We start from the raw sequence: 144,179 nt of genomic DNA on the forward strand, positions 1-144,179 counted from the left end.
ATTAAGTGGGGATAAAAGTACGACAAAAAAGCATCTTTTTCAGGCATTCTGGTGCTGAGCTACATCTGTGCTAATGATCAGGCTCACAGAAACCAAAGATGCTAGGAATAGGAATATGAACTGTTCCGCATATGTTTTCAGGAGTGGCCAATGATTGCCCCCCCAACTTCTCATTTTGAGGGCTCATTTTAAAACTCTTAATTATTGTCTAGAATATAAAGTCAATGTGCATTGGTGGCCTTTTTTGAAAATGTTGCCCACAGCATTTGAAGAATTGTTGTAGTGCCTTCAAATAATCCTGGTAAACTTGTTAACTTCTTTGCAAAAGGGAACTCAAATCTTTTGAAAAGTCAGCAGTATTGAAAAGCTCTTGCATCTTCAAGGCTAGGTCATAAATCCACAGTGGTCTGATCTGGGTAGTTGAATAAACCAAAGTATTCAAATACACTTCTGAAAGACGTGGAGGTAGGTGAATGGACAGAAGTCATCTAGACTGTTTGCTTCTGAAAAGTATTTCTCAGGTGGAGAGGCTTGTACAAACTTGATATTCAGGCTGATAAAATACACTTCTTTAATGCAAAATCACTGCTAAAGTTCAGTATTTTGTAAATGTCTCATCAAAATAAAGGTGGAAAGGTAGATATGGTATCTAACTTTAAGGTAACTAGCTATACGACTTAATTAAAAAATAGCTCTGAGGAATCAAGCACATCTGGGCTCCTAAGCTTTGTCTTGAACAGCTGTCTGTTTCCCTCCCTAGGCTGTGGTCATTGTATTTTAAAGACTTTTTCTTAACATCTAAAAGCGGAAATGAAAGTGAGCAAAATGGAGGGGTTTCCTTTCTGCAGCCAGCTAAAAAGATTGATGAAATAACAGGTAGTCCTTAACAAAACAGCAAGTCTACCTGACAGGAACCACACATCTATTCGAAAGGTACAACAGCAAGACTGATGCATTTTAAACATACTCCCAGCTGGTTTGTCAGTAACAAATTAGACTTGTCACATCCTCCAAACAGTTTTAGTGAGAACATTAACAATGTTAATGGTCTATGGTCTCAGCAGGAAAAAGAAGTTTGAGGCTAGTTCCAGGAAAGCACAGAATGGCTTGCAATTGTTTCTTCTTGAGGCGGCAGGGTTTTCAAAAAATATATAATGTAAGCAATTTGCTCAGTTTGGGAATGTAGAATAATTGATAATTGCTATACCCTTATCATAATTGTGTCAGCATATGTAGAACTTGACTTGGTATCAGATTTCAAAAATACATAGCTCCTTTCTGAACAATCGCATAAGAGCTAGAAAGCCTTGGCATCCAGTTTTGGATTCTGAGCTGTTATGAAAATTTTGGGCTTTACATATGTCCATGTACAGTTTTTAATTTACAGAACTGAATCAGACTGTGTTTACGTGTGTGTGCATGTGAAAACAAGGTAAAAGTCAATGTGAGCTGTTGCGAACTTTTATGGAATTGGTGTTTAGTCTGTCTTGATGCGGGTTTCTGCCAGGTTCTTTTTGAGGAGAGACATTGTGGGGTTTTCCCCATATCCAAATGTTTATCAAGAAAAAATATCGGTAAAATGGGTTACTAGAGTTGTGTGAGTACAGTCATGTTAACAGTGTGAAGGAGTGGAAATAAAAATGCATTTTCTTAGCTTTGACAGGTGGTGTTCCTCAATTTCCCTGACGGAAGAGGGTTAATAAAACAGAGCTGTCTCTGAAGTGGGGTAATGTAACTGAAAGGCTCAGAGATACACAGCTTAAGAACTCTATTGGGATGCATTTCCCATGCAGGAAAACATTCTTGTTGGACAGTTGTAGGACTCTTATAAAAAACAGAGTAATCTTCGTTCTTGCTGGTGTCTTACTACAGGACAGAGCACGTGAGCCTCTTTCAGAAGTGTTTGTGTAAGACCTACTACAACTGAGATGCTGTTGTAGCAGTGGAATAATAATAACAGTGTAAATCCTCGTAGTCCTCTTTCAAAGTTTTTTCGCTCTTCCTAATCCAAATTACAGGGCAGAATTCCTGTATACCCTTTCAAGTGCTTAAGCCTGTGTAAAAAGAAAAAACCCAGTATTTTGTGTTTAACAGTCTTATTGCATTACCTTTCTTGTTCAAGGTCTAATTCAGAGCAGAATATTTTATGAGGAAATATGTTTCATGTCAGGTATACAGGAGAACACAGAAATCAATCTACCTGTTTCTCTGAATCTCTGATAATTATGCCAATGACTCGGACTCAATGCATATCTAGAGGAGAGAGAAGCTTGGAATGCTGAGTTGTTCAGGTTGAAGCCAGGTGATAATTCTGAAAAACAAACACTAATTACTGAAAAGTAATATAACTTTATATTATGGTATAATAGGTTTTCTAAAAGGATTCTATTAAGTTTAGTGTGTTAGAAATACGCTATTTATAAATGTAAGCCTTGCAAAATGTCAATAGCCTGGTATTTACCTAGGACATTAGGCAACTACATAAAAAAATTATATTTACAATCACATTTAGAACTTCTTTTAATGAAATTAATTACATAATCTTAATGAGACCTTTGGTGCATAGTAGTTCTAATTCCTGAAGCTCTGAAAATAAAAATGATCAGCAGAAAATGAAAACACAAACCAAGGAAAATATCTACCCTTGCTTGTTTCCATTTCAAAATCAAAAGGCTGTGAATTTAACCCCCTTTGAAGGAGAACTCTACACCTTTAGAGGACTGGCTTAGGGATGTGGGTGTAGAAAACCACAGTAGACTGACTGAAGGTGATAATTAGAGGATATTCTCTTCTCAGGTTAAGTTACCATCCTGAGATGTAGTAACTGATGAATTTTTATAGTAGCTTTTTTGTTTTATTTTGAATAAAAAGGATTCTGTTGATGAGAAATGGAACTGTTAATTGTTGTGATTACTGTTTATGTAACAGCAGCAGGGCTAAAGAGAAGCCAGGCTGAGACTACAAGTCATTTGGTAAGGCATGTTTATTTCTATTGTCTCTGTGTTAGAACCACTGGCCTCTTAAGAAAAGGCAGTTTAAGCCATTGTTGATCTGGCAGACTGTATATTCCCTGTGAAAGTAATGTTTTTTTTCAGTAAAGTACCAGCTGTCTTTGACCAAGTTGAAATAAATAGCAGTTGAAATGAAGCACAGTGCCTGTATAGTCAAAATATTATATTCCTATGTACCCCTCACCCTGCTGTTTACCTCAACTATTTAAAGCTAGGTAAAAGCATGCTGCTTGCTGGACTTTTTGCATTAAAGCAGCTATCTTGGGTCAGCTATTTTGGCATGAAATATTTTTCTTCTGCCCTGAAGGTACTGCTTCATCCAGTCACAAATATGTTGTTGACAGCATGCCTTTATTCTGACTTTTCTTTCTGGTGGGACTTGTGTTAACTGTACTTTGAAAACTGTAATGGAAGGGAGAAGAAAATGAGGGGAATGTAATAGTAATACGAATAAATATACAGCTACTCAGCTGGACTAATCTTGCCACCTGTGCCCTCCATATCCTGATATTGGGACAGTGGGGGTTCTCTTTCAGCTTACACTAAAAGCACTGTAACTTTTGTTCCTGCATCTCTGAAGTCCTCTGTAGTGCTAGCATAAGAAGTTGTATTTCTGTGGGACACATGAGTTTTTCGTAGTTAGTTTAGGGTGGTTTTTTGTCTTGGCTCTCTCATGCTGCTTGGATTTGTCTTTCTAATAGTTGTCAATTCTAACCAGCCTACTGCTTGTGGAAAGGTGTTTAGGCTCAGCAGAGCATCTCATGGGGCTGCTTGGCCATAGGAGTTTCAAATGGAATCAGATTGCTTTCCTGAAACATGACAAAGTTTGAAGCAGGCTCTGACTCCTGTGTGCTGGTCTGTCTTCAGGATATCATTGTAGATTTCAGAAGAGATCAAACAAGATTGTAGCACTTTGTCCAAATCTTTCTGAAGCCAGTGGAAAGATCTGTGCTGACTGCGATGGATTTTGAGTAACTCCTTAATTGTAACAAAGATAGAAAATAAGGGCAGAGAATTTGTGTGTTACTGGGGAGAAATGGATGGAAGAATACAAGAAAGTAAACTATAAACTGCCAGACTCCACTCACATGCATATTATCCAAGTGGAATACCTTGCAGTTCCTGTTCAGAGACAATAAATGTTACAGCTTTACAGTGAGGGGAAAAAAAATGATAAGTGCCATTCCCAAAGGATACAAAATACACCTCTGCCTATGACAAGCAGTTAATATGGATAGGATCTGCCTGGGCTTTTATCTTGATTGGAATTTGTTTTTCATTCACCAGGCTCAATTGCAGGACAGTAATACCGAAATGTGCATGAACCACTAGATACAGATTTTGTTACCACCTCTGGAACGCCTAGTATTGAGAGAGAAGTTTGAGTGAAAAAGATCACAGGATACTTAGTCACCTCCAATATTTGCATTCCAGATTGGATGAAGTAATTGATTTTCTAATAGAGAAAGTTCTTGGCTGGAAGCATAATATTGTGTTTTAGCTCATGTCCAAGTGATTTAATTTCCACTATAGGGAGTCACTGATCTGCCTTATAGTGATTGGTTTGCAGGATTGCTTCTTAACAATATTGCAGATAATATATCAATGCTGGGGCTTTCCAGCTGTTAGTCCTTAAAAAAAGGTGTTCCTGTTTCTCAGCTACAGAGTTGTTGGCACCTTTGAATGGTGTTACAGTCCTGGAGGTATAAAGTGCCAACTTTATGCAGGGTAAATCCCATTGAATATTACTCAGGCACTTACTTTCTGGAGGCAAGGTGGGCCAGAGTCTCTTTTGCTCCTGCTAGTTTAATGCAGAGGTTGCTTAAGGCTGCAGAGCATGTACCAGTGAAGGATACCACTGCCTGTTGTGGAAAGCTACCTCCACCTCAAAGCAATGCTCTCTAGCCCTTTTTAGACAAAAGAGCTGGTTTGTTTTAGTAGCAGGTCTGTCTGACATGGAACAGAAACAGATCAGGAATACAAATGCTCTGATAATACACCTGAAGAGATGGCAACCTCTAGCAAGAGAGAAGAGATGGGAAGTCAAGCAATGCTAGATACAGTAACTTCTGGACAGAGCTACCATAGATGGAGACTGGGAAAGGGAACATACATAGTGATGCACAATGGGTAGCAAAGAATGTTATGCAGTGCATTGTTAATTTTTATCTTTCTAGATACAAACAATTCATGTCCTTCAAAGCGCTTGCTTGTCTTGGTGAAAGCTGCCAGCTGGGAGAAAAAGCCTTCTGCCTTTTACTGACTAACTGATTTCTGTCTAGGGCACAGTCTCAAAAGATGTGTTACTTCTTTTATTCTGAATTATTGGTATTCATGCACAAGAAGTATACATGCCATGTTGCAGAGAAACCACAGCAGTGCAACCCGATGATGTTCAAACAGATTCTGAAAGGGTTTAATATGAATTTCAAAGGGTTTTAGATCTAGTCTTCTGTGAACTGCATCAAAAATGCAGTTTGGCTCACTTATGTTTACATTTTTTCATAATATTTATATTGAATTATTTCACATTCACTCTTACTTTGCTGTCAGTTAAGAGGCAGGAGCTGGGGCATGGGAAAGCCCATGTACTTTTCATTTATCTGTACAGAGTTACACCAATTCTGAGTGATCAAAGGGGGGAAAATGCATATGGTAATAGTGTCTTAAAGTAATTTTGAGCCTCTAGTTACTAAATACAGTCTGAATAATTTGATTCAGTTTTCACTCATGAGAAGGTCATTTGGCTCAAAATGGGAACTTCTAGTTTCTAATCTTGCAAATAGCCAACTTTGTGGGCTGTACCTATTTAGTGATCTGTAAGACAAGATCTCAAAACAAGGTTCCATGGTAGTCAGGTATGTACAGGTCTCCAGCTCCTACCTGCGTCTTACTCAAGTGGCAAGAGACTGCTCCTTTTTTTAAAAAAAACAATTGAAATGAAATAAAAAGACTAACTAGTAATTAGGGTTGTTGAAAACAAGGCAAATGTAGAACAATAGCAAGCATTCCTACTTCATAATGTAAATCAATGCTATCAAATCAGGTTGGGGTGTGAGGCAGGTGTCAGCTGAGCTGCAACTAAGAAGGACCTGTAAAAGATTAGCTGGCTACCCATGGGTCTCTGCTTGTTCTTGCCAGTGATGGTTTGGGTGGCAAAGTGAAGCAGTTGTGGAAAGGATACTGAAAACACTTTGAGTCCTTGTGGGCTGCAGCAGTTTCAGAGGTGGTTTTGTTCAATAGAAACCTTTCTTTTCTTGGTCTCTGCTGGGCTACTACTGTTGGAGATCACATTACCTGTTAAGTATATTGCGTATGTAGAATGAATATAGGTGTCTTATCTGTGTTCCTTCTTAAGGGATAGACCAGGAGTTTATATCAGGTGTAATTCAGACTGGATATATGCAAAGCATTCAAGGAATGTATGGTTGAAAACTTACAGTTGTAAAAATCGCAGAAGCAACTTTTTTGACTTCTTCAACAGGAGATGCATAAAGCACCACAGCCTTCCTTTTCTGCTAAGTTCTTCTCACATTTGTGAAGTTAACTGGTTCTGTATCAATAGCAGCTGTGATTCAGTTTTCCTTAACCGCCATGTTAAGAATGTGTTAGTTAGGCTTCCTTGGCAGCTTTGCTGATTCTGGAATGCCATGTTTCTGAAAAGAGCTCTAAACTAGTGATCCTTGAACTAACATGTAGTCTTGAGATTTCAATTTTTGGAGCACACCAGTAAAATAATCATGGAGGGAAGCAAAAGGCACAACATCAGCCCATTATATTGTACAATTCTAAGTATGTCCAGCATATCTATCTGGTAGGCAGCCATACTAAGGACTTGTAAAGTATTTTGAGAGAATTGCAGAGAAAAGTAAGTGCTGTCCTTTGTAGATGCATTCAGAGGAATTGCAGACACTTAAGAACTTGATGGAATCACACTGGTACAGAGCTCAAAGGTGTACATCTGTGTTTCCTTGTCCTAGCCACAAACGTCTGGCTGTAGGATGTCATCAGTATTCCTGCTGTAAGACTTGGTGCCGATATGATCTTTATTCCCTGAGCTTAAAAACCAGCCTGTTTTTACTGCTGACAGCTTTATGGAAGCAGCTATAAAGTTTTGCCAGTGCTCCCTCTGCCTACACCAATGAATCTACATTTCCCACTACAGAAAGATTGATAGTGGGCTATTTTTGTATTCTGAGACGGATTTATGCATTCTGCAGAATCATATGAAGCTAACCACATAATAAATGCATGTAGTGGTGAACATGCAAAAGTTGTGCCAACTCCTGCTGAATGTCTCCCTGCATATCACTGGTATTGCAAGAGTACATTTGGAAGGCAAGTAACATGGCAATTTTAATTCTTTTTTTTTATTCTGGGTGGTTGGCCTGCACAAAGGGGAAAACTTAGAAATATGCAGAAAAGTGTGAGAAGAAACATTAGGCTAAATCAGAAGTTCCAGTTGTCAGGCAGCCTGAAGTCAGGGGCAGTACTGCCCCTGAGGGCTCAATCTGAAATGACAATCCCCTTAGCTCTGACAATGCTGATACTTTGACAGATCCTGTAGCTGGGTTGGAAATCTTCCAATGGAACAAAATGGATGAAAAAATAGAGGGAGAATGACAAAACATGTCATCTCTGCTTTGTGAGCTACTTTCCCACAGTCTGATTTCCAGAGAGATCTGTTGACAGAAGTGCAGCAGCCAGAGATGAGAGGGTTTTAAAACAACCTTCAGTGATACGCAGTTTATACGGGGAAAACAATTATTCTTCAAAGATTCCTCAAAAATAGTGTTTAAGGTGTTTAATGATTACAAACCTGATGTCCTTGAATATAGAAGTTAGATGAAAGAACTGCCAGGGACCTTAATGCAGCTGAAATGATAAACATAAAGGGAGCAATAATGGAGCCTGAGGTGATTACATTCTCTAATTACAACACATGTATCATTTAGACATGTTAATCTTTGTCTAATATACTTCGGTTAGACTAACCTATATCCACTGCAAACTCCTTTGATTATAACACCAGCACATGTAGCAAGAACTGTTGCATGTGTTCAGTCCTCTAATCAAATGTTGGAACTCTCCATAGTGTTATGGTTCACCTTTGCAACTACACCCAAGTGGGCCAAGAGCCCAGCTCCCGCTGTGTTACTGTGAGCAGCTTGCTATGTTAGACCCCTTTGAATATTCGCAGCAGCGTCTTGGGAGCAGAAAAGAGGTGTTTAAAGTAAGGACTGACCCAAGCAGTAAGCTTGATGTCAAACATTTGCCATTTAGTATTCTAGATGAGAAAAAAAAAATGAAGTTACGTAGCTGCAATCTCAATTGCTGGGTTAGATGTCTCCGTGGCTGTGAGTCAGTTAACTGAGTTATACCTCTTAGGGCTTGCTGAGGATCTGGAACATGGTTCACAGGCTGAAGTATTTTAAGAGGCCTGACCAAAAAAAAAAGAAATCAGTGGTATCTTAATATCCCTTGTCTTAATGTCCCTTGGAGGTATCCTCTGCAGTAATCAGCAGATGTGATTCTGCCCAAGCAAGTCTTTGGGAATGTGTCTGAGCTGTTGTCTCTAAAAGCTACTGTACTTTTCCCGATTCCTCTGCACAAGTGAGAGAAGGGAATGGCAGTGCATGAAAAGCAGCTGGGCTAGCTACTGAATCTGCAGTTACTGATGGATTTTGTAATCCAAAGGGTTGTAGAGTATTGTTACTTAATGTGCTGCATTTTGGCCAGGTGGGATTGAAGAAGAACATGAGAGAAATAATAAAGGTTACAGTAAAAATTTCTGTGGCACTGTTTTTTAGGCTCCCATGTATATGTAGATTGAGACCTGATTCTTAATGTGACTGCCCTCTCCCACTCCACTCTGTCTTGGTGATGATGATGCTTGTTCTGTTAATTTGTGTTGCTGAGAGGTTTCAGTGGGAGTAATTTGCTCTAAACTCGAGATACTTAAACACAGACTCGTCTTAATCTGTGTGAGATTTTTTGAAACATGAAGGAAATGATGGCTGTGCAGTGCTTGCCCTTCCTGTACCTCCTTGCAGCTTTCCCTTCCCCAGCTTCTTGCTGATGGGACAGTTGGACTGTGTCAGAAGAAGGGCTTGCCTCATTCCAGCTTGATGGTTGACTTGGGGCTTTCTTTGCTAGATCTCAGATGGAGAAGAGTGCACTGCATGGTGCCTGCTTTTGTGAGATGTGAACTGTTCTGTGGGTCATGATCAGGATGCATGCATTAGGTCTCTTATGGCCAGGAGGTGTCCTTAGTTTGTGTGCTACAAAAGCATATCTGCACATAGCAGTAGGGTCAGCTGTGACAAATCATGTGATCTATAATGAAGACAATTCAGTATGTTCTGACCCTGCCTGAACCTGCAAGCATACGTGGACCTTTGTCTGATGGGTGAACATGTACTTGGTTGGTCATGGTACCTCTTGAAAGCATTCTTTATTTTCAAGGTTTAGGATCAGAAGCAGCAGGTTTCTAGTCACCCATACTCATGCCACTTCAAAAAAAATGATGACACTGTACAAGGCAATGTGAGTCAATAGTGCTGGCTTCTATACCTGGATTTGCCAGTAGTGAATAGGCATGGAAGGATCTCTAGCTTCTTGCAGTTCAGTTTTTGTTCTATGAAAGAAGTACTGTCAGAATTCTTCATCAGTATAAATAGTATTTTTTTCATTCTGGCAGGAACAAAACTAGTATTAAATCAGAAATCTTGAGATACTTGTTTCCTTTTATCTCTCTATTTCCTTGTACTGTAAATATGGGACTGTTCTAGAACTTTTGCATTTTAAATAAAGCTGGTGATATTTGGCCTCCAAATCTAGGCTGGGCAGTCATGAGGAGAGAATACTTTGTGGAAGAGAGAATACTACATGGCAACCTCAGTTTCATCTGCAGCTATACCACCATTGAAGCTAGCTTCAGTGGATGTGTGGAATGTAATCGTACATCTTAGTGTGTATTGGTGGCTTGCAATGAATGCTATGCTAATGAAGTGAGCAAGGATTAGGCCTTAAACTAATACTAGAAATAGGAACCCCCTAAACCAAAAAAGTCTTTTATAAAAAGAGATATGTTGAGATGCCATCAACCTGGCTGAGACTTCTGCAAGGCAAGTTTAGTTGCAGAGCAGTTTGTTACTGCTAGTAGAGGGAGGATAGCTGAGAGATTGGGAAGCTTGGGAGATACGGTTTCAGTTCCACTCACCTGCTGACCTCCTGCTTCACTTTGGGGAGGAACAGAAAAATCATGTAGTATTCCTTTTGTTTTACCTTCCTGTTTAGAAAATGGGGATGTGCAATTTCCCTCCCACACAGGCATGCTGTGAAGAGAACTCTGCAAATGACTGATATGCTCTTGTGCTGTGGAGATAAGGACTAGACAAACAGCAAGGGCCCAGTTTATCCCTGCACAACCCATTTCAGACTCCTCACTTGCATCCTCTATTCTAACTCCCAGTTTATGCATCAGATGATCAGTAACCCCATGAGGTTTGTTAAATCCAGGAATTGTCTTGGAGTAGATGTAGTCCTGCTATGTCCTTCATTTCTCTTAAATACTTGTGTGTGTGGGTACTCTTCCACAGAGGGAGAGTTGTGAAGGACAGTTGTTCCTATTTTGAGGTGAGAGTAATTCAGTGTAAAGCTTTTGTGCACAGCTGCCAAAAAGTAGTTGCAGCACAGTAGTGAATTTACCTCTGAACAGGAATTGCAGAACAGCTTCTGCATGTAAAGGAGAGCTAGTGAATGTGTTCTGTTTAGTACACAGGTGAGCTCTTGGTTATGCTGCCTGCCACATGTGAGGAGCCTGTGTAGTAGAATCTGGGAACAGGCTGCTTTGAGAAGACTAGTATCTCCTGAGGTGCTTCCCACACTGAGAATCATGTGGTTAGATACAGAGGTGTCTTGAAGGAAGTTTTGGGATTCCTTAGGATATTCTGGCTACTAGCAGGTGGGTAGGATGTTTCTGTGCACCTGCCTTCATAGAACAGCTTGTCCCAGGCTGAGAGGTGTCCTTAGGGGCATGACCTGTGAAGCGCTCTGGTGCCAAGCTGTTGCTGTCCCTTTCGCACATGGTCTTTTCTCCCAGCATATGTTTTATTATTGACAGATGTGAGAGGCCCCATAAGGTGCAACATGACTTCTAAACCAGCATGATTGAGACAATCAAATTGGTTGCATAAGGTTAAGAGAATTCTTTGTTAACCTAAAGTATCCCTCAGTAATGAATGCTTGGATAAGAATGTGTTTGAAGGCCAACAGCAAGCAGAACTTTGAGACTGGGCTGTATTTGGAATCAGTGGGGAGGAAGAACAAGAGCCAGGCCAAAGAGACAAATAGATGCTTGAGACAGGTATCTGAGAGCTAACAAAATGTCAAGGTCAAAGGGAGGAACAAAATTCAAGAGCAAGGTCTTGTGCCCCTATGCTTGCTCTGTTGCCAATGGATCTGAATTTTGTCATATTGGAGTTCATTTTCTAATGTGGGTTTTATTTTTTTCTCTGCTTATTGTGACCATAAGATGTGGCCATGGAATACAATTGTAGTGAATAAAAGTGGGGTCCTATTGTTTGAGGTTTGATAAGGCTCAAGTGACCTCTGCATGTACTGACATGGAATTTTATGGCATGAGATGCATCTGGCTGCTTCAAAAACATTGCATGTGCTGGCTGAGCTCAAAGACCATTCCTTAGAGACTCACAAATGGTGAAGTCCACACAGGGCTGTGGTACTCCCTGAATGCTTAACTATTTCTGAAGACCAAGGAAGACTGCACAGAGCCCCTTGGATATTCAGGCATGCTGAAATTATCTGTTGAGGGGTTCCATCTAACCCTGGAGTATTTTTCTTGCTTGTATGCAAAGTTGCTATCCTGGGCCTTAGCAGAGGTCTACAGTTAACTGTCAGAAGTCCTAGTACCCTTGTGGATCCTGCCACAACTAGACAAGTATGTGTAGGAGAGCAATTCTAACCCCTTCCAAAAGTGGGACTTCTAAAACTTTCTAGGTCTCAGTAGTGTTAGCATGCCCTGGCCTGAAAGCTCTGAGTTAGGAAAGCAGCTGCATTTCAAATGTGGATGCAGGCATGTCTGGCCATCCAGCCTGATGGTGCCCATAAAGCTGCTCAGGGTTTGGGTCTTGCAGAGGAGAGCACTGCAGGAGGTGTGAGAGATAATTATCCTCGTTGAGAAAATGAGAAGTGATTTTACTAATAAAATACATATGTTATATAAGTAGAGATTTCTTATGCAATTTATTCTCTTCATGGACGTTTGGATTATATCACATGGAGTGTGTGTATGTGTGTTCATATTAGGTGAAATAATGGCCTTTCTGAAATGGTATTAGTGGATTATTTTACTCTTGCTGCAGGTGACATTAAGATGAGAGGCCTTGGCTATTGTGCTGTCAATTTGTTTAATGATTATTAGAGGAGCAGGTGATTTCTATTAAAGGGAAGTGACAGACTGTTCATTAGATATAGATGCATGTTTATTAGATTGGAAGCCTGGAGCAAGCAGCCTGGCTAATTTGCTTCCAAATTCCAGACCAATCTGTTTTGTTTTGTACCTAGAAGGTTCAGAGCACAGTAAAAGTGGGAACTATTTCCCAAGCAAAGATTTGAGGACTGTCGCGTTCATGCATGTATTTTGACTTCCATCCCAAACAGAGATTGCAGGCTGTAGTACATGTTTCTCAGTTTAATTTCCTAGCCTTCTTACCTAGATAGGCTTGGACACAGAGACACACGACAAGAGGATTTAATCTTTAAGTGCAAACCATTTGTCTCTTGAATCTGTGTGTGTGTCTCCATATCGTAGAAAGATGGGTGATTTCCTTTAGACCCATTTAACCCAGTGTTCTGGGTCTGCTGGTAGCCAGCTGCTTCAGTGGGAGATGTAAGCTCTCTCCACAGTGAACAATTACAGAAGAATCTGCCCAAAAGGGACACTTATTTATAGTCCACACTAGCTATTGGTTTATGCTCTGAAGCAGCAGAATTTATCTTTCTCTTTAATCCGGTCTAATGTGACTGTGGATGTTCTCATTACCCAGACAGAAGTTTAATCCTTTCAGGAAATGTCTCCCCAGTTCAATGCCTCTGTTATCCTTCTTTCTTCTCAGTCAAACTGGTGCACTTTAAAATCAAATCTTTCCTTTCACAGATCTAATGTAATAAGCTTACCACTCTATCCACCCCCATTAATCAGATCTTCACTGGGGTAGTGATTTGGGGTCTGGTGTCTGCAGATCAAAGAGGATGCTGAAAAATCGGAAGGGTTCATAGAAGGGCTGTATAAATGATTCAGAGTCTGGGAAATATCTTTCTAGTGAAAGATGTAGGGAGCTTGATCCATTTGGGCTATCAAAGAAGAAATAGAGAAGACTCCATCACAATGTGCAAGCACAAGTACAGGGAAGATGACTTCTTAGAAGGGATGGCTCCACTAGCCAGCAGAAAAATGTACAGTGAAACTTGGCTGGAAGGTCAGGATTCAGCTTTCTTTGGAAGCTGGAGCTAGCACAAGAGTTGGAAAAAAGTACGTATGTTTTTGGGGTAAGATAATTAGCCATTGGAAGAATTTACTATCAGTAAATCAGTATCACTGATTTGTTATCAGTGTAACAAATTAGGAAAACCCAGAACACAAGCCTAATTTAAGAGATCTGTAATGCTCTCTGAAAAGCATTATTTTAGTCTACTAATTAGAGACTAAGTTAAATGATGTGTCACAATGGGCACTGAATATTTTTCTTGGAGACGGCAGCTAAGCATCGCGTTGCCATGTTGCAGTGATGTGGCTGCAGAAGGGAAGCAGCTTAAAGCAGACTTCTATGCCAGAAAATTATAATATCAGGTTTGTGGTACCCTGGTGAACTCCTTTGGAGCCTTAGTCTTTCTTACTCAGTTTTCCTACCTGTAAATATTGATAGCACTGAGCTATGTCCCATCAGGAGACAGGTGTGGACATCCTTATGTTCATAAAGCACTCTGAATGTCAGTATTGCCATTTTTGCACCAGAAATGAATAGTACATGATGCTTCTTGGTAAATTTCTACTCTGCTTAATTCCAGACGTGTGCATCTGTGCAGCCTAAACTACAATTCAGTCAAATGAAAGAAAATGAAACAAGTCTGCTCTCTGTTGTATGCTGCCTTTCCTGGTTTACGTATCTGTCACTGCAAAGACAGGGCAGTGTGCCACTGCACGATGATAAATCTCTTTTTGCGGCTCTGTCATGCAGAGTGGCTTGTGAATGACCTGTTTCTACTATGGGGACAGTTAGACTGAGAAGTCAACTGGGAGGTAGTGAGCTGATTTGCTTCCAGTCCTGGCTCAGCAACAACGAATGGGCAAAGGCTGCCATCTTCAGTCAAAACCTCCCTACAGCAGTGGAGGAGAAATTCAAGGATCTTGCACCATGGGAAGGTTTGAGACAGATCAGGGACCGGGTGGAAGAAATGTGTTAAGGAAGTACTAGATATGGAGCAGAAGTTGTCAGAGTAGTGTCACATCCCTTTGTCACTTGGATGAATTCCTGTCCCCTGACTACAGTCCTGCAGATAAACACTTCATTACTGAGGTGAGGGCATCTGCAGAGTGAGGGGGATATTACTGCTGTACTGTGTTCACAGTGAACCTTCTTTTCTCCACCCCACCCTGCCACCCCTTCTCCCTTTGGGAACTTATTTCAAATTCATTCTGCCCTTGGCTCAGGCTTCCTGGAGCCTTGGATGAACTGATGGCAGTTTTGTCATGTTAGTCTCCATGCAAACATCACTGATGGTTCTTGTCAGCTGACAGACTGTCCCCAGGACCACCTTCACCATTCAAAACACCCTACTGGTTCAAATCACTGGTAGTCTCCTCTGATCCTCAGCAAGGGAGGGCAGATGTTAAATGTTGCTGTATTTAAAGGCTGCAATAACATACATATTGTTTGCCTCCCTGCCAACTATTTGCTGGGCTGTTATTTCACTGTTTTTCCTTTTTTTTTTTTCCCTGGGCACATGTTTTTCCCAATTCAGGCAAAATTGCTACTTCCATACTCAGCTGTCCTGATTGCATGAAGGAGAGTCTGATTGCATTATTCATCTGCAGTGCTCATAAAAGACTTCAAAGCTCTTGACTAGACCTAGAGCTTTTGATGATGTTCTGTTTCCATAGAAAGAGGGGAAAAATACTGTGTGAACTGGTGGCATCTGATCGCATTGCTACCCCACCAGCTGTGGATGGGACAGCTAGGCCTGCATGGTACGAGGTGAACTGTTGCTTTTACCGAGCGGTTTCTGGGAGATGGCTTGCTGTGCTGTTCTGTGTTTTGCTTTGTCCAAGGCTGCAGCGGTGCTGGGAAGCAGGTGGGGTTTACACACCGGGGTGCGGAGGCGGTCTGTCTCCGAGGAAATGCTGCCACCTGTGGGCATGAGGGCACGGTTGTCCCAGCTTGGTTATTTTCATACTGTGAAGAAATTCTGACTTAGCTTATTAAAATTCTTCTGATTAAAAAATTTATTAAACTAGAAAAAGAAAGAGGGTAATCCAGTGAAGTGAAGACAGCAGTGGAAAGGCCACACTATATTTCACCACTGACAACTGAGCAATTGAAGACAAAATACCAGGCTAAGTGCATCTTTGGTCTAACTCATATGACCAGTCTTATTTTGCTTATTCTGTTATATTGCTGTTGTAGCTCCTATCATCACATTTGCTCTTTCAGTGCCAGGGCATCTGGCTTGTGTTTTGTTTTGAGCAGAAGGACTCAATCCAAAATCTGAGTGGAGATTCCCAAGGGAGTGCTGCAGTGTGTGCGTGTTGCAGCTCTTGAAAGGAAGTGTGAAATGGGGTCTGAATGGATGAGTCTTTAGTGCTGTGTGAGACTTCACAGGTTTGTTTTAAGCTACTTATGTTTATACAGTGACTCTGTATCCAGTGAGAGCTAGCTTTGTAAACTGAGATACTCCAGAGAGACAGAACCTTGGTAATGTCACTAAAAAGATATGGTTAGAGGGAGTCCCTCTCAAGTATCCCAGCCTGTCAGTCTGACCAGTGCCAACATGATGCACAGCATTGGTACTGAGGTCACTGCGATGTCACAGAGCAATGTGTGTTCTAGAAGGTCAGAAGGAAGCAGCTAAGGAAGCTGAGGAGGAAGAAGGCAGAACAAAGTGATTCCTAATATGGCAGGGAAGTTTAGCCTCACCTGTGCGCCGCACTTCCAGCTGGCTTTTATTATACCATCTCTGTTTGTTTTTGTGGGAGGCCTGTTTACCATACTGGCTTTCAGGTTGGTTGGGTGTACTTATGGATTCATCATAGAGAAGATCTGGATGAAAAAGGTAAGGGCATAATGTTTTGAAATGGCTCATATTTTGCATGTTGATGTGCAAATGCAAGAATTACATTTGCTATGGAAGGAGTACGAGCTTAGTGTCTTCTGCTATAGTGCACTAAACGTGGCATGTTCAGGGAAAGTTTGGTTGGGTTTATTTTAACTTTGAGTTCATTACTTTAACAGGTTAGTGCTTTTGAAGGTTACTGTTGTTCTGCTTTTAAGAAGAGGGAGCAAGATAGTTTTGACCAATGTAGATAGTACTAGCTGCACCAATGTATACATACAGAAACCTCAACACCTGTGTATGCATGTAGATAAACACATGCACACAAGAGCACTATAATGCTTGCCTTTTCAATCCACATTTGCATACAGCCTCTGATTCTTAAACACACAAGCTAATATGTGCAAACACACAGTATCTCATACACGCAGATATTTCAACACCAAGGCAGAGTGCATAACAGAAATAAGACGTGCATGCACATGGTCAAGCCGTCTCTCAAGACCATAACTCCCCACTCTGTATACTGTAACTATTGGAAAAATTGTCCTACTTTTTTTGTCAGAATTTTATAATAGGCTTTTTCACATGGTCTGGACAGACTGCACAAGGATAGGATTAAGTATGCTGAAAAGAAATCCACCACCAAAAGATCTATGATCTTTTGACCCTAGTCCTGCCTGTGAGCACTGGGGAATTTCTGAGAAGGTATTGGTAGCTCCCAAGGATATCACCAGGATGGTTTGTAGGACATACCCAGGTCACTTGTATACCTGGTTACAATGTCATCTGCAGAACTGAGGAGCTCTTTCCTTGTGTCACTTCATGTTGCCTCCAACAACTGTCGTAGGCCATTTCACTCTGTCGCTTCCAAGGGAGGGCTTGACATTCTCATCAGCTCACCTGGATTGTGTGGGCAGAAAATGAAGGGAACACCTGTGCTGCTGGAAAACTCTAGGCATCTCTGTTTGCCAAAATGTTAAATTAATCTGATTCTTGGGGTTTAGTTCTTAAGTGTTAGCTCTTTACAGATTCTGGTGCCTGGGAAACTGAATGTAAAAGAGGTGCCAGCACAGTGTCTCACATTACAAGCAGTATTGTTGGGTTTTTTTCCTGGTAGGTGTTTACACGATTTCTGTCATTAAATAATATGTATTAATTATTTGTTATGGTTATTGATAGCTGTATCTGCAAGAAGGACAGAATCCTACCTCATAGCAAAAGCTAATCAAGAAATAGCTGAAGCTATACAGTAAATCTAAGTCTTACCTAGGACTGTTACTGGCATACATTAAAAGAGGTAACAGGCTGTGTTAAAACAGAACATTGGAACTGAGATATTCCAGGGTATATGCTAGGAAAATATTTTACATGGTTAAAACTAAGAAAATTAATTCTAGCCTGGCATAACATGGGAAATGGTGGAGAGACTGGTAGAAAAGTGTTACTAGCAACAGAATGCAGTCTTTCTTTCAGACTCCAGGTTATGAGACAATCAATTTAAGGTGCTGAGAATCAAGGTTCATTGGTGCAACCAGTAGAGAAGAAATGAGACTGCATCTGTATATCACAGCGTGTGTCTGCACAGCATGCTCTCTGGGAATTCCAGGGAGATAAGGCTTTCTGAAGCTTTTAGTAGTTTAGCTGAAGGAAAATACATTCCACCCCCCTCTTACTTTCAGTTCCCATTCAGAATTGGTGGTGGCTGGGTGCATTGGCTTTAGCCATCTTGGAAACACTGTCTGGTAAAGCCAAGGTTAACAATCTGTTTGCTTCTCTGTCAGGACAAAGATGTCTGGCTGCACAAAAAGAAACAAAGTTTGGTCTACTGGAGAAGAGTCTTCTCTACGCAGGTAGAAATGATGCTATCAGGTCAAACATCTATGGGGTGTGTACTGGTAAGTCAACTGGTTAGTCTAGGTTTCCTCTTCTAATGCAGGTGGTAAGCCGTATCTGTTCTTATGAAGACATCAAGTTAAAACACAAGCATATGTCAGGTTTTGCAGTTTGTGTGATCTAGGTCACACTTTTCCTAATACAAATGCATTTGGCCTGGGAAAATGATTTGCAGAGTTCCTAAGCACAAAGTTATATCAAATGACTGAAACTCACCATCTGATGTCTGCCTAGATCTGGCTGTAGGCAGATGGGTTTGTCTACACAATCTCTGTCTTCTGGATAACTGAATCACTTCTGAGTGATTCAGCCCTGATGGCTTGCTTGATGGCTTACTCTTTGAATGGGAACTGATTGTAACAGTATTGATGCTAAACATTTTCATTATTTGTTGTGGTTTAACCCCAGCTGGTCACTAAGCACCACACAGCTGCTTGCTCACTGCCCCCCACAGCGGGGTGGGGCAAGAGAATTGGAAATGTAAAAGTGAGAAAACTCTTGGGTTGAGAAACACTTCAGTAAATGAAATAAAATATAATAATAATAATAAATTGAAATGAAAAGGAAAATAACAGAAAAATAAAACCCAAGGGAGACAAGTGATGGAGATGAAATCAATTGTTCATCACCAACCAACTGATGCCCAGCCAGTCCCTGAGTAGTGGCCCACCTGCCAACCTGCTCCCTAGTTTTATTGCTGAGCATGATGCCGTATGGTCTGGAATATCCCTTTGGTCAGCTGTCTTGGCTGTGTCTCCTCCTGTCTCTTTGTGCAGCCCCAGCCTACTCGCTGGTGGGCCAGTGTGGAGAGCAGAAAAGGCCTTGACTCTGTGTAAGCATCGCTTAGCAATGGCTAAAACATCCCTGTATTAACAACACTGTTTCCAGCACAAATCCAAAACATAGCCCCACACTAGCTACTATGAAGAAAATTAACTCTACCCCAGCTGAAACCAGCATGTTATTTTAAATGTGTGTCCAAAGGATTTAATGCTGCCTTTATCCACCAAAAAAGGATATGCCAATGTCACATCTCAATGGAACCTAACTGCCTTTTTTTAATCTGAGCATCTTTCTGTGTATTAGACTATTGTGGTTGCAAGTGAATGAGTCACATGGGTTTGACTGCCTGGCCTCTCACAGTGACAACCAGGGAACAGGAGATATGTGGTCCGCTGCATCCCACCCTCAACAGCAGCAAATTAACATGGCAGTGTTAGCTTACATTGGTTAAGATTTTGTTTCATTGTGCATATGCCTAACTAAAATCTCTGTCTTGGGATTGCAGAGTGTAGGTAACTGAATTTTGTTCCTTCTGACTCTCTTGTAAGTCACAGAGAAAGAGAAAATGATGTGGTTTAGATGTGTCCTTGTTTTAGATGGAAGATGTGTTACTACCAGAGTAAGATTCATAACATCCTCTTTGATGTCTGCATTTTCAGGTGATACTGGTGTTTCTGCTGAATATTGGCTCTCTCATCATTTATTTTGTCAATCTTGCTGAGTAAGTAGATTACTGATGTTTATCCAAAAAGCTTGTTTAAACAAACTGTAGAAACAAACTGCCAAACGGATGTGTCTTCTAAGAGCTGTTTTGTGGCCACAGATATAAGCAAAAGGAGCCTATGGGCTTTGATATGTGATGGGCCCCTTAGAGCTCCGTGGGTTGTCAGGTACATATTTCTCCCGTGCTTTAAAATGCCAATACTTTACTGGGATTACAGATGCCAGAAGAACATCCATTGGGCGTAACTGCATGACAGCAGCAGCGCGAGTACTGCATAGAACTACACAATGCAGCCAGAAATGAAGAAGTGTTTTGTATCTTGCTGTTACAGCTATGGAGATTTCACTGTATGTAGGCTTTTTGTGTATATACCGTCAAGGCTGGATTTTCGTAAGAATTGGGGGGCAAATGTCCAAATCCTACAGCTTTTGAAAAGGGTTTGGCACCCATTTTGGTACAGTCATTTTTGAAAGCATTCAAAGCCCAGCTGTTGCAATGTTTAGAGAGTGCTAGACTTTTAATAAAGTTTGTCATCCACTATGCAAAGCTCTCTTGAAAGTCTGGCCATCTATTTTTGGTACCTAAATGGGAATGAAGCTCTTCTATAAATTCCACTATTCAGTAAACAATTTGATGGGAATAAAATAACAAGACTGAGTAGGAAAGCAACTGTAGCCTTTACCAATCTGCATCTGAATACATGTATTTTGTAGAAGGTGCTCAGGGGTAAAAAAATATTAATTTGTAAACCCCTTTGATTTAATATGCTAGAGCATTGTTCTCAGTTCTTTCCTTGGACTGGTGCACAACACTGGAAAAATAAAATGGAATCATAAAATGAAATAAAATATAAAAGCTGTGGAGCGCTCTGAACTGAATTCAATCAGCAAGGGTAAACCTGAGAAGCAGAATTATACATCAAGAGCAATCCAATATTGTGTTTAATCCCAAGACATAAATCTGACAAACATCTAGGAATAGCTTCAGAAGGCAAAGAGTAGGGTTTTTTAGGGAGTAAACAGGCAGTTAATCCTATTTGCAGAGTTCTTTCCACAAACGGCATTATACCTGTAGGTGAGAGTAGATGCTCACCTGGGCTGACCTTTGGGACTAGTTTATTTTGTTGTGATTCTGCTTTCAAAATACTCCCTGCATGGGTGGAGGAAGGAGTGCCTCATATGGCTCCTAATTGATGTACCTAGCTTGCTGTCAGCCTGAGATAGGCAATATGTCAGCAAGAGACTGCAGGCCGCGTTCTCGCACTCACTTTGGGCGCTGCCAGAAGGCTGTTGTTGGACCAGGTGGTGCCAGTGGGAAAAGCTGAGTCCCACAGCTTTGTCCTGCCAGATTCCAGCACTTGCATCAGTCTGCACTGTTACACTTTGTTCTGTAAGCCCATTTTATGCAAGGTCAGTGAAGCTGGCCTAGAAAACTTTTAAATTGGTATTGTAAGCTAACCTGGCAGACTTTGGAAGCTACTCAGTGCTTCAGCTACTGTCTCTGCAGTTAGGCGGCCATGTTCAGAAGGCGTTCAGTGAGAAATAGCTACAGGAGCTCTCTCTTCTGCTGACTAAGCTGAATACAGAAGAGTATACTGGTCCACAGGAAAAGTCAACAGAAGGATTTGCATAAACGCTCTGTAAATATATGAAACCCAGACTATCTAGTATATTTGAATAACGGATAAATAATGTCATGTTTTAACATGCTTGGTAATGCTAATGAAAACCTGCTATTAACAGTCATTTATTCTGCCTAAGTCACTGAGAAAGTAGAGATTTAAATTACACAGATTTGTGAATATATTTAATTTTTGGTTTAGTGATTATTTTGTAATAAAAACGCAAACCAAATGTCACTTCAAAACAAAACCAGAGTGGTTATAGTCTTTTGCCCTTCCTTTCACTGGCTATGATGTTTATTTCTCAATTAGAGCAGAAGAATTAAAGATCTACTTTCCAGCCAGCATCCTTTATGTAGATACAGGCTTCAATGCTTTCTTCCTCCTTTACTTTGGATTACGGGTAAGTGTGCTTCACGGGAAAGTTGAGTTAAAAATGAATTATATTTGGAAGCGGTTTACCTGTGTGGATAGCAGGTGCTCTGTAGTGTAATATTTGTTTGCTTTAGCTTAACTCAGCCACTCTGGTTTTTCACCTTTTCTTCTAATTATTTTCTCCCTTTGGAATCTGGTCATTTCCAGCATTTATGTGACACTTCCCAGCTCACATTTTAGCCTTATCTGTCTTTCTCCATGTTTTAAACCACTGAATGAATTGGTCAGGTCTGTCTTCAGCTTCTCTTGAACAAATTGTATAGCTGTGTGCTATCTGTTGTTAAAATGACACTCGTTGTACTGCTGTGAAATACATTTTGATTGTAACTTTTAATGTTAGAATTTTAGTTCGAGTGATTAAAAACCAGGATATTCCCTATTACAGATAGACCTAATGAGAATTGGGTCTTGCTTGCCCTTTCTATAACTCATTGTTACTGATACTGCAGTACCACAGAGAAAGACACCCTAGAAAAAAGATGAAAGGGACAGGTAAGAGAGGGAGAGAAAAAGAGCATCATTATACCTCTTGGTCCAACCCATTTTGTGTTCTTGGGGCTCCAGCCCAAGCTTTTCTGAAATAAAACAGGAGTGTTAAGGTAGAAGGCATCCACAGAAGCCAAAATAATAAAGAAGGAATCAGACTGCAGAAATGGGTCTCCTCAGACAGGCACTAACGCTTTTTGATGTTATTCCTCTTTAGTTTGTGGCAACAGATGACAAGCTGAGGTTCTGGCTTGAGCTGAATTCTCTTGTGGATTTCTTCACGATCCCTCCAGTTTTTATTTCCTATTATTTAAAGAGGAGTTGTCTTGGTAAGTAAGCCTTGGAGATCCTGCTTTCTGCCAATGTTGTTCTGCATCTTACATTAAGATTACCTACAAGCTTATTTTGATTCAGCAGGCTTTCACCATCAGTGTGAAAATTGTTCTTCGAGAGCACAATTATGCCTTGTGGGCAAAAACTCCTTTAATATTCAGGGGCTTATAACTTACCCAAGTCTGCTTCTGTTCTGTTTATCCGTCTGCCTGGCTTTTAGTGTCTCAGTAATCACTGTACCTGACCAACTAGATGAGGAGTTACCCAGCAGAGGAGCAAAGATGGTACCTAGATTTTTGTGAATGCCTTTCTGGCGTGCTCTGGGCTCCAAGGTCCACCAGACTGGTATGCCACTTAAGCCTTCATGTTACAGCTCAAAGGAACTGCAATTCTTAATTTTTCTTACAATTTCGAGGCCTCCTTTGAGGGCATAGATGGAAATCCAATGACATAAAGGCTCTGAATACTAAGCAATGTTATTCTCTCTTGCCAGGTTTGAGGTAGGATCCAATATAAGTATGTGGAAAAGAAAGTATGCATATTTAAATGTATCTGAATATGTGGAAACACTCTACTTCTGGACAGTTATTTTTCTTCTCTGACTTTCTCACTTTTCTGCAGGTTTGCGTTTTTTGAGAGCACTTAGGTTGCTGGAACTTCCACGAATACTGCAGTTCCTCAGAATCACGAAGAACAAGTGAGTCAAAGCCTTGCCAAGTACACTTGGAAGCCTAACGTTCTCCCTGATGTGTGTATTTTGGCTGACTTGGGTGAAAAAGGAAAATACTAGTGTTGCGTATGGGGGAAAAAATGACTGTCAATAATGTTGCACTGGTAATCAAAGTTTTATAACCATCAGCTCAGTGAAACTCTGATGGTGGGTAAATGAGCAGAAGTCATAAATCTTAAAGGTTTCAGACTGATAGATGTCAAAAATGGAATTATTTGATGTTGCTGATGATAGAAAGGGCTGGATGTAGGAAGACTTTCTACTAAATCCTTCACGTATAATCTTACACTTAGTAAAGAAGAGTTTTGTTGAGTGGAGTAGGGTTATGTAGGAAGTTTTAACTCTGGCAAAGATTACATTGCATTTTAAATGTCCTGGGGTTTTTGCCTTTCTATCTCCAGTTATTCAATCAAGCTCTCCAAGCTGTTTGCTGTATTTATCAGCACCTGGCTCACAGCTGCAGGATTTATTCACCTGGTATGTATAACCAGCTATGCATCATTCCTTCTCATCTTAGATCAGTGGTGTCATGTGAGATTTGGGTATATGTTTTGTCTAAAATGCAGCATTCTTAAGAGAGAACAAATTTGTTGTACCAGGACAAAGCATGATTTAAGCCAGTGTAGTTTACTTGTGTATGTCATCAGATGTGGTTCCGTTGATGCAATACCCGGTTTGCCCCCAGCTAGTGAATCGCTTCTGCAGTAACTAAAATAGTGCTAATTTTTTAACAAAATAATTCTGGATTGGAGACGGACTGAAACCAAAACCAATTTAAACTTTGCTGCTTTTCTCTTTTCTTGCCCCTGGGCAGGTAGAAAACAATGGAGATCCTTGGGCTCAGCCTGCAAATTCCCAGTCCCTCAGCTATTTCAAATGCATGTACCTAGTAATGATGACTATGTCCACTGTTGGTTATGGTGATGTTGTGGTTCAAACAGCGTTGGGTCGAACCTTCATTATTTTCTTCATTATTGGTGGTTTGGTAAGAAATATGTATTTCATTTTTTGAAAATGGCAGCTGGTGACAGACAGTGGACAGCAGTGTCACCAAAAATTTGAACTTAGCAGGGTTACGGTAGTGATTAGACACCTATGAACAGAGAGAGTTTTGACATTAAGTATTCAGTGGCATGGCTGCAGAGTAATTTTCGAAGAGCTGTCAGGGTTTCTAGTATTTCTTTCTGAAGCTGCAAATACTGGCAAGAGCCAAAATACTAGATAAAATTAATCTGAGGTATGAACAGCGTAAATCCATTATCACTACATCGTAGAGTTGTACATTCCTGCCAGTGACTTTAGGAATCCAAAGTAAATTTCTCATTGTTGTTCCATGTAATGTAAACTCTTACAAGTGGATTAATCATGGTTAGGAGAGACAGAATTCGCTCTGAGAGACTGTTTCCTTGATGTCTTAGGTACTGTTTGCAAACTTTATCCCTGAAGTTGTGGAAATTGTTGAAAGCCATAAAAGTTACAAATCCTCCTATGAAGTAGTGAGTGGGAAAAAGTAAGTATTTGTCTTTAAAAAATAAAAATTAGGTCAGTGACTAGGCTGGGGACCAGCTTGGAAGAAATAAAAAGCTAAACAGAGCTTACCGTAGTAACTTAAATAAAATCCTGAAACTTACTCTTGGTTGATCCATACCTCAAGACTGTCTGGATAAACCTTGTGAACAGTGCTATTCAGCATGGGCTTTATTTTCGAAGGAGGAGAAGCTATCTGACATGACAGCCTAACTTAGAGATTGAAGAGACCTATTTCAGTGGTGATGGTGTGGGGTTTTTTGCTGTAGGTGTGGTTCGGTTTGGTTTTGTTGGGGTTTTGGGGAGGGTGGGGGTGGGTTTGGTTTTTTTGGCCACTCACAGGACTAGGCAGGTACAGCTTTAAGCAGGTGGTGTAAAGATCCTTCTAAGACTCTTGGTTTTTGGAATGTCTGCCATTCACTACTTCTGTCACTTACAGTTCCTCTTCCTTTCCAAAATAACTGCTGAAGTATAGTCATGATGGATGAAATTTCCATCAAACCAAAGACACAAACTGTCTTCTGCATTACTGGGATTAATACAGTACAATCAGGTGTGTAGTTTCGTACAGTGTCAGCTTTGCAACAACCATTCTGCTATTTTCAAAGTGACAAATCTTGCTGTATTTTTTCCTGTAGCTTTATTGTTGTCTGTGGTAATATCACCCTGGAGAGTGTCACTATGTTCCTGCGAGACTTTTTGCTTCAGGACAAGGGAAATGTTTGCACAGAAATCCTTTTTCTGGGAGAGTAAGTATCCTTATTTCTCTGAGATATTTCACTTTGATTCCCTGAACACTTAGGGGAAATGTAGGAGATCTGAAAGTAAAGGAAAGCAATGCTATGTAACTAATGAAGGGGAGTTAGAAACTGAATCGTAGCAATGAAGCTTTCATGCTAGAATGTTCATGAGAAAATGTTTTTTGTGATCAATTAAAAAAAATGTTTCCCTGTAAATTGCGTAGTAAGCTAGCTTTGCCAGATACACCCAACATGAAGTCTTGCCAAGTCTGGCAATCAAATAATTGTCAGCTGTCTCAGTTTCTTGTACATTTTTTCATCTTGGGGAGAAAATTTGTGACTTCCACTTGGTCTTGATGGTGTATGGTAAAGGGAGGCACTTTTCTGTGCAAAAAATATAGGGCATTTCAGCTGTCCTGTGAGATCCCCTTCTGCCTAGCTGAAGCTTAGACGTGTTTCTGAAAGCAGAAGCTTCAGAGGGAGGCGATTGCTGGGAGCACAAACACGATTTTACCTTGGAATGCAGTGGAGGTGGGGTAAGAGGTGAACAGAATATTATAGGCATCTCTTTTTTGAAATACCGTGACATTTTGAGAGCTGTTGAATTGAGGATGCATGGAAATGAGGTACAGGAATGATTCAAAGACAGGAAAAGGTGCTTTAGAGGAAGAGATGTAGAGTTCAGTCTGCTTAGCGTAACAGGAAGAGGATAAGGAGTTTGGCTCAATCAAAGTGCCTAAGTAGCTTCACAACCAGTATAAAAACCTTCTTTAGTCTGGAAAAGACTAAAGTAAGAAGCAAGGCATGCATTTTCAAAAGTGAGAAGTGATTAATAATCACTGAAAGAAGCTGCTCAGAGAATGGGTAGATTTTCCAACTCCTGTCTTTAAATCAAGATTGGATGCCTTCTTACAGGGCTTGCTTCGTTACTGGGATCAATGTAGGAATGTCTTGATAATGTATTGTACAGCTCACGTAGAAGAGACTGTTGTAGAAGTTCCTGGATGCAATACAGTTTGCATAAATTGAACAGAAAAATAACACTTAAGTTGAAGAGAAAGTTGAAGTTCAGGGGTTTCATTTGAAAAGAGAATGCAGAATCAAGCCCTAGGAAGTGTCATTTCCTGACTCTTGTGGAGTAACAGTGAGCTGTAAAATTAGAGTTGCATGGATGGCTGTGGAATGATACTCATGAAAAATTAATGACAATAGCAGAAGACAGGAAAAATCCAGGAAACATTTCCATGACTGTTAAGTTTTCATAAAAGCTTGTTGTCATTAAAATCTAAACTATGTACTTTAACTGAGCTGCCAAAATCCCTGCAGCTTTTTTTAAGCAGCAAGTAGTTATGGCAAATAGCTTCTCTGAGAAATGGAGACTTGCAGAGAATGTAATTATGAGAGACTGATGGATTTTTTTTTTTTCCCCTCCCCTGTTGTTTGTATTGAATAGGTCTCTTCCTAGTCTGGAACTGGAAGCTGTGTTCAAATGCTATTCAGCCTACACAACTTTCTTTTATGGCTCCGCACTAAACTCTGAAGATCTGAGGAGAGTTGGGGTAAGAAATTCATCGTTTGTCCTTTCTTGTAGATAAGCCAACCTTGTGAAAATCTTGTCACTTATGAAAGGATGCTTGGGTTGCATTTACTCAATTCATGTTGAGATCTACACTTCAAGAAGCTCTGCTTACTTTAGTGGTACCTTTTGCGTCTCAACATATCACTCATGGGAACTGAGAATGCAAGAGTCGGGCATAACAGACCTTTCAGGCTATAAATTTTTCGAGCACTGAAACAGAAGAAATAAAGGGGAAAGCCAAACTGATCATCTGGTTTTGAAAGAGGAGTATTATGGAGTGCAGCATTTCTGGAAATTGTATTTAAATAATTGGTATAGCCCTTAGCTCATCTTCAGAGCGTGCATCAATATTTGAGTCTCATGGAAGTCCAAAAAGGAGACCTCATGTTTTGAAATACTGAAGATGCTGTAAAATATTCCAATGGAAGCAGAAGGAATGGGCACAGATTAAAGAAAAAACAAATCCAAACCAACACTACAAGCTGTGATGGGTTGACCCTGGCTGGATGCTAGGTGCCCACCAAAGCTGCTCTGTCGCTCCCTCTCTTCAGCTGGACAGGGGAGAGAAAATACAGAAAAAGGCTTGTGGGTCAAGATAAGGACAGGGAGAGATCACTCACCAATTACCATCATGGGCAAAACAGACTTCACTTGGGGAAATTAAAGTTTAATTTATTACCAATCAAATCAGAGTCGGATAATGAGAAATAAAACCAAATCTTAAAAACACCTTCCCCCACTTCTCTCTTCTTCCCAGGCTTAACTTTACCCCCAAATTCTCTACCTCCGCCCCACCAGCAGCGCAAGGGGATGGGAAATAGGGGTTGCAGTCAGTTCATCACACTTTGCCTCTGCTGCTCCTTCCTCCTCAGGGGGAGGACTACTCACACTCTTCCACTGCTCCAGCTTGGGGTCCCTCCTATGAGAGACAGTCCTCCATGAACTTTTCCAATGTGACCCCTTGCCATGGGGTGCAGTCCTTCAGGAACAAGCTGCTCCAGCATGGGTCCCCAGTGGACCTGCCAGGAACCTGCTCTATTGCAGGCTCCTCATGGGGTCACAGCCTCCTTCAGGCACTCACCTACTCCGAAGTGGGGTCTTCCACAGGCTGCAGGTGGACATCTCCACTGTGGACCTCCATGGACTGCAGGGGACAGCTTGCCTCACTGTTGTCTTCACCATGGGCTGCAGGGGAACCTCTACTCCGGTGCCTGGAGCACTTCCCTCCCCTCCTTCGGCACTGACTGTGGGATCTGCAAAGGTGTTTCTCTCAGGCCTGCTCTCTCTGCTGCTGTTTTCTCTTGCACAGGGTTTTTTTTTTTTTTACCTTTCTTAAAAATGCTATCACAGAAGTGCTACCACTGTTGCTGGTAAGCTCGGCCTTGGCCAGTCGTGGGGTCTGTCTTGGAGCCAGCTGACATTGGCTCTATCAGACATGGGGAAAGCTTCTAGCAACTTCTCACAGAAGCCACCCCTGTAGCTCACCCCCTGCTACCAAAATCTTGCCATGCAAACCCAATACACAACTAACAAAAAAGTGCCACTGGCTTGAGCTTCAGTGTGGTTTCTGTTTGTTAGTGTCCTGTTTGAAATACAGTGATAGATCTCCATCCGCTTCCCAGCAGACTGTAAAACCTCCACCATAAATAAAACTACTTCTTGTTAGTGACTTCAATGCGCAGCCCTAGTATTGATTAGAAGATAGGGGTCTTCTGACCTGCCCAAATCTTGACCCTTGAAATACTTTGGCTGGACTTTGCTGGGGAAGAGTATAGCAATGCTGCCTATTTTGTAAACTCTGATAGGAAGATGTTAGTGCTAGAAACTTAATTTCATATGTACCAGCACTTTGAAAATAGAAGTATGCGTTACGTACTGTATGTTTGACTGGAGCTGCATCACTGTTGAAACATTCAGGCACGTGTACAACTCCAAGTAATAGGATCATGATGATCTTACACAAGTTTTAAACTAAAGATGTGTCACTAAATCAGCTCACGGTCAGAGATTGTTGTACTTCATATGGGGTTAAACCCTGATTTAACTTTTCTCTCCTGAGATACAGATGGAGTCTGCAAATGCTTGTCTCATTCTAGCAGATGTTCATGCTCCGCAACCTTATACTGAAGACACTTCCAATATCATGAGGTAGGATGAGATACTCCAGTGCTTTCATTCTCTGATATTAACAGTGACACAGATAGTGCTGCTGGCAGGGCAACATATTTGTCCTGTCATGTTTTTTTTTCTGCGTGGGGAGCTCTGAAAGCCAAGTGACTGCTTGCGGCTGTGATTTTATCATGTGTTGGAGGATTGAGGCAGGCAGCAGCTGTGCAGCCTTGTAACCCTACACAGAATATAATGTTACTAAATATAGTATAATTACCTTCTTCAACATCCTGAATATTAGCAGTCAAGGAGTCTGGCCCCTTTACAGTGGAGAGAGTTCCACGCTACTGCCTGGTGCAGCTCTGCTGTCAGGCCTGATAACTCTGCGCATCTTTGTATGGGGCAGACTTAAACTGGGGTCTCCCTTAGTGCTGCTGGATTGTGTGAATCTGACATAATTAGCATATGCCCAAAACAGTCCAGAAGTCCAAGTTCCAAACTGGATAATCCTTATTTTCTATTTGTAGGGCTCCTGAAATGGAGATACTAGTTTATGAATTAAATTTACAGGTGGAATTGGCAAAGCAAATAAATAGTATTCATTGCTGTTGCTTCTCTTAGATCTAGACTTATAGTGGGATAGAGGTGTGGTTCCTCACCCTGTGTCCAAGCCAAGTGCCATTATCTTAAAATTTTTTGATGGTGACTACCTCCCTCTCCAGTTAGTGAGCTTGAATATACTTGAAGTGTAGAGGCCCAGATATGGGATATGGTCATATGCTATTCTTTGTCACTACTCTCCAATTGCTATTAGCTGGAGTAAACTAGTCTTACTACAAAAAAAAGGCCGTAGCAAGAAATGAGCATATTAATCAGAAATTGTGTCTTTTGTACAGAGTGCTGTCTATCAAGAATCACTACCCGAACACAAGAGTTATTTTACAGATAATTCAGTCTTGTAACAAGGTATCACAATTGTCTGTCTGTCATGCGGGTTGTCATGGTTGAAATTCTGGCCTTTATGCAATCAAAAATCCCTGCCTTTTATGAAAACATAATCTTTATCCAGTGTCTCTTACTGATCTAATTACTAACTTATCTAGAATATCTTTTAACAATACTAAAAATAAAGAATAACTTAGTGGCTTTTGTTTTTGTGAAAGTTATCAGCAAATGTTTAAAAAAAAAAGTAAATACTACGAAACAAACCCACCCAAAGAACCTCAGAAGTCCGCTTAGCTATCTGTTAGCATATTCCAGGACAGATTTAAAAAAAAGAATTATGAAGGCAAGAAAGAGAAGTATCATCATCATTTTCCAGGAACATTGTGGCCTTGCCTATCTGTGTGCTGATCTGTAATCACTTTCCTACTCTGAAACAGGTATACCTACCCAACATCCCCAACTGGGACTGGAGGACAGGAGACAGCATCATCTGCTTTGCTGAACTGAAGCTAGGCTTCATAGCACAAAGCTGCCTTGTTCCTGGTTTGTCTGCTCTCCTAACGAATTTGTTCATTGTGAAAGAGGATACTGAGGTAGGTCCTTCACTTGTCTAAGTAATGTGGATGCAGCCCAGTGGGAGCTTCTCTGAAATAGTGCCTGACTTCTGAGTAGAAACTGCAGCCAGGTCTTTTAAAGTTTACCTTGGTCATGCTGGGATTAAGCTTGGCACAGAAGGCAAGAATACGTAACAGACTATTCCTAATTTTATACTTCAGTTCAGTGCAAGGGGCAAAGAGAGTGCTCTAGAGCATGCGGAAGCAGAAGAACCTAAGGATGCATTTTACAGGAGTGTGTAAGGAGGTGCCAAAGCAAAGGATGGCCCATAGCAAGCCATGTTGCTGTATTTAGCTGGTATGTGGAAACAACTTGTCTGTTGCTATAGGATCAAAAGCAATAATGGGATGCTAGGGCTCCACTGCCTTTGAGAGAACACAGTAAATCAATTTTGGTTACTGCACAGTATGGACCCTGTGAAGTTCTCTGCTTAATTCCATTCTGTCTGACATTCATAATTTGAATCTGTACTTAAAGCACTTCAGCAGAACCACTCCTGCTTGACAGCCCCCAAAATGGACTGAAAATCAGTCGAATGTACCCTTTCCAGTTAATAGCATGCTTTTCAGTATAGTTTTAGGCTTATGTATTTCTTTGGTTGGGTCTTACAGGGTAATTTACACAAGAACAGTAACAGTCAGAAATCCTGTCATTTCTCCATAAGGAAGATGATCCAAAGTTATCCTCCTCTTGTCTGTCTTCCCTTGTTGCTACCTGCTACAACAGAAAATTGATAAATTACGTATTAACTTTATAGTACACAAGTTTCTCAGATATTTCCAGATCAATGCCAGAAGATTTCCTAAAAGCATAATAAGAATTCCGAGGTGGGCAGTTGGCTGAAGAAGCCTCAGGTTTGCTCGTCCTGTAGGGACGTGCTTTTGCTATCACCTAGCGGCTGTGTGCGATAGTTCACATTCATCTCCTGCACAAAAGAATTTGACTTCTGTGTGTCTCTTCAGGGACTTTTAATTCACAAAATGGATTTAGACAAACTAAATAGATACCGGGTGAAATAAATAGAGCTTATTAACATGGAATTTATGTATAGAGTTGGGCTGCTTAAGAGTGTTTTTTTGACGTGTGCTCTTTCATTCAGGACCAAATATTTCAGATGTGACAAAGCTAGCAAAACTGATATTAAGGTTTTTTTAGAATACTATGAAACCTCAGCAAAATTCTTAAACTTAAAAAAGCCTCGTGTGAAAATCCATTAAATAATTTTTATTTGAAAAGCAACAATTTCCTTATACATTTTTAGTAGTCTATTAAGTTTTACGTGGAAGGCATTCATATGCCAAGAGACTAGCGTGTACTGATACAGTGAGTGGCAGTCTAAAACCTGAAGGAGCTATAAGCAGTCAAATGTTTTGGTGCCTAAACTACCTGGATATAAACAGCTCTTCCCTGGTCACACCACTACCAAAAGAAAAAAAGGTGCTTATGCTGGAGTAGACCATCACAGTTCAGCAGTAGATCACACTTCTAATAATGTATTTATGACTAGTAAAACTTACCAAAAGAGCAGTCCTCATTTGAATAACTGAGGCAGGTTAATCTTACTGCAAAGTAAGGTGTAACTTTCCTCAAATAATGGGCTTCCAATACTTTGCAGTTGTGAAATTTCCCTGTGACTTTATTTGTGTGGGTAATAACACCTGTTCTTCAATGACAGTATGAATTGGAAGTGTCTAGAAGGGTTTAGACTTTCTCTGCTCTATTTATTAACTCTGATATTGTGTCTGAAATCATACACTGCCATCCTTCTGCTTCCATTAAGAGCCTTTGATCGAATACTGTGTGGTGTTACAGTATTGGTTAGATTACACATCTTACTTGCTCTGCCTTTCACTATACTATCTTTATGGTTGATTCTTTTAGAGAAAGAGAAAAGATTTGAAGGACAAAATGCTTCTGGAAGAGAAAGACTACAAAGTAATGACTTTTCAGCTCTCCAATGATTTTGCAGACATGACTTTTATAGAGGTTTGTCGGTATGTGATACAGATGTGGTAGTTTTTTTATTTCCTTCCAGATGTCTCTTAGCAGTATGGAGAAGTCGTGACTAACTGTGACTTGCTTTCTTTCCCCAGGTTGTGCTTTGTAAAACTGAACCTTGTCCTCCTGGGAATTGAACTCAAATTTGGCAGTCAAGGGGAGAGGTAATTGTCTGGGAGACTTCTAGTAGGAAGTTAACTAATTCCAAACTGATGATTTCCAAAGAACTCGAAGAAACATGCCTCAGGGTCTGCAGGGGTTTTATACACCTGTGATCTTCCTATGCATAGTATTTAGGAGACAGGATCAAGACGCTGTTCCTGGTTGCAGAAGTGTTGGGGTGAATTTTACTATATAGAACAATCTCTTCTGCCTCCTCTTTTCTCACAGATAATCAGGCGAGAGACGGGAGATGAAACGCCATTCTTACCTTCTATTCCACATGCAAACAGCAAAAGTCTCACTTGATTTGGCATGACTCAAGCATTTTTGTGTTCATTGGTAGAGGAAATGCCTCTTAGGTTTTTTTAGCCACATAAGTTTACAGATGCTCCCAAATGCTATAAAGCATCGTCATAAAGGTATAATTTGTCAGTGCTGGCAGCAGAGCTTTTGCTCTCTAAAGCTGATCTGGTCCTGGGCCAGATAACACTCTCTGTTCTAATGATGAAATACAAGACATCCTAATGGGGAAGCTGGAACTAGTTCAGAAAGGGGAATAAATAAGTGCCATAGATCTTTAAAAAGCTTGAGAAATCAGGCAGAAAATGCAGACTATTGAGTGCAATTATTTCTCTTTCCACTTTTATAAAGGAAATGGCTATTTTGATGAAACTGTAGAATAGAAACTCTGAAAACAGGGTTGTAGGGAAACACTGCTGTGAGACATACATTGGGACTGTCTTCTAGAAGCATTGAATGAACTCTACGCTGACAGGAGTCTGTAGATGTAGTTGCCTAGCGCTATTGGAAAACAGGCCACAAGTCAATCGATTCTTGCTTGGGTTCATACATTGTCTGACTGAAAATAGAATGATGAAAAGAGAAAGCAAGAGGGGAAAAGGAAGCTGTATACTCTTTAGGAGATAGAGACTATATTTTTGCTTTCTTTACACAACATTTGGCAGAGAAGGGATACTTCTAAAAGTGGGACCTCTAGATGTTGCTAAAATCTGTAGTAATAATTATACTCATGCGTATTTTTTGTCCTGAGCCATGCATCTGGAGGAGCTGAGTGCAGGCCTTCCCTTGTGTGGAAAGAAAATGTCAATAGCCTTGTCATCTTTTCCTATGCCATTCGCACTACCAATATTCATTAAAACTGTGTTGAAAGCAATAGTGATTTGGACTGAGCTGGTATCTTGAGTGGTCTTTGTAGGGGAAACTGGTAAATTTATTGATATTGCAGAGGATTCAACATAGACGTGTTTAAAGCAGCCTGTCAGGGATACTCGCTCTGGATGTAGAAGGGGGAACCATTAAAAAATAGTGTTTTCTCCCCTGGTTTTACCTGGCATGTTTGTCATTAGAGCAGATGCCTCAAACCCTGCACATCCTTCGTATCTTCAGTTGCACAGAACTTGTGTTTTAAGTGTGAGTATTCATGATTTTCAGTGACCCTGTGGAGAAATGGCTCATTCAGGCTGTGGTAAACTATGAATGATTTCATTACATTAAACGTGTTCAAAAATAATGTAGTGGAAGTAAAAGCACCTGTTTCCTGTGAGGTTTACAATTTAGCAAATTACAAAAAAAGCTGACAAATCTTCAGGAGCCTCGGAGTTGAATAAACTGCAGATACCATAATAAAAGCTGATTTGCATGCTTTGAGTCCCTGTTCTTCCATGGCTCCCCAAGGTTTCTGTGGACAGTAAATTCTATTTATGCCATTGAAGCAGCATGTTAACTTTTTAATGTCTCTTGTATTTAAGTCACAGAAGCTATAACAAAGAGGATTAATGTAAGACTGATATGAAACTGTTCTGATCATATAGTCCCAATTCTCTCAACAGACACAAAATATGTCACCAGATAGACAAAGTGTAATTACTCTTTTGATTGTTTCTCAATATAGTGCTATCCTGATCAATCCATCTGCCCAGATAAAGCTTCATCGGAATACAGTGGGCTTTTTTATTGCTCATTCCCTGGCAGAAGTCAAAAGGTAAGACTTGCTATTACTGTTTTGTTGAAAAAAGATCTAGAACAGAAAAACTTTCAAGAGCCAGATGAGTGTGTGTATTGTCTCATAAGTTAAAAACAACTCAGTTCTGCCTAATTCACTTTTGTTTCCTAGGGCGCAGTTCTATTGTGGAGCCTGTCACAGTGATATACAGGATCCAGAGCAGATAGAAAAATGTCAGTGTAAAAGCAGACTTCACTCAAAACCTTTCTCAGGTAATTTTAAAAAATCTGTTTCTTATTTTAAAAAGAAAAAAAGATGGCTGAATGAGTGTCTGTTAATGGTATTTTTATTAACTGTTTTTTTCTAGAAGGATAGAGTGGAATACACAGCCCTTTACTTACCTGGTAAAACAGGGAGCTTTCTGATGATACTAGTAAGTCTTATAGATTATGGTTATACTTTAAATGCTTCGAATTTATGCTTTTCTTCAGGAGTCGAAGCTTCTTGGCTAAAAAAGTGTAGGGCAATATACCTTGTTCAAGATTTTCACTCTGCTTTTTAACAGGTTTATCATAGAATACTGTTCTTTAAATGTAGAGACTGAAGCAAATGCGTCTTATTACTATAGCATGTGTGTAACTGAAGCAAAGCTACAGCTGGATAAAAACAGAGTTTTGTGTCCAGTTTGTACTAGATTCTTGGTCAGGATTCCCTGAGGAAGCGTGTCTAGATCTTTGTCATTGTGAGAATATAAAACTTTAGATGTGAAGTCAGATAAATGTTTTTGAGGTTGTACGAGCTGTATAACAACAATTAATGGTATTTGCTCTGAGGACTGCAGATCTTAGCTGGATGGAGAGAACAGATTAATTGTGGTAACATCTAACCCTAAGCAGAGCAACTTATTCTTTCACCTCAAACTCCATTTTGAAGGTGTGGGGTTTTGTTAGGTGCTAGTTTTCTGTTGAAATAGAGAACAGCCTGTCAGATCTATGTGTAACTACACCGAATTGAAGCTTCCTGCATTTGCATTTTGGCCTTAAATGCTTAATGAAAGCCTCTTCTAGGCTCCTGTAAACTTCTCTGCTAGTGTCTCCCTTGCGTAGAGATGGTGCTTCACTTTAAAGAGGGGACAAGGAGCTTTCCATTAAACATGGATGTACGCATGCATCCTACTTGTATTTCAAACACTTGCAAATCCTTTAAGCAGCAGATGGCAGCCAAGCCCCGTTACAAAACATGCCTCTGAACTGCAGATTGAGATAAAGGCAAAACTCTTTCACACTACTCAGCCAGACTGAGTGAACAAGCACAAACATGCTGACACCTGGAGGACTCTGTGTAGTAATGTCATGTAGAAAGAGAAGCTGGAGCCCATTTTCAGTCCAACACACTTATCAGCATAGATGTAACTAAGGTCCCTGAAAGTCAGCTACCTCCCAGAAAAGCAACTTCTGTAAACTGCAAAGACATCTTAATAAAAGTCAATGGCAAGTGAATAGACAGACATTGACACTGTAGGAGCTCTCCACCTGGTTGGTTTTCTTCTTGTTTCCTAGGGAATCTTAGATGTTAAAAAGACAAGATGACATTTCAGTATAAATGTGTATTAATAAAAAGCAGTGGTTTACAGACCTGCAGTTCTGCACCAATTAGTGTAGAGAGAGTGGTTGCCTGAGGTGGATCAGGAGTTTTGCCAGGCATAAGACCTTGCCATTGGTTTCCCCTAGGATTCTGGATGTATCAGAGCAAAACAGAGCTTAATTATAAGCACTTTGAACTGAAGTGCTTCCTTCCCTCTCCATATAATGTATTTTGTGGTATGTGGTGTTCTGGATTCCTCCAAACTCATTGTGATGAAGGGGAAAGTTAGACGGAAAAGACTCCAACTAGTGTAGGTGAGTATGCCTCCAGTACCTGCAATGGAAATGGGGAGAGTTAGTTGGCAAAAAGTAAGTTTATTGTTGTGAATCTAAAAACTAACATGGGAGCCTTACAGATTGTGAGCTTTAGTCAAAGAAGCTACTATTGTCACTGTAACAGGAGTGTAAGTGGCATACCAGAGTGCAGTCAGTTTTGCTTTATTATCCAGACTTAGTCAAAAGCTATTACCATTACTAGATTATTATTATTTAAATCATCTGATATGTATTAAGAGGCAAAAGAGCTTATTGAGACAATGACACCTTGCCCGTCTTCTCAGGACCTGGTCAGGTAGTGGAAGTAAATTGAAGCTTTTCTTTCTGTTCTGCAGCACCTCAGAGCTGCCCTTGGCAGTCAGACCCTGTATAGGTTGTTTGCTGTAACCCAGGAAGTCTGTGATGAAGGCTGGGACTGAGCCCAGTATCTTGGTTTAGAAGACCATAAGAGAGTTCTCTTAGAGACTTATTAGTGCCTGTATAAGACAGGCTGTTCTGCATTTTCATTCTCTGACTTACATTTCCATTAATCTTGACCTAGAGGAATCAAGTGGCATGCAGCATCCTCAGAGAGGTCTCTCTACCTATCCTACTCCTGCCTTGCTGAACACAGTGGCTATAGAAAGAGGTACCCTGTTACCAAGGCTAAATACACCTGCTCTTAACACACCTATGTAGCATAGTTACAGCTTAAAGTTGACAAATCACCTATTCAGAGATGCCCTTTTTTCCTGCCAGTGGTATGTTTGGAATCACCAGCTGTTTCATTTGCATTAGTATGGTTTGGCAATAGTTACAACATCACAAGAAAGTTAAGGGTATGAGAGAGGGTTTGTCTGTCAGTTTGTCAGTGTGAGGAGTAACATCATGCATCCTGAACCAGCTACATCACCGTGAAAAGCAGGTGATGCAGGTAGGCTCTGGTGCGCTTAAAAAAAATCTCAGAGGCTGCTGCTGTACATCCTCGAATCACTGCCTGGTGTTATAACGCTGTGCTTAATGGCCTATGACCTCAGATTATTGCCCAGAAAGGACTAGATCAAATGTCAGAGAAAAGATGTTCCAGCTGTTAAATAACTACTTTAGGAGTTGGGGAACTTGAGCTCATTTTCTTGGTCTGCTTCCTCAGATTCAATCTGGGACTTTAGGCCACTTAGCCTTTTGGAATTTTGATTTCCTGATGGTAAACTGAGGAAGTTAAAAATGGCTTGACTTGCAGAGAATAGTGTCATAAGTGATTGCAAGTCACATGTGGCAAGTATGAGAATGGTACAAGTACATAGTGTCAACTCTTCCTACCCTCTGGCTTTTTTTTTTCTTGCACGGAAGACTATGTTTTCATAGAGCCCTCGGAGCACACCTTCCCTCCTGCAGGACCGGGATCATTCTCCTCCATGGACTTAAGGACAGGCCCAGCCCCAGCACCCTGTGCACCTTGGTCTTCCACCTCCCTACAGCAATAGCCTAGTAACCCACCCGCCCCCTTTAGAATGAGCCCTGGTAACTCCCTCCATTTCAAATGTAAGCTGTGAATCTCTCTAGTTGAGGATACATCTTGTTCTTTCCCATGCAAAATGAGAGAACAAAGGTCATGCAGGTCACTCAAGTGTGTATTGGCTAGGTGTTAAGGGTGTGCTTCCTTCATCTGTGCCTCCACCTGCAGAAGTGACAATGGTTACTTTTACTTTGGGCAAAAAACTGAGCAGTTCTGAGTGAGTTTTAGCTTCTGAATTCCAACATAAGAACCTCACAAAGAAAAGGAGCTGCCCTTAGAGTTAAATAGTGTGTGAAGTATGTAGTGCTCACCATATTTAAGACTGTTCTGTGCATACTAGATGGAATTACTATTTTATAATGTTGGGCTGTATTTCTGAGCAGTTGGTGTGAATAACCAATTACTCGGAGCTCTGTCTAGCATTTCTGAAGCCTCCACAGACTCCTCAGATGCTGTGGTAGCCATTTGAAGACATGATCTAAGTGCAACTGAGGGCTATACAAAAGGAGCCCAATTCTGTTTCCTTGCCTTTGTTTCAGAGAAACTGAAATTCTGTGGAGAACCGCAGGTTGCAGATGGAGAGCCTGCAAAGTCAAATTCCCTTGAAGTTCTTCCACCTTGGAGTTCTGTTAATGGGTAAGAAATGTAAAGCTGTCTGTGTGCTGAGCAGGCATTTTCTGCATGGACTTACTGAGAATTTGTGTGGGAAGTGGGAACAGCTGGGTGTGTCTCTTGACTAATTCTTGTGCTATTGTTAGTGGTTGTGGTTGAAGTGGATGGTTTATGGCTTCTCCCTATCTTGATTGATTGAACAGCCCAGAAAACACAACTCACACCTATGCATCCAAATCCTTAGCCCCTCATACTCTTCTGTGAGCTTAAAGCCTGTGTTGTGAGCTCCTGATACCACTGTGGAGGAGTAAGGTGCGGGAGAAGGGAAGGGTTGGTGCACCTCCTCAAAGTGCTCACTGCCTTCCAAATGGAAGCTCAATAATACATCACTGAACAGCTGAGTCATGAGCACGTTTTATTTGGCTCCTTCTGAGAGAGCAGAGTGGAAGCAGGAGCAGCTAGGGGTAGGAACGAGAACAGCCAACACCAAGATTTACTTGTTGCTTAGATATTTAATTGCAGTGTGACACTGGCAGCAATATGGAAGAGTAACAAACTCTGGTGTAGTTTAAAAGAAGTTTGCTCTAAAGGCAAATGGAGATCCAAGAGAAATCACACCCTACAGCATCTCTCTTAAGCATCAGTAATACATGCTAGAGGAGTCCTTTCTAGGCCATCTAAATTCTTCCTAGCCAGAGAAATCTTACTTTCCCAGCAGGTTTTATAGACTGGGGAGAGAGCGTAGTCATCTACTGTCTAAGGCAAGGTATAGATTGCAGTATTCTTATCTACAGTATCCTTAGTTTGCCAGTCCAGTTGACTTGCACTGGGACTTCTCATAACTGGAGCTGCTACATTCAGCATAAGGAAGCATAAGTATCATGGTCTGATACTGAGCTGTCAGTAATAGCAAGCTGTTACACTCTTCCAGAGCATCCCCTAGAGAGGGTGACAGGACATACTGGCAAACAGTGTCATACCAGAGTTTGCAGGGAGTAAACAGGAATCTAGTAGGGAGAGAGATGTACAAACTAGTATTTCTTGCCTTGTTTCTGCTTGTGCAATTTTTAGCTGCTGTGGAACTGAAGCAGCTTAATGATGTCTCCCCTCCCTCCAAAACCATATCTTGTGCTTCAGCAGCAAAGGCAAATGTCAGTATGGCAAGGACTCTAAGGTGTCCTCGGGAGAGCTTTGCATCTTAGCAGCTGTCCCCAGCACAGACATGGTATTGGGACAATAAAATGTTGCTCAGTGCTGCTGTCCTACAACTCATTAGGTCAGCTGTAAATATTAGGACTGCACAGTAAATACATATGCACATACTACCAGATTGTGCTGACTTGTTAAATATAAACGAAAACTTAATTAGGTTTAGAATGTGTCCCTCCCCCTCCTCATGCCCAAGAACATAATTTACCAAAGGGGGTGGGGGATGGAGGGGGAAGAACAAGCCCTCACAACCTGCTGAAATATCATTATTAACATGCACATGAAAAGTCAATTATGCCAGAGGGAGGTATTTAAGTGAAGTGAGTTTCCATACTCTGGGATTACACCTTGGGGATTATATATTTCTTATTTATTTATTTTCCCTGAGATTTCTGCTGCTGCTTAGCAGTGAGGAATAAAAATGTTACCAAGAGATATCATGAAATCCCCTGAAGAAATAGCCAAATATGCAGATAAATAATTGTTCCCATCCCTATCAAGTTTCTCCCTCATCACCAAATCATAAAGGCTATATTCTATTGAGCCAGTACAGGTACGTCTTCTGGTGTTTAGTTTTAAATGACACCAGGGACTGGTCTTCCAACGCTTCCCTGGGGAGGACATTTTACCATACTGTTATTATTAGTTGCAGTATTTATTATTTGTATTATAGCGGTGCCTTGAGGCTTCTACTCGGAGTGGGATCCTGTTAGGCTGGATGCTGTATATCTATATGGTAAAAGCAGTTTCTGCCTTGAAGAGCTCTCAATCTGAACAGTAAGAGCAGACAAAGAATGTGCAGGCAAAGGGAAGTAGGAAAGGGTGGAAATGAGGTATCGAAAGTCGTAGAGGAAACCTCACAATGCGAAATACAGCTCTTTGGGGCTGACTCTTCATAGTGTTTGGGTTCTCAGATTAGTCCCAAATAATTTTTGATTATTACTTAAACCAAAAACAGAGTTGGATCCAATTGCCCATTTTCAGACTACGATGAGGTTTTCCACCTGAGGTGTTCTGCTAGTAGAAAAGCCAGTGCTGATCTCTTGCTTCCAAATTAGGATAGTTAAGAGAGTGACCAAGGGGAGCTCCAGGTTCAAATCTCTGCTCAGTTTGGTTTAAGATGGGAAACTGCAGTCTGATACAGGGAAGGTAAACATTTTTAACGCAAGTCTCAGGGTTCTCTGGATATACAGTAGGGATTACTTCCCCTGTGTCCACCAGACAGTGCTTTTAAAATCACTTGGGTACTTACCCTCTTGTCCCTTTACAGGGGCCTTTGAAAATACCTGTCTTTATTGGGACATTTAGCTAGCTAAATACTTACATTCCAATTAGTTTTTTAAACAGAAATGTGCATCTGAGATTGAGACAAGTTTTGCACGTGGGCTAATCAATGAAAAGTACTCAAACCGTAATTCAGGGAAATTCAATGAAGTATAGTGGGAAGGAATTGGGCATGGCCTATTACAAGACTCAAAACACATACTTGGTTCAGGTCTTGCCAATATTGCTGGTGTCCTAGGCTGTTTTAATGAAAGATACCTTCCACTGTATTGCACGTGTTAAGTCTCGTACATTTCTTCCTTTCTCTTTCTGTTTTTCCTATTGAAAATAGGCAGATCTTTATATCCCGGGGAAGAACTTAATTAACATCATTAAAAAAAAAAGTCATCACAAACCAATACAAAAGAACCCTGAGACCTATAAAGCTCATCCAGAAGTGAAGACATAAAGACACGTTAGGATTCCTCAAGCACTTCTGAGCCCCTGCATTGATACACTTGCTTTACTAGTCATGGTTTTTCCACACGTTCTTGCCTAAGGCACGACAAATTTAATGGTGTATGTTTTGCTGAATTGTTGACTCTTGTTTTTTCATTCCTAAATTTCTAGTGAGGCATGAAAGAATGTTTGTGAGCAGGGCTTCATGTGTGCACAGCTCTGCAATGTCTCCTTCCCTTTTGCCCTGGTGTAGACTCACTTCAGCCAAGCAATGGATTACTAGAAACTGAATTAGATTAAAAGGGAAGCCAGGTTAAAGAACCACATTTTAGCTCCCTGTTAATTGTAACTTATCTAGTGCCTGGATAATTGCTCGTAAATACCTGCTGAGTTGCCAAGCCTATGTTAAGGCTTGTCAGTCTTGAATAAATCTTAAAGACTTAAGGTCCTACTCTTTGATGCTACCCATCACTTCCCAGTCTAAAGGTAGGGCAAAAAAAGGCAGTAATGCTCAGCACTCCAGCTCAGCTAATCTGGCAGAATGCATCAGAATCTTTATAAATGTGTGAAAAGGGCTGTGCAAGAGCTCCTGAAAAGGTCATTGGTATTTTTGGAGCGATAAATCATAGAGGGAAAGATTTGCATTTTGGCTGTATAAAATCCAGAGCTGGATTAGAGAGAGCATACTTTGCAGTAATATTTCTCTCCTGACTTGTTTTATTAGCTTCCTTTAAACATGTTACATTATTGCTTATAGAATTTCATTTACTTGGATTGGCAGCTTGATAAATATGTCTATTGGCAATGATTTGGATTGCTCTGGGCATTAATATTATTAAAACCTGTCATAAGGAAATGTCTGAAAGATGACTTACTGTAAAGATTACAGCATGAAATAAATCATACAATGGTATTTGTTACCGTTTATGGCCTCTTGGAGCCGAGTCAATCCCTTTTTATGTTGCATTATTTTTCAAGTTTTTATAGCCTTACATTATATATCGCTGTCAGAAATGAACAGATGGGGTGTCAAACACGAGCCTTCTGAATAATTCCCACCCTCGGGTTATTTGTATGAAGGACAAGTGTAAAACTGTGTTCTCAAGAAAAAGCAGATAGATAGAGGTGGAGAAAGTGTTGTTACAGTGAGCAAGATCCCTTTTGTCAGCAGGCACATTGTGCTTTTGATCACTACCTGGTATTTACGCTGCAGGGTGGGGGCTCTGTGGAAAATTTAGCAGTCTGTTGGCGTAGCAAAAAACCTCACAAGTTAGACAAGTTTCATGTTCCTTCAGCTTTCCTTTTATTGCTAGAATGAGACACACACATAGAAGGGGTGTTTCAGTGACAGCCAAACCTCAGGGTTTGTGGAAAAGTGTTGGATGACTGTAGGTACCTCTCAAACACTTCAGGGGTGGAATAACAAAGAGTCCCTCCTGAGCTATGCAAATGGTATATCTGGAGTTTGGGATGTGTAAGGAAAGAACAACAGATATTTCAGACACTGGAAGTTTGTGAACTAACGTTAAGCAGGGAGCTCCTCTAGGAAGAGAAGATAGTGTTTTGCATTCCACTTTTTGTTGTGTGGGAAATCCCACTCTTCTTGCTGTGTATCTTTGAGGAGTACTTGTCAAAGTCAGGGTGACAGGTTGGATGGAATGCTACTAGAGCTGATAAATACACAAGCAGTTAGTTAGGTTGTCTGAGTTAAAAAATTCAGGTGGGAGACATTGTCCATGCATCCTTTCCCCCAGGGTTGCTTGCTTCAGATTGCCAGCCCCCAGAATCTTGTACAGGTACACAGAATATAAATGAGCATTATTTTTGGAACATGATTCTTTGTGGTGTAAACGAATCTTCAGGCACCCCAATACATTGTTCGTGTCGATGCAGGCTGGCTGAATCTTGCTCATGGAACATTGAGGTCTTATCCTCACTGAAATTTGCACAACCAATAAGACTGACTAATCATTGTGGTGGAGCAGGTATTTTAGTGGATTTCTGACACAGAATACCTAGCTTCCATGGTGTGCAAAATCTGCCCAAACTTGTTCTGGACAGACTGCATTGTCTGTGTGAAAACCAGGTCTGTTCACTGGCATTGAAAGAGGGATTTCACTTTTTTCTTTTTTTTTTTTTCCAAAACCCCAGAATAAGAAAAAGCATGCTCCATTTGGGCTTAAACTCTCGGGGTGTTACTGGTAACTCTGACAGGACTCTTTTTCCATCAGTGATTTACTTCTTGATTCAATTTTGGTTGAATTTTGTACGTAGGCCTCCAGTTATTTCTTTTCTGGAGACGAAAACTTTGAGAATGCTAGAAAGAAACTCTTGGCCCTTGCCTGCCCTTGTAAATAAAATTTTTTAACTTGGGTTTGTGTTCACGCTCATTGTATGTGGCAACTAAACTCCCTGTGATTTTAGCCAGCCACCATTCCTTACGAATTTAGCCAGTTAATCCAAAGTTTGCTCCAGCTTCTTTCTAAAGCTCTTTCCTTGTCTTCACGTGCCTCTTGTTTCTCTGAGACTTACCGTTATAGATCAGAGCCTTATCCTTTGCAGCCTCTCCCTGTATTCCTCAGTCTTTTTTCTATATTTCATGTGAAAATACACCACCTTTCTTCCCCAGACCCTTGCTCCACATCTATCATTAAGCTTGTGTAAGAGCTTTAGGGGTTCGCATTCACCATGCAAAGTACAGTTGTGCTGCACATTGTAACTGGAGTTGCACCCACCTGTACATACTAATCCAATTCCACGTTATACAATAGTATAATCACTTAAAGAATTTGCATGACTGATGGTGTGAGTTCTGAGTGCATAAGGAGAAGTTTCATAATTAGCTTTCCCTGAGAACTTGTGCAAACCAGTCTATAATTTGGTCAGCTCCTGATTTTTAATGAGGGTGCTGAGAGTGAAGCCTTTGGCAGCACTCATTTCATATTTTAATTACCCACAGTAATTCTGACGATTATACCAATGTCATAAATCACATCGTAATAACCCATTAAAAAAAACCACCAGTATTTAATGATTGGATGGGGATTTAAATTAAACAGATTTGCAATGGCTTTACAAGGAGCCAAAGGCTCCATGGAGTTTTGAAGTCTTCCAGATCTTTTCATTGATCTGTGGCTCCAGAAGGTGAAGTAACTTTGTGCAAAGTTTCTTTCACAGGCCAAGTCCTGATTTCCTCAGCAGGGGATTGCTTTTCGTGGGATGAAATCCATTCCTGTGTGTCAGGCTAGAACTGGACTTCTACATGATTTGAGTCTTGGTAGCCAATTGGCCATTCTGGTCTCTGTCTTCAAGTCTAGGAGAGTTTAGGATGTCACTTAGCAATGCCAATATGGTAGTCACAAGCATCCCATTGCTTACATAGCATTTTCTTCTCTGGTTATTTTTTGGGTGGTGTCACCAAGTGCCACCTCTTAGACCTGAAACCCCAGGGCTGGGTTAGGTCTGCAGGTAAGGCCTCGGAGGATCAGAGTCTGCAAAGTTACCACCAGTTCAGCCAAAAATAAGGCCGTGCTACCCAGCATAGTCTGTTACTCAGCTGGGGCCTGGCTCTATGGTGTTGGCCCTTAGGGAAAATCACTTCTATTATCTAAGATCTTGAGTAAGCCAAGTTCTGCTCTTTAGATTATTTTCCTATTAATAATGTCATAATAAATGGGTGGGAGCAGCTAATGGCTCTAAGCCACCAATGATCCCAAATGTTCCCAGCCTATACTCTCCTGTAGACCTTGACAGACTGGGAGTGCTTAGTAAAATATTGTAACACTCAACATGCATTTACAAGACAGTGATCTGTCCCGTGACAGCTTCCAGATGTGTGAGTGTGTGCAATTTCATAATTCAAGAACAGATTCTATTGCCCTCTGCAGATCCCCCATCAGGCTGTTCATAAATGCTGCTCATAATTAAATTAACCCACTAACTAGCCATGCAAATTCTGATAAGCAGTGACCAAAAAAAAAAAATGAGATGCTCTCAAAAAATGTCAAGGCTGTCTTCAGAGATTATTTATCATTATGAGAAGATTTGTTTATTCCCTTCCTGTTTGCCAAATTCTGCTTTGTCCCTTCATACTTGACAACTGTTTTAAGGTTTTAATCTAATAATTAGGAGCTGAATTTTGCCACCCTTACTCAAGCTGTCTGCTGTCTTACTCTCTGAACAGCCTTTCTGGAATCAAAGCAAGCCTCTGCTCTATGTGTGGGTAGCAGGATCAGGCTTTAGTTTTTAAAATACAACCTGTGCCCAGCCCAAGTAGCAGTGGAGGAACAAAAATATGCATATACACTTGTCCATGCCAAGGAGAAGCTGCATTTTATCTAGCCCTCCTGCGACCTCGGAAGGGGAGAGGGAGAATTCAGGAAAGATTTCACAAGGGGTGTTATGAATAATGAGCTGTTGTTTTCTGTCAGAAGCAATGGCTCAGAGCTCTGACATGTGAGATCTGCCTGCAGAAGTAGTATCCAGCTTCCCCACAAGAATGGTGCTATATTAATTTGCAAAAGTGTTGGAGTTGTTATACCTTGTTTATGTCTATGGCTGAACAATATGCCCTTGTGTAGTAAAGGGAGGGAGGTGATTTGGGTGGACGTTGGATGTAGAAATGGAGAGTAGCTAACAAAAGCAGAAGATGTCTTTTCTGCATTGCTCTGAGGTTTCTTTAGTGAAGTAGGTCCTAATGCATCTAGATCAGTGTTCAGACAGTTCAGCCCAGTTATCCTTATGCATTCTGAATTTCTCCAGTGCTGCCAACTCTTCAGACTTTGCCATGCAGGTACCAGGAGTTCTTCTTAAGGCATCATCACCTGGAGTCCTGTTACTAGAGCATCTTGGCTCCATTTTAAAATGTGGTGTCAGGCAGTGCCCATTAGACTAGGATTCAGCCTTTCTGTTTGCGTGTGGTGTAAGTCTCAGTGCTACATGTTTCTTTCCATGCTGTTTTCTCAGTTTAACTTCATTTACCTTTATAGTTCATGTTGAGAACTCTAAATAAAGCAGGAGTCCCTAAACTTAGTGGGGGACTGTAAGTATTGCTGTTATATAGATGATAACTGCAGACTATTTTTGTTTTAGTGTATTCTGTACAACCACACTGACTTCACTGGGATTACACGTGCATTGCTTAGGGGCAGATTTGGTTCAGTGGATGTAATTAAGAAAAATTTAACTACTCATTTTTAAGATTGGCTTTACTTGTTGCCTGATGTATTTGTTAATTATTGGATGGAATACTCTAAATTCTAATATTTTGCAATGACACATAATACCTCTGTGTCAATTAATTAAGCCTCATAGTTCCTTGTGATGTAGGGGAAGCACTTTGATGCGTTGTGATTGCAGTGATATAATCTATGATGATGAATAAGCCAAGTCCAGACAAGCACCATATTCTCCCAGGGCGGGCCTGGGAGTGAGGAAAGGGGCTTTGTAGCAGCCTTCACAGGCACAGGCGATTTTCATTGTGTGTGTGAAACTCCACTCCTCCCTAAAGGATAAGGTTAACATATGTGCAGATCTGGGAGCGATTCAAAAAACAGTAAGAGGGTTCCCAAATGAGATGTGAATTGAACAGCCCACATGCCAAGTGTTAAATCATCCCCAAGGCTGTGGTACAGAGGCAGGGGAAGGATGTCAGGATGTTCATGCTGATGGGCCGGGGCTTTCCAGATCTAGCTGCTGGAGCAACCCGCCTGCGTCCCGCAGGTACCCAGGGTGTTTTGTTTCTGGAGACTGTTGTGCATAGATTTCTCACATGTGTAGGTTTCTGGGGACCAATGATGCAACTCTTCCAGGCCTTGCTTGTCCTGAGGTACTTTGAGTAGGCTTCTACCCCCGTATCTCTCTATGGGCAAAATTTAGGACACAGAAATAAGCTCTGATTCCTGAGGATTTGCTGCTCTTCTGTACTTAAAGCGCAGAAGGCAAACCGAATGAGCACAGACCTCCACACGTACAGGTGACAGGAAGACTTATTGTAGCCACGGTTTCCCACAACAAGGAGTAGAAGAGCTAATGTTGAAGACTGCAGGCGAGGGATTCAAGAAAGCTTTAGGGCTTTGCAAAGGCATTATGAAGAATTTAAAGGTAGCTTGTCAGCAGGAAGTTGTTGGCAGCTAACAATTTGATAAAAGGACTTCCACTCCCTGCCTCTTAATGCTATAGGCAACTGTTAATTGCTTATGTCAGTTGTCAAATGAAGTTTGAAATATCTTCGATGTGTCTGACCATCTTTTAGGGTACCTGAGACTACATTATCTACTTTGATTCATGGAAACATGAGTGACTGGTTTATATTAGGTCATGGCTGTGGAAACAGGCAAAAAAAATATTTTCCCATGTTGTAACACGCTCAGCTCTGGTACACTGGACTGAACTGCCGTTTTGGATGATATGCAAGGTATTGAACTGCGGTTACTTGCAGTATAAAACCAAATTTTTGAGTTTAGTGGTGCGTTATTGTTGTAATAGCCTCAGTTTGTTCTGTGGGTTGGGCACAAATGGATCACACCAGTGGCTTATGCACCTGACACTGTGGAACAGTATTGCCAAATGCTTAGCCACTAGGACCACGTTTTTAGAAATGCCCATGGTCCAGGTACCTGTGCTTTCGCAAGTCAGCTCCACTGGTGTGGTCTTTGGTAATGTGATCTTGTGCTTTTTTGATCTTCAGCTCAGTGCAGTGTAAGTGGTAAGGGCCTCAAATGAGAATGTGATAGAGAAACAAAGGTAACAGACATAGCAATGCACAGCATCGTGTGAGTGCAACTGTTTCTTTCCAGGTTCATGCAGAGCCAACACAGATAACTGTGCCTCCACAGCACTGTCAATTTGTGACCCAGATAACCTGCTAATGGCTGTAGTGAGTGACTAGCTCAGTCAGAGACTGTCTCTGTTGGGTACTACAGCATGTCGGTTCCAGTGCCCTCGTCCTCAAGCTCCTCAGAGTCCAGTGCAGGATGATTTATGAGTCCCTCAGGAAAATCAGATTTCCGTAAGAATCATGTAATTTGCAGAGTATATGGCAGAAGGAACCCTTAACTAAAGAATGGCTTGTTAGATCATAATGTGCTTGGCTTTGGCAAGGTGGATGCTGTTATGATGAAGTGGGTTTCCTACTGTCTGTTCCCTCTATCTTCCACTTCAGGGACTCAACAGGTGTTTCCTCCAAGGCATGTATATTTCCCATAATATTAGAATGAGGAGATGTCATTTCTGACAGGTTGTGTGTATAGATGATGGCTTTATTATGATAGAGATATATACATTGATTGATTGGTAAATCTGAGTCGAGTAAGGGAGCTTGTGAGGAGAAGATAGTCTCTAACTTGCCAAAATACCATTTAATCACTGGCCTAAGGATTGTTACTGAGGAGGAGACGTGTAGCTGATCCATGCAATTGCTTGCAGGTAGCACAGGGCTGCGTGGAGGCACTGCAGAGATTTACAGGGGTACTGCTCCCCTTTCCCTCTGGTTTTGTACTAGCTTGCTAAATTTGGGAGACCCAGTTTGAAGCCTCTCCCTGCCCCTTGTTAGAGATGCAAAATTACCTTATGTTTTGCTGAAGGGTGGGTAGTTAAATGTTTCTTCAGTGAATGTCCCCACTGAAGAACTCATTATTTAAAATAATCCTAGGGACCAAGTCCAAACAGCTGTAAACATCACAACTAGTACAATAATTAAGGGAAACACTTTGCAGTGTATTTTTCCTCATTTGTCTTACTCGGCTGACATTGACAGAGCAATTCCTTCACCAGACAACCCTTTTCCCCCATATATGGTGGTTAATATATGATTCATACATCACAATTTTTCCTTGCTGCTATGAGACAAGCTATGGTGTAGGTAGAGGGCATCGCAGCAGCAACTGGAGATGTGATCTCAATTTTGGTAAACTGTAGCTGCCACTGCTGAGAGGCTGTTCTGGAGCTAAGAAGTTTCTCTCTCTGTTTTAGGGGGTTTGATGGCCAAGGAGAGAACAGCAGAGTCATCCTAGATTCAACAGGAATGTTCCACAAGTGTGATCCTGTTCCACTGCAGGAGGCTCTTCTGGTAGGTGTGGAGTGTTTGCTTTTGGGATCCTCACGAGTCTTCCTCTTTGTTCTCCTAGGAACAAGCTAGAGCTTCAATGCATTGATCCGGGTGGAGGGCATAGCCCTCTCTAGTGAACTGCTGTTCGTTTAGCAATGTTATCTTAGCCAGTTTCTAACTTTGATTTCATATGCAAAGGTGAGAGACAGACTGTGCCCCGGAGGAGAGAGACTGAGGGTTTACCATTACCCCATTTTCAGGAGTGAGCTGCAGATAAAGTATCTTGACCAGGGTTTCGTAGAGACTCTGTTGCAGTGGTAGAAGCTGAAGGCTCATTCTATGGCCAGATTCCCTTGTGATTTCGGTGGTAACCTGGGAACAGAGAAAGATCTCCAAGGTAACAAGGGTTCAGTAATGCCTTCCATGTTCATCTAAAACAGGGCAGACACCCTATCTCAGGTGAGGATCTCGGCAGGCGGACAAAAGAAGGTCTGATTGACATCTGTTTTATTTTAAAATTTTCTATGTTGTGTGTTCAGACCTCTGTGTCTGTGACATTATTGATCTGGGTAGCTTTAAGACAGTTTGGTTTATTTAATGTGTCTAATCTGTAAAAGAACAAATCCCATCTAGAAATGGCAGGTTGTGCTCAGAGCTGCCAGAGAGCTGAGAGTAGGCAACCAAATTTTGCAATGAGGTGATCAAAGATTTCATCAAAAATACAGAATGTTCAAGCTGTTCTGCCAGCTGGGAGGCTTGTAGCAGGCTGGAATTCATGCTGCTTGAAATGCTGCAGCTTCCTTCCAAGCAAATAAAAGGACCCTATTGCCCAGCAACCTCCAAAAAAGGAATTAGTCATTGCAAATGGGCAAATATCCCAGTAGGACTGGAAGCTCAGCTCTGAATTGAAGGGTAATGTTTTGAAAAGATCTTACAGGCGGGTTTACATGAGGAGAAAGCTTACAACTGCCAGTGTGTCCTAACTCCCCATGTGCCACTTCTGTTTTGTACTGAGTGTTTTTGTGTAGCTAAGATAGGCTGTGTCAGGGGCTCTTTATGAGGATTAAGAATGTCCACAAAGGAAATTGGTATATAATAGCTATTGCACTTCATGTTCATGCAGTGTCTTCCTTTGCAATCACGTTTCTGGAGCAGGCAAGCCCTCAAAGGCCTGGGAGTCTAAGATGCATTTTGGGGAGTGAGTTGAGTGCTTGACAAAGTCCCAGGCTGTGCTTTGTTTTCAAAAGCTATGTTTTTAAAGTTAAGTGCTTAAAGGTGCAAATATACTCCCATGGGATTTGTCATAACACTACAGCATTTCATTGTGCTTGGAATCCATGGACAGCTGGATGGATCTACCTTACAGAAGTTCCTCCTTGATGTCCATGCAAAACACAGGGCATCTACATACATATCAAAATACGGTCTTCTGAATTTTACATAAGGTATACATTATTAAATAATGTAAACTTTTAAAAAATTTAACCCTCAGTCTAATATGGCATAGATGTTTGAGAATTAATGTAATTTTTTTTTCTTGACTTCAGTAAGGAAGTAATAAATGCCAGGTATGGCGAGCTTCTTGGCCTCAGGTTGGAAGGAAGGCCTAAGTCCTTTCACAGTGTCTTAAGAATGGCTTACCTGTTCCTGCTGCTCCTTCACTATACTGACTGCTCATGTTGGTCTTGTAATTGCACATGTCTTCTGCAGATTTCAGCAGTAATAGTTTTTCCAATTGTTCCTATAAAATAAGCTATAAAATAGATTGTGTTTTTAATTGTTTAGCTTCAGCAGACTAATCGTTGGACTTCAGGCATGTTACATTAAATACAGATAAAGGTTTCATTATTCAATTTAAACTAATCTAATTAGAGACAATCATTTAATTTGGTTATGATTCTAATCTCTCATCAGGAAACTTCTCACTGACAAAGTCCCTTGTTTCTCTTTGGAAAAAAATTGCCAAGGAGTGAGCATTGCAGGGATATACTGATCCCACAGCTCCTGGTTGGCTAACGTGGACCTTAATGCAGTGGCTCTGACAAGCCTGGTTGGCCAGCTTGGCTGTGCTACCTACCAGCTGTGAGGCACCACACCAAGCAATACCCACTCCCCAGTACATTTTCCCAGACTAATTAGCTCATTTGAAAAACATGATCAATTGGCCTGGTGTTTTTTTGCTGGGTAAAGTCATTGCTAAGCTCCTGGTATTCAACTAGTATTGTTGTCTTGTTCTATATTTCTGATGCTTTATGCCAACATATATGAATTTTTCACTGCTGTAAGATACACTTGGAATCCAAATACTTAAGGGGAGTTACTTCTTTTTGTATATAGTCTCATTCTACCCATAGATGTTACACAGCTAAGAAACGGTTTAAGTCTTTCTAACTGAAGAGAAAAAGCTAAAATAAACCTAGTAGCTGGTTTAGCAGAATTCTGTTTTAATTTTAGAGTTGCAAGGACCAAGCAGCACTGAACCTTCAGAATCACATTCTGGTCTGTGTCTTTGGTGATGCAAACTCATCACTGATTGGGCTGCAGGACTTCGTAATGCCCTTAAGAGCTAGTAACTTCCTTTACTGTGAGTTGAAAGACATTGTTTTTCTCGGGTCTTTGGAATATCTGCGAAGAGAATGGAAATTTATTCAGCACTTCCCAAAGCTGTGGTTATTCTCAGTGAGTTTTCTTGTGTATTTTGTTTCCCTCTCCCTTTCTTTCTCTAGCTTTCATGAATGCTTCTAAATAAGTTTTAAAATTTCCTGAAGATAGCACAGTTCAGATTCAAAAAGAACCAAAATTATCTCAGGCTCTAGACTTGAGCTTGAATCCAAGATGTTGAAAAATTTTCCCTTCTTAAATACTGATTTTCTGCTGGGGGAGTCTTTTACTCTCTGGTTTCCTGCAGAAGCACCGAGAAGCTAATCCTGACTGGTCAGTGAAGAAAATCCACAGGTCTAGACTTGCAATTTATTGGACACTTCCTCATTTCCCAAGTTGCTCAAACTTTGGAGAGGTTTCCAAAACACATTTGTGCTAGCTAAGTTTGAAACTAATTTAGTGTTCACCCTTAAAGATCCTTAATGTTCAGATTTCTCCTTATCGCTGTTTCTTTGGCTTTATCAGGGTAGTGCACTCTCCTGTGCAGATCTGAGGGCAGTTAATGTTCAGGATTGCGCTGCATGTGCCATTCTGTCTTCCAATACCACTGCTTCAAGCAATCCTTCCCTGGTGGACACAGAAAGCATCCTAGCCACTCTGAACATCCGATCCGTACAGGGTAAGTCCAGCTCAGCCCCACTAGGTAAGCGTGCTTCCTTTGCCTGTGAGCATGCTGATGCGACAAAAATGGAAGCTAAAGGAGGGAGGGATGAAAGGGTCACTTGATACTAGTCTGAGCCACAACCTGTGTCTCCCAAATATAAATATGTAAGCTAAAAGGGACAGAAGTCCATATTAGCGTAGCTGGCTGTACAGTCTAGTCCAGTTTCTGTAGCTACAGGTATGCGAAGGAAGGAGATAGGTCAGTATTGCTCCGAGAAGTATGCCAGTTCCTCGTGCAAATTCTGAGTGAAGCTTCAAGGCTTCCAGCAAAGAGACCATGGCTGGAGGGTAAATGGTAACCAGTGTTGGTAACTGCTGTATTATTTGCAAAAGCACATGTGGGTGGAGGCACCTTCCATCCTTCAAAAAGAGAAAAACAGTACCTTTCCCTTGAGGCTCGATAAAAGTGGGTGCTGTTTCCCAACAGAGCTGTTAGCTCAGAACTGCAATGGAAGCAAAAACGACCTCAGCCCAGTAGAATATTTATTGTGTTTCTTCCTCCCTTAATTTGGTGAAGCAGCTAAGATTTGTCCTCCTCTTGAGGATGTGGAGTATTAATTAACTGAAGACGGGCTGAGAAACGGATGGCTCTCCTAAGTGTTTTTCCTATACTTTATTATCATTCTAGGCTTTTAAAACAATGGCTGTGCCAAAGAAAAGATTAGAGTGAGGCAGAGACAGGATTTTTTCATAGTAACTAGACAAAATAATATCAATATACAGTCTATATAATCGGAACATAAGAAATTATTTATAAGGTATATTTGAGTAAGAGGTAATTGTGACTTGTATAGATTACTTTTATCTAGTGTATTTATTTCTACATAAATATAAAGATGTATAGAACTATTGATTGTATATAGAGAGGATGTAAATACTATGTACCTCTATAGAAGTTCTGTCTCTCCATCTATAGTGACAGATACAGATATTGTACCTACTGCATCTTTATACCTATATATGGAAAAGAGAGACTCGGAGCAACAAGGATATTTCATCCTATCAATCACTGTCCTGCTTCTCTCCAGCATTTTTTTTGTCACTCCAAATTGTAGTACATGGAATGCAGAACTCTGAACTACAATGTGTGTATGGAAAAGAGATGTGAGCATCTGTTTGTCAAAACCTTCCCCAGCTGCCTTGCAGAGTTCATACTTGTTTCTCTTTGAGGTGGTAGCTTTTGGCTTGCTTTGTCTTCTTACAGCAGAAGACCTCAGGGACCTAATGCTGATATAGCTGTGATCAGCTGGGTAAGCTGAGGCATGGCTGGTTAAGCAATTTACCAGGCATATCATTGTCGGAACCACCATGCATACTCAAAGTCTTTTTTTTATCCTCAAGCATATATTTCCCTCATTTCCCTTAGGAAGATGGTTGCATCAGAAAAATGGATCTTGTAGATTTAAATCTGTTCAGCATCCTTGCTATCATGAGAAATAAGAGAAGTTTATTCAATCATACTGGAAAAAACATGATTAAGTACTGTAGTTACCAGGTCCCTGAGAAGAGTCGCAAAAGGGTTGTTGCTCATGCAGGAAGAGGCTAGTAGTCAGGACAGTTAAAGCAGAGACATGCAGGCACAAGGTGATTAGTGTATTACAGCTAACACTGTGTTTCAGCACATGAGAATTGGACCAAATACACGACGACACCTTTCAGGTATGAGCAGAAATCAGGACTGCTTGGTCCTCTGTCAGGAACCTGGGTAAAGTATGGTCTAGACCTTAGAACAGGGGAATGGAAAATCAGTGCTGCTGGGTTTCTTTTCTGGCTTTGAGAAGGGCAGGATCAAGTAAGGGTCATGGTGGCAAAGCTGCTGCGGTTTCCTCTTGTTGTGCATCCCTGGAAGCTACTAGAGGCATGTTGTACTTCATCAGAGCCCCATAATATCTGTTTCCCAGGCTTGTTTAAAGCCAAATAAATTTAAGCTCACTATGTAGCAATATACACATGCAAATTCTTCTTGTTACTACCCATTACTGTGATCAGTTATTTCTGAAAGGCTGATTCAAACTAGAGAGGATAGGTTCTATCACCGTTTACTCTAACAGCGTTGTCTTACTCTAGTTAAAATACTGTGTTTCTAAACCCATTTTGGTGTATCCATTTTAGGTATTTCACTTTGCGTATTTATAAGGCACCTATTGCCTAGCTCAGATGTTAGTGAGTTGTTGCTCCGTAAGCTGACTACAATTCTAGTCTAATAAATCTCTGGCTACTCAGTTAAGACTATTCCTCAGAATTACAGTGTTTTCTGCAGACAGAAAAGCAGTGTTCGGTTACAGGATATCATCATCAACGAATGAACATATATTTGCAAAATAAGGCAGAGACACAACTTTTACTTCTTCCTCAAGCCAGCCATTAAATCTGCTAGTGTAAAAATAAGCTTTCTCTCCTTATAGGCTCATCAGATGAGCTGCTAAAAAAGCCAGCCCATTTTCTGCTTTGCTGCCATAGTTATAATCACAGGAGGAAAATTTTAGGTTAGGATTCTCATACTATAAGCTCCTTCAGGTTCAACTGCAAGATTAAGGCTATGTCTTACACTATTTAAGGTCTTTGCCTCTGAAAGTCTCCAGATGCGTGTGTGTATATATATATATATAACTCTGTATAGGAGTACAGATGTGTACTCCTATAGGACAGTAAATTACTCAGTTTGTCGCCACCAAGTTTTGGATCAAGGTGCCCAGAGTGGAAACAGAATGTACGTGTCCCCACTCCCTCTGCTTCAGTCTCTGCTCTCCCTTCTGCCATTGTTATTTTATAGGAATTCATCTATAAGAGGACAAAATTTTCACTGATGAAATCAGCTCATCTTAACTGGTCCCAGTGGCTGGATGGTGACCTGGACTGCAGGTGAAATAGTTCATGGGCGGCAGAAAATCAGGAAGATTTTGGGAACAGAGAGGTACAAGCTGGGAAAAGATGGCTTTTATCAGACTATTTTTAATTTGTGGGGAGGAGTGAGTGAGTGTAGGGCCACGGGCCTTATTTAAGTTATGTAAGAGCACTGAAGACAAGTACAGCTAGGAAAGAGCCAGTAGTACAGAGTATCAAGAAATTTTCCAGACTTAGTGGCCATCAAGTTAGCTAGGAAGCAACAAGAACAGCAGATACTAGTAACGTAGCCAGGCTGCACCTGCGCTGATCAGCACTTGGTGCTGGTTTACCTCTGCAGTAGTTAACTACAGTATATGGGCAAAATCTACATTTTTCCACCAGTGTAGTGCATGTACTGGTGGGTGCTTTCAGCTGCAGAGTTGGAGAATCACCACATCTAGGAAAATCCTTTCTATTTGTTGGAAAAATGTTTAGGAGGAGTTGTGCAGAAAAGGAAATGGGCAGCAGAAACTAGTGCAGATAGAGGAGACACAAAAGGTATGGCAGTTTTCTGGGTCGTGACCTGATTTCTTGAAGGAGAGGGGTAAAGTTATATTCAAAACATGACTCCAAGAAACCTGGCGTCAAGGTTAGTAGCTAGGGTAGGAAGCAGGTAGGAAAGAATAGAAGAATAATTGGGACAGCTTTGTAAAGCAAGATGATTATGCAGTGATTATCTGATTTAAAAAGAAAAAACCGAGGCTGATGTTTCTCATTCAGTAGTTGCCATTGCTGATGGGACAGCAGATGACTTGGCTGGATATCCAGCTACCCTATCCATCCTTTCTCATCCCCAGCTTTGATGCTGTAGACAAAGCTATAGCATTTTATATCCTAGCCAAAGTGGAAAATAGTTGTTTGGATGGAAGGCCGTGAGTTCTTGTAACAGTATGGGTGCTTTGGTTAGTATTGCAGCAGGCATAGTCTTAGTTTGGAGACTGTAACAGAGCCCAGATCAGTTGTTCCTGTGGCTTTAGATTTTACTGTGAGTATTTCGCACCCAACAATCCCAGGCCTGTTCTGCCCATTACCTCTGTTGTGAGGTAGAGAATTAGACAGGTCTTAGAACCAGACCCACACAGAGGTAAACATTACTTACACTTGCAAGAATGAGAATTTACTAGGGTCAGTGCTGATGCCAAGGACTTCTAGTCTTTCCCATGGAAAAATTTAGGTTTTCCAGTAATGCTGTAATTATCACTCTGTCATGTCACAAAGCAAACAGGTTGGCAAACCTAGGTACCAAACTAAATAATCCGTGGCATAATCTAAACATATAATGGTAATTAAATCTGACAACTTAATAAGATACTGAAACTCAACTGTACAGTAGTAATCTACAATTAAGTAATCTTTTGTAATAGCACCCTGTCAGTTTGTGAGATTTCAGGTAGAACGTTGTGTACTGTTCCATAGCAAAAATATTGACATAAGGAAAAGTTATCCAGACAATGATCAGACATACATTCAAATCAACCAGTACAGTACACAGAAGGCTACAATAAAGGCAATGAGTCACTGCAATTATTCAGTTGCTGCCACTAGCATGTGTTCAGAGAGGCCTTGCTATACTTGGAAGGACTTTTTCTGCTGTTTTGAGGGATTGTGATGCCTGACATACCTAATGAGGTGTTTGGCAGTCGATTGCCTAATGTCAGAGATGGTTGATTAGAGCAACGGTCTATCTAGGACTCCATTAGGATCTCTGATCTCCAATATTCATGTGCTGCTCCAAGCAGAGAGGATCCATTATACAGTATCTGAACTGGAAGAAGTTCCGTTTCTAGCAAAACCTTCAGTGAAGTTTAGATTCCCTCATTTTGACTTTGATGCTGTCTTGTGCAATAAGGAGTATTGTTAATACTCAGTTACCCAGATGCTGTGCTAGGTATCAAAAGAAAAATTTACACATAATGGTGAGGGAGACAAGACTAGATGTGATCAAAGCACAGAAAACAGACTTCAGATTGGCGCTGATTCTACTAAGTCAGCTAGCAGTTGAGAACTGGGAGGAAATAAAGACACGTGCTTCTAAGAACTTCTGGATTTCTCTTAAGTCTTTTTGGTTGCCAAGTTTTAAAAAAACTTTGGTATATGCTTTTACTTTCATTCCTGCAGCACATATCCCATCTATTTATGTATAGCCTTCTTGAAGGGGAAGGAAAAAACACAACCCCCTTCCTCAAAAGCCCTCTGAGTGCAAATTGGCGTAGTGGGGGCTTTGTGCCAAACACTGGAACCAGCACTGCTGCTTCGCAGAGGGTAATTATATTTTAGCTATGATGTCAATAAGTAGCTCCCAGAAGAGCTTTTCTTTTTTAATCCTTTGAAGCTCTGAGTGAATGAAGTGAGCCTTGGAAAAGCTAACCAAGGCAAGAAACTTTCTAAATATAGGGAACGCTTTGGGATTTTTGCATGACAATGACGTTATTTTTAGGCATAGGTAAGAGATTTCCTTGCATTTGTCAGTCTGGACCATTGTGCCTTGGTTTCTTTGTCTTTTTCTTCCCCCTGCCCCTTTCTATTTCTACTAACTTCCCTATCTCCTCGTGTTGTTATTGACTGTTTCTACAGATGCTGTTTTCAGAGCGAGAGCATTGGGGAATCAATCACAGCCATGTTATAAAAGGATCCCTATCACTACAGAGCTGAGTAAGTTATTCTTTAGGAACAAATTTCACAGAAGCAATATGCATGCTGCATTATTTATTTACCCAAGGTCCTTTTTAGAATTCACAGGCAGAAAGCGACAAGCATTACATGTCCAAGGAACATTAAAAGGTTTGACTTAGATGTTAATTCACTGGCTTTGAAGGAGTCAGGATGGCTTATCAGGAGAATAAATATAACAAAGTGTTACAAAGGTCTCAGTGTGTAGCAAAACTCCAAAGCATCTGTTTAGGAGAAAGGTAATGTCCTTGGGTTTTTTCCTTGGATCTCAGATATCTGAGTTCTAGTCACATGGCCTGCATTCGTCCCACCTATCCTAACATACTTCATTAAGGTAGATAAATAAGAAGTGTATTTGCCTGGCTTACACTCATTTTCAGTGGAGGAAGACGCCCCACCAAAGACAATTCTGCCCAGACGAAGTCTAACGTGCCCTTCGGCCATGCTTTCCCCTCTGATGATTTTAAAAAGCACTGAGACACTGTATGCCCAGTTTTCATCCCACAGCAAAATGGGGTGAATCAAGGTCTGATTCTCTGTTCCAGCCCTCCCCTTTCTGAAACACTGGTGATGGTTCCCTCCTCCACTTGTGGATTATGGGGGTGGCTGCAGGCTTCCTCGTTTGCACAAGTGGCTGTGAAAGAACAGAGCCTGTTGGAAACAGTCTGCAGTACAAGGCGTTGTGCAGCGACTGCTTGCGGTGCGGTGCTTGGATGGGTCTGCGCACATGCCAAGGTGGACAGAGTGCAGGCATTTTACTCCGGAGCCCAAACACCTTTGTCCTTATTCCATGAGGCTTGGCCTCTCTAGCCTGCATTCATAACTGAAGTAACCCATGGAGTTCTTTGATGCTACTCTTGGCTGTCTTCATCTCCTAATGGTTACAAACTGGATCTGTTAATTAGGACCACGTACACTGATTGCTAGTAACATAGCAGTCAGTGTCACACCGGAGTGGCATGGCTGGGCTGCCGGTCCCGCGGGACAGGAGTGTGTAGGTCCCTTTAAAGTGCTGACACAAGAACATACTGATCAAATTAGCATAGCGTGTTGCTAGGCATCATGACTGGCCCTGACTCATGCAGGCTTTTTTGTTTTTCTTTCTCTTTTTGATGCAATGCTTGTAAATGCTATGTGGGCTTAGCACACATGACATCCTTGCTTTCCAGTCCTCACCAGCTTTGCAGCTGGGACAGGGTTAGTGAGCAGCCTTGGCCTGTAGCAGGCACTAGCAATATTTTATTTATATGAAGCTCTGGTGTACTGCTTAGTCAAAACTTGCAGCTGATAAGCCATGTCCTAGAAGCAGTTCAGCACCTCAATGGGCTGTTCAGTCCTGTGTGCTCCCTAGGCTGAAACACTGGAGCTACTGAAAAAAAAACCAACACTGCATGAAATAAGAAGATAATGATGCTTCGTCTTGAGTAATTTCAGAACTCTTGAATTTCCCCAAGTGATATTTGGATAACTTGTGCTGTGGTTTAGGCTTTTGTTTCTGTTGTGTCCAAAAGTCTCAGAAATATTTTGAGCTGACTACTGACGCCCAGCTCCTCTGAGAAGATATTGTGCAGTCAAGCTAATGTCTTCAGACATGTATTGCACCCCTGTGATTTTCCTCCAGGATGTGGTGTGTCAGTGGAGGGGAAAACATCTGCAATCTGTTGACATGACTTGGATTTTAGTCATGTCAGATCTTTGACAAAATAATGAATGGAGCCCAGTCCCTTAGCACATGGATGCCTGCTCCTGCTGTAGTCTTGAACAGCATAGAAATATGTTCAGAATTACAAGGATGGTCTAGGAAGCACAAGAACCCCAAGAATTTAAAACCTGGAAGCACAAACCAGCTAAACAAAAACAGCTGGAGCCTCCTTGTGATTGAATAAGCTTCCTACAAGTCCCTCTGATAGACCTTGATCTAGACAAATGCGCACTTTTGTGCCTGTCTCTAGAAACAAGCTGAAAGGGGTAATACTCATGTGCCTTAAATTATAAGAACTTTGCTCATTCCAGGCAATTTCTTGTTTCACAGCACACTGAGTGTTGACCAAGGGCAATCTGTATCATTTGGTGTGTCTGAGACACCAAAGCCAGCAGCACCATACATATGGCTAGCACTCTTGCTGCTCAACACCTGCTGTAAGGGAAGCTAAGACCCTTTGTACCTTCTCTTGAAATCTGTCACCGTTGAAGTCAGTAGGAGTTTTGCAATTAATCTTGACAGGCACAGGAAACAATGTAGTATCTCGGTAAATCCAGAAGTGACAAGCTGGACTTGCCTCTGCCACAATTTTTTGTGACCAGGAGGGCATACCAAAGCCTCAAGTTCCAGATGTGTGCCACGGTCCCGAAGGTGTGCTGTCCTCTAGAGGCACCTACTGAGCTGATGGCACATAGTCAGGGACAGAGTTGGCAGAATTAGCTGAGGGCCTGCACTCCTTAAGGGGGCTGGGTACAAATTTTGCCTAGAGGAGCAGGCGAGTTGTGCGTTGTCGTTATGCTCTGACACACTGCTGCTTCTCCTTGCCTAGTGGTGAGAAACAGAAAAATAAATGCTAAACTGGCCACTTTTCATCAGGCTGATGCAAGGCCCATTAAATAGCAAGCTTTGCACGGGGTTCCTGCAGGCCCAGATCCACCAAGCTGAGCATAGTTCAATGTGTTGAGCATTTTCTGAATTTGAGTTGGTGAGTGGGCTCAGAGGCATGTTATAAACAATAATATTCCTCGGAATATAACAACAATTCCTCGGAAACAATGGATTCTAGAAACCCTTGCCTTAAGGAGGTGGAGATCAGGGAAAGAAATAACAAAATGATCTGTGAAGAAAGAAGAATCCTGCAAATATGTAAAGGAGAAAGAGAATGGTGTGGAGAAAAAAGTGCATCCCTTACTGTGCTGTGAGACCATAGTTTTCATACCCAGACTGTAGAAGCTAGTCAGTGGAGTCGTACTGATTAATGCCAGATGCAGGGCCAAGTCTATAATCCAGGCTGAGTGAAATATCTGTATTGCGAATAGATGGCTGAAGGATGACACCAACACTGCAAGACAACAGGAGACGTTAATAGCATTGTGATTCTGGTTAGTTTTAGTCATCTTTAAAAATGATGTGCTCTAATCCTTCGTGACCCAAGGGGACATGATAGAAATCAGTCATTACTCCCATGGAGTTAGTTGTGCTCGCTTTATATTTTGTAATGGGAAGATATGGGTTCTTGATCTCAATTCCTTTGTCTCCTGTCTGTCTCCCGCTGTGCTGCTGTCATTCATCAGCATTCTTACTGGTAGTGCTAGAGTGCCAGGACATACCTGGCATGGTCAGTAGCACAGCAGGGGCCTTCTGCCTGGGTGTGCTTAGTTCCCTGAAAATAGGAAAGAAAGTTAAGGAGTTGTCACTTTTGGAGTAGGGGTAACTCTGCAAGACTCTCAGCCAGCAAGAATAAGTTTAGCAGGCGAGTGAAGATCCCTGTGATGGTGGGACAGCTGTGAAAGGGACTCTGTAACCCCAGTTTAAGCCAACAGAAATAATAATTGTATTTCTGTTAAGTCAGGAAAATGAGGGGAAGAAATTAGATGATGCCTTTCTTTTTCAAAGCAGGTATATTAATTATGATCTGATATCTTAAAACTTAGCTTTAAGTTTCTGTGTCTTTTGTTGCCATTGCACAGTCAGTTAGCAGCACGGAATGTTTTGTTTCTTTGCTTTACTAATGCTGCATGCTGTGTCTAGTGCTGGACGCAGCTTGCCGTTCTGGATTTATTACCTTTCATTTCTGATTCTAGATGGCTTCTCTGTGTTGCTAAGATGTTTCTTCTTTTTTCCTTGCTTTTCCAATAGAGTCTTCAACAAATGCCCACTTCATTAATCAGACTTCTAGCAGCAATTCCAAGATTCCACAGCAAGATCAGCTTTCCACCACTGGTGCCCCTGCAGGAGCTATCTTCTCAGATAGCTTCTTGAATTCTCTTTTGTCTATGGTAAGTAGATGTAACGTGTCCTGTCATGTTTAGTGGCATTGGTGTGTAACAAAGTGATTACCAGCCAGGGTAAACCTACTTAATCTAGCCTTAACAGTGGTCAAGGCCATGTGCCTCAGAAAGACACAAGAAACATTGCAGGGATTGGTAATGTGATTAGTTACACAGTGCCCTGAGAATGAGACATGTCTATTCCTATCTAAGCAATTTGCATATCAGTGGGCCTCTAATTTCTTGGGGTAGTGGGTTCCATACACTAAAAGACAGCTATCTGCTCCAAAAGACGTCTCTCAATATGTGCTATTAGCAGCAACTCTCCCTGTTGTTGATATACACAGAGAATTATTTGGAGAAACTTTTAGGGTTCTTCCATAAGTTCCTTCTGTTCCCAGCTCCAAAATATTGACAGGCTACAAGAGGTATTGAAAGCCCGCCTGATTTATTACTTTTTGACAACGTGGTGTTACAGTCAGTCCCTCTAAGGGAACTGCAGTCACTGAAGCCAAACTTACATTTGACACCAGCCTGTTGGAAGCTCCAGCGTTGATGCCAAAGGCTGAGAAGACTACAGAGACTCTGAATTCTTACCTGTTCGTGTAGAAAGGAGTTTTACAAGCCTGGCTGGAAGTTTATTGGTGAGCTGAGGAACAGGGAGCTTGCACTACCACCACTTTACCACAGCAGGCATGGGGATAAATGGAACATTTAACTCGTTTGTCCATCTGGCACCCAGGCAGAAATTGACTGGAAGTTTGAATGGAAAATCTCTTTAACTCAATGCGAATCTCCCAATGGCTGTTTTCTGAAAAGGTGTGAACCAAATTCCTCATACGTGGGCCACTGCTGATCCACAAGATGACATCACATTTTGAGAAGTGTATATTTTGATTCTCTGTAAACTCCTGGCAGTTTGTTCTTTTAAAAATTTTTGCATCAGGAAGACTGGATATATTACACCAAAACTGCAAGAATGGAGGGAATGTGGTGATCCCACCCTGGTAATGTAACCATTTTAAGTTGCTGTCAAAACTGAGTGATACTGACAGAGGTTTCACGCATGTGGGTCACACTTTGGTGGAGGTAAACCAGGATTTTGGCAGTGAAACAGCAGTTCAGCTCATAAACTGGCATTTCCAAAACTGCCTTATCTTTTTTTCTGAAAGCCCATTTCTTCCTCTTCACCCCAATTCCCAGTGCTGCAGTCAAGTTCCACATGCCTTGCTCTCAGCTCATGTCCAAGGGGATAGTGCTTGGGTGGCAGTTTTACAGAAACTGAATAAATACAAAACAAATCTCTCCAAGGGATAAGCAGTCCAAAATAAGTGTGTCAAGTCCAGTTACGCTTTTCTGAGAAGACTTCAGTGTTAGGGAAAGTATTATATTGCTGCTACTCACTGATATGTCAATCAGCCAGACGGTAATTAATGACTACAAGTGTCAAATGTAAAAGTAACTGAAGGCATAGCATGACCTGTCTTAAAGGATAAAATTTCACTCAAGCATAAGATTCCAAGTCTGTCCAGGAATGATCAGCATTCAACTCTGCTTTAGAGGGGCACCTTCAGTTGGATTCAGTCATTCTGTAAATACAGTGAAGACAAAGAAATAGGATATTGCTTAGCAATTGCAGTATCAGGGAAAAGATGTGTCAACTGGAGAAAAAAGAGGAGGAGGAGGGAAGCCTTCAGCAGTCCAATATCACTTCCTTTTGCTGTCACTGTGAAGGTCTGTTGAAATTTCTCAAGACGCTCAAAGCAGGAGTGCTGTGTTCTTTTAGCTTGGAAGGAGACTGGCAGAAGAATCTCAAGGAGAGAAGGTGTCTTTAACGAGGAGTGTTACCCCTTAGAAGCCAGAAGCAGAACTCGCATTTGCTTCAACATGACTCCTGGTGTCTCAGTAGGCAGGAAACAATTCAATGACCATGGTCATTATGGCTGAGGTACTCTGTGCCCTGAATTCCCTTCCTGATCCAGCTGTGGGTTCCTAAGCTATCCAGGACCAGTTTTAAAAGCTTGGTAGCAGCACAGCATCAGTGGGACTAGGAAACTCCTTGGTGATGGGAGAAGGTTTCTAGCCTTGCCTTTGTATGTGGAGGCACACATTCCCTGTGTTGCCAGGAAATGTGCTTGTCTGAAGCTCTAACCAAACAACAACTGGAGTAGAACTTAAGATCTTATGGGCACGTTACAGAAATGTTGCTCCTTTAAAGTCAGCTTCAGTACCCATTCTAAATGCAGTGTGTTATTTCCTGAGACTACATGCACACATGCACACCTCTATAGTTTCCCCGCCTTTCAAATTCCTGCAGTGTAACTCAGCAAAGAAAGTACAGAATGAGGGTGACATGCAAATCCTATTAATTCATCCAAGTATGGAAATGCAATCCTTTTGATGTCAAAAAGTACTGCAATGATATGTTAAAGAGCTCATCACGCTTCTGTTAAATATGTAAAGTGCAGATTCCCCCAAAGCTGTATCACTCCTGGATAACCCTGGACTATAGCTCCTTACTTTAAAAGACTGAGAATTACTCTAACAGCATTATACCCATTTGCCCAACAATATGGTCAGATGTGCTTAAGCGGATTTGAGTTCAGCGTGGATTTAGTAACACCATTCCTTCTCTGCAGCTTGTGTAGTTTCTTTACTCAGGCAAATGCATGTGACAGATTCCACAAAGTGGCTCTGTGTAGGAAATGAGCTTTTTGAGAAAGGGTGGAAAATAACTTATCTGATGTACTGCAAGCAAAGGAAACGCTTTTAGATTTAGGAGAGAGATACTCTAGGCCTTTTTTGCCTCAGATCTGCATTTGAACCATGGTAAATGTTTTTCTAAAAAGCACTGACTAAGGGCACAGATTTTAAAAAAAATATGGTAACTACAAGGACAGAGTCCCCTGCTGCACCTGGACCCTATAGGGCTGGGCAGGGCGGTTGCACTCCTGGGGCTCACCTTGCACAGTGAGCTCCTACTCGGGAGGCATCAGAGCTGCAGCCCAGTTTTCTCACACGAACGTGCTCCCCTTCGGACACAGCTTAATGTGTTCTGTCACACAAGCAGAGGTGGGTTCTACTGACTGCTCTATGAAGCTGAAATGGGATAAGCAGGTCGTGGTCCATAAATATTGTCAGAAAACTTTAAACATAATTACTTGAAGTATATGTAAACTCCAAAGTGTCTGTCTGGTCATGTTCTCTAGGTTTTCACTGGAAAATTTGGTTTTCCTTTCCAAGGCATACTCTTTTGTATTTGACTTTTCGTTGTCTCTTCCTTTGCAGACATACTACAACCATCACATCTTGGCTCTGCTGCAGACTTTGGTGACAAGTAGGACAGGCCCAGCACTGGGGGAGCAGCTGTTGGAAGAGGGCAGCAGACTGCGCGGAAGTCCTGACAGCATGAACCACAATGCCTCCCAAGTCAGATGCAAACTGGCACTCCTGCCACTGTCCAGGAGGCTGCTAACGGGTGACTTGGTGAGTTACATCACCAAGTGGTGCTTCATGGGCTGGGCTTTCATCCTTTGCTGCTGGTACTTTTGGATTGTTGGTACCTGAAGTTGAGTTCTGTTCAGCTGAGTCTCAGTATGTAGCTTGAGCCATATTTTGAAGAGGCAAAGACATCAGATAGCTGTATTTTACACTAGATTCTAATCTTATGGGAGACCAGTCATTTTCTTTCCTTCCTTTCTTTCCAAATATGATACCAAAGGTAGTGAATAGTGATAGTTAGCTAAATAAATGATTTAGTATTGGGCTGAATTGTCCACTTTGGTTCCTTTGAGATAAGAGTGGCTTTGCTTCTTTTATAGCAGGAGGACTCCTTTGGAGACGTTTATTGCAGAGCTCTAGACTTGTTTGGGATACTCTGCTTTGGGCTCTACCGCCTGATGGAAGAGCCCAATCCATACAAGAATAGGCAAGTATACTTCATCTCACATTGTACTGTAAGTCAAAAGATAGTGGTTATGACTTTGAAGTTAGGCATCTGTATCGGCAACCTGAATTACTTATTTGTCTTGGATTTTGACATTCTTCTGAGCAGCTAAGGCCATTTGAGGCAAACTAGTGTGTGGTCTGAACATGGTGCTTGCTGGCTCTTGTACGAGATTCCCTTATGTTCACTTACGATGTGATTTATCTTTACAAGTGAGCCTTCTTCATTAGAGAGCTGCTGGAGCATGAAGTTAGTAATGCTGCTGAGGGCAAGGATTGCAGAGGGTTTGCAGGCAGAGAGAACCTTCTCATCTAACCTATTTTACTCGCTGATTCTTTCAATTTCAAGATTTCAGTGATTGAGCTTCAAATCTCCTAGAGAGACTTTTAGTCTTGATTTAAAGATTTTGAGCAATCAAAAAATATATCACATCTTCCAATAGCTGTTCCAGAGACTAATTAGCTTCATTTGAAATATATGTATCCCATTCCTAGATAAAATGTGTATACTGTCTCATCATTCCAAAGAATTCTGCATATGCGATCAAACATAGCAAAAAAAGGCTACAGCTTTCTTGCTGTCCCAGACACTCAGTTTGAAGGCCTCACAAAGCAGTCTGAATCTCATGTGCTACTGCTTTTTCAGGTTTGTGATTGCTCGACCTGCCAGTGATTTGAAGATGCTGTCTACAGATCTGCTGTTTTGTGTTGTTCCATTCAACGTTGCAACAACTGGCGACCTGTGATGAGGGATGGAAGTCAGTTACCAAGAAAGAATACAGGTAGTACAGACACCTTCAGGCCAGAGTTATGAGAGATTGTGAAATGCCCTGCAAATAAAAAAATTGTTCAAGTTATAAAGACCCCCACAATAAATTGTCTGTGTTCTTATTTCTTAGGAGTGGCAGTTTGATTTTGGCTAAACATTAACATGAGGTTATTACTGCAAACAGTATTGTTAAGTTTCAGCAACAAAAATAGAGTAAACTGCTCTCTATGTGAGGAAAAGTGCAAAAAACTTGAGTTTCTGCTGAGCACTGCACAGAAGAGACCCAACTATATACAAACACGATAACTGCATTGAATTTGGAGATTCCCTGCTGAACTTCTCAAAGTTCAAAGACTCCAGCACACTAAAATTCAGTTTGCTTGAAGATGCTGGATTGATATGCATGAAAAGAAACAAAACCCCCATGAACTTGTACCATAAATCAGGTCCTGCCTGTATGTTGTAAAGTCAGTTGAGGAAAGGAGGAGAGTGTTGTTGTTTGGTTTTTTCCCTGCTCCCTCTCTCTCTTCCCCTAACACTAATTAGGTTTGAAAGACTGCAGCTTGAGTCCAGATACCACATGCTGAGAAGAAAGGAACCCAAACAGCTGATGCAGAGTTCAGACTAAACTAACTGCAAGCTCCCCAGGGACATCACAAGGTAAACCTGATAGTCTCTGTCATTTACAATCATTATCAGGCAGCTGAGTCTCTGTAATTTTGCTAGGGAGCCAATTAACAGATCCCTGAAGCTCAAGAATAAGGTCTTGGTCCTTTTTCTGTTTTAGACAGGAAAGGGGGGAAGGTAAGTCTTTGTTTCAAATAGATGCTCCAGAAGCTTTCCTACCCAGGTGAATGGTCAGATCTGGGCTTGCACTTTTCCTTTTGAGGAATAAGATAAAGCACTGAGCTTGAGAGTCAAGCAACTGGCTTTAGTACTCAGCTCTGGAACAAACTGGCTGTGTAACCTTGAGTGAATTATTTAACTGTATCCTAATGCTGCTTGCTGCACGCAGGAAATATAACATACTTGTTAATTTAGATAATGAGAGCTTTGGGGAAAGGACTGTCTCTTGTGATTTGTTTGGCCTAACATAAATAGGTACTGATTTAGGATAGGACATGTAGGAACTCCACTCAACGTGAGTAAGAAGCAAGAGAAAAGCTTGAACCAAAACTCACGATGGAAACGTATCTGCACTTGGGGAAGTTTGGAGTTTGGATTCAGGTTTGAGCCTTAATGTGTTGGACTCATCTTTCCTGGAGCAAGCTAATCATACATTTTCAGTTCAGGACTGATTGCAAGTAGGAATCAGTGAACCATACTTAGAGCAAACAAAATATATAGGAGGCATGCTTTGCCTTTGCCAGCCCTTTGCAGACCTGAACTTGAGCCAAGACGATCTCTTGGTCAGAGTTTTTGGCCTAAAATCACCCACTGTGTATGTAAACTTAGATAGGAATTTGTGTACTGGAATCCATTTACCTTCTGGCAGAACAAGGCTTCAATAATAGTCTCAGTCCACTCCCTAGCATGTGTTATTTTAAATAGACAAGGCAAAAGGTGAAAGGAAGAGCCTGGGCAGGCTTTGCAGTCCTTGGGCTACAAAGGATACCTCGTACTGAGATTCTGCAAGCTTTCTGTATTGCCATCATCTGAACCTTTCTTTATTTTCAGCTGTAATTCAGTCTAAGCAGGGGACAGAGGAGGTAGCATCTCTTTTGCTTTCTTATTGTTTTATGGCTTTTAGGTAACTACACATGCCTGGACCATTAAGCAGCTCTTGTGCAATTTTAAGGCATCTTTACTTAGAAAACTGCAAGTAACACCAAAACCTGTTTACTCAAACTTCCCTGAGTGGGTGAGAAACTCAAGACTGTCTTGTTGGCAATTTCTTCTGTCTGAAATCATCTGCTTTTCGTAGAAAATGGAGGCAAATGTTGAAACCACTCTTTCTTGACTGAGATCCAGGACATATTCATTCTAGCTTTAAGGCACCAAACATTAGATATACTACTGTGTTACTCCAGGGCCGTGCTACTTGGTGTAAAACTGTTGCAACCCCTGGTGTGGGTATCTTCTTTCCTTTAGAAAGAGATGTTTGCAGCAAGTGCATTTTATGAACATTTCTTCTCTCTGGGGTGTCTTAGCTGCAGGACTGCTGGTGATGATGCATGCCATGCTTTCCCAGCCTGTGTCTGTGGGACAGTGTCTGTGGTGGGGAGATATGCCCATCTCCAATCATACGGCTTTTCCAGTCCAGCATATTTCCAGTTGCTTAACCTACAACTGCTAGACTATGTAAGTTGCTGAGGCAAGGTGACATGGGGAGATGACAAGGTACAGAAGGGACCTCTTTCATTTTGCTTATTCCGCCTTTTTGTTCAGTTGCTGTATCTGAGCAAGCAGTTCTGCTTCTCGTGAAAGAAGGAAAGGGTAGAGAAATCCTAAGAAAGGTAAAAGCATTAATGGGTCAAGGCCTCCTTTGCATAATTCCATTATCACCAGGAAGACTGCAATAATCATGTTAGGCATGTGCTCTGGAGCATCAAAGTGACTTGTCGTACCTTACTTTTTGATGTTAGACAGGTTTAAATGCTTTGTACAGATGAGGCACCTTAGACAGCTGATCAAGAAAGCCTGTGCTGTTCAAGCAAAGCAAAGGCCTGTTTTGCTTTTTTTCAGTGTCAACAATGCCACATTCTTCTAGCACGGAATAATGTCTGTTGTCACAAACTGCGAAAAGCAAAGGGGTAGGAGAGAATCTGTGTGGTACATGCAGACATGCTATCTGAAGCTACCACCTTTGAATCTTTAGCAACAGAATCTTTTTGTGTGTTTGGGTTGTATATTTGTATACCTATTGTATAAATAAATTTGGCTTCTTCAGTGAAAACCATAGTGTGGTACACAAAGCTGGTACAGGATCTCTGCACTGTAGTTTGCTAATCTGCACCTCTTCTAAGCTGTAAAGGTCACCTTAGTGTGTTGATGCTGATTAATATTAGTAGGTTTTACTTTTTAGCAGTGTTACCGGAGTCTCTGTGAGTTCTGAAACTTTTTGTGAGATACAGTCAGAAGTAGACTCTGACCCTAGTGTGCTTAGGTGGTATATACAGAAAAGAGTTATAAGGGAAGCAAAGGAATTGTAGTTTGCTCAAAAGCATAGATCGGATTGGTGGAAAAGACAAAACCAGAACCCAGATCTCCCAGTTGCTAGGCTAGCCGCTTTCGCACTAGGCCTTTTTGCATTTCCACGCTCAGATCTCCGCCCCTTCTAACATGACCATTCCCTTCCTAGTCTGTCTAGGGACTGAAGTTTCTTCCAGAGGTGGCTCAGTCTTCATGGACAGTGGTCCTGATTAATTGTTTTCCAATTTGCTATAAGATAGTCAGCCTTTTTACAGGAGGAGAGAAGTATCATTATGCTTTCAAACAGGAAAGTGAGTTTCTTGAGATTACTCAGTAGGTCAGCTGTGTTGCAGTTATGTGTCTTGTCTGTCTTCTCAGCTGGGCCACACTGTTGCTTTGGGCTGGTACATGACAGATGGAGCCAGAACCCTCTCCAAAGATGCATGCAGGGATGTGTAGGCTCTGCAGACACTCAAATATGCTAAAGCACTTATCCTAATATATGCATCCACCCAGCTCTGAACACTGGTAAGGGCATACACACAGTGACAAACACAGGCATCTAGAAAGAGTGCTTGCACATAAAGGTGAGTATGTACATCCTGGCTAGGGTTGTTTTCTCCCTCCTCTGCCTTTCGGAGTCAGATATAATCCAGAAGAATGAGTAGTGAGGGATGTCACTGCTGTGAGCCGGGCTGGGTTTTGCAGTACGGCACGCTGCAGGTGGTGACTGACACATAGTCAATGAGATCTGGGGAGAATCCAGACTCTATAAATGTTAGATGAGGCAGGCTGGGCACTGACAAAAACAAGAGGTGGCTGCAAACACCAAGTGTCATTATTGTCTGAGTGGGGGTGGTAAGAGGCCTAGGAACTTCCCATGGAGATTAGCTGCTTCACAGCAGGATGAGGAGCTGTCTCCTGATGCGAAGGGACATCCTGTTGTCCTGAGAACACTTGGGAGGAAGGATGCATGACAGCAGGAGTAGCTTTTGAGAGCATATACGATATTTCCTGCAAAGCATGTATCTTGTCTGAAAGATGATTTTACTCTGAGAGAAACTCTGAACACCTAATGGTTTAAATTAATGCCAGAACAGAAGAAGGCCTCTCTTAGTCATTAATTGGGAGTGGGTTCTCTAACCTCTTCCTGCTGAAGGAAGCGCTCTTTGCTGCTTTCCCATCCATCTCTTTCAGCTTACTTTCTTGACCTGCCACAAAAGTACCATAAAGCTATAGTCTTGCTCCCCACTGTCTCTCTAGTGGCCAGTTACAAAAGGACTAGAGCTGTTTAACTGCTGATTGCTTCTCTACTTGCAGCAGGAGGCCATGCGGAGTGAATTAGGTGAGCTTAACTGTATTAAGCAATCTGGAAGTGCATCATTAATGCTTCTGACACTTCTTCTGTAGTATGCATGTGCCAACTAATAAGCATTAGTAACTGAAGTTTCTGATATTTCCCAGAGAACAGATGTAGCTAGAGCAGTGAAGTTATAGACAGAGCCCACTGGGCACTGTCTCTCCACAGGCTGAGATGCTGCTGCAGGCTCCTGTCCTGCATATGGGTGGGAGTTGCATAGGGATAACGATTAGAGTGGGCTGAGGTTTCTAACTTCCATGAAAGCTTTAACAGAGAACTTGGAAGTTTTGAGGTTGGCTTTTTTTGTGACACAGCAGGATTTCTGTTTCCAGTCAGAAGGATGATCTAGATCAGCCACTGTGGCTTGGAATTTGGTTGTCCTGCAAAATTTTCTGCTACAAAAAAAAAATGCAACCCCATTGAGGTTCATTCTTTCCCCTTTGGGGCAAGGGGAAATGAATTTAAGACTTATCTTTTTTTTTTTTCTACAGAAGGCTTCCAGGTCTGAGGTTAAAGGTTTAGTTCTGTTTTCATTCTTGAATAAACCCATACCTCAAAGAAAACTTTAAAGAAAAGTACTGCTCTGAATTGATATTGTGACTCTGTAAAATATAATCTGAGTAGTAGGCATTCCTTTCTCCTTTTCTTTCATCTTAGTCCTGTTGAATACTCTGCCAGCAGCGGAGAAGCAAATGTACCCATTCCTTCTCTCTTCTGTGAGAGTAAGGACTGGTGCTTGCCAGCAAGGAGTCTTTTGTTTCCACTAGTGTGGCTGGTCTTATGTACTTGCTTATCCAGGCACCTACCAAAAAGTAGAAGTCCTAAAGGCCAGACTAATGCATCAATCATAATTCCTGAGCTGCCAGCAGTCATGTAACTGCTTAAAGACCTCAACAGCCCTCTGGCACTTAAAGAAAAAAGTCATCTAATTAATCACAGGTGAAACAGCTTGGACCTGCTCCAAAAGCCCCTGAATTTACTGCCAAGCTTTGATGCTAATTTTCCTTCTAAGTAACCCCCTAAAGAAATTTACGATTAGGTAATTAAAGTGATGAATAAAGAGATACTTAGAAGGAGGGAGAAGAAAAAAGGGGGGGGGGAAAATCAACCTTGAGTCAAAAGCCTTAAATCTCCTCCCCTCCTCAATGTTAGTCATTTTTGCACATGCAGTATCTCTGAAAATTGGGTTGGAAACAGATTGTAATGTCAAGATGGCTGAGGGGAAAAAAAGGACTTGTGGCTTCTCTCCGAGAATCACATACGGTACAACTTTTGTCAGAAACTGCCTCTTGCCTTTTCCCCCTCGGTACCTGAGGTCAATTTTTTTAAAGGTAATTAGATACCTAGGAATGCCATCTAATTAAAAAAATGTAGTGATATCTAATTAAGAACTTCAGAGCATCTGAACAACTTCTTTTAAAAGTCTGACCATAAGTTCTTAATAGGTCACAAGTCCTGTATAATGCTTTTCAATGTCCTCTCACATTCTTTCATTTTTTCAGAGAAGGAGCTAAGTAGCCTTTGATTTGCATTTTTTCTTCAGGTAAATGTACCACACCACACTCAGTGTCAGGAGTGTGAGCTTAAACAGGGATACATGCTGCAAAGTTTTGATGGGGCTTAGATTGTTTCCACAGAAGATGCAGATGTGGCCCCAAAACAGAGTAAAAAGTTAGGATCTAGTTTCAGTTCCAGGCTGCTTTTTTAAATTATTAAAAAAGAACATTCCACAAAACAAGCATGTCAGTATTGAGGGGGTTGCTACTGGCTTTTGCGGACAGTCTTGGCCAATTCTTTCCTTGTGGATAAAAGCAAGTATTGGAATCCAGGAAACTTCCGTACTGCCCTGTAAAATGAAAAGTAATGGGGAGGGGGGTGAGTTTGGGGGTGTTTTTTGATCAGGTTCATTTATGGTGGTGGGAATATTTTCCCTCCGGGACCACATCTCACTTTGCTTTCTGCATTTTGATCCCAGGCCTTGAAGTGGCAGAAGGCTGCCATGCACTCACCTTTGCTCTGTTCTGGGAGCGTGCCCAAGACACTGCTTTGCACTACATGGTACGCCTGACCTTTTGCTGTTAATAAATGCCTGCTGACCCCTTCACATGGCCCCCTTCTGCTCTGCCTGGCACTGAGGGAAGAGTTCCTGAATGATTTTTGAGGGGACCAGAGAGGATAAAAAATGAGAAGATGGCAGATTAGATCTGAGGTGACAGAGATGAGAAATAAAAGCTATTAGAGCCCATTTGCAATGTGCCCTCATTGAGTCAAGTTTCAAGGTGTTTTTTCAGATTATTAATAGCCTGACAACAGTTTTTGTACAGGAATCTGATACAGGAAATAACACTCGTGTATACACACTGCAGTGTAGAGGGGGAAAAAAGAGTCCCCTCATTTATTTACTTGAAGAGATTTGAAGTACAGCAAAGCAGCCATGTGGGTTACAGACAAAATAAACGTTCTCCATTATAACTGTGGCATCTTCAGACACACATCTCTATAATAATGCAGTGGTAGGAAAGGAGCTCTTGTAAACCTTTGCAACCAGCCTTTGTCGGTGCAGTCTGGGCTGCGTTGAGTGGCTCTGAAGCTGTAGTGTTCTTTGGTGTGGCGTGCAGTGCTCTGTCATTTCAGTCCTTGATTAATATCTCTGAACCTGGGTCCTGTGGGCCATTTTGGACACTTACAATCTACCAGGGATCTAATTTATTGAATATGGCAGGCTTCTTTTAAAACTGGTCAAGCACCAATCCTAAACAGACCTTTCCTGTCTCATTCCCCACTTACCTGAATTATCTCAGTCTGGTCAGTGTGTCAGTCTCTAGAAAGAGAGGGAGGGAAGAACAAGAATATTTGGGCGTGTGGGAAAGAGGTTAAAACAATTCCCAAAGTTATACTTTGTAGTTGTATGCTTGTAAAAAAGAAGTACCAGGTGGGTAGTGCTTTGAACTTCACAAGGCTTTGTGGGACAGAGTTGTCAAATATGAGTAATTGTAGCTTGCTTTATAAACAAGGGGTGGCACAGAAAATTTGACTGATACAGTTCATAATGCCTACAGGCCAAACAGACATTCAGCTGAAAGAGAGAAGCTCTTCAAACATCATTAGATGGTGTTGTCTGCTTGTCTGTGTCTGTTGCTTTCTGTTAAACTTTATTTTTTACTTCCTCATCTCATGTTGCAATCTAACTCTGCTTGTGAGTATTACTGGGCAGAAATAACCAAGTATCGCGTAACACATTGTAGAGGTAGCCAAGCTAATTGCCAGAGAAACTGGACAGCGAACAGTAGAGACTAATTTTACCCATTTTTTCCTGCTCCTTTTCTGAACAGCCTCTAGCATGCAGCGTTGTTTGGGAGGATGCGCTACCATGCAAACAAGCAACACTTGCTACAGATAAATAATATTCTGGTGGTGGTTGCATAGCCTTAACCAAAACAAAAGGAGCCAGTCCCTTTCCTTATTTTCATGGTCCCACAATTTACAATTTAACTGTGATCGTAGTTTGCATGCTGGCAGTCTTCGTCAGTTCTGGGTGCACTTATAAGCCTCTGCCTAGCAGAAGACAGAAATAAACTTACACAACTCGGTTGCTTTTGAATGAAGCAATATCCCTGCCAGGAGGTCTTTTCCAGGAGACAGATGAGAGAGCCTGAAAATCGCCTTCTGCATTAGGGTCAGCTACCTCTCAGTGGATCCACATCACCTAAGATGCGACTGCGATGTGCAATTCCTACTTAATTTGGTAAACCTTGTGGATGCACAAGTATTTACAAATTATGTATCATTGTGGAAGAAAGCAATGTCTTGTCAAAGAGGCAAGGCTGAGGACAACAGTAGCCCACCAGTTCTCGCTTTCACACCCTTATAAGTTCAGTATAACTCATAAGAAGTGTTGAGAAGCAGTTGTAGTATCTTCCTCAGCACTTCTTGGACTTGACGCATATGCTGAAAGTTCCTTTGGGAGCCAGCAGGTTCCAGACCACATCTTACTTTCTTGATCCAAATACTGGTGTGAAATAACTCGGATTCCCTTCAACTGGACTTTCAGTTTCCAGTAGCGCTAACTCAGGACTTGAGTAACTTGTTTTCTGGTGACATGTTAAGACCTGGCATTTTGTCTCTGCAGAGAATGAACACCATATTGAATCAGTCTGAGGAATTTTCTGTTGGGGCTTAACCAATATTCTCCTTGTCTTTGCATTTTGTAGTGTCTTACGTCATTGACCTCCCCCCTTCATATACTTGATGCTGCTGCTTATAAATTCAACTTGTCTGAGTTCTCACAGGACACATAGTGTTGCTGCATCTGACCAGCTCATACTGCTGACCATAAACTGTGATTCTCATGATTTAATTAAAAGATGTCCCTTGCCTTTTACTATAACTAGTTGCTTTTATTTTAAAATGAAAATATAATTTTCTCTCCATGAAAAAAATGCTTCCCTTCTAAGAATATATTAAAAAATTACTTCTTCGGATGTTATTTTTTGTGCAGTTTTTCAGGAATGTTTCTCACTGACAATATTCTCTAAACTGTAATTTCTTAATCGGCTTAAGCCTGAAATGGTAAATGATATTTTAGCCCTGCAAGACAAAACGCAATACCAACTCCAGTGTTGAGATCTCTAGCTTGTAAACTACTATCCTTCAGGATGAAAGGTGCCCATATAACAATAAGACATCATTACACTTCCTTTATTACTTTGTACTTGCATTATTTACTGACTGCTAAAAAACCCCTGGTGGAATGCCTCTTTGATGTCATCTGTCTTGCCTAAGTAGTGGTTACTGCTTGCTTCTTTCCTACCCAGCTACTTGCGATGCTGCCTATGGCAATTTCGGTGGCTAAATTCCTTCCTCCAGTAAAATCTTAACTAGTTGAACTGAATCTTCAAACAGGTCCACATCTCCCTCAATAAATATCAAAAGGGAAATCCAGCTTAATATAAACAGAGTAGCAAAAGGGTGCTATTTATATGGTTCAATTTCCCTTCAGTTAAACCACTAATGGCACATAGAACTGTCATAATTAAAAGCCACATCTGATAGAACAGTCATCTGTGGAAGCAAAGAAAGGGGAAGATGAAAGCACCACCGATACAAGACAACAGTCCGGGTCTAGGTCTGTACGTGTCTCTTTCCTGGTTCTGAGAATCAGCCAGAGCCTGAAACCTCCTTTGAGAAGTAGCTCCTCTGATGACAGATGCTCCCCGCAGCCTCCGCAGGCTGCAAACAGACGCATTGTTCTTGCTGTCAGCTCCCCATTGAAAGGTGATGCCAGTAAGCAGCAATTGGCCTGATTTGTTAACATTAGTCAGCAAGTGCATGGATCAGATTCGCTACCAAGAAACAGCAGGTCTGAGACTGAAAAAATCAGTGCTCGTAATCAAGAGCTTGTCAGGGTGTAAGCCTTGCTCTTTAGGTTGCTGGTCTTGACTTCAACTCCACACTTGAGAACAGGACCCATTTTTGTCAGAGTGGTCTGGATGAAGTGATCACGTGCCTCTTCAGGGTCATCACCCAGCCAGCCTACAGACTTCATTGCTGTGGCAAGACCTGGTGACTCTAGCAAAACTCTAAAGTGGAGAGGAAATTAATTACTGCAAGGAATTGCCCCCTGAGCCAGAGTAGGACTGCTGGTCAGAATGGAGGGATGGGTGAGAAGGGGGAGGCTCTGGACTAGAATATTCATCATTTTAAAAAGAAACAGAAAAGCAGATGTCATAATGATATTGTTCCTGTTTGAGAAGAATTGCACAGTACTGAATGGCCAGACAATAAAACAACAGTGAAAATTTGATGCTAGTAAAGTCACATGGTTTAAAAAAAATCCTCAAACTATTTGTTCAAAAATGTCTCTTCATTAGTACCTTGAAGGAGAGAGATGTCAGTGCTATGTGGATAGTTCTGTGAAGGCGTCGGCTCCGTTAGAAGCTTCTAGAGAAGAAACAGAGACCGCATTGCTCTTCATATCTATAGTGTACCTGTGTCTTAACTACTGCATGGGTTTCTGCTCCCTCCCTTGAAACTCCTTCCCTGCTCCATTAGTTAAACCGTGAAGTAGCTTTGATTATTGTGGTATCTCTTCAGCTGCAGCTGGAACAAGAAAACCGAGAGCTTGCTTCCTGCTTCTTAAACAGCAGTGGGCAGCAGGGAAGGACTGCCTATCATTTGCCACCCAAATTATCCTACCAACCTCCATTCAGCTGGCTGAGGTTAGCTTGATACAGCAGTGTTTGGCTCATGTGCTTGATTCAAACTTTTGCTTGGAAAAATTTAGAGAACTAGGTAATTTATGTCTCTGCCTTTCCCCAGCTTTCCTCAGGCAGCTACAGGCCCTAAAGAAATGATAGATTCTCCCTGCCCTGGGCAGCAGGTAGGCAGAAACCCCACTAATGTGGTGCTAGCTGTGTTTTCAAGCTTGTCTATACTTTCCTTTTTACAGAGCACCGGAATTGCCTATAGTGCCAAAGTGTAGAGTAGATATGAGCCACGGAAATGGAGCAAATGATTAACACCAAGCATGCAGGCTAGAGCTGCAATTGCACCTGATTTTTATTTTGGGGTTTTTTTTCAGTACATCTTGGCACTTTTCCCCCAGCCCTTCCCTTTCTCTCTCCCCCAACACAGCTAGTAGTCGTCCATTAGTGTGAACGATGCATGCCACTGCATGCTGATCTAGGACAGCTCAGGCTGCTTTTCAGAGCAAGTGCCTAGAAACATTATTATACCCAAGCCAAGATTCTCAGTGGTGATTTAAAATGGATTTTGATTTTAAAGGTACATCTTAAAAGCACCTGGTTTTCTAAAAATGTAAAAGCTACTCAGTTCTCACTATCTGCAAATCAGAAGCGCTCAAATTAGGTACATAAAAATAGAAGTATCCCAGAGTATTAGTTTCTTCTGGAAATATTGTTAACACATCCTGATTTCCTTCTAGTCTGCACTTTGTGATTGCTGCTCACGGTGTGAAGTGCCCAAGTGTAAATGACTACTGATGGGAGAAGCAGGCCCCTAGGATTCCAGCAGGTTCTGTTCACATAGCTCTTTGCCTGTGAACTTCCGTCCCACCCTGCGCCGTGTCACCCTTCGGAGGTGGTGCCGAGCACCGTAGCCTTGACTGGAACTGCTCATCTCATGCAGTTCTTGGTCCGAAGATGCAGGGCTGCTGTTGCATGTTAGTCTGAACTCAGTTCCACTCTCTGCCAGTGACTGTGTTTCTGACCATCCTCTGTGTATACCTGCCCCTGGGCAGTCCTGTTGAAGTTCTCACGTATCCCCCACTGATTCTGCATTGCCACGTCTCTGGTCTTGACCAGTTCCTTTAACCTAGCTCTGCTCTGAAGCTCTTAGATGGCTCAGCAAATGTCAGTGCTGTTAAGATACCCTAGCTGCTTTAGTTGCTTGATTCTTCTCTGGGCCTCATGACTGTCACTTTCATTGTGGAGTTCTTTGTAGAAAGGCTGTTGACTCTTCAGCTGGTCCATACATGACAAGACTGGAAATATTAAGCGTACTTTTTGCATGAGAGTTCAATCATTCAGGTCATCATGTTAAAGCTTGTAATGGCTACTAGTTGTTCTGGGGGAAAGGAAATTCATTTATCTGGGATAAAAGCCTTAGAAATACTAACCTGAACAAAGTTACATCTGCTCAGAATCTTTCAGCAATTGCCGCCTCTATTAACGCAATTCAACAAGTTGAGCCCGAGCAGCTGTCTCTGACCCCATGGCTAGAGTAACATCTGTGGCTGTACTCTGTCATTTGCAAAATGGAACGGCTCTAATCTCTTGAGCACACTGCTCTGCAGTGACATTTCCAGGACATCCGCACTCCAAAAGGCATGCAGTAGCCTTGGATTAGAGTTTAAAATAGCAACGTGTTTGCCTTTGTGTACAACATGGGATTGCTAAGGAGGAATAGCAATGGGAGCATGCAGTTGGATTGCGTGACCTCCAGGAGTTGTGTGGTTCAGAGGCTTTCCTGCGGTGGGGCCTGGTCTGCTTTTCACATCACAGTGGTACTCTGAGCAATTTATTCAGCTTAGTCGGGGAAAGCTGTTACCTGCTCCTCCTAAGAAACTATTCACCTCAGTAGAGACAGTGCTAATTAACACAGCTCTAAATTAGAGCAGAACTACAGCTAATGCTTTAAAAAAAATGGATGAACTAAAGTACTTGCAATGTAACATAAAATCAGGAGATTGCTGCCTGGTTCTCGCTGAGCAGCCTGTGACGTTGTGGGAACCGTGCTGTCATTTCCCTTGCTGCAGCCTCGGACCTGCTGAACAGGCCTGCACCACGCAGCGGGGGGCGGCTGGGGGAAGCCAGGCTGGGGGGGAAGCAGCGCGCTGCGGTGTGTCTCAGCTACCCAGCCTTGCCCTGCAGCTGATGCGACGACGCACCTCCTGGTTGTTCTGCAGGCTCAGCTGGCAGCAGCTCAGGTCCTTTCTACCCTTCTTTGTAATGCAATGCAAAAATCATTTAACTTGTGTTTCTAAAGGTGCTTTTCATAACTGTAAGCCTGTTAGGTCTGATTTCCTAACAAACAACAGCTGAAATTCTTTTGTTTGTTTGTTTTAGGTATGGTATTTTTTAAACACTCACAGCAAGCTGTTGTTGTTCATCTGTATGTTGGTAAATAGTAGCTGCCAACTTTCACCTTGGGAGAGGCAGAATTTGAGCAAACAGTGAGCTGCCTGGGCAGCCCGGGCCCAGAGCTCCAGAGTGCAGGAGAGCAGGGACGGGGCATCTGCCCGACAGGAGGCTGGTTTCCACCCCGAGCTGGGTGCGGCAGCATCCCTTCATGCGTCTGGAAGCCTCCTTTGGAGCCATTGCTTCTGTGACTGTGGTGTCAGGGTAGGGACTCCAGGACTCCAGAGGCCTCTGTCTGGCCCAGGACAGCGGGACCTGTGCAAGATGGGTGCATGGCAGATTTTGTCTTCTGCCCGCCCTCCCTCCTCCCAGTGCAACTCGCTGCAGCCTGCTGGTGCCCAGCACGGCCTTGTGTACTGTCTCATTCTGTTCTGCAGTGGCAGTTTTTTGCTGGTTTGTAGAGAGCATCCAACTGATTTATTGCTCCTAACGTCTCTTAGTTTGTAATAAAGTTTTCAGCAGCTCTGTCGAGCCTGCTCCCCGCCCCCGTGCACGCACACATCCCTGCGCTTGCTTTGTTCTTCTCGCACATAATGTCAACTCATAAACCTTTCACCAAGTCAACCAGGTGGAAAAAACCCATTACTGAAAGAAGTGTTCATTCAGGTTCGGGGGGGGGGAAATGGAGGGGAAGGCGGAGGAGAAAGTTCCCAATGGAAAAAAAAAAAGGGGAAAAAAAGCTGTGTATGCTCTTAGCTGAAAAACCGGCTTTGCCGCGCGCCCCAGGTGCCAGGCCCCGGAGGAGCCTGGCAGATCTGTCATCCCGGTGACAGGAGATGGAAAGCGCTGTGTACATATTCAAAGCGGCAGCGATTTGGGCCTAATACCCACTGATGAAAGGGAGCTTCAACACAGCCGGCCTCTGCCAGCTTGAACAAAACCACTTGTGCTTTTGTATGGCAGAGAGGCCCCCCCTGCAAACACACACACGCTGGTGGTGGAGGCTCTCCTCCTGCTCCCTCCCGCCCGGAATCGATGGGTTTAAGCCATATTGGCTGAGGCTCATGTGCTGAAAGACGCTGCTGGCCACACAATGGAGGAGCTGACAGGGGTGTGTCGCAGGAGACATGCTGTGTGGAGAAGGCGCTGAAAAATTGGAGCGAGGAGACACGTGTGAAGTGCAGAGATCAGGGAGCAGCCCGGGATCTCGGTATGGGCGGCGTGCAACCGAGGTGGCCCTGGGGATGCTGTGCTCAGAGCCTGGGTGTCTGCGCCAGGAGTGCCCTGGCAGAAGGCTGCTCCTGCTCTCAGGGAGAGCCTAGCACCTCGCTGGACAGGCACCCATGTGAACGCGTCCCTGGTGCGGGAGCAAGGGCTGTCTCGTGGGCAGAGGCACTGCAGCGGGACTCGGGGATCAGGGCAAAGTAACCCTGGGCTAAGCACCTCTACTGCTGTGCCTCAGCCTCCACGTAGCGCAGACGCTGATACTCCTGTCTCCCGCTGAGCCTCAACTACTCGGGATGCAAACTCTTTGTGGAAGGCACTGCTGCTTGCAGAGTTCACCAGTAAAATTCTGTTAATTTTGGATGGAATTTCAAAAAGGGCTGTAGGTGCAGTTCACCGAGAAAGGAAATCTCCTGTACCCCAGCATCTTTATGTTTCAGGCACATGCTTTTGGGTTTGATGGATTTCTCTTTACACAGAGACTTTGAGGAAGTTCTGCACTAAATTTTGTTTAAAGAAGCTTTTAAGCAATGTAATCCAGAGTTACTGCTCTGGAGAAGGGATGCAAGGGCACTAAGGGATGGAGAAAGAATGGGAAGCAACAAAGGAGTACAGACAGTGACATCTGTCGCTAGTAGTTTATAAGTTAAAAATTCAGCATAATCTACTGCCACCCTGTCCGCTATACTGAGTTCCAACAGTAACAGAATTGTCATGATTTCTACATGAATTAATTCAAATCTCTTTTTGCATGATATGGCGTAAGAAAGGGGCCATCTGGTTTATGTTCTAGGTGTCAGAACCACTCATACCAGCACACTTTCATAGTGAAAGATGTAAGTTGACTGCACATATTAATGTCTCCTTACCCTCTGCCGCCCTGAGACCTGATGCTGTTGTCCCATTATGGTGCTGCTATTTATGCTGTCAATAGCAATAATAATGCATGTTTGGCATGCACGTAGTACCTCCAGTTACAATGGTGGCTGAGCGCTACTTACCATTACAAACATTTGTACCGGTTTCTTCACATGTATGAGGTTTAGGGACGTTAGGTAGGATCATGCTGTGCCAAAGTTAGGAGTGGCCAAGTGCACAGTAAGAGGTTGTCCAGCTTCCACAAAATTAGTATCTAACTAGTGACCTAGTTCATTTACAGAGGTTATTGGCTTCCCCCAGTATACAGAAACAATCATTAGCAGTGGAGTTGGGAAAAAGAATCAAGGTATGTGGAAACCTGCCCGTTCCATTGGAGAATGACAGCTGGCTCAGTATGATAAATATTTAAATACTGGCTATCAGACTTAGGAGCCTGTGATAATAACTGAGATAATAGTAAAAATATACTTAGAATGTCTGTAGGTGATAAGATTGTACAGATTTACACCATGTGATTTTCAGGGATGTAAGCAAGCCTGAATGTATTAATCCTCACAACACCCTAAACCAGCTGAGTACTTGCAACTCCAGAGTAACTGCAGGGAAAAAAAAAAGAGATCAAGAAAATGGGTCTGACTTTTTGGGCTGTAAACAAGTGCACCAGGTTTCAATTAGTTATTATAGTAATATTTTGTTTGTTTGCATTGCAGCTTGGTGACAAACTGGTTCACTGTGATTTTTGTAGCAGTTTAGCTGAATATGCAAAATCTAGGTAGAATTGCTTTGCTAAGACTAGTCACCAAAGCCACAATTTCTGTTCCCTTTGCTAGATGAAAGAGGCTCAGAAGGGTGGGAAGAAAGTCCTGAAGCAGAAAAGCCTCATCTACTACAGATTAGCTCTGTTTATATTGCAAAGGCTCTGGCTCAAGTGAGGGGTTTTTTGCTTAGAAATATTGTTTTAGCATGAATGTATCTTGAAATTAACTTTGTGGTAAATAGAATTGAAGTATGAGCTTGAATTGAAGGTCTTATTTAAGTGCTTTTCTACTTCATTTGCCAGCTAAGGATCTGGCCTAGGCTTTGAACATCTTTAGGGAGAAGAAACAGATTAATGAGATTAGAACGTTTCAAATCACTTTTGTACTTCCCTGGCCTGCATCATCTTTATAATACCTTGCCTCTATAGACTGTAGAAAGTGTATTGGCTGGGTGCTAATAGGCAGGGATGATGAAAATAAGGCTGGCTTGTGCATCCTTTCAGATTTGGGGAACATACTCAATGGCCCATGGGTATGTTCAGTTTCATACGTCAGTCTCTTTGCTTTGTGAAATCCGGCATTTGAGTGCTTAAATCTCAACCTTAGGGGCCTAATTTCCTTGCTGAGGTTTGCACCAGATATTTTACAATCAGGCCAGTAAATTGAAAAATGTGGCCATGGAAGATGATAAGGGGTGACCTAGAACAGAGAGGCCTTCACTCAGAACATGAAAACTATGGCAGGATCTGGACCAGTACCTTTCAGCAACCGCTACTAGCATAGCCACGTTCACCCCTACAAGTTCACAGGCAAAAGGCAAAGCAATGATAGTAAGTTTTGTAATTTTTTCTTCCTAATTCAGAAATAAGCCATCTTTCCAGTAGTGCAGTCAGGGAATCGGTGGCCAGGTGAGCTCATGTATCACTTGATGACACTGTGTGGTTTCCATTTACGCAATGATGCAATGTAAAGTGACCCCTTTGAGAGCAGCACGGTGCAATGTGGGTTGTTGGCCTTGGGGGGTGAAGAGGCTTGTCAAAGGGAAGCTGAGCAGTTGCAACAGACTGGAGTTTCCTGCAGCTGAAGTTCTCCAGCGAACAAAGTTAATCTGATCCTCAAAGGCTTTATTTGGAGGAATTTAGCAAGAAGCCCAAATTCCACAAAATATCCAAAGCCCTAGGATTTCTCTGTCTAGAGATTTTCATCAAGGCAGGTTTCCCTGAGAGTTTAATTGCATGTTCATCTCTTACAGCCCCTGGCAGTTCAGGCTCTGAGAAGACACATGAGAAGAAGGAGGAGAAAAGTTTGGAGTATTCTAAATTCTGCTGCTGGTTACTCCTCGGTGTCAGCTGGTCCCCGGATGGGTCCTCCCTCAGCCAGGAGCGCGGAGGCAGCAATGCGGCGAGCTGAGAGTACATGTATGTAGATGGGGTGTAAAGAGGGGAGGGCAAAACCGAAACAAACCAACAATCTTGTTTATAACAATCATACGCATAGAGAGGGGCATATATTTAATGCAGGATTGTCTGAGAACGCAGTCAGAGTAAATGAACTGTTGTGCAGAGCTTACCTTGTAAGCAGGTCTTGCATAGGGCCAGGACAGTCTCAGCTGAAAATGCAAACCCTAGTTACAGCTCAGTTTCCTGCATTGAAATAGTGGTTATAATTAAAAATAAATCACCATTGCTTTTCGTTTGGTGAAATTACCACTTATGTTAAGAGCAGCTTGATCTGACTCTACATAATTTTCTGCAGAATGTCAGTTTGGGGTTTAAAATGTATAATCAGTTAAAGAATATGTTGTGCTGCAGTTGGGAAAGAAAAGAATAAAACGTGAATCACGCATGGGTGAATGCAAGATGTTCTTATACTCTTGGTGCCTGGAGTCTATAAGAAATTAAATTAGCCCTTCTGAAAAAGGGTTGATTAATCCAAAGATGCTCCCAACTACTCAATTAGTCTGCCTTAATCAGATGTGGGAGTCAGTTTTGACTTACTGGCCAAAAGGATGGTAAGTACATGCTGCAGAAAACAAGCTGGGATTCCTTACTAAAAGGCAATTTGATTCCCTGTTTGTTATTGGTGAAGACATTTGAGTACTCATTCAAAAGATGATCTCTAAACGGAGACCTTAGAGAATGTATATAAAATCAAACAAAACAAGAAGCAGCACAGCTCTACAAAATCGACAAAGCTGAAGCGTGTTGGTGACTGAGAAGCAAAGCAGTCTACAGGAGGCACAAGAACGGAGAGTCACAATCTTTCCACTCCCAAACACAGCTCAGGTTGCACCTGGCTGGTTATGGTGAGCCTGAGACTTCTATGAATGTTTCCGTCTTATCAAATGTGGAAAACAATCTTCTTACTTTAGGGATTTTATTGCAAGTTTTACAGTACAGAGTATTTCTTCTAAAAATCTCGTCTCCAAAGACATGAACTTAGATGACAGCCATAGCTTTCGGGTTTTTTTTGTTTCTTTTACTTTGTTAAAGCTAGGCTGCTATCCAGAATTATTAGAATTAGAAGTTCAAAACTAAGACTTTTTTTTTTAAAGCATTTTCTGAAGTTGCATTCTGCATTGCAGTTATGGTAGCTTAGGGGAAATGAGAGCTTGAACTCATGAATTTTCAAAGCTTGGGGTTTACGATGCTGCAGAAGGACTATTTGTTGAGCACAAGGCCTGATCTGGAAATGCATTTAAGACATGCATGACTTTGAGCATATAAATAGTTACGGAGAAGTCACTGGGACATAAATTTATGAATTTGCCTAAGTGCTTTGCTGGATCTTTGCCTAAGGAACCACTTACCGTGAGTTTCAATAACAGAATCATAGCCTTGTTAATGAGCAAACCTCTGGAGCAAGAGCATCAGTGATATGTGAAATCCAGCTCCGTGCTGTATCTGTGCTACTCGGCTTGACTTCATCTCTACGTAAACTCACTCTGCTGTGCTGACATTTATGTTCCTTGCCTTTTCCAAAAAGTAATTTACAAGTTCCATGTTGCACTTGTGGGTGCAACAGGACAGTGCAAGATGGAAAGCAGCAGCCAGAGCGATCTGGGAGTGGTGCAAATCAGAACTCAGCTCTAGAGGGCAGGCACTAAAGCAGCTTTTTTCCTAGAAAAATGCAGTTCCAGAACTTCGTCAATGAATTGTGGCTTTCACCTTCCACTTTTCTCTTTTAAAGTTTTTTTTGTTGGCAGCAGAGGAGGCTGACCAGGAAAAAGAAGCATGAATGATCAAGACCAGTCAATATAGTCAGGGCTCTGCACACATCATTAGTGCTGGCAGGCAACCGAAATGCGGATTTCACTGCGCAAGAGATCATAAATCACTTTGGGAAATGGCAGCTAGGGTGAGAATACCGGGAAGGGAAGAGAGGGACAGTTCATACACTGCAGTACCAGGTCAGTGAAGGTAGAGCCGTGCAGCTGGACCGGCGTAAGGCCTGTGCCACCACACAGGGGTGGCCCCACAGCTTCACGAAGCCTGCTTATTCCCTGGTGCCTCAGACAAGGCTGTATGTCTCACTTTGGTGCACAGGCCTTGTGATGGCTCTCTGCACAGGACAAGTTGTGTCTGCTAGGGCAGCTCATTACGTTGACTCTGCCCATCGCCTCTAGGAATAATCCCAGCACCTGCTTTCAACTGCTCTGCTAACTATTATGGTTATTAACTTAGGCAGCACAGGTAGCAACTTGAGGCCACGTCGGGTCTCCGCTGAGCAAGGCAGGATAGAAAACCAGAACAAAAATGGGGTCTCTGCCTTCAGGATGTTACAATGTAAATAAAAATAGGAGCATGGCAATGGGACAAGGCTGTAGTACCTTTGATCCTCTACTGCAGGCAATTTTTACATTGGGGTTTCTTTTAAAACAGAAAGTAGCAGCACCCCTTGGGAGACCGTGGAAAAAACACTGAGCGCAAGGCAGCACATTCGTTTGCTGAGTACCACTTTGAGGTATGCAGCAGAGCTGGGTGTTTTCAATAAATCTGTGTCAGGAATCTTGCACTTTGAAAGAACAGTGTGGTTACAATTTAAAGTATTTTTGTCTGCTGTGCTGCACAGACACTTGTTTTAATCGAATAAGAAATGCTACCCAGTCCCTGTGAAACTTGCCCAGAATCTCTTTGTGTGACCCAGAACTAGCCACTGCCGCTTGCCTGGGAGGCGTACGCCCTCGGTTCACTCACTTTGCTCGTACGTGTCCGTGAGGTGTTCTCTGGGCTTCATCTAGTAAAAAGCGGTGGAAGGGAAGCCGAGCTGCCTTTCTGCTGTGAGCGTGGCAGTCGCTGCGTTCCCAGAGCCCCCGGGGGTGTGCTCAGCTACCGAGCACGGAGGAGTGGGGCTGCAGGGCATCCCCAGCCACAGCAGTGGCAGGAGTGCTGAGCAGACTCTGTAGGGAGGCATGGTATACACGGAGTCAGTGTGTTAACCTGAGAAAGTCAAGAAAGCAAATGCTTGGAAGGTTTCATTTATGGAGATTAGCATGTCAGATATATTTTGAGGAAGCTGGGGTTGTTTTCCAGAAGCAAGTCCCAAAGCTTTTCCAGGATTCACAGATACTTGGTAGGTTAAAGGACCATCAGTCCTTCCTATTCTCACAGCATCCTCTGCTGTGGTTCACACACAACTGTGTTAACATGAGTCTGGAATATCTCAGCACATAATTATTTATCCTTCGATAAAACAAAGAAAACCATGTCTAAAACTGACTAATATCCCCTCCCCAGCCTGCCAAGTGGGGCCTTGTGTTTTCAGTATTGAAAACCAAGCCCGACTTGCTGCATATTTTGTGTTACCATGGTTTATGTCCAAATGCAGGGATTTAATTTTGTCCGTCATCAAACCATGGTTTCCATATGACACCAATATATTCCTTCCCTCTGCCTGCTGTTCTGACAGACGACAGAATAGAATTAAACATTCCAACTACCACGCTTAAAACACAAGAGCTTATGTTCCTTTGGCTTTGGAGATCAAGGGGCAGATCTTTAGCGGGTATAAATTGTCTTCACTGGAGCTATGAAAATTTACTCCATCTACGCCAGCTGAGGTATGGTCTTGGATGTCTTTATTTCACAGTAAAATTCCAAGAAGATAGATATGGTAGGACTGACAAATAAGATAGACTCTCCTTTTCTTCTGTGCCTAGCTATTATGAGTGATTATTATTGTGTTTCCTTCTGGAGCAGTTGCTGACCAGCCCAGCTTATGCCTCTGAAAGCCGGTAAAAAGAAACCCTTCCACATATTTCTCCACTAACTGCAGCCTGCCCTACATCCCAGCCAGTTTCAATTTAATGGTATCAACATTTTACAAAAGCCAGTCCACAGTCTCTACCATACCGAGACTGAGAGTAGAAAAATGACCAGTTCCTTCTCAAAACACCGACTGGGGTTTCAAAGGAGCCTGAGGGAATTACATGCACATCTTACTTTGAAATTTAAGCTCTGGATCTTGAATGACTAGGTTTACTCCACAACTTCACACCCTGAAGGGACACCTCATTGCCTGGGATTGCTGTGATGTCATCCCTTTAGGGGACTTTTTCAGATTAAATCAGTGCACAGTCCTAGGCCTTCTTGTGACCTCCATCTCGATCAGAACACCAGTGGTGTGACCCTGGGCCAGTGGGTTTTCAATTGCTGGTAACAGCAGTTCATCCCTAGTGTTCAGTCAATATGCTGGAAATACGATGTTACTTCTGAGTGTTGTAAAGAGGCCGAGCTGAAAAATCCCTGTGGATAGGAAGAGGAGATCAGTATCCTCAGGAAGGAAAAAAGAGTCCAAGAGGATGATAGTAACAATCCAGCTGGGCCTGCAAGTCAACACCATTCCTGGATTTAGCCAAGAACTTTGGTAGGTTTTGAAGTGCTTGGGATTTTGCCCTGGATCTGTAGTCTCAAGAGTGGTGGTTGTCAAGATTTGCTAGGTGTGGTAGGGTGGCTGCTGCTGGTGCCAATAGTCTGGGAGAGGGGAAGTGAAACCTGCTGAGACTTGGGAATGAAACAAATTTGTATTAATTAAAAGCAAATGCTCTGTATTGGCTAATGGATTCCAAAGCAGATGTTTGTCAAAATAGCCAAGAGATGGGTCATCTGAAAGCAGAAGTTATAAATAACAGGAACTATGTTTCTTGTTATTTTATCTTTTTTCAGGTCAAAACCATGTGTCATTCTGTGTTTAAAGTATCATAGAGTGAAACATGTTGTTATGCTGTAGGGAACTATGTGCCATCATTTCTGTGTGTCTGACCCACAGACCCAAACCACAGTGCATCTGGAAACCTGTGCATGGCACTACACGGGCAGCCACAGCCTGCTGAACAGACATTTACAGAAAGGGAACGTTTTTACAGGCAGAGGCTGGTAGCCTTGCTCCGCTTATGACCAAATCGCTCTCTTCGATTTTATACCCGCGCAGATGCCTGTGTGTGAATGGTGGGAGCACCTCTGCGAACCTCCAGCCTTCACTGGAGCCAGCACAACAGACTACAGGCAGTTCCCTCTGTTCAGCCCCAGGGTACATCAGAAGGGGATGAAGAAAGAGATGTGCATCCATCTGTGATCCAGACTTTCTGAAAGAACTCAGTTTTTCCAGGTAAGATTCCTGCTTTTGATTTATCTTGACACCTAAATTTGGGATGCCTTATTCATATAATGTCTTTTAATAATTTAACTACGGCCTTCAGATCAGGTAAGTCTTCACTGTTCACTCTGAACATGCAACAGCAGGTCCTGAGAGGCTCTTCCTATCATCAGGGCTGCAGAAACAGAAGTATGTTTAGAGCCAAATCCACTGCTGCCATAAATACACATTATCAACAATTTTCAGAAACATGTACCTGTTTGCTCTTGAAGTGAACGTGGTTTGCTTATTTTCTTTTGTACCACTATAATGTCCCAACGCAAACATACTTTGACCGTTTTCTAGTATTTATATACGGTGTGGTATATGCTGTATAAATACCTATGGGTTCAGTTGCCAGCACGTAAATCAGCACAGTTAAACAAAGATAGGGATTTACACTCCTTGCAATTCTGACTTTATAAATGGGTCAGTATGAGACAGCTCCTCAGCCGGGCACTTCACGTGCAGTTACCAGCCTTTTCTACAGTGAGGAGATAATACAAATGGAAGTGTGGGCCTCTAAATCTTCTGCATTCAGTGGTCAGCTAGCCTGTGTATGGATAAATACAAGGAAAAAGACATAAAACCAGACTAACAGTCAAACTTCACTTTCCAGGTGAAGTGAAATGCAATTTTTTTCCTCAAAACTTTAAACGAGTAAAGATACTTTAAAGAATATTGTCCTTTGTTGGTACTTAAATTTGCTTACAAATGGTGTAGTAAGTAAACATTTTTTAAAAGGAAGAAATTAAAAATATGGATGTATTGTTCATCTTGGGATGTATCCATGTGACTGTCTTCGTGTGTGTAGATATTTAGATGTGTGTTTTGTATCGCAAAGATGTGTATGCTAGAACAAAGAGCCTATATTGAAAATGAATTTATGTAAATACACGTGTGCAGGTAAAGACACCCTGTTACATACACATATTATCACACATATATATGCATATATAATGATGTTTGTATACACAAACACACACAAATTATGTACAGAAAATTAAGCATATGCTCATCTACCCCAAAATGATCATCCCTCCCAGGAACTTCAAACCTATTTTTGTCAACAAACAGACCTCTCCAGCCCAGGAAGATACGAATATAGATACACAGTGAAAAATAGAAATCCCTATACCTGTAAGGGCAATTACTTATATATGCATCATTTCTACACCTCTTCCAGTTACTCCCTCCCACTGTAATCTCTGTCCCTCCCAGGCAACACTCCCTAGCCAGAATCCAATGATCTTTGCCCTCTTTTCCTTCAAATTGAATTTCAACTTTTTTCAAATCTCTGGTAGAGTGACAAGCCAGTGCCAGAACTGTCTTTTAATACACAAAAGCATAAATAATGCCATCCATCAGAGCTGTCACTCAGAAAGATAGATTGCTACTTGTCCAGACACTGGAATGACACAGAAGTGAAAGTTAGAAACTGTCTCTTTTCTTTGCTTGCTTTCTTTTTCTTCTTCTTCTCTCTCCCTTTTTTTTTTTTATTTGCGGGACTGCTTGATTCTGATTAATGGTGCTGTCAGGGAGGGATTCCGCTTGCCCGGATAATGAGTCAGGAATGTATTCCCTGTCACAAACACAGCAGATGTCAGGGGCAGAAGGGCCCGGGAATGCCAGAAACAATATACAGTTTCTTCCTAGTCCCCTGACAGGCCAATATGCTGCACAAGGTCTAATTTATGTAGACAAAATGCAGGCAAGGGGCTGTAGCAGCAGAGAAACTGTGCTGGGAAGTCTGAACTACAATGCAGCAGGGGAGAGAGCTGAAGGGAGGTAATGAACGCTAGCAGTGGGACTCAATAGCACTGCATCAAATGGCCTTAACAAGAATGGCCCAGGACCACTTTGACTCCATTAAAGTGCACTTTACATCATTATAGAGAGAAATCAAACAGGGCAGAGGGCTTCTGTTTCTTTTAATGGCTCGATTAGGTTATTCACTCATCGGGGTTTGCAGCTGTCATAGTAATGCCGCAACTGCCAGGAGAGGTACAATAGCACTCGTGGCAACGCGGGGCCCACGTCCCCTCTCGAAGTGGAGTGCGTTGACCGGTTCTGCAAATTCCTCACGTGTACAGAACGGCTAAAGCAAAGACAGATTCAGAGTGGATTTGCCAGTGCTAGTGAAAGAATTTCGAAGTGGTTTGTCTCGAGATGCCTTCACTTTTGGGGTTGGCCACCTGGAAGCACTGGAAAGGGACCAGGTCTTGGCTGAAAGCTGAGCACCTGCCTTTGGCTATCTGGGGCCCTGGCTTGGCATGCCAGCGAGAGGAGCCCGCATTCACTTCAGAGAATGCTGACCTTCCCTAGACTGGAAAGAAACCCATAGCTTTTCAGCTACAAAATGCTGATATCATAAAACTAACTCCCATATTGGGAAAATAAATTAGCATTTTGAAGTGCACGCAACTGCACTGGTCTGTTGCACTTTCTGTTCAGCAGTCTGGGGCAATTTGGTTTGCCAGCGCTTGTTCAGCACGTGGAGTAATGAGGTCCTGGTCCAGGAGGACCAACACTCAGGGCCGTGTGATAGCGTGTTTCAGCCCCACAAAGCTTCCCTGAAGGTGTTGCCAGGCCACCTGTACCTGTCACAGAGTGACTAGTGAAAATATTGATTACAGCAGAAGCATGGCTCAGGGAAAGGGAAGAAAAGGGTTTGAGTCGAAGTCCTCTGATGTCTGCCAAAGTTTTTGTATTGACACCAGCGCCATGCAGCAAACTCCTAAGCACTTGGGAAGCACCCTGTTCCTGAAGATGTCACATTATCTGTCTAACATCTACTTCATGAAATCATGCTATACTGAAAAATTTTGGGTGAGAAAAAGACTTTGAAACTGGTTGTGCCAGAGGCAGTTTTATAAGGCTGTGGCTAGCAGCAAGTTTCAGAACCGCACTGGAATGCCAGCCCTTTGGGATAACAGCCCTTTCTTCCACGTTGAGCTGTTGGCCCAGTGGAGCCCTGGTCTGCGGAAGAGCTTCTTCCCACGCTGATAATAATATAATAATAGCTATTACCAGAACAGAGCTAGTCACTTAAAAGGGATCAGTTCCTGTACTGGGGTAAGTGTACTCTTCACCCCAGTTTCTAACCAGTCCGTTTCTGGAACTTTTTACTGCGATTGGTCTTTTCAGTCTTAAAAAGCTCACCTGAAAGTCGCACCATTGAGCATTCAGTCTTAGTCCTAATACAGCCATTTCGCTGTTTGTCTTTAACCAGGGTAAAAATAATGAATAAAATAAAACCACCTAAGGCATTTTGGTGCATTCAAAACACTTTCTGCTGGTTTCAGCACACTTGAAGTCAAGCCACTTGCGTTGTGGTACGGCAGCCATCCATGAACTCTTCCACAGGAGCCAGCTCCAGCTTTTACCTCCCTGCCTCTTTAACTCAATCTGAACCCTGACCCATGAAAAGTCCCCATAACTCCTTCCTGAGGAGCAGAAGCTCAGCTCTAACGTGATTTTGGTACTGAATGGTGAAGGACCTTGAGGTCATAGGATCTGTGGGGGTACGAGGAGAGCACACATATCCAAAGAGGTAAAAATCAAGAATGACAGACAGATGAAAATAAGATAAGGTTCTTTTACCCAGCATCACCAAAGTAGACAGGAGCTGCTTTGAAGGGGAAAGTGCAGTCAGGATGCTGGGACTGGCAGATTTCATGCCCAAATTGAATAGGATTAAATGGTTGGTCCTGAGTTTTCCCTTGACCCTGCCATAAAATCCTGTGCAGTATCACAAAGCCATGGGTATACTGCATGTATTTTCCTATGTATTACAGGTAGGCAGCTTGCTTAAAAGTGACACTGTTGTAGTGAAGTCTGTTTACACTGGCCAAGGAGCTGTGCTAGCAGGATCGGATTTGCTGGACCCATGCTCTGAAGGCATGGTGATGTTTTTAGGTACATTGGTGTAAATCCAGCCACAGGGCCATACTTGACTTCATTTACAGCAGCAGCAGACCAAAGCAGCTCCACTGCAAACACCAGCCTGTTTGTTCAGTAGCACAGATTAGTGTAACTGTGTCAGCCTCAGTGAATTAGGTGGCTTTAGAGCTGTCCCAGCGCAGCAATTCCAGCTTTACCAGGGTGTGAACTACATATTCGGTTGCACTCTATTGAAATCAAGCTAGTGACTTCGTATTTACCCGAGTGGAGTCCAACTGGAATCTCACTGTGGTTTTGTGAAGCTCAGAAGTAGATAAGAAGATACCTCTGAATGTGCTTCTGAAACTACATTTCCTGAAAATGCTTGGAGCCCTTGTCCTCTTGAATCCCACGGTAAAGTCCATTCACTCTACCCACAAGTGATGTCCTTCTGATCTCTAAACCATAAAAGCAATGTGACTAACAAGACAGGTAGCTTCCCAAGTCGCCTGGCTTAACACAGCCTTCTCCACAACACTGGTTGAAAAGACTTTTCTTCTGAATTCATAAGGTTGTGCTTTTTCCTCCCTAAAGCTCAACATGTTTTTTATTTAAAATAGCTTTATTCCTACTTAGAATGTCCCTAATCAGAACCAGCAACTAACAGCCAGAAAAATAAAGGAAATAAAATTAAAGACTGCAATTGCTTTGGCTTTACAAGCCTGGGGCCTGGTGAGGCTTGCTTCAAGAGAGGGGAGGGGAGGTAGAGGGCTCATTTTTGTTAGGTTTGCTTGTATTACACTGATCAAAGCAGCATATCGTTAAGTAAGCACAAGCGTGGATTTAGGCAGTTAGCACATTAAAATAGCTGTGGTTGATTGACATCAGATTGCAAGAGTCAGTGCTTGAAGGGAGTGCAGAGCACAGAGCTAGGACAAGGCAGGTCCTCAGAGGCTGCCAGGAAGAGCTGAGTGGGACAGGGTGCAGAGACTGATTGAAGGGGCTTCTGTGATGCCGCAGGGTTAGGTATGAAGCAGGGCAGGAATGCAGGAAAACACTAAGCAGCAGAGCAAAAGTAAATTTACCTGATGTGGCTGGTGCAAAAGTGTATTCCCAACAATAGGAATGACCACTTTGCTTTCATTTCGCTTCTGTACCCTTTGGTGATCCCTCTCCTTAACTGAAACAATGTGAAACTTCACTCTTTCTCCTGCTCTCTTCGTAATTCAAAGAGAGAGCTGGCTCTCACATCCTGTAGGGGGAAAAAAGGCTGGGCTGAGCTCCTGGCACCTTCTGCACGCTAGGATCCCTGGGTGTAATGGAAATCCTATGGAAGCAGTTATGACATGGACGTTAATAACAATACCAGGAGCACTCCTCGGGCTGAGCTGTGTTATGTATTACCAGTGGTGCTAAGAAGAATGAGCACTGTTTAACAGCACAGCCTGGACTGTGTATTGTTGCATGTTCTGTGTTGTAGGGAAGGGAGCATGCATATGGTGGAAGAGGTGGAAGTAAGGCCGTTACGGCGTTTATCTTTTTATGCCTCCCGTTGCAATGAAACTGCTCTCCTGCAGACCAGAGTCTGCAGCGATGTCTGCGAAAGGGAGTCAGGGACACAGGCAAAGCTACGCCCCTGCAGCAGCAGCAGTGCAAAGTAACTCCGTTAGACTGAGGCCAGTGAAAGGCAAGTCGTAACTCGGCTGATGCTGGAGCCAGGAGGGGCTGCAAGGCTTTGGGAAGTCACGCTGGAGCTTGTGTAATCAGCTGAAGTCTCACAGTCCACAAAAGGCTGCTGTGCCACACCAAGGCTACCCGCCGTGCCTGGACGGAGAGCCTGAGCACGCTGTGAGGAACGGACAACTGCCAGGGCGGCGGTGGGAGTGGGGAAGGGGGGCTTCCCAGGCCACCCTCCGGCCTGCCTTGCCCTCCCCCTGACTGGCAGCATTAGTGGGCAGCAGCTGAGCAGTAAGTTATTTAAGCTGTCACCTGTTGAACTTTGCAAAAGTTGCAGCCCAAAAGATTTATGCTTATCAGAGCCAGCACAGCATTTTGTGTAACCTGAGTCCTGGTAGGACCAGGTCAAAACCTGGTCAGTGTTCAGGCATCTCCCTGACTTCCCATCCCCACAGCCCCACGGGAGGGGATTGGATTTCAAACACACTCTGTGTGTCGTCCTTGAAAGACATAATACAAATAAGTGACACCCCAGGACCAGGCGTCTGTATCAGGGGGCAAAGGGAAGGGAGAAAAGCACATCTGATCCTAGATACCCCCAGCCGCTTCACCGAGGCATGTCCCTCAGGAGGGAGGCTGAAAAGACCAATTTTCACAGATCTCAGCACCAGGAAATAGGCATTTCATCATGAGTTGAGTCATGGAAAGGAGGATTCGGCCAGGCTGCTGCTGCTAAGGCAGAGACAAATGTAATTTATTACCCTGAGGCCTGCTGAGGCTTGGGGAACTCAGGAGGAACATGCAACATTAAGGAGGCCTGGCCCCCTAGGAGGCTTTTTGGAGAGTGACTAATTGAGATGGGATATTCTCATCTGTCTGAGCACATTCGGTCCTTTCACACAGTTGTATTGTAACATAAACAGCGTGTAGGTACTGGGAGAAGGGGCAGCCTGCAGTTAAAGTGCTGACCTGAAATTCAGGACACCTGGGTTCACTCACAACTCTTGTAGGTGGCTTATACAATTCAGCAAGTCAGTTGATCTCTTCCCCTGTTGATTCCCCATCTGCGAGAGCTGATGGTACCCAGTGCACCCAGATGCTAGGAAATACGTGTGTCCCTGTCTGCATTGTCCCACGGCAGTGGCTCGCCTGTCCAGGCAGGGAGCGGCAGGTTATGCCCGTGGGCACTCTGATGTCAGCTGGGGACAGCAGTGGAGGACCATGGGCTCCCTGCTGCGGGCCAGCTTGGAGGCCGCTGCATCTGCAGCACGTTTGGCATAGGCACAGATGATCAAGAGGTGACACTACGGAGATTTCATGCCACTGAAAATCCCTCCCAGGTGGTTTTTACTGCAGGTCTCTGCTGCTTGTTGAGGTAGGGCATGACCCACCCTGCCCAGCCTTCCCCTTGAAACCAGGTGGCTCAGCTGACTGCAATCATGGGTAACTGATAAATAGTCAGGGTCGGTGTGGGCAGCTGCTCTGGCCTGAGAGTGAGATGAACTGGTGTCATCTATGGTGTGCCTGTTTTCATGGGGACTCTCCACCTCTGCCTGTTCTTACGTTTTGTTGTCCAGCCTGGTATGTATTTGGGGTGAGATGGGCAATGAGGTTATGCTATGGAAAGACTATGTGACCTTGCAGGAGTGATTTCACATCTATGTACTGTAGCTAAGCCAGCACTATAGCTGGGTCTCCTGTGCCTGCACTGCAGGGGAGGAGGGCTGGGGGGTCATTAATACTTCTGAAATGTGTCAAGAATTTTCAGGTGAAGGGGTCCTTTTGTAGCTGTGCAAGGTAGTGGGGTTTTTTCATGTGTGTGGTGATTAACGGATGGTATTAAATGCTGAAGCCCACCACTTCCCATATGTGCAAGCGTGTGTGTGTGTAGCAAGGCCAGGCAAATGACTAATGCAAACCTGAAGAGAGACAGCAGAGCATATTGTAAAGATCAACCCTATTTCAGCTTATGTTCAAATCGGAAATGCCAGAGATTGTTTCATAGTCTTCTGCAATGTTCATTATAAAAGTCCCCAGATGGCAGATGGCTATTAGCTCACTGTGACCTATATAAATGTCAAACGTAAAGCTATTGCCCCAGTGAAAATCTCAAAATAAATAACAACAGGAGGGATGCTGTTCTGCTGCCACCAGGATTTATGGATTATGAATTCATGTTAATTCATCCCAAAGCCGGCAAAAGATTGAATCTTGTCCTTTTGGAGGAATTCACTTAACACCTGCTTGCAGATCAATTTGAGTCCCCCATGCCTGATTCTTCACTGATCTCTCCTCGGCTGCATCCCCCTCCAGTCATGTGCAGCTTCCCCTGGAGAGACAGCTGGCTCTGGGAAGAGCAGGGCTGGGACTGATTCACGTGAGACGATGCCCGTGTCACTCCCTGCTGACAGGGGAGGCTTGCCTTTGTTTGCCAGAAGTGTGTAACAGCAACTTGAACAGTGATTTCAAATTGTTTGCTTTGTGCTTATTGATCATGGTGGCACCTATCAATCAGAAAAGGTGTGATTTTTCCCTAGGTTTTTAGGTAGTGGCTGTATGTTTGTAAAAGCCGGCTTGTGAGCACAGTCCACTTGCTGATGCTGGTTTGTTTGGAGGAGGAGGGGTAGAGTAAGGGGGGCTTTGTTTGCTCAGTTGTGCTGTTATTATGTTCCCATAAATAATCGAAAGATGAATAACACACACCAGAAGTAATTACAGTTTCTGTAGCAAACCTTTCCCTGTTCTACTCGCTACTATCAGAAAAGAGCGTGAGGGAACAGATGCGCTTTGTAGAAAGCCCAGAAAATTCGCTGTTATGCCTCACTCCAGTCTCACTTGCAGCACCATCCGTCTGCGGTGGCTGTGGCACGGGAGCAGAGAGGACCAGCCCGAGGTCCTGCTGCAGCAACGGTCAGCTGGATCCCGCGTGCCCATCTTGGGGCCTGAGAGTGGTGAATGCAGGGCACCATCCTGGGCACCTTGGGTGCCTTCAGCAGCTCCTGGTGAGCTGAAGGGGGTACACGAACAGCTCGGCCGTATGGCAACGACTCGCGCAACCCGTAAGCTCCTGCGTGTGCTTGGGGCCTGTCTGTGTGGGGAGCCATGAGCAGTAACTGATTGTATGAGATCACAAACAGAAGCTCAGGGCTGTTAAACCCCCATGTGGTTGCTCTGCCTCAGAATAACGTCTGTAGCTTGCTGCAGTTTCATCTAACCACAGAGCTTTGATGTATGCACATTAACTTCATACTCTGGCTTCATTTGTCTCAGCTTTCCTCAGTGTACCCTGTAGATGAGACCTTTGAAAGGAAAATGGCAGTCATGAGTTTCAAGGAATTTGTCCGAAATGGCCCTTTGAGGGTGATGGGCTAGACAACTTGGCAATCAGGATTTAGTATCTTCATTGATGTTTATGTTTCTGCAGTGTTCAGATGCCTCAGATGGCATCAAGCACACATAGCGTTCGGCAAAGAGCAAACACAGAAGCATGTTGTTTAAAAAAAGGGGAATTTGAAAGAGTTGCTTCCCCCTGCCCCCCCCCCCAAACAGTTTTTGCAAAGCAGGTTGTTGCTGCTGTCAAAATTCTGTAAGTTTCACCAACACGAATTATGTTTTGTGTTTTTAATATATTGCTTGGTGAAAAACATAAATGAGCAGATTTTAGAAATATTTAATCTCCATAAAAGGCATTTTTGGTAAACAAATACAAGTGAATATTTTATTAATGTTTTTTATAAAGATATGAACATGTGGTGGTATCATGCAGTGAATGAATCAGCTTATTTAAAAAACTAAGAGGAAAGTAGGAATGTGGGTCATTTTTATCCATGCAGGAACAACTTTTGCCATATTTTTCGCACAAATACGAGATTTCATTTTTGAACTGTTGTGATAATAAACATTCCCAAGAAGCACAAACTTGCTTTCATTTTTAGCACACTGACTTATATTGGCTGAAAGCTTGCAGGTCTCTGACTCTGAGAATCTCTGTTTAAAAATAAACCCCGTGTCACGCCTAGAGGTGTACCACTGTTCCCTGGCGATACCAAAAGTGAGAAACGGGGTGTACGTAATCCATACAGAGTATACGTTGTATGTGAGGCAACACTGATCAAACTGCTGCAACGTCCTCCAGAAGCCGAGTGAGGCCTTGGAGCACTGTATAGTAAATCCAGGGCTCCGATCTATCACATAGTTAATGACCAGAGCTCTAAAAATGTGTATTAAGCATGACATTAAAGTGGCAGTGCCAAGTACTTCATATTAAGTGCAGCTCCGCCTGATATAAATTAGGCGTAATTAAATCTATCACAAAGTAGAACTGTACTGTAGTTGTAACCAAACTGCACTGTAGTTAACATACATGTGGCCAAAAGGGACAGTCTAATTTATGACGTGGGTCAGTCAGAAGTCAGGACTGGAAATAGCTGTATTCACTGTTCTTATTTGGTAGTACAGCAAGGAACGCCGCCATGCTGAGGGCTTCATTGCCGTCACCAGCGGTGGATGGGTTTGCTGGACTTGCAAGGAAAAGTACTCTCTGGGTATGGCTGTCAGTGACAAATGCTATCATTTTTATGGTAGTCCTGGTAACTGAATCATGGTGACTTTTTGCTACTTTAACCCTCCTGTTCCAAGTGGCCACTCCTCAGAGCAGAAGGTCATGTTAACTTTGGGTATGTAATGAGATTACTCCTCCTAAATCCACGAAACTATATTCATTTACATGAACTGACAATCCATCCTAGCATAGGAAAAAGTTCCAAAGAAGGTAAAATTTCTTAGATACATTTTTATTTTGTAGTGGGCTGCATCTTTGCTGTGAAAAGCACGCAGTAAGGAAGCATGCAGGTCCACTTCCCAGCTGATCCATTCCCACTGTTCCACAGTGTTAGATCAACAGGCTACTGAAATTGCACTTGAAAATTAATTTCCCACAAAGCTTTTGCCGACAGCTGACAGGTGACAGATTGCTGCCTTGGTTGTATATATATTGTTTGTGCCCTAATGTGAAATGGAGGTCTTTGAACAACGTCTCTTTGTTTTTCTTTTCTTTCACTAAGCCTGCAGTTCCACCCTGACAAAAATTGCAGCCACTGGCTAGCGCTGTGCAAAGACACCAGAGTAATGTTGAGGCCACAACTCCAGAATCAGCATAACTGTGCCCAAGCTAATCACCTGGGCAAGAAGGGCTAACAAGCTCAGGATCCTCACCGTGTATCTGTAGTGATCTTGGGGCTGAGGCTCGTATCTCTGGCTGGCATTGCACGGTAACATGTAGAGCAGCTTAGCGGGTCCCTGCTGGAAAGTGAAGCTGGTTACGCTGAAAGGAGGGACAAAGGGATACTGTTCAGTCCTTTTCTTATGTCACACTGAACTTCTATAGCGGACAAAAATAGGAGAAAGGAGAGCAACAGTAAGGAACAAACTCCTTATTTTGTGCTTGTGCCATTTCGATGGCAGAGGTTAATTTGCTGCCCTGAGGGTCAGTGCTGGCACTGCTGGGACTCGGGAGACTCCCCAAAGGGTGCAGAACTGGCAGGGAGAACGGCAGAATGAGGCCTGTTGTTACGCCAGGCCTGCAAGCAGAGAGAAAGACAGCTTGGCTGAAAGCAGATCTTTTCTCAGAGGCCCAGCTCCAGCCTGCCCGTGGAAGCCAAGTAAATCTGTGCACGACGATGGTATTTGAGGAACTGCCATAGCAAAGGGTGAGGGTGTGCTGTCAAAACACCAGCATCCCTTGTTGCGTTGCAGCACGGCGGGGTTGGAGTTAACGTGACCTAGAAGCAAAAACAAAGAAGGCTTTCCTTTTTCATCCTTTGGCATGCCTGTTTCTTGCCTCTCTGAGTATTTGCATGACCATAAATTCAGAGCTCTGGAGGATATTTTCAGCCAAAGACTACATGTGCAGGATACCATAATGTAAACTGCATATGTTGTGAGAAGTTGTTAAATGGAACCACCAGATGATAATGTGCCCAGCGTTGCTGCTAACATCACTTGATTTTCTCCCACCCTAGGTAAAACAAGACCTCTTCCCAATCAGTTCTAACTTTCTGACAGGCCTATAAGTTAAAGTAGAGGAGAATGTTTTTTGACTACCAGACCTGCACTGGAGAGCCAGGAGCTGGCCCCCATTTATGGGAACGGCTCTGGTTCTGAGAAAGCTTAGGCCTGTTTGAGCACAAACCAGTTTCACTTGCTGTTTCCCATTTCTGCACTCTGCCTTGCAGACAATGAGACATGTTGGAAAAGTCCAGCACAGCCCAGTATATCTGCCACCTTTCCCAGTCTCTTTCCCACTGCTTTTCCATTACCAATAACTGTTCCCCCTTTCTGTGTGATTTTAGAGATAATGGGAGCTGCAGTGTTTCCTCCTTGCTTGAGGACGTGCAGCTGTTAGAGCCACAGAGTGAATACAGCAGTCCCATTTTGAGCAACCTTCTCAATCAGCTTCAACCACAGTCAGGGCTGAAGTGGACAGAAAACTGGCACCTCTCCCTGTCACAATATTTGGAGGTGGTTGTATAGCAGGAAAATAATCTGGGTGCTTCTCTTGCAGTGAAATCCTATTGGAGACTGTTACACTCTCAGATAAAATCCAAAGTTGAGGGAAAAGGGTTAATTTTTACCATACTGACAGTTTTAAATGTATTGTGCTCTTAGTATTACCAGGTCCTGTTTTGGTTCATTTGAAAGTCTGATATTGTACATCAAGTAGGCAAAGATTGCTAGGAGATTTTCTTGGGAAGCATCCGTGCAATATCATAACGCTCTTGGCAGATACCTTTTGGTACAGAGGGAGTGAAAGGCTCCTGCACCAAGGGAAATCCATCTTCAGTATTTCTTCCTGCTATCAGCTCCAACACAGAATCTCAACCTGAAAACAATCAGACTTTCTTTCTGATAGCCCTTAGCACAATTATTAGCGTTGGCTTTGGTGTCAATGAAATTCACCTCTGGACAACGATTTCAGAGGTGGCCAATTATTTCCTCTCTCAACCCTTAGCCAGGAAGTTTGTTTGTTTATTTTTCTGCACATGAATCAAAGGGAGGTTGTCTATTTATCTAAATAGTGTTAATATAAAGAGGTATAACACTAAATAGTACTGAAATGCATATTGAAAGAACGCAACAACATATGTTTCAGGGTTTGCATTTGTTTATAACTTTCAGTGGTTGGGAAGAGATAGCCATGTGGGTTGTATGATTGCTGTGTTTGCAGAGTTCCTTTCATTTCTTGAACATTCTGCTATGAAGTTTCATGAATTCTTTTGCCAAGGCATTTGATGCAGGTCACTGTCAAAGGCAGGATATAAGGCCAGAAGATGCACATGGTCCGGCCTGGAAATTGCTTCCTTTCTCCGATTTAGAAAGGAGCTTATTTTAAAAAACTGTTTATAAGTGCAAATTACAAAAATGCATTTTTGTTTTGAAGCTCAGCTGCTGGGAATCTATTTACCCGTTATTTGCTTGCCAAGTTGAGAATTTTTCTCTGCGAGATTCCATGGTATTGCAGGCACCTCAAGCAGTGCAGGCTGAAGGAAAAAGCTCTGCTTGAGGTGTCTGAGATGTCACTGACTGTTGCTGAGAAAAGACAGAGCCCGAAACTCCAGACTAGCAAAGTAAAGCAGACATAGTTGTTGACTTCCCATGTAGTTTCAGCGTGCATTCAGTTTGCCTTGATGTTAATTTTGTTTCATTTCCTTTGCCATTTCTGGCTTTAAAAGTTAATCTGTAAACTTATTATTTTGTTATAATTTGTCACAAAAGCTTCTGAATTACTCTTTCATTGGGTCAAATGTTGTCTGAGGAGCTGAAAGCATTTCCAGTCCCAATCACAGCAAGACAATTGCCTCAAATCCCCGGTGTGAGGAGCGCTCTTGCTGTGATCTCTGTGTCTGTGCAATTGCAAGAGTTCAGAGTCTAGTGAAGCTGACAAATCCACAGTATGTTTTACACTGGGGGCCTGAAATGTAGCTTTTGCAATACCTTTTGCAGGGTGCTGGTGCACAGAACCCACGAGCCCCTTCTCCAAGTGCTTAAATAGGATTACCTGGCACTTCTCTTTCCCCCAGTGAGTTAGTAAGCCCTGTAGGGGATGGAGACCCAGGCCTGTTCTTAGGCACCTGCTTTGGGTGATACCGAGAGGGTGAGAAGAGTTCTTTGCCCAGAGGCACGAGGGCTGACTCGGGGGCTGCCATTTGGGGTTGGCTAGTACTAGTGCTGGGAGCAACTGCATAGCTGTAGAGGCATCGTAGGGAGCCTGCTCTTCTCTGTGCTGGTTCTGGGGGTTAGTGCGTGTCAGAAGAAGAGCAGAAAGCTTTGTGCTCTGGGTTAAGGAGAAATGGAACCGTAGACTTTGAGGACAGAAAAAGAAATATTCAGGTTACTGATCTTCAGAGTAAAAGTGTCCTCAGCATGACCAGAGATGACATAATCTGTGCTGAATGTGGTGTCCCAAGTGCTTTGCTAGCTCAGAACCCGAGGCCTCTATTGAATAGAAGGGACAAATCCTTAGCTTATGAACTACAGAGAGTGCAAGGAAAGAGTGCTAGATCTGCTTGTGGCCCCACTGCCTGTGTAGTTTGTGTGCTCTTAGATGCAGGACTGGGGACACAGAGAACCCAGGTCTAGAGCTGCAGTAAGGGGGAAGCCTGGGGATTCGCAGAGAAGTCTTTATAAGCCTATGGAGCTGACCAAATTAAATAAGCAAAAAGAGAAAGACAACTCCAAACCAACTCCTTTAGTATACATGGCACGCAACGTTGTAGCACCTTTTGCAGGAAGGTGGAAAAACTTCAGAGAACAGTTCTCCTAAAAAGGAGAGGATTAGTTCAGAGGCTTTTTCTATCAAGCCGTGAAGATTTTCCCTTAAGGGCAGGTGTTAAACAGCCTGATGGGTTGTGAGCATGCTCTGACCTCTTGAAACCTAATTCTTACCGGGTAAAGATGGGAAGGAAGAAGAACTCTTAGAAAAGCAGCATGATTTAGACCTTGTCGCTTCCCAAGTGAAGTTCGGTGTCTGTTTCTGAGACAGTGAGCACTGTGGCTCTCATGGGGTAAGAAATCCTCCTGCTTTCTTCCTTCTTGCTGGAGTGGGCCCTTTTCATTCCACACTGCCAGTTCCCTGTGATTGAAATTTGAAAGCATGTAGCTGTTAATCTGGGAGTGATTAAAGAGCCTCATTTCTTGGAAGAGTCAGTACTCATCATCTGCCGTGCTGAATGAGCCTCTAACATCCCCTGATCCCATTATATTGTGATTAATTGTGCCAGTTTAAGTCAATAATTCATTTGTTAAAAATAGGCCTGCAAAGTATCATTTGTCTCAGGGGAGATATCAGAATAAAAAAAAAATTCATTTGATACTTCTCATTAAATTAGTGTTGGGAGTTCTATTGAAGGGTTCTTTTCATGAAACATTTATTGCAGGCTTATTTGATAAGAAGTTGTATTTGTCTAAAATTATGTCTGCTAACAGATGTAACGGTCTGCTTTTTTCCATTGTTAATGAAAGTATAAAGAGTCTAAATAAGTGCGTGGCTGGGGAGAGAAGTCTGTGATGACAATAAGGAAGATTTCTGAACATGTGTTTTACAAAACAGGCAGAAATAATGGCCTCATCTTTCACTACAAAGTGGGGTCCTCTTCTCCCCACTCGCTCTTCAGTGTGACAGTGCAGTAATGGGAGGTTATGTGCCTGCAATGAAAGATGAATGTGCCCCAAAGTCTCATATGTGTAAATGGTTATAAATGTTGCATTCATATTCATCGAGCCATTAAAAATGTTTCAGCTGTAAACGGTTCTAAAAGGAATATATAGGGAATAGTAGCTAGTCTGCTAATGATAATGGCCATAACTGACAAAGACACATGCTTAATATCTTCATCTCTCTAGTCAGTCATACTTTGTATCACAGGAATATTCCTGGAGGTGTGTGGAAGGATGTATAGATTATGAGAGCTCACCAAAGCTGCACAAAACATCCCTTCAGGAGACAGTCTAGTGGCTAATGGGGTGTGCAGCCTTTGATTGCTAGGTCACTGATTTAAATCCAGGCCAGGTCACCAAGGGCCAGAACCCCTTACTAGCTAATGGATATTCAGTGGCCTGCACGACTGAAGCCAGAGGTGGTTTCAATTGCCCTGACCTCTCCCTGTCATCTTTACTAGAACATAAACGGAGTGGTGCAGGGCTGTCCCTTGCTCCCTAGGCGCCAGTGGAGGCATGCAGAAGGAGGAGAAATGGGTTATGCTCTGTCCTTTGAAGGGGTGCAGCAAATCCCAGCCTGAAATGGCTGCTGGGGTCCAGACACCAAGGCTTGCCAGCGCTCTCCCTGGCACAAGGCAGCGCCGTGCTTGTTTCCTGCACTTCTGCGCCTTGGGGCAAGATCCAAGGCCCACAGCAGCGGGATGATGTTCAGCTAGGCCTGACATCCCTGTAGGAATTCCTGGCAGTGCCCTGAGCGCCGCTGGCTGCCCAGACACTCCCCGGCACAGCTGCGAGAGCTGCTGGCCTGTTCAGAGGCTCTGGGAGAAACAAAACCCTTGGGGGTTACTTACCTGGCTCGCTGCTGGATGGAGTTGGGGTTATGGTCACGTGCATAGTTTTCTTTCTCCTCCTTTTCTTTCCCCGTATACTATTTCTTGGTATTTGCTAGCTCACCAGTGATTTATATAAAAGACTCGTCACCATTGTAAGCTACAACCCCAAGTTCTCGTTAATCCTCACCCGGAGCTCCGAAGGCCTCGATGGGAAGGGTCCCGGGGGCACAGCCCTGCGGCCGGCTGGTGCAGGTGTGTGCCCTGCGCTCACCCGGCCTCTGTGGCAAGGCTCTGGTGCTCGTGGCAGCTGGCCCTGTTGGTCCTGCTGGGGCTCAGCCACAGCGTGAAGGGCGTCACGCGTAGCAGAGCCTTTTTGGTTTATGGTGAAAAGTGCTGGCGAGCACAGACTGTTTCCGCACAGGTTACAGTGCGACATAGTATGTTTTAAATACTTTCACTGATTCTGTGAGGCCAGCTGAACTTGGCCTATAATTTTCTCAAGTAATGAAATGAAGGATGGGGAGTATGTGCTAGGGAGGGAGGTGCTGGAGAGGACAAGGAAGCACTGCACTGCTTGAGGAAATGGGCATGTTAAGCTAAAGCTAGGTTTGGAAACCAAATCGAGTCTGATGCCAGGGTCTGTTCCAAAATTTATACCGAAAAAATACATCTCTGCAAACCACAAGTCTCTCTTCAGAACTAGGCTCTGTGTTTTTTGCTTATGTCTTTGAGATATTTTATAGCTCTTGCATCACATTACCTGGTGATCTGCCCATCAGCTGTGCCGCACAGTGTACAATCCTTCCATTGTTTGAAAGCCTTCTTGTTTGACAGCAAGTTCTATTAATGTGATGTGCTTGGCCAAAAATGTGTCACCGCGGAGAAAGGGTGAGCGAAAAGCGCCTTTGATGTCCGAATGACAAGTTTCATATGTCTGCGTGGGGTAGAGAGAATGTGAGCTGGAGCAGCGATCGGCGGGGAGGGGGAAGCAGGGATGCTGATAGCCGAGCAGCCGGAGGTGCAGGCTCTGCTGTGGTGGTCTGTGTCTGTGGACACTGCTTGGTGCTCTTTGGCAGAAGGATATCTGTGCTGCCCTGTTTCTAACATAATTATGGGTTTACAACCTCAGCCTTTTAATGCACTCATGCTACTTCTGATGGTGTCCATAGAGAAACAAGATGGATCTTGTTTATGCTTAGCATAGCTCAGCTCAATTAAGTCAATGAAGCTAAATCAAGGACAATTTCTATTCAATGAAGCTGCGAGAAAGTCTCTCTATAAAAACAGTGCAGGTTATGTCTGTCTGACAAATGGCTCAAGGAGGGTAGGGGTGTGCTGTCATTTTCTCACTGGCAACACTTTGTGTAGCTTCTCCTGTCAATGAAATCTCATTTGAATTGACCTGAATTGACAGATATCTATTGACTTGAACAAGAGATGGATCCAGTCAATAAGTTCTCATGCCTCAGGGCATAAGCCAGTCACTAACTCAGAGAAGGTTAGAAGGAAATATCCCTGATGTGTTGATTATTCCATAAAATTGTCCACTAGGAGGATTTATGGACATTTGCTTGCGTGCAAATGCAACATACAGGACTGCAGGGATCATTAACCGGTTCAAGTCCAACAGTTCTGAGGTTCTGCAGCTCTGAGTCTCTTTACAAGAAGAGTAGTAGAAAGAGAGAGTATTGGTGGTTTTTAAAAGCATGAAAAGAAGAAAAATTTTGTTGTTGAATCTTAATCTGGATGCCAGAACCTGTGATGTGCCCTCCCCGTTTTCCCCTATCCTCCTCCTAGAATCCTTTATCTAGCTTTGCAAACAGCACTTTTACAGTGCTTCTCATGTTTTTTGTTCAGGACATGCAAGCTTTTGCTTCTTTCTAATGGCTATTCTGCTCATGCTCTCTCTGTCTTCAGCAGCTGGGACTTTGTCCGTTCGTTCTAAGGCGGAACATTGCTGCAGTGGTTTGTGCAGTTCATTCGCTTTGTTTTAAGGAAGGATGCATTCATTAAAAACAACAGCAATACTAATACAGCATTTTCATCTTCTCAGCCTTAACTTCCTAATCTGGCTAATGAATATCAATCACAACCCTACAGAGTGAATAAGCATTCCTATAGCTGGGGAATGACCATGGCACGGAAAGGTTTGATCAGTTCTCAGAAGCAATGCTCAAAGCTCCAGTTCAAGGCCAGAAATCCTTTACTCTCATGTTTCTCAACTTTAAGAACAATGAATAACTAGGGGTTTTGTCATGGTAAAAAGCCACGTTGCGGGTTACCTCTTCATGTTAATACAGTCCAGACTAGGTGGTATGAAATATCCAAATGACCTATAGCCCCATGCTAGAAGAAAAGTTCCTAGTTTACAGAGAATTGAAGACACTATCTCCTGTAACATTAGGTGTGAAGGAGAAGAATCATGTACCTGCTGCATGACCAGTGGGTTTCCAAAATTCTCATGCATTGCGTGCTGAAGAAATGACCGCAAAGGCTAACGCTGCAGTTCCACATCAGCGTGGGGTTGCTCTGAAATGAAAGCCAGTTGAAAGGGCCCCTGGTTCCGATCTACCTACCCCGCTGTAAATCCGGAATTACTCTGGTGATGTCAGCAGAATTACATCGGTATAAAAATAGCATAAAGGGAGAATGGGACTTTGGGAAGTTACGGACTAATATTTAGGCCTACATTTTGCTGAAGATCTGCTTCCATTTTGTTCTGAGACCTGAAGTAAAACCTGAGGCATGCGATGGGCTTTTGCTGGCTCTCTGCACGGAGGGAGGGCAGAGAGTTTTACAGCAATGCAGAGCCGGGTTTCCCCGAACTGCTCGAAGCATGGCGTGCCTGTTAGATGCTGTGCTTTGTTAAAGGCTGTCCCATACTCAACTGCCAGTGAGTTGAGGACTAGTGAAAATTTTGCCATGACTGTATATCCTGCATGCTTCGAAATCCAGTTCTGTGGCATGTGGGATGGGGAAAAAACCCCTTGTCTTGGTTTGACTGTTACTTTCCGATTCCAAGCTCAATTGGAAAAGGGAAAGGTCACAGTTTTCATCAGCAGTTTTATATAAAGTGTTTGGGTTTTCATTTAAATAACAGCAGAAGGTGTGTCCCAGCTGAGCCAAGAATAACAGTTACACAGCTCACAGCAGTGCCAGGGACTGCCTACATGAACACACCAGCAAACCTAGGCTAACCCTCTCCTGGCTTTGGTGTTGTCACTGTAGTCATCCCCCTCAGAAAGCTTTCACTGGTTAAGAGCAAAGTTTTGTGACTCTTCCTTGTGTTTTGCACCTTGAAGCACCTGAAGTTAGGAGGAGCAAACTGCTTGGTTTCAACAGGTAGTGGCTGCAAAATATGCTTGGAGCTGTGGTCCCACCTTTGTCCTACATTTGCTCTCTAGTAGGGTTATTAGGGCTGTTTGAGAGTCCCTTGCTGTCTCCTCGGGGCTTGAGATTCAGTTGCATGGGAAGAAGTGGTCAGCAGCAAGAGCTGGCTTCAGCCTGGAGGCCGTTATCAAACTTACGCCTGAAACATCCCCAGGATCTGCAATAGGAAGCTCCCCAGTCAGATGAGGACGTGGCTGCCTGCAAACCCGTCGGGAAGAGGGCCGTGGGTGTGCAGACCAGAGGAGCGGTGGCCTTGCAAAGGCTGCGCTGAGCTGCCAAAGAGGCCCTCGGTGAGCAGTGAAATCTCAGGCTGGTCGGCAGCCGCTTCTGTGAGACACCAGAAAAAGTGGAGTTTGACACTTAGTGAATGCTTGTGTGCGAGATGTAGGGATAACCTCACCCATTCCCCACAGCCACCAGCTAGGAACAACTTTTCCTTGCAGCTGTGGGCTGGATTTCAGCTGGTGTGCCAGAGGTCAGAAGCTGTCACTGCTATCCCTGTAAGTCATCCTCTGTCCCTCTGTTCCCAGCCGTCAGGTGGCTGCCTGTCAGCAGGGAGCAGAAAACAGATTGTGACACAGGGCAGTGATTTTTTTAACAATCCTATTATGAAAGACAGAGTGCTCCCATTTCCTTTGCAGCTTTTATCAAGACTTAAATTGCTGCCAAGGGAGAAGGGGGAAAAAAACTCACTGCTTTTATTTTATTTTTAATTTTTTTAAGAAAAGATTTTGCTTAGTTACTGAATTCCTTCCTAAGTCTCCTCCAAGCAGAGATCCAACAGTATCCCTATTAAATTATATAGAGCGAGTCCAGTCCTTGGCTGTCAGCGGGACCCATCAGTCCTAATTTATCGCCCCAGGAAACACAGTACAATTATGGTAATAAATAATAATAGGATTCAGTACATGACAACATGAATGATGGAGCCTCTCAGAACTCATTTACATTGCTTTGTGTTGCAATCACCCTGCTTCTAATGTAATGCCAAGCAAATGAGCCTTTTTGAATATTGTGCAATCTATTGCAAGTCAACTGGCACAAAACTCACTCAATAAATCATGTTCAAACACATGCCTCTAATGACAGGTAAATCAACAATGAAGTAATTGCATTTAATGTATTGAAATACTGGACAAAAACAGTGACCTCAAAGTGACTTTTTGTAGAAGGTTTGATATAGTTGCAATGGCAAATGGGTCTTTTTTTATCAGGCACTTCTTGCTCAGATGCACATGTGAGAATTAATGATACTGTTTCCTTCGCAGACCTGGATTTACTGGCTGCTTTCTGTACCAGCCCCGTGCCTGGTGCGAGCAGCGCTGGCTGCTGGGAGTTCACTGGTGCAGCCATTGCCTTGCCGGTCTGGGGACTGAATCCTGGCTCGGCTGCCTGCTCTCTGAGGCTCGATATACTGGGTAGTCAGTGACGCACTAGGTTCTGTGATGCTGCAGAGTGGTGTGACTCCATCAAAGGCAATGCAGCTGGACCGGTGAATAGTGGTGGGGTTCTGGTCTGTTGCTTTCAATTGACTTTGTGCAGTTTCCCCAGTTCCGTGTCCCATTTATTTCACAGAAAAGGATGGGTTGGACTGTGAAGCAGAGGCTTCTCTGGTACCTCCTATCCGTCCTCATGTGGTTTCATATGTGGTGGTGCGTTTTTTGTTGTGTTTTGTTTTGTTTTGTTTTTTTCTGTGTGGCTGGAGGATGGAGGAGTATGTGTTCTCAGGTTCTGGTTAAATCAGAAGGTTGTTTTCACTATGGTGGTAAGGACAACAGTAGACTTACATTTCTGATGCTTAGTGGGATGTTTCAGGAAATAATTTAGACCTGATTCCCCAATGCCCCATGCAGACCTTTACACCTCTGCAGACCTTGTTGGGACCATTTCCTACTGTGCTACACTGAGGGAATTGTGAGGGCATTTTCTGCTTCTTCACAAGGTTGTTACTGACTGCAAGGATCCTGTCAAAGATCAGTCAGGCTCAAAGAGTATTCTGCATGTCCAGCTAGAAATATTCTGTCGAAATAATGTTGTCTCAGAGGACATTACTCCAGAGGTATTCCTATTTTTGCCACCATTCCTGTGCCACGTTGCCTGCTCACATCCCAGCAGCTGACCTGGTGGGTTGGAACAGATCCTGAACTTCCACATGCTTGGCTCTTCAGCAGCCAGCCGTGGACAAGCTGAGGGGCCAGATGGCCAGGCTAGGCTGTGGGTGACTAGTGTGAAGAAACAGAGCCAACAGTGTGAAAAGAAGTGGTCTTAGCAAAACAGTTCCTCAAGTGCTGTTGCCACATAAAGACATGGTATCAGCAGAGGAAAGTTTTAAGATTATATCTGAAGACTAATGAAGAAACGACTTTGCAGATTTTGGCTCTGACTTTATTCCCTTACCCTTGCCTTGCAAGGGAATTTGGCAAGAGTCAAAGGTCTCCTTGGATTCTTCAGGCAGTGGAAAGGTTGTACATATCCCCAGGCTTGACTGTCTCTGCTGATAGCTCCCATATGATATAAACTGATTAGCAAAATGTCTAGAGTCAGGACAAAAGAACTATTAGCTAAGAAAAAAGAAAAGAACAAGAAATTTCTGCAATTTTAGAAAATTGTTACCAGTTGTACTTACCATCCAGTTTGTTCTCACCCATTTTTCCTAGACACAAGGACACTACAAACTCAGCTACAGATACTTCCAGTGATCTTGTGGTAGTTGTGTGGGGCTTTGTTTTGTTTTTTCCTAGCTGTTAGGATGAATTCCTGCTATCCCTAGAAGCATGGCAGGTATTTGGAAACAAGGCTTTCTGCAGCCACAGATCATTGCCGAGAGAGGTAAACTGCTCACGTCCTGGCAGTCTGAAGTCAAAACAGGTGTGGCAGTTATTTTGTTTGGGGTTGTCTTAGATTGGGCTACAGGCCGGGAATCTGAGTTACAGTTGTAGTCTAAACTTTTGTAAGTGTTGATCTAATTTTCTTGCTGGTTTTCTTTCTTTAAAAAAAAAGAGTATTTTAGATGCCATAGTGTGACTATCAGTCTACATACAGCAAGTGGCTGCAGACTGGGTCTGGACCTCTGAAGTAATGAAGGTTTGAGACTTGGACCCTGGTTTTGGCCGTGATTTTGTCTGGTATTTTGTGAAAGCATGTCCACTACATAGACAGTTAGTGCATAGCTGAACACATCTGTGCCATTGCACGTCTGCTCACACGCATGCACCGGCAGCTGGGTAGCGGCACGCTGATCCTGCAGTGTTTACTTGCACAGATAGATTCTCTTTCCCTGCTCTCCCCCTCCTGCTGCCTTCCCCAAGCCCCCCAGTGTGAATTAATGTCAGCAGTTTGGCGGCAGGAAATGGACTCACTCCCCTTGCCGTTTTATTACGCAGCTCCCAAGAGCCAATAATCAGGCTCTGGCTGTGAAAAGGCCCCAGCTTAGGCAGCTTGATTAATGACTGGGGGTCACCGCGCACCACCTTTCCCACCGGATCTCTGAAGCACACGTACAGCCCAGCTGGAAATGAGCAAGAGCCTGAAAGTGAGGAATTAAGAGTCTGAACAATTGGGAACTGAAACCAGCCCCAGCCAAGACAAAAGGGAGGAAATGCTGCTTTTGCAGGCGTCCTTCATCCAGGAGCTGGAGTGTGTGTGTGTGTGTGTGTGTGTGTGTCCCCAGTGATTTCAGTGGAGTTGCTGCATTAACTGCTCTGGAGATGGGGAAGGGTGCAGCAGGATTCGGGAAATTTGGGATTTTGGTATAGGATTTGGGAAATGTGAATGCTCCTTTTCCTTCACCATCCATCTGCAATCCACGCTGTTTATACTCGCCTGCTATAAAGGACTGCGTGCAGCCAGCAAGCTGAAATGAAGTCCAGTGTTTATGAAACACCGGGAAACAGGGAGGACTAAAATGGGAAATGAAAGGGAGTGAGTGCTGCAATCAGTTGTCTCTTCTGCATCTCCAGACTCAAGCGCAGCCCATGCTGCCTTCCCTGGCTCTTGGGAAGGGGCAGGGTGGGAGGCTCGGATCCACGCCTCTTTTTCCCGGAGCAGAGAAGCATTCCTCCTGCAGTACCTTTTCTTCCTAGGTCCTGCTGTCACCTTTGAGAAAGGCTTCCCCCTGCAGTGCTTTCACAGCAGTGGCTGCTTCAAGCCAAATCTGTCAGGTAGTCAAGCTCTCATCCCTGCTTCGCACCAGTCAGGAGGAGGCAGCACACCCACTCCACGTTGTTGACTCCACTCTCCCCCTGAGCAATGAAGTAACAAGCAAGCGAGTACTGTTCAGGGGTGATGTCATCGGTCTTCACAAGAAGCCCAGGGAGGTGTTCTGCCTTGAGACATATTAACCCCCAAGCTTTTCACTTCACTTGGTCAATAATTACTCTCTGCTTTCTTCCCACCTGTGGCTCTGCCCAGAAACCCAGCTGTTGTGTGCGGTGCAGACTCCTTTCTGGTAAATAACCCTTACGGGTGGACCTAAGGCTGGGGCTGTTTACTCTCTTCCTTTTCCAAACATCCTCCAAGCCTCCAACCTGCAGCCACAGGCCAGAACCATCGTGTCAGGCAGTGTGGGTCTCTTAGCCCATCTGCTTGGGGGCAGCCCTGGAGAAGCACATGCTGCAGTAAGCCAGCCCTGCAGAGGCACCATGGAAGTGAGGAACAGATGTGGCAATTCGCAAAAGCTAGAGACAGTTCAGCATCCTCCAAAGTGTCAAATACTATTTTTGTCTTATGAGTGCAAACTTGGAGCAGTGCCATAGATGTAAGTTCTTGGCCTCCCTGGCGTTACTACACATGCACTGGGATGCCTGCAAGCAGTGGCTTGGACTCGGAGAGCCTTTCTGTTACAATGTGCGTGTGCTTTGGTTCACCTCTAGGGCCTTGTCTGTGCCCAGAAGTTTTGTGTTTTTAAGAACAGTGGTCTTGAAACCACTCTAAATGCAGTAAACCATTGTGTGAACATGAGGTTCAGTTTCAGGCTATTTTAAGCTGATTTAAGAGATTGAGAGCACGACCACAGCCTTTGTACTGGTTTACTAAATCTGTTAAAAATCATCTGTTGGTGTGTCGGGTGCATCATCATCGTGCTGTGACTTCAGCAGTTGTTCTTCTTCGTATGCGCAAATTCAAGTCAACATGCTGAACTAGAATATTTTTCACTGAGATTTAACACAACTTCACTTTCGTTTGCTCTAATGACTTACAATGCCTTGACTCACAGTGAGGGTGTCGCTTTCACGACATTTAAGTCTTTGCAGAAGAGATGTGAAATGTTGTTGCCCTACTTTGCAGAATGAGGAGCTACAGTGGAACTGGGAGAAATCAGTCCAATAGCACTCAAGAAACTGGCGATAAAGAAGGCATGCCAGTCACTTGTGGGAACAGAGGGAGATTTTGGATCTAATTCACCTCAAATTTCAGTTGATTCTGCACAACTGAGTAGTGATTTTTGATACAGTGTAGACAAAAAAAATGCTGATTTTGCTGGCTGAGTCAGCTCTAAGAATCTGATTTGGGTATGGCAAGTTTTATTTTTTTGTTGTTAAAGCAAAATAAGTAACAAAAACATGTTCATCAGAAGAAAAGGTGAAACTTTGCCCTTGACTGAACTGATCTTTCGATTCTGAGTACGTAATCTCCCGCTGTGAATAGGCACTTCTATGTAAACCACGCTGGGTTTGAGATGGCACCGGAGAGGAAAGGAGAATTGAGCTGATGCAGTTCAAGTTTCCAAGACCTTATGAACGAGTAATAGAAAATCTGCTTCTATGAGGTCACCTTGTTCAGCCTCGCACTCCTACCCCGAATGCCTGCCTTTCCCAGCAGTCTGCACTGCGGGGCTTTGTCCAGCCAGTTTGAAATGACTCGGGCAGTGTGGTTTGCGCTGCTTCCCTTGGGAGTCTAATGGAGCTCACCAGTAGGAAAGATTTCCTGGTAATCAGTCTAAATTTTCCTTTGCTCGCTTTCATCCGCTTGCTAATTAGCTGTAACCCATTGGCCCATTTCTCCTCGGTGAAATGGCCTTAGAAACCCACTTCCAGCTTCTCACAGTTTCCCATTTCCTTGCCAGTTACCCATCCCTGTCTCTCCCCATCACTCACCATTTCCCTGGACAAGCTGGGCCAGTGTGTTCTTGGTGTTATCCAGCTGGGACAAAAAGCACCCTGATTTCCAAAGCCCAGCACCCATGGAGCAGGGAGCTCAGTCTCAGAATTTGCTGGAGCTTCAGAGATCTCAGGTCAAGATCCAGCAAACTCAATACCCGAGGAAATTAGGTTGCTAGGATCCCAAGATTGTTTATTATGCTCTCAACTTTAATTAGCTGTAAGTAACATCATGTCAGTGTTCTGCCACAAATGCTAAAGCTGTCAAGGCAATTTTACCGAGTCTGGCAGCTTAAATCAGAAACAAGAAAGTCAACATGTCAATAATGGATCTAGACATGATGGATATATTAAAGGGGAAACCTAGAAGTTCTGGACTTCATTATACTAACTTCAGCTCTGAAAATGCATGCCAGAGAAATCTGCTCCTCGTTGGAAAAGCCCCTTGGAGATATTGTTCTCAATTATGGGGCACTTCTCCTCGCCTCTGTGCAGTTGGTTTCTGCAGTATATACCTTACAAAATAAATTAAGGAAAAGGGCAGAGGTGGAAACAACCCGTTCAGGTTCAATTTCTACAAATCTGTCTGTAGAGGTAGAGAGGGTACGGTGAACTGTTGTTCCCCTTTAAGAAGGAACTATAAAACCCCTAAAGAAGATGCAATCATCCTTAACATCAGGCACATTCAGAACAGGAGATGCTGGTCCTGGTGTGCAGAGCCCCTTTCCCCCGTTCTGACATGGGAAGAGAGCTTTAAGGTGAGCGGAGGTTCCAGGCCCCCCTTTAGGCTTTCTTAGCAGAACTGCCACAAACAGCACAAGGGGAAACGGGGCCTTTTCATGCCTCCTGCAGCCCGTGTGCCCGAAGCGGGACGCTGTTGTCTCTGGGCCAGGGCTGCTCTGTACGTGTTTTGGGGAGGCTGGTTTTTCCCATAAATGTCATGCTTTTTTTTTAAAGCTGCCTTAGCAAGGGGCTGACGTCTTGACCATTAGAACAGTGCTACTCGGACGCTGAGCACGCAAGCGCAGGCGGAGGCCGTGCCTGTTCTCTGCGCTCCCTCCCATGCTGTTGCAGCACGCTTAGAAGAGGTGCCTTTCTGTTTCTGTGGAAGTTGTGGGGTGTGGGGCTGCAGTGGGGCGTCACGAGGAGGAGGTGACTGATCTGTGGCTGCAGGGGATGTGTGTGGGAGAGAGCGCAAGAACGAACTTCCTTTATATTTCATTAGTTAATAGTTGTTTATTTTCTGACATGTCCCATTTCAAGTGTATTTTGGCTTGTATGTTATACATATGTCTATTAACATTACGCAGATTTGCCATGGTCTGACAATGTTAATACTGCTCTGAAAATATAAGCAGATGTTTTGCGAGTTCTCGGGCTGTGGGTTAACCGCAGCTGGCGTGCGTGCGTGCTGGGGAGCCGGCGCTCTCCAGTACCTGCTGGGAAGGGGTCCATGTGTCCGTAGGTGGGGCTGTCAACAGCAAAGCAGAGTGTCTTATTTGACACTAGTAGTGGTAATGGTTGATTCAATGTTTGTTTTAAAATCTGGAAGTGTATAAGCTCTATAGAGTAAAAGGACTGAAGAAATCCAAAGCTTTTAGGAAAGCGAACAGGCCTCTCGGTTCAGCAAAATGTGTGCACCTGCCAGATTTTAAGTAGCTGGATACCCTGTTTGCTCAAATACCGATCCCGGCTCCGCTTTGCAGCCCTGTGCCGGCGCCAGGCGCAGCGCGCGGCGCTTTCGGAGCAGAGCGGTGCCGTGTGCCTGCAGCCGCCGCGGGCAGGACGAGGCCTGGAAGCCCCAGCCGGGGGCTACGAGCAGGAGTGGCCGTCTGAGTAGCCCGGGATGCTGCTCCCGTGCTGACACACGGCGTGGAGGCCCACTGGTGCTTGAAACACTCCACAGCTCCTCTCTCCATGCAACTGTAAACCAGCTTGCATGCATCTGTCTGTTACCTATCACAGCCTCGCTTGGTTTTGATCAGCCTTCTGTGAACTGTGGGTTTATTTTGTTCCAGTTCCAAACTGGTAACCGCACTTCATTAAGCTTTCGGACCTGGTTACACAGCTGCTTGTTGTACCTTCCCGTCACTAGAGATCTGGTCATTTTTCGAATGTTTTACATTTTGAAAATCTATTTTGCTTTTTGTTCTTTCATGGAAACACTTTGCCATTGTTTCTCTGATGATTTCTGTTCTTATTTGCCGCGTCTGGTTTGGGGTTTGCTCTGAGCTTTCTTCTCTTTCTATTGCCTGTTTTCCATCACTTGATTCACAGGACGTTAACGGCGCGTAGCCGCAGTGCTGCGGGAGTCGTCTGGCCACGGCTGTGCGTGCCTGGTGCTGTGGGGGAAGCCGGCCCTCAGCAGGACACAGCTCCAGTCTGGCTTGAGCAGGCAGCTTTTTTGAGGCTCAGCATTGCCCTCATACAACTCCAGCGCTGCTGGTTTTCGGGCTGTCCCTTGCCCCACTGTATGCTCCGTGTGTGGGACAGGGTTGTGTCTTGTTGTGCACCTCCCCCTCGCTCTGTTGGCTGCCAGACCTTGCGTTCTGCTGTCTTGCAGAGGCTGCTCACACCGGCTTTGCAGCTGCTTTTCCTTAAGTTTAGCAGTACGCTAAGGCCATCACGGCATCAAAAATTTGGCCTCTTTGGTCAAGCATTCTTTCTCTTCCACATTTGACTCTCCCAGACGTTATTGGTCGTTTCCAGGTTGTAATTAATAATAATAAATCAATGGAGTCCACCAGGGCTGGCTATTTCCTGCCACCACTTGGACTGGAGGCTGTGTTTTTTTTCCAGATTTTCCAACTGTTGGTCAAGGGAAGCTGTCATATGGGGACTGCTGGTTAATAATAAACCCCACCACATTTCCTCCCTGGGAAAGTAACATCTCCACATCTGCTTTTGGGTGGAAACATCTGTTCTGTCCAAGCCTTGTCTGTCTTGAGAAGAGACAGACATTCTGGGAAAGTGTTCCAGCTGGGCGGGCTTTTTCTTTCCCCCCCCCCGAAATCTTTCTGACACTGATATGCACCAAGCAGCCAGCAGTATCCGAACACTTGCCAGGCATTTGTCTCTTACACAGAACTGTGTGAGCAACCCAGGGAAAATCATGAAAGATGCAACAAGATTAAAAAAAAAAAAAAAGCTGCTTCTTGAGGATGCAAATATTTAAGAAGGGTGATATCAACAGTGTGAATACACAGGAGCGAAGCAGTCGGAGCTAATGGAGGCTCGTCCTTAGCCTCTAATAACAAAGAGTAATAATGAGCGAGTCCTGCTCTATAAATGAGTTTCTGTTAACATAGCAGCAAAATTAGGTAGGGAAGGGAAGACTACACAATGCTTCTGAGCTAACCCTACGTCAGTAAATAAATGACTCTCACATTATAGCGGCAGACATTATTGAGCTGGATATGCACGTTCAGGTGACTGCAGCAAATATTTTTCTTTATCTTGGTGGAGATGCCAGTGGCTTTCCCACAGCAACATCCCTGAGACAGCTGCAGAGCACGTTGTGAGTGCAAGCAAGGAGTGATGCTCCGTCTAAGCCAGGTGGCTGTACCACCTCTGTTTCAAGACACTAGCAACCCATTTACTTGAAGTGCATAAATCTGAATTAATTCACTCTACTTCAGTGGGTTGATCCCATATCCTACAGTAGTGACAACAATGTTTGGCCCTGAGGCATCTAGCCAAAGAACAAAAACTGCTGTTGCCAATGTCTGCAACCTGCTGTGGGCTTTTAGTTTCTTTAGGAAAAGGAATGTATCTCGCATTCTGGCTGTAGAGTATCCACTGTAGTGGAGTCTCCAGCATAACTGAATCTGTGTGTCACACCAATGCAAACAGGCCAAGTCTGACAGCGATATTGCCACAGCTGCATCCTGAGTCTTTATCTTCTCAGTCCATAAACAGCACCTCTAGTGAGACGAGACAGGAGAGCTAGCAGCCTGCAGGAGCACAGCTCACGCTGCCTGTCAGATTTTGCTTCACTGGTGCTCCCACTTCTGGTTTCACTTCACAGCCACTTCTATTTCCAAGCTCTGCTTTTACAACTCGGGTTCGAAATATCACTTGCATGTGCTGCTATCCCATTTGAGAGCCTTTCAGGTCATGGCTAGAGCTATCAGGGCTATACAGAGCTGCTCCCTGCTGCCAGATGCTCTGCCCAGGTCTTGCATTCCTTGTCATGCTTGGAGACCCTTGGCTTGTCAGCAGCAAAACCTGTCTGTCCTTTCTCTCAGCTGGTTTCGGTGTGAGCCAGGGTGATGGTGGAGGAGAGGAACCGCTGGTGAGCCAAGACACTGTCGCTGGCTGCTGCTCCCTGGTCCTCTTACCCTGCCCGGAGTGGGAAGGTAGCCGGTAGTGAAAGCAAGCAGCCCCAGGCGTTTTCAGTAGATCTGAAGCTGTCCTTCCTCACCCCGTGGGCGCTTGCTGTGTTGCATGAACATTTGTTCCTTGTCGCTGGAGGGGAAGAGCGCGGTGTGTGTCAAGCCAACAGTGCTCCAGCAGTGAAAATGTGAGGGGAGACGCTAAACAGCTCAGGCAAGGATTGCAAGCCTCGGAGTGATGAAACAGAGAACTGCAGCAGTGTGGCTGCAGAGGATCTAGGCCAATTATTTATCTTCTTGTGGTCACTGTCACTCCTAAAAAAGCCAGCTGCAGGCCTGCCGATGTCCCCAGTGTCACCCTGACTGACTGGTGCGACCCTGAGTGCGTTGGGCTCTGCGTTTGCGGGGAGAAATGTCACTGGGAGCTCCATGCCCTGAGGCCCAGTGCAAAGTGTGAGAAGACAGCAGAAGCCCTGCCAGGAAATTGCCTGAGTTTTTATTTCCTTCCATCACCCTTTTTTTTTTTTTTTTCTGTTTGGATTGCAGAAGATTCTGGGTGACAGTTTTTGTGCAAAGAAGGAAGAGCAAAAATCGGGCAAGACTGGCAGCGTATGCCACCACCCCTCGTGCACATAATTGCTGGATCTGGCCCAGCTGATGCTGGTCAAAAAGTCCTGCCAGTGCAGATCCGCGTTCAGAGCAGAGACGCTGCTGTGCGTGTCGTTACCGGGGGCTGGACATGGTGGGGAAGGAGAGCGGGGAGTTGCTGCTGCGCTAGGTCAGCTACGCAGCGCCAGCAGAGCCAGCAGCCTCCCAGGGCAGCAAAACAGCAACGCGGCGGCTGACTCACGGTAGATATTTTTGTTTGTACAATGCTTCACTTGAGCTGGGAGCCTGCGCTGCATTAGGATAGAAGGCGTGGAAGTACCCAGCACAGGTGAAGACAGTCACTTCTGGAGGGAGGGGAAGGAGGGATGTGCAGGATTTTAAGTGAATCCTGGAAGGCGGGGGGGAGAAATGTCCTCAGTGCGTCGCTGCAAGGCTGATGTTGTTAACAGGGTGTGTAGCCCCCTCGCCTTTTCCTCTGGGTGTCCCAGGGTGCTTCCCAGCCCTGACAGAGTCACAAACCGCTGCATTGGTAGAATCACCTGCACTGCAAACCAAGGGAAACTGAGGTATATTGAGATGGTCTGCTTTGTCGCAGCCATCCTGTGCGTCAAAGGCTGTGCTGGAGGAGCAGAGCTTGGACACCTTTCACTCTGTTCCTCTGACTTCATCCCCAGCCATCGTGTAGGTGCCGTGAGAAGGCTCACAGACCATTGCTATTTGTGAGGTTGTTTTTGGGGCTGCAAAAAGATCGTAGATTATGACAAAGTTTTATGCATATCATCAATGTAAAGCCCTTTCTGGGAGCTCTGGAAGGCCAGTCTGCACCTTGCAAGTTTTGTACATCCCTTGTTTGAAATGTTTGCAGCCGCATGAATTGTTCTGCTTCCAGCATGAAGCTCTGATTCAACTCATGGCTCTGGTGGGAGCCCCACCACTCAGCAGAGGCAAAGGAGGCCGTGGTGGCCAACACCAGTGCCAGCCTGGCTCGCCTGCTGCGTCGCAGGACGGGGACAGCAGAATCGCTCCCCTTGACCTCCACCTGTCCAGTGGACGGTTTCTTCCTAAAGCCGCACGCCGGGAGCTATGGACCGTGCTGTTTCCTACCTCCCCGGAGGCAGCCCGGCGGGGCTGGGCAGAGTGGCCCAGCTGTGCTGCTCTGCAAACCCTTCCCTGCTGACGGCTCTCCGTGGGGTGGTCCGAGGGGTCTTGTGGAGCCCAGCCCAGCAGTGGGAGATGCGGCCCGGCTGGTGCTGGGGCAGGGAGCGCTGCCCCAGCCCGCAGCTGCCTCTGCGGCTTCTGATGGGGCTGCAAACCCTGTCGCGAGGTGGAGGACTGAGGAAGTGGTTTTGCCAGCCGGATGGGGATTTATGACTGCAGTGGCACTTTCCTCCTGCACTCTCCCCTCCCGTGCTCAGGCAGAATTAGTCAAGCCACGTGCACCCACTGCCAGGCCTTGTATGGATGAATTCACACATTAGAGAAGGATTTGTCTCCCTCCGCTCCCCCTCCGGCGTCCTGCCACCTCCGGCCGCCCTGTTATTGTTTACACAGGCGTTCGGCCCTGCGAGTGAAGCCTGCCTCCGTCGCCCGCTCTCTCCAGCCATGTGTTGTACCCCGTGAGCTGGCTTGTGGCATTTATTAGCAGGAGCAGAAAAGTGCTTGCCTCATCACAGTGAGCAGCTGGAGACAGAGAGGTTTTCAAAGGCATGTGACTGACCTCTACCTTGGCTGCCGGGGGCCTGGGTATTGCCGACTCAGTGGAATTTTTTTCTTCTTCTCTCTGCCTCTCTCTCCCTCTCTCGTTCCTTTCCGCAGTGTCCTGACCTTGTGAGGCCTTGGTCTCCCCCCTATCCATCTCCCAGCGTTCAGTCTCTCCTGTGAACTCATGCTGGGAGATTAATTGCCACTATCGCCCCTAATCCATCACACTTCCCAAAGATTGTTTTGACATCTAGTTAATTTTTGGCTGATGATTTATCAAATTCTTATTACCGTGCTCTGAAGGGGCTCATTTATTGTGTTGATTCATGGTAATGATAAAGGGGAACCTTTTTGAATTTTAACTACATTCTCTCATGTTCTTCCCAGCACAGCTAAAGAGAAAAAAGGGAAAAAATATAGCCGAGGACTCTTAATTCAGAGAGTAAAAGGATTGGGGGGGGGGAACCTCTATCCTCCATTATTTGTTTGAGAGCCAAAAGTCCTAAAAGAGGTTAATATATATTAAGACATATTTTTAGAGTTCTGGTCTGGACTGTGTTTCAAGAGCATCCCCCCAAGGCTCTTTAAAACATTTATTGCCCTGTAATATTACCTAAATGTCTACTACCATTTTATTCAAATAGAAGTTAATGCTAAATGATGTCAGTCATGTACCAGTGGAAATGTAAAACATGTCTCTCTGCCAGTCCATATGGCAATTCCAGCTTTTGAAAGTACACAGAGAATTTTCTGCAGCCCTTTATGTCATTCCCCCATCTTTGTTCCCACCTACTTTTTAATTTGCTGCGCAGTTTTTAATAAGCCCAGATGGTAAAGGAAACACAAGAAGTGGCCACTCTCGCTTTCTCTTTCCAGGCAGCTGAGGGGGTTAGAGCCCTGCCATGGAGGGGAAGCAGCGTGGGGGGGGGGGTGATTTGTGCATGGCGATGGGGAAGGGAGGTGCAGAGCTGCTGTCATGGGCAGTGAGACAGCGTTAGAGGAGCTGCGGTGATCCAGCAAGCGCGGGTGCTGATGAGGGATTCATGCAGTTTGGGGCTGAGGACAGACACGGAAGCGTCACTCAAAACACTCCAAGGACCTAAGGAGCAGCCTCCTGCGTGGCCCAGTCGGAGCGCTGGCTGTGCAGAAGAGGAGGGATGCTCTTGTGTTTGAAGCCTCGAGAGCCTGAGGCTTAGCTTCTGCTCTGGCCTTTCCCCGGTGACTGCAGGCAGTGATGTATGCTCTGTGTGCTTTAGTTTCCTTCTTCTGAACAGCAGTAAGAATCTTGGCCTTTTATCCATCTGTCTTCACTATTAAGCTTGCAGGTTCTTTGGGGCGGAGACTGTCTCTTCTCTGTACAGACACACTGGCTGAAAACAGTCCTGGGCACTAATCCAGAATAACTGAAACAATGAACAAGAGATAAGGAAAGCAGAATCAAAATAGTAGGGAGAAAGCAAACAGCTCCTTTTTATCAATTCAGTTTTCAACTTTAGCAGATCATTTTATTTAACCTTTAGGGACCCTGTAGGATTCATTACCAAAGCACAGAATTCATCACAGCCCAGGGCTGAAGGGAGATGGCTGATACATTCTCTGCTGTAGCTGGGTTTCGCTGCAGGCCGAGGCTGTGCTGCATGTGGCAGAGCAGGCTTGCTGGGCTCCGCGCTGGCTGCTTCTGCCTCAAGTTCCCGAGACAAATCAGTTCAGAGCTCTTGGGTATGTTGTTTTACCAGTCTGGGTATCTTTCTTACCAACAAATTAATATAGTAGTTTCCATCAAAAAGTGGTGTTGTTAGATGTGAAAATATGACAAAATGCCATAAAAATACCTGGATTTCTGTTTACCTTAAAGAAATTCCTGGAAGTTTAAAAAAAAAAAACAAACCCAAACCAAAGCCAACCAAAACCCCCCACGTTCTTCTGATGATCTGTACAGGGTTCTTCTGGAAGCCAGGTCCCAGCACCGAATGGCTGGCTCCTGCCACTGCTGGTCGTCTCCCAAGCTAAGAAGACTCACTGGGGTGTAAAATTCCTCCAGGTTAGGCACACTGATGGGGCTGCAACAGCCTTTGTAAACAGACAGGGGCCTCAAACCAGCGTTTTAACAGTCCTTCCTGGTCATCCGGAGAGAAAGCAGAATGTTGTTCCAGCTCTGCCCAGATTCCCATTTTCCTTCCCTCCTCCTCGATCCTGGCGTGTGCTGAGCAAAGCCAGCCCTCTCCTGTGTGGGTCAGCAGGTGCTCTGGCTTCCCTCAGCCCTGGAGGGCTCTGCCAGGTGCCTGTCAGGGCTGCTGCCATTTATTAATTTTGATCCCACTTGCATATGTTACACTTATTGTCTGGATTTTTTCGGGTGTTGCACATTGCTTGCTCAGTTTCCCCTGCCTCTGCCCAGAAGAGGAGGTTGGTGGCTGAGTGTCAGGTGGAGGGAAGAACAGACAGCAGGAGAGCTGCTGAAGGGGAGATGGGGGTTCCAGTGCAAAGGGCGAGGGCCTTAGTAAGGGGACGAGACACCTGCGCCATGCCACAAGGAATCAGGCCTGCCACAAGAGGGAACGTGGCACTAGTCTGGGGTTATTTTGTTGCCCTAAGCTGAAAGCCACTGATGGCCAGGAGGTCTTTCAGAGCCCTTCCTAGTTCTGGGGACAATTTGTGGCAGAGAGACCAGACGGGCACCTTGCAGCAAGAACCGCTGCACCCATAACTTCCCCGATGGCAGGAGCTATGGGGTGCTGCCCGGCCAGCCGGAGCTGGGGTGGTCACAAGAAGCAGGGTCTGGTGGCCCAGTCCCACGAGCTCTGGGAGCCTGAGCAAGGCTGGGACTTGCACCACAGGGGCCTTACTGGGCTCTCAGTAGCACTTGTGTAAGTCAGGAGTAGCCCTGTCCTAACAGGAGCAGAATCAGTCCCGTAACAACCAGTGCCACTGCAGTGCTGGAGTGAGCCTGAAGCAGGGTAGAAGCTCACGAGTGATTGTTAATTTGTATCACGCCCTCTCCTTATCTTTTATTTTTCTTATTCCCTATTCTTCTCCTCCCCTCTCTCCCCCTTCTTCCCTCCCCCTCATACTCTGCGCCTCTCATTTTCCATCCCTTTAAATGAGGTCACCCTGACTGAATGAAGGACGCAGGGAGCGGGAGAGGTCACGCATTAGCACTGCTATAACTGCGCTGCTACTGAAACTAGGCAAGTCATCCATCACGGCCTCCACTACTCCATTAGGCCCCGCATGAAATATGCCCTGCTCTGAATCGCGCGGCCATACATCTCCCAGTCTAGACACCTTCCTGTTGTGTGAAGATCAATGCCGCGCGGTCATGCATCATGTGTCATCCAGTAGCCCTCACTCTAATAATCGTGTCTATTCTCTAGTCTGCAGTATAAATTATGGGTACTGTGAAAGTACTATATTATTCAGCAACCTTGGTCACTAATGGATTATTGGTTTATTGGCTGATAATGTGAGCTCCTTTTTTGGCTGGATCCTACCTTTATTTATTTATATTTATTCATGATTATTATTCTGAGTGATGACTGATTTGGATTCTTCTCCACAGGCTTTCACACTTGGAAAGCAATTATAATAACAAAGCCCTTTGACCATGGGCCTGTTGCCCTGGCTCTCGCTTAATAGAGATGGCTTTTGCTAAAACAAAAGTCAAATATCTATCTCTCTTTACCAGCTCAGTTTCCCATTCCTGTCTTGTTTTAGCTGCTGAGCCCTTTTCCTGGGATAGGGCCTCAAGCCAGCAAATGGAAGTAAAGACCCCAGGATCTTTACGGGTGATAGTGCAAGAAGCTGATTTCTGAAAGAGATCTAATGCAAAGAGCCTTCTTTGCCAGGCTGCCGCAGTCCTTTCTCCCGGGGTCAGACACATTCCCCTTTGGAAAATGAAAGCAATCCCAGAGGGCCAAGCCGAGGGTCCCACCAGCTCAGCATCCTGTGTCTGACAGCAGCCCACACTGGATGCTTAGGAAAGTCGTACCAAAACCTGCAGCGTACCCTGCCAGCTCCTTGCAGCCGCAATATTGAGTCGTTTTTCCCAGTTCTACCAGTAGCTTCTTGTGCTGCACCTGAGCATACCCCGTGTCACGCGCAGTTGCTGACAGGGCGCTCAGATGACGGGGGGGGAAGAAACCCTGTGAGAAAAAGGCAGATGGAGTACGGCCAGCAAGGCGATGGGGCTGGGGCTGGGAGCGCGGGACGAGACCCGGCTGGCACGGGAGCGCTCGGCACAGGCAGCCTTAATTGCCTGCAAAGAGTGCGGCGTGTTGCTGCGCCGTGGCTTCCTCACGTGTCAGCTGCTAATTTGTTGCTGTTTGTTTGTACATGACAGTAATGTGTTTACCTCATTAGGGGATGTCAAAGTTCCCCAAATCTGTAGCTGGGAGATTACGGATTTCCTTTGCTGACACGCGGAGGAAGCGCAGCAGACGAGCGAGGAGGGGTTTTGGCAGTGGGACTAAAGGCAAGCAAAGCGGAAGGATGCATTAACCCTTAGAGCACTCGGTCCGTCAGAAAGAGCCCTTCCCTGAGAAGGGTTCGCTGCTATTTGTTCCCAAATCCAGAGCCTATGTATCAAACTGTGGCAGTTAAATACCCTTGGATACCATAGCAAGGAGCATGATGTAAAACCTGTAAAACCTCTTAAAGCAAGGACATGAGAAAGAATGGGCATATAAAGAGAGGGGATTAGAAAACAGCCACTATACATCACACTCGGCTGCTCGAACCACAACCAGGCCCACATGCAGCTACTCATTGAGCGGTGTCTTCCCATTAATTATGATTAAACTACCCTACAGTTAGTTGTTCCTTCATTTGTAGAATGCTCCTATTTTCCAACCAGTTCTAATCTTGGCTGTAATTATCCTGGCGTAGAGGAGTCATTCCAGAGAGCCTTTTCTGCGCTCTCTGATGTATTTGGATCTAAACAGGATTTGTAGCTCTGTAGCTGCAGTTCCTGCTGCTAAAAGGAGGTGCAGCTAGGCTTGACCCCGTCCAGCACCGTGTTGCTGCGGGGGGCTCCAGTGTTGAGACCAGCTGAGGCCCTGCACCTCGGTGACCTCAGCCTGCCCCCATTCCATGGCTTTCACACCCATCTATTTTACAGGGTGGCTCTGAGAATTCATTAGTTAAATTTCTGCAGATTATTCTGAAAGTACTGGAGACTACTGCTGCCTATGTTTTCTGCCAACGCATCACATTTACCACCTTCCATGTGAGTGAATTCCTAGGATGCTGTCCAACTGACAAGAGGAGCAGGAAATGCCTCCTGTGAGGGCAGAGGGAAGGTGTTAGGAAATTAAAGGAGCAATTCAAGAGCTGCAGCTTTTTCTTTCGCTGTAAGAGAAAGCAATAGTCCTGTCCCCCTCCCACATCCTCTACTCACCAAGGTAAGCTGGGCCGTGTTTTCTCAGGCCCTGACGTGCTGCGAAAGCCCAGTGTGCACACCAGTGCCAAAGCGGCTGGTCCCCCTCTCCGCAGTGGGGCTGCAGCCCCCAGGAGCTGGAGGGAGGGAGAGGAGCCTGGGGGACAGGGACAGGAGAAGGGTCTGCGTTAGCTCCGTCGGGGTCACTTGCAGCACATGCTGGGAATTCCTCAGCAGCTGGTGTCTCTGACAGACAGGAGGAGTATCTCAGGGAAGATCTCGGCAATCAGTTTGACGGGGCGGCTGGTTCCACTTCCTATGAGACATAACTCCGGCACCACATTTGACTCTGCTGATCAGATAGGAGCTGCATTACAGGGCAACATTGTGGTTTCCCTTAATGTCCTGCCAAACTGCATTTATCTTCTCATTCCTTCCCCAGCCTCCCTGAGAAACCCTGCTCAGGTCACAGCGCGGAGAGAAAGCCTTCCTTGTGAGGAGGAGGATGGAGCCCTAATGCAGAATCTGAATTGATAAGCGTGTTTTATATTAGTCAGGAATGAGGCAGAATAACTTAATTAGAGGTACTCTAACTGGCTCGCTGTACAGAGGTCTTGACCTACAAGGATGCGTGTAAGAACACTAGAAGACTGAAGCAGTGGTTGTAAAATCCTGGAAGGCTTCTGACTGCTATTTCCAAAAGCATCAAAAATATGGCTAAAAAAAGGTAGTCTTTAGAATATGTAAATCTATAGCAAGAAGCAGGGCAGTGTGATGGAGTTGGCCAAGTGCTGTGTTCAAGTGTTGGAACGACGTTTGAATTCCAGCTCTGCTGACAGAGTTCTCCAGCAGCTCACAGCTGGGAGTTGGGGTAGCTGAGTAGTGTAAGATGGGGCAGAAGACTCTTAGGCTGAAGCTTGCTGGTGAAATGTGGAAGGAGGGTTTCCATCAGATTGTGGACTAGAGGAGGAGTTGTGCTTGGGAGTTGGGATAGGCCTGCAAGGAACAGCCGTGTGGAGGCAAGGGATGTGATAGGAATGGCAGAGTCTGTCTTTTTTACCTCTTAAGATCAGTGAGGAATTGCAGCAATTTGTTCATGTGCCTAAGTACTGCTACGGAGGTCTGCTCACAGTCATCCTGAATCATCTCGGTGTAGTGGAGAAACTACGTAAACAGCAACAGTCACATCAGACCCTGAGCAGCACCAACCGAAAAATATTGCTGTGGCAGTTCCAAGTGCCATCAAGCATATGGCTGGCGAGGGCACTTTGTCATCTCCGCCTAGCAGGACTGAAATACTGTGCCGTCAGCTTCCATCTGCATCTCTGTCAATGGAGGAATGCTTCCATCATACAACCTCAGTAGGTACCAAGGGAAAAAAGGTACCCATTTTCTCTGAAAATTGGTTAAAAAGCTGGGCTGTGAGGTTGGTCAAAGCATCAAGCTACAGTTAGTAACAGCAGGCTTATAATGCACTTGCAGCCAGAAAGCATTGTGATCATGGAGAGGTAGACTCAGCTCTAGAGGATTACATACAAGCTTATTCTGATTTTAATTATACATAAAATCAGGTACAAACACACATGCACATCTGGATATGTAGAGGCACTAACACAGGGAGTCATCATTAGCACTGGGTACCTTCACAGAGCGGCGTACGTGCCTGGCAATCCTTGTCAGGCCTGTGTGTGGGTACCCATCGTACCAGCACTGGGGTGTATGGAGAGGAGAGGGAAAGAAGCTGGAAAAGGAAATGTGTTGACACCTCCCAGCTTTCTGCTATCTGCTGCTCCAGAGGTCTCTTTCTCTTGAAATTACGTCTTGCCACAGTGATACAGGGCTTGCAAGGCTTGCTGGGATCCTCTATCCATCTTCAGGAGGCCGCAGGCAGAGAGACATAAAAGCAGGGTGGAACCCCAGAATTCCTAAGCACATTTTTCCATTCACTTGATCCATAGCCAAGGCCCTCCACCTGCAGAAATCCTCAACCATCACATTTCTACTGCGCTGGCCGATAACGAAGATAATTGTTTCATCCACTTTGTCAAGCTGAAATGAAAAGAGGGCAAAGCAAAATGATGCCATCATAAATCATCAGGCTGAGACAGCAAAAAAAGGACAAGATAGTGACTTCATTAAGGGTTATGTATTGTGTCATTAAGTTGGCAGGGGTCACCTTTCATGTCACACAGCAGCCCCATGATGCATTGCTGGCTCCTCTTTCCAATAAAATTAAACGTAGATGTAAAACTGATTAGGCCGTGTTTGCTTCAGCCCAAGGCAAGGGAACTGTGCAGGGAATAATTGATACAAGATCGCGACTGATTTGTAATGGCAGCGATTTCTCTTCCTGGTCATTTCTTTGCTGACCTTGCCCATTAAAATAAGCCCAGCTGCCTTGAAAAGAGAGACGCTCGTTCCACCCTTTCCCTCCCCCTGCCCGAGCCGCTTGCCTGGAATTCATTTCCTCGCTTGCTTTCCTAGGGATTTCTCGTTCGGCATTACTGCAGGCTGGTGACCGCATGCTGCCTCTGGCTTGGTGTAAGAGTGGGAACAGACCTTCGCATCTTCTTGGTGTTGCTGGTAGCACCATCCCCACGTGTCAGTGACATCCCCTGGTTCTGCCCTCCTGACTGACAGCGATCCTTTTCCGCCTCTGAGCCTCCCTTTTCTCTGTCCTGCTGCAGGGCAGGCGATGCGATGAGACCTTGGCTATAGAGGTGCACAGGTCTTTCAGGGGTTTGGGGGTGTTTTGTGGAAAGGTTTTGTTAGGGCTATCAAAACATCTTCAAGACAGGATGGTGTTAGCTTCTGAAGGCCTGAAATGTGAGACCAAGTATCTTCTGACAGCGCCAAACTGCAATTCTGCACTGCCCCGCCGTCCCTCTTTGCTAGCCCCGTGCTCCCGGGTGTGCTGTACAGCTCTGAAACAGGGGCTGTCAGGTGGATGAGATGGGAGGGAAAACGTGGGCTGATGTAAATCCTTGCTAGAGATTATTGGGGGCTGCAGGGCCACTTGCAGTCTGAAATCGGGTCGCTTGAGACACCCTTGTGCTGTGTAGCAAGAGTATGTAAATGTATCCCCTGTGAAACTCGGGTGCGGTGTCTTGGAGGTGGTGGCATCCTGGAGAGATGCAGAGACCGGTGCTGGCTCCATCATGCTGCAGTTTGCTGCTCAGATGCCCTTTATTTCTCCTTTCCTTCTCCTGCAGCATCTATCTAATAACATGGGGCCCTCAACGGTGCTCTGAGTTTCGGAGGAGGCCTCCCTGGTGCACCATATATTACTTTGCCCGAGTAACCTCAGCAGATTTACACTCCTGCTGTTTACAGCACTTTCCCAGGTAAGGTTAGAGAATATGAGATCAGGCCAGGGATGAAAGTGGAGGCTGTAACTGGGATTTAACTTCTGCTTGCACTTTTCTTCAGGGGGTTTGAAAGAGGAAAAATATGACACTCACCCTAAAGAGAGTTCCAGGTCTGGAAAAGCGTTCGGTGTGGGTGGCTTTCAGAGGGATTATTTATCCGCTTAGAGCTAAACGTGTGTTTACATGATCTGATGGAGTGGAACTCTTACTTGCAACAACGGTGCTTCATTCTTGATGCCTTTTGGCCAAGACTTTCTTAAGTGACTACTGGATTTGGGGCGCTCTGCTTAAGAGAGGCCCCGAAAGGGCTCAGATTTCTGAGCACAGTCACTAAACTTTGCTGGTTAATGGAGTGGCTGCTAAGATGCCTCAGGGTGGATGATTAACAGAGCGGATTCCTCTCTCTGGTCACAAAGTACTGGAAACCCCAGCCCTGGTCCAGGATAAATCTCAGCCTGCGAGGCCATGTCCTCAGCTGCGGGATGCTGCAGCTGCTCTGCGCGTCGCTCCGTGGAGTGATGCCAGGTGGGTCCAGCCGAGGACCTGACCCACAGCACAAAGAAGGGTGTGAGCTTTCGAAGCGCTGGGCCTCTGCAGACATCTCTGAGACGAGCCCAGGCAGGGCTTCAGAGCTCGCCCTGCTCCCGTTTCCTTCACACTCAAGTAGGTCAGGGAACTTCATAGCTATCAGGCAACGGGATTGATTGAACCAAGCGCTTGCAATAATGGCACTGGAAGAAAGCAGAGTAAATAACGAACATCGGGTCCCCTTTGCAATGAAAAACTATTAGAGAGACAGAACCAGTAAAACAAACACAATTCCATGTGTCAATCCAAGACATATGGACTAAAAATACATATAGGGAGAGAGCAAGCATGCACAAGAGAGAGAATGCAAAAGCCTTATAAATGGCAAAGTGAAAAACACTCATTTCCCATGCAATAACTAATATGATGTGGAACAAAGGAGCTGAGACCTTCTCGCCATAAACAACCAATGAAAATATAAACATTTTCTGGGGCGCAGATGGCTGATGCTTTGATTTTATTTTTCTTTTCTATACATTTGACAGCTAAATTCAGTCATTTGTGAACAACGTGGCCATAAAAATGAGTAATAATGATTGGAGGTATCTTACTTTTGTTTTAATGGGCTCGAGAGTGATTCTGAGGAGCTGCTCCAGCCCCTGGGGGAGAGCGGGGGTAAGATCCTATGGCCAGATCCTCAGTTGCTGCTCACAAGCCTCACAGCAGCAGAATTACTCCAGCTTACGCCAGCTGTGCATTGGGCCTGGAGGTTTTCTGCAGTACCGGCTCCAAACTAAATTAATGCTGTCCTCAGCTGCACTGTTTCAAATTTGATTGCAAAACCCCGTTGCTGACACAGACAGCTATCAGGGTAACATTACCCAGGTCGGGCGGAGGGGTGGGCTTTCAGAGATTTTATCGGCTTTCCAACTTTTTTCCCTTGTTAATTATTTCGGCTATGTCAAACTTGAGCAGGGGATTTTTTCAGCAACCAGAAAGAGTTAGGCACTCCTTGCCAACCTTAATTGTTTGTATAAAACTCTTACTGAGAGATTTTCAGAGGAGTAAAGCTACATCTGCAGGGAGACACACTGCCAGTAAGTGGAAGGGGCTCCAGCCATCTCTGCAGCAGAGTTTCGGTCTATTTTCATCCACAGACTCACTGTAAAACCTGTGTGAATCCGATGAATTCCCTGTACTTCACTTTACCTTTCTGTAGAAGATACTTAGTTTACCTACCTGAGCTGCTTTGAGATCCTGAGATTAAGGAAACATAAGGTGATACTGTTTGTTTTCAGAGCTTTTTACACATCAAGCATAAAGCAAGTGTGTGAGTGTGTGTATACATGTACCTCATTATTGTTAAGGTTACTAATTCTGGATACAGAGGAGCTGAGTGGCAACAGCAATATGGTATCTAAATATAGAGAACATACAACAGAAATACAAACTCCGTTCTCAGCAGTGTAAATTTTAATGAGATTATGTATAATCCTTCTATTGACACTTCTGTCAGGGTAGCGTGAAAGAATGAGGTTTGTTCTGCATCCCCCTCCCATATAGCTGAGCATTTTGGCCTCACATTTAGCAATCCCCCCAAAATCACCTGACCAAAGATTGCTCTGACTGGAGGAGAGTGGATCCAAGGGATGACTTTGCCTGGTATCGAAGGATTAGTTGGCTTGGAACTTGTTTAGGGACACATCCCAAAATACACAGACCAGTGCTGCACATCAGCTGTTCAATGACGTGGCATTAGATGATGTTTAAAGCTGGCTCTGGCAGTGAGATTTACCAGGATGAAAAACTGAGTAAAGCGCCATGAATGGGAGTTTCAGCTGCCTTGCTAAAGATGGAAATTAACTGCTTTGCAAAAAGGGCAGGGAGAAAACCCCAAACATGTAGTGTGAAAGGCTTGAACTGTTCGCGGGCTCACGCCGGTCTCTGCTGGGGTGAATGCTGTGTCCTGATACTGCGGGTTGCTACGCGCTTTGATTGAGGCCTTTGCTTCGTGCAACAGGAAAGCCTTACGCTTAGCCCCAGGGCAGGATCTGTACCCTCCCGCTGACGGTTCAAAACCACCAAGCACCAAACTCTGTGGTTTCTCAGTGATTAGGCCCCGACCCACACTCCTGGAGCCCTTTCCACTGGCCTCAGTGAGCCGTGTCCACAGTCCTTGTGGAAGTCCCGCTCTGCTGCTGAAGAAGTGCTCCTTTGGCTGCGCCAAGCACACCGGTGCACAGAATTATGTTCCATCCCCACCTCTGACCTTCCAACATTTAGAAAAGACGTCTTCATAGATGAATACAAGCCCGGAGGGAGGCCGGGAACGGTGAGAAAGAGCAAACTACATTTCTGCCACGCTCTCACTAGTGTTCTTTTTGCGGTCTCTCCTGCTGGTTGTACTCTTACTGCCATTTGTAATAGAGCCAGAAGACGAGAAGGAGGAAAAATGGGGGGCTTATTAAGTAGATCAAATGTTAAGGTAACATTATGTGCCACACTACATTCTGCAAGCTGGTGAGGACAAGGTATTAGTCAAGCAGTAGCCAGCAATGCTTTGATGAGTTCAGTTACTGCTTTTTTCCATGGCTCTACAAGATCCAGGTCTCTGGTTCAGGAGAGGTTGTTGCAACAGGGCTTTTCTACCATCCTTCCCTGAACAGGTGAAAGAAAAGACAAACACTCGACTTCTGAGTCCTGGTAAGACTTTCCCAGCCCCGAAAAGGTGGCAGCTCCTCTTCTCTGCCTCTTAGGGATGTGAGAATCTTCAGGTGCTGTGACATGATGTGATGTGACAGCTTCGCCAGCAGCATATTCCTCGCATTTACTGCCCAGCCGTAACCGAACTGCAGTCAGAAAAACATCTCCAGAAGCCCCTGCTCTCCAGCTGGGCTGCACTGCTTTTCTTGCCCCGTCTCAGGGTACACCCTGCTCTAGCTGGCCCTTACCCGATGTTTTGAAGTGATGGTCTCTGCTGAAGGTGCCCTTGCTGCCAGCGGTTTGGCCACTTGCTGCAAACTGCTGACAGCAGTTGGCTGGGAGCCGACCAGGGCTGGCGAGTCCCTGCCTTCGTGCTCAGGGCACCCGGGTTGCCTTCCCACCCCGCTCCTCACTGCACCTTGTTGTTGTTCTGCACGCGTGCGGCTGGGGCTGGCTCGCTGGCTTGCCCTCAGCTCGCTGTTCGTGGGGTGGGCCGGGGCTTAGCCCGTCTCCCCCGGCCGCTGCTGTATTCCCAGCTGGCGAGGCGGAGGGCCAGCCCGCGGGGCCGTGCGGGGAGCTGCCGGGGCTTAGTGGTGCAGTGCTTGGGCATGGGGGTGATTTGCCAACAGTTCTTAGAAATTTCAGGGTATTTGAGGGTGCCAGGGAGCACTAGGCACCAGCTTATCAAAAGCAGGAGGGGAAGATTAAATGATCCCTGCTCCCCATGTCAGGAGTGAGATATCCCCACAGACAGGTCCCCTGGATACCATTACTCCTCCATTTACTTCTCCCCAGTTCATGCCACAGAGTCAGGATGGTGAGCTCTGATCCCAGGGTGATTTTTATTAATGTCTTTATATAGATGAGTTAACTCAAAACCTTTCCAACATAAGCATGTTTTTCTGTTCCTTCATCCTGACCTTGGCATTTTCTTTCTCCACTCCAAGTTCTCTGCTGTCCTCTGGCCAGCTTTGCCTCTCATTTGTCAATGTTATTATTGAATTTTCAAATGCCAGTAGTGCACATAAATCAATCGCTGGCTTCTCCCCAGTGGCATATCCCTGCCACATGTGGTCATTCATTTTTTTTAATAAGTCCTCCTCTCCTTTCACCCATTTATAAAAATGCATCTTGTTCGCCTGCTGCCGTCCATCATTCGGTGAGTCCAGCTATTTGTTGCCCCTGAGTGCTTATTCATCAACGTTTTCAAAAGCAAAATCACTCTTCGCCTCCTGCTCTTATTGTGCCATCAATCTCGACTGGGGATCAATAAACCTCGCTTTTGCAATTTTTCCCCCCATCGTCCTGTGCTAGCTTTCCCAAAGTCTAGCCCGTGTATTTACATTTTTAACTGATCATCAGAAGCAGGACAACGACAGTGGCGACGAGCAGGATGCTTTCAGTTGCTCCCAGTGTGGCAATAACTGTCCCAGCATCACTCATCTCACCTGGGGACCCCAAGAATTGAATACTCATCTCTTTCTCTTTTTGCTTTGGCTTCAGGAGTTCTAAATGGGGAGAAGATGACCCCTGGCCACACAGTTCTTGCAGACATTCGCCCTGGGGACTAGAACTGGGTGAATATTTTTCTTCTAAACATCATTTGAATGAAAAATAGCTTTTCACTGAGAACTGAAATTTCCATTGAAGAGTCTTTTTTGTTGTTGTTGTTTTTCAATAACAACAAACAAAACTAAAAAAACTCTTTTTCAAAGTTTCCTCTTTCAGATGTATACTTAAAAGGCTGACATTTATTTTTGAAACTGTTTCCAAGAAAACAGACTATTTTATTTTTTGACCAGAAGTGTTTTCCAAAGCTGAATATTTTCACGACTTTTGAAAAAGCTAGATGTTTCAGTTATCAGTTTTATCTTTTCATTGAAATTCTAAAAAAAAACCCTCTGAAGCTGAAAAGACTTCCAGCAAAACTGATCAGCTTCTTAAATGTTCCAAGCTATCCTGTGCAAATAACGGGACTTTCTGACTTGCTATAATCATAAAAGTTCATATCAAGCACATCAGGACGTAGGGTTCAAGCTCCAGCACCACAGGATGGTTGAGGATGGAAGGGACTTCTGGAAGTCACCTTGTCCAACCCCCCAGCTCAGTCAGGGCCACCAAGAGGCACTTGCATGGGCCCTGTCCAGGCGGATTTGCATATCACCATGGAGGGAAACTTCACAACCTCTGTGGGCAGTCACGCTCACAGTAAATAAAGTGTTTCCTGATGTTCAGACAGCACCTCATGTGTTTCAGCTTCTGCCCATTGCCTCTTGTGCTGGAACTGGGCACCAACGAAAGGAGCCTGGCTCTGTTTTCTTTGCACCCTCCCTTCAGACACATATACACATCGCTAAGATCCCCCCGAGCCTTCTCTTCTCCAGGCTGAACAGTCCCAGGTCTCTCAGTCTTTCCTCATATGTGAGATGCTCCAGTCCGCTAATCATCTTCGTGGTCCTTTGTTGGACTCTCTCCAGTATGTCCATGCCTGTGTTGTAATGGGGAGCCCAGAACTGGACGCCCTGCTCCAGCTGTGGCCTCACCGGTGCTGAGCCGCGGGGAAGGATCCGCTCCTTCGACCTGCTGGCAGTGCTTTGCTGAATGCAGCCACCAAGCCACCTTGATGGCAAGGGCACGGTGCTGGCTCGTTGCTGGCTCAGCTCCGTGTCCACCAGGACCCCTGGGTCCCTTCCTGCCAAGCTGCTTTCCAGCTGGGTGGTCCCCAGCGTATCCTGGTGCACGGGGTTACTCCTCACTTGGTGTGGGACTTTGCATTTCCAACCCGTCCATTCCTTTCTGGGGCAGTTTAGCGTGGCCTCGTTAACCCTTTCCTAATGAGACGAGGAAGGCGCCTGCCCCAAAGTTTTCCAACAGCAGAACCCGAGTAAAGGAGAGAGACAGCAGGTGGAAGCATGTGCCAAGGCAATAAATTCAGGCCACAATCACTAACATTTTGTGGTTTGACACTTAATTGATTAACTAATTTGAGGCAACAAGATTTAGTGTAGCTGTAGATTAGTGTCGAAGGGATAATTACGACTAAGCTCCCGATTCCAAACAGTGTGTCAGCTGCAGTTTTGAGCCGGCAGGACCAGCGTTAAGGCTCTCGCCTTGCAGCCGATATCAAAGGTTCTTGGAAGAGGTCCTCTATGGCTCAGCACCCAGGGATTGCAATGGAAAGGTCAGGCACTGACTTATCAGCATAGACAAAATCCCTTCCTATAATGTATGTGTTTATTCTCAAATTAAATATATTAATGTATTATTTGTTCTTAAAATGTCATTCAATAGATAGTAGGCTTAGGTTTCCTGGCAGACCTTTGAAGCTTAAAGAGTAATGTAATAATAGTACATTAATCCATAAGCTACACAGTCTTCTCCCCGCAGACCCCAAACTCCAGAACTGGCTCTGAAGCACTGAATTTGCTGCATCTGTTTCTAGGAATTTCTGTCTAACAATAGTGGACTTGTTGGAGTCTGCTCTGCCAGTTCTAGCGTGAAATGCTGCTTTTCTCCCACCCATCTGCTCAGCATTAACATTTGGGCACCTGTAAATGGTGTTTCGGGGGGCAAAGGCAGGTGTCCGTTCCTCTAACGGTGCACATCTCTGTTCTGCTGACACGGGTGGGCTGGAGGCACCAAACCCTGCTCTCTCTGTGCCTGCCGAGAGCAGATCTTTGGAGCCAAAGTTTGGTTTGGGCCAAGCCCCAGCTTAAGCTAGAGGAAATGCTACATTTGGACTTTTCCCCAGGCTGAATTCTTGGCACAAGCAAATCATCTCTTGGAAAAAAAAGTCTTGAAAGAATGTCTCCATCTTTTTCTCCAAATCATCCATCCATCTATCTGTTTGTCTGTCTAGAGATGATAGCTTGATAGCTATCTAAATGCCAAACCTGATGTTTTGGAGAGCTTGGAATCCATCTCTGAACTGCTCTGATTTTAATTCTGCAAGTCTTAATACTTGATTGACAAATACAGCTAAACAATCCATCACAGTTGGCTTATCTAAAAAATGTAACCTTTTTTCTGTTTATGGAACATGCACATGTGGAACATGTTTTTCTTTTACTGTCTATTTATTCCAGTTTATTCGGTGCACTTTTATTTTTTGTTTTGTGCTGGTTTTGCTGGCTCTTCCCACCTTCACATGACACACCTTTCACCTCTGATTCCTGGAAAATGCGGGTTGCTTGCAAACAAGCTGTGACTGTGGGTGAAAGGAGGCTTGAGAAAAGAGATCTTGGAAATGTCCCAGCTGAAGGAAGGGTTGCCCTTTCTGCCCGTATCTCCCTGAGCATCAGAGACCGCATATCAAGCTAGGTGCTCACCGCCCGAAAGTCTTCCTCTGAAGAGCGCTTTCAGCCATGGCACAGGCGATGGGGAAGCTGCGTGCTCGCTCCAGAGTCCTCAGGGGGTTTGCGGCCGCCTGGCTTGGTGCCGGTGGACAGGCTGGGTGTGGGCTGTGACTGGAGCCTCTAAGTGCTGCCACAGTGACAGCAATAATTATTATACTTGTCTGCTGTCCTTTTAAGAGAAGTGTGAATCTTCTGTTGTTTCAAGCAACCTCGGTGGGCTGCCAACACTGCAAGAATATCCAACAAAAATTGATGCTGAGATATGCTCACCACAGTGGATGTTATCACTAATGGTGTTGGCAATTATTAAATTACAGTTATTGCTATAATGATAGTAAAAGTAACGTTTGTTAATTGCTAAGGCAATTTAACAGTTTTTGCAGTTTCCCATTTGGGGGGAAGCTTAACAGACTGGTGATGCTGAAAGAGTTACTGGCACTGCAGGGAGCTGAGCTGGGAAGGATCCATGCAGTTTCACTCTATTCCAACCCTGTTTTCATCCCAGCCCCACCCAAAACAACTCCTCTGCTCTTGCTCTGCTTGCGAAAGGCGAATAAGAAAATAAATAACTGCACAAATAAGCAAGTTTGTCAGGAGGGAAATTCCTCCCCCCTCAGCTTCCCAGCTCTTCCCTCCCCTTCCCGTCCTGCTGGGAGGCCCAGCAGCACCTGGGCTGTGCGTGGCCCACGGGAGCCCCCCCAGCCGTGTGCTCCCCCACACGGCACCGTGCCCCTCCGCAAGCCGGGGAGGGAGTCCTGGTGTAACCCAGGGTCGCAGAGCCAGAGAGGTCACGGAGGGAACATGCTGGGATCCTTCTCCTCAGCTCTTGTAATGGTATTAGCAATGACTGTTTCTTACTCAATCATACTCCCAAAGGATTTTCAATAAACTTTTTATGTGCCATAACTGTTACATTAAATAAAGCTGAAAGTATTGAGTAAACTGACTGTAAATCACTTTAGATGCCTTGGAATTACATTAAGTGTGAGAATTATGGATCTTTTGCTGCTCGCAGAAACAGAGAGACGACAGAGCCAGAAATTTTTATGCTGCCAACCCTTCTGAAGGTTTTTTTAATTATTTTTTTTATGCCATACAGCAGACTTCTTCTGTAAATGGCTTGTTCAGGGACATGTTGGGACCGAGTACCGTCCCTGTGGTGTGGGATCCTATGGTGCTGGTGGATATTTTCCCTTTCTATCAAGCTGAGTTGGTTTTCTCAGTCTGGAAACTGTAATTAAATGCTGGGGTAGGGTTACTGTTAGCAGAGCTGAACAGGCTGTGAGTTTTATTGCATCAAGTGTGATTTTCTGTCGGTAGCCTGACAGCCAATACTTCATCAATACAAATATATATTTTGATATAAATGAATGCTGAGGAAAGATCTTCTGTCTCTACTCTTTAGGCACCCCAGAGTTAGCTTAAATGTGTGTTACATTTAATACCCTACAGAGACACACACAATTTGATAAAAGCAGCCACAAGTGCCCTGCGCTGCAGAATAAATGAACTTTTCTCCTCCTTTTCTAATGCTCTACCCTCACACCACGTCCCTCTTACATTTCACTCTCAATGACTGGGACCGAAGTCAAGCTTTGGAACATGCACCAGACGCTTTGGACCAAAGGCGGAGCAGAAGAGGGAGAACGGGCAGCCGGGTCTCAGCAGCTTCTCCATGGCCTGGCCTGGATCTTTCTTGCTGGGTACGTCCTGCCATGGAGAGTACACTGGCTGCAGTCTCCGACGCTGAGAAGAACGGCCCCGACATTCCTCCAGGTCGAGGAGACTTCTCCGCTGCTCTGTCGGTTGGACGCCGGTGGACGCGTGACAAGGTCGTGTGGGAAAGTGGGCCCCTCGGGAGCTTTGCCCTGCCAGCCCAGACTGCATGAAGAGAGGCGAGGAGAAGGCAACACACCTGCCCAGAGCAGTGCTTGGCGCCGGATGAGTTTGGTGATAGCAACTGCAATTCATCTGGTGACAAACAAAGGCAGAAGAAAGCTGGCTGGACGGTGAACTCAGCGGAGGCTGGACCTGAGAACATGAAACCTCTGTAGTGAAACTGCATTTGCAGAGGGGGACCATGGGAAAGCGCTGGAATTCTGCGGATCTTCCATATTGCCAACTGAGCTTTACTTTCCCCTGCCTACATTTGCGCCTGTTGCTCGGGCTCACAGAGAGGGTGTAAATACAAACCCAGGGACTCAACCTAGTCCAACCAAATGTGCTTTTCCTAGCTGGGGGCCCATGGTATGCAGCGTAAGGGTGGGCTTGTGCTTGAGGGCCTGAGTCTGAGGTACCCTAGCTCCCCAGAAAAGAGTGGACTGGAACTCTCTTCTTGTAACCTCCTCTTTGCATCCAGCAGTGTGGCTGGGGTTTGAGACGCTGCTCTCTCCAGCTCGGAGCAATCAGGAAGGCTCGTACGTCCTCACCCACTCACCCTTGGTCCTCTAAAGTCAGAGAAGGGCTCAGCCCAGCAATAACAGTGACGGCCCCAGCTTATCGCAAACAGGCTGGAATGGATGTCCCTTGGTACCTATGGGAGGTGGGAAGCGGAGGGCGATGGTGTGGAGAGGTTTTGTATTTCTGTTACCACCACTGCTGCATTCGGAATCTGCCTCTGCAGCCGGAGTGAGGTGGCTGGCAGCCTGGAGACGGGCGCCTGGCTGGGGCATGGGCGCTGCGGGTGCTGCGAGAGGGCGAGGGGAGACGGGCGCCTGGCTGGAAGCGCTGCTCCGTGCTCCTCGCAGGCACATAGCAGATCGGACTCCGGCACGCCAGCGTCCTGATGAGGAAATAGTTAGAAAAAGTCTCCCAGTGGGAAAACCTTCTGTTTTGCTGCTCTTGTAAATCAGCCGAATTCAGCATGTCACAAGCACGTCTTACAATACACAAGACAATGCCCAGATTTTTGTAGTGCAAAAGCATATTAACCTTTGTGTACTCTTGCCGGGTTTCGACAAAAGATGTCTGTGAAGAACTGCAGGGCTCATTGTAATTGCTTGCCATGTGGGTAAATGATCCGGAGCTGTGTGAAGATAAGAAGAAATTGCTAAAGGCAAATCACCTGGGTTTTATTATGCTTGCCCTAAAAATAATTAGCATGGCCTGTGAAATCATACTGTGAGGGGGTTTGTTTTAGCAGGAAACTGTAACCTATATATTGTAGCTTGCTTGCTGGAGAGCTGATCTTTGTAGCTGTGTTGATGTGTCTCTTTTTTTTTCTTTATTATTTTCTTTTCTAACTACAGTGAAAGACAAATGAACAAGCTCCCACTGCTCTGAATAGCAGCAAGGTGACTGCTTGCCAGCCTGTAAAGTCTGGTATTGTCCCTCCTGGAGTCAGAGCTTGACCTCAAGAAAATTCCTGCCAGTTTCTCCGAGGGACATGGCCCTGTGCTGCTGCAGAAGCCTGTTTGCCACAGGTAATGCTTTTTACTTGGAATTATGGGTTGTGTTTTTGCCACCAGGCATAAAAATTCACCACTTCCTCTGAGATGAAACAGCTTTGCATGAGAGCAAAATGGTGGGTTTTTTCCATTTGCTGTATCTATCTGGGGACCACCAAAATACCAAGGTCGGAACAGAAAGCAGGAAATAAAACAGCAACTGCATATAAAATTACAGGCTTGCTGTCTGAAGTGCTAGCTACCCACAATTTGCTGTGAATTACAGGTGAGCAGAACCTCTGAAAAGCATTTGTGCACATACAGTGTTGGCAACCCCAAGCATTAAAAGCCCTGAGTCAGCTTTCTTAAAATCATGTGTTTTGCCTTAAATAATGAGATACTACAGAAACAGTAATATGGGGCTGCGTTTGTCTGAAGCCTTTAGGGCCTTCTGAGGCTTTGTTCCACCAGTTCCTTCTCTGTGCTAATCCTCGGTTTCGTTTTACCGGAGCGCGCGGGAGGTGTCTGCAGCCCGGGTGTGTGGGCACAGGTGAGAGGCTGCAGAGACCCGAATGCGCGGCTGGTGCTGCCCGGGCCCTCCCCGCAGCCGAGGGAGGGAGGGAGGGAGGGAGGGTCCCTGCCAGGCCTCTGTGGCTGCCTTGCGTCATTCTCCAGAGAGAAAACCTCTCCCACCACGAGCAGCAGGCACCTGAGGAGCAGCTGCCCCGACTTCAGCGTCTAAGCTGGGGGTGAGCATCTCCTGGAGTGCCGCGCACCCAGTGCAGAGAAACGGCAAACTGCGCAAGGCCAGTGTAAACCCCTCTGTTTAGGCCCTTTCCAAAGCAATAAGTGGGGCTTCTGGTGGCGAGTGGCTCAAGGATTAGCACTGCTCTGTCTGACCACCTGTATCTCATCACTACTGGTTCCTCAGCTCCTGAGCTCGACGCAGTTGTATTCCTCCAGTGCTTGCTGTAATCCGTGCGTAATCTTGGGAAGATGTTTTTTTTGTGGCTCAGCTGATAATTTATGTGGCTTTGCTATGCGTTTTCTCTGTGGAGGAGAGGAAGGGAAGAAGGGCTGCTGCCTTAGAAAAGCTGATTCACAAGTGTTCCGGTGTATCCCGTGTTGCAGGCTGAATGTTTGAGTACAGACCTTTCGTGCACTTCAGCAGCTTTTCCAGCCAAAAAGTAATAAAGCTCAGAGCATTTCCCAGGTCCTGGGAACCGCAACTTTTTTTTTCTTTGTGATGACAGTGAGTAGATAGTAATGCTGGTGTTCTCTTCTGGTGATGTGTTTGAAGGCCGGGTAGTCCAAGCACTGTTCCTCACTTGATGCTTCATAGCGTTTAAGGTGAAGGAAGTGAAAACCACATTGACGTGCTCTTTCAGTGGCTCTCCACAAAAGCAGTTAGTGGTTACTACACTGGGTGGTTAATACCGCTTTACAATGTGACAACCATTTTTTGCTTTGTTTTATTTACTTTTGTTTGGTTGCGGCAATAAGCACCCAGCTGGCTGTCAAGAAGCGTGGACTCCGTGCTGAGGGTGAAATTCATTCCTGTAGCAAAAGCAAACACCAGGTTTAGGGATCTCCTTACTGGTTCTGGAGGGTGCGAGTGAGTTGTGTGGTGCCGAAGCTTGTGTTAGTTCTACCCAGTGTAAGTTAGTTCCTGACTCCTGTGGCGAAGGACTTTGGTCCCCTGTTGCTGAAGCTCTGGTGGCTCAGTGGCAGCTGCTGCTGCGCTTTTGGGGCAGAACAGACCGATCCCTGGACCCGCACCAGTGGGGCTGAGCTGGTGGCTTGTGACACAGCAAGGATGTTCCTTGGCATCAGATTGGCTTTGGGGACAACGGAGTCTGGCTTGTGGGCACCCTCAGGTACCCTGTGCGTACTTGGCAACAGTGACGGCAGGGAAGTGGCCCTGGAGCAGAGACTCCCTGCCCCTCACTCGGAGCACGCACAGAAAGCTGCTGACCAGCGGGGTACACTTGTCTGTTGCCAGCACTCAATGTGAAGGGGGATAATTCAATGATTTCATCACTTGCTGGGAGCACTTGTATTCCA

General features: G+C 44.1%; 1 protein-coding gene across 1 annotated transcript; it reads left to right on the top strand.

Annotated features, from left to right (window-relative positions):
• Positions 1–14,377: 14,377 nt before the first annotated feature.
• On the top strand, positions 14,378–67,557 carry KCNU1 (potassium calcium-activated channel subfamily U member 1). Its single transcript, XM_075444698.1, has 29 exons — positions 14,378–14,457; positions 15,196–15,282; positions 16,313–16,364; positions 18,149–18,262; positions 19,703–19,764; positions 21,701–21,791; positions 22,527–22,638; positions 23,264–23,339; positions 23,774–23,849; positions 24,187–24,357; positions 24,791–24,882; positions 25,538–25,648; positions 27,093–27,198; positions 29,284–29,366; positions 30,224–30,293; positions 30,710–30,865; positions 32,769–32,881; positions 32,981–33,049; positions 34,960–35,049; positions 35,182–35,282; positions 38,964–39,060; positions 49,939–50,035; positions 52,469–52,693; positions 53,141–53,294; positions 58,799–58,876; positions 62,736–62,875; positions 66,155–66,352; positions 66,688–66,794; positions 67,458–67,557. Exons 1-29 carry the CDS (start codon positions 14,378–14,380, stop codon positions 67,555–67,557), a joined length of 3,108 nt encoding a protein of 1,035 aa, XP_075300813.1.
• The last annotated feature ends 76,622 nt before the right edge of the window (positions 67,558–144,179 follow it).

This window comes from Opisthocomus hoazin, chromosome 28, assembly GCF_030867145.1.
Source record: "Opisthocomus hoazin isolate bOpiHoa1 chromosome 28, bOpiHoa1.hap1, whole genome shotgun sequence".
Lineage (NCBI taxonomy): Eukaryota > Metazoa > Chordata > Aves > Opisthocomiformes > Opisthocomidae > Opisthocomus > Opisthocomus hoazin.

Bases quoted from the DNA above. Each gene is read 5' to 3' on its own strand.
- KCNU1 (XM_075444698.1), top strand. From the start codon at position 14,378: ATGGGCAAAGGCTGCCATCTTCAGTCAAAACCTCCCTACAGCAGTGGA. The intron at 23,340-23,773 runs GTGAGTCAAAGC...TTCTATCTCCAG, and splicing joins CTCAGAATCACGAAGAACAA to TTATTCAATCAAGCTCTCCA. The intron at 32,882-32,980 runs GTATGTGATACA...TTCTTTCCCCAG, and splicing joins ACTTTTATAGAGGTTTGTCG to GTTGTGCTTTGTAAAACTGA.